This window comes from Anomaloglossus baeobatrachus, chromosome 5 (assembly GCF_048569485.1).
Source record: "Anomaloglossus baeobatrachus isolate aAnoBae1 chromosome 5, aAnoBae1.hap1, whole genome shotgun sequence".
In the NCBI taxonomy this organism is placed as follows: domain Eukaryota; kingdom Metazoa; phylum Chordata; class Amphibia; order Anura; family Aromobatidae; genus Anomaloglossus; species Anomaloglossus baeobatrachus.
The window spans coordinates 69444395-69588573 of record NC_134357.1 but is presented as its reverse complement, the minus strand read 5'-3'; the positions used below and the strand labels follow the sequence as shown (position 1 = coordinate 69588573).

General features: G+C 48.1%; 2 protein-coding genes across 2 annotated transcripts; one reads left to right on the top strand and one right to left on the bottom strand.

The window, feature by feature from the left end:
* Positions 1-51152: 51152 nt before the first annotated feature.
* LOC142313301 (natural killer cells antigen CD94-like) lies at positions 51153-109305 on the top strand. Its single transcript, XM_075352300.1, has 6 exons — positions 51153-51240; positions 57241-57351; positions 68170-68283; positions 89640-89788; positions 90885-90997; positions 109173-109305. Exons 1-6 carry the CDS (start codon positions 51153-51155, stop codon positions 109303-109305), a joined length of 708 nt encoding a protein of 235 aa, XP_075208415.1.
* A 2177-nt stretch (positions 109306-111482) lies between these two features.
* LOC142313300 (uncharacterized) lies at positions 111483-115005 on the bottom strand. The gene is made up of 4 exons (XM_075352299.1): positions 114903-115005; positions 113288-113910; positions 112141-112309; positions 111483-111565 (listed from the first exon to the last, which is right to left on the bottom strand). Exons 1-4 carry the CDS (start codon positions 114964-114966, stop codon positions 111558-111560), a joined length of 864 nt encoding a protein of 287 aa, XP_075208414.1. The 5' UTR covers positions 114967-115005; the 3' UTR covers positions 111483-111557.
* Between the last annotated feature and the right edge of the window lie 29174 nt (positions 115006-144179).

Genomic DNA, 144179 nt, shown 5'->3' with positions numbered 1-144179 from the left:
AAAGATATGTGGAGAAGGGTCTTATTCCACGGGGCCTACGCATCCAACTATGTCCCTCCTTTGAGGTTGAGGATGCATCTTTTAAAAAAAGAAGGGAAATGGCCTCTAACGAATGTTCTGCAACATACATGAAACTACTCATTGAGCACAACATGAACACCCTGAGCCAGCTGGAGATCGAGATTAATCTGACCCATGAAACACTTACTACGGTCCTATCTGGCGAGGGATTGTCCTCATTAAACGCAGATTTGGAGAAGGACTTCGCTAGATGGGAAAAATAAATAATCACGGTCAAGACTAAGAAATATCAGAGAGATGCGTCTGACTATAGTAACGGTTATGTCTATAGGTGGAGGCAGAATCGGCCCTCTAAAAAATATGGCACACGTTCCCGCTCCAGCTCCTTGTCCTCAACATCCTCATGTGAGGATATGCAGCCTGTTGGAAGTAAAACTAATAAATTCCAGGAAAGATTTCATCTACCAGTGAGAACAGAGATTCGGGGGGGGAAAAGGCCCCAATCAGAAACGGAAATTGACCCCTCCACAGTCACTTGATAAGAAAAGCAAAAATGATCTTCAGGTGATTAATTTGTCTAACATCACTTTTAGTAAAGATCAGGTGGAGGTTCTTGAATTGGGACTTACTTTCTCTCCCGACTCTAATTTTGATTCCTTTACAGTGATCAAAGATCTTCATCTGTTCTCGAGAAAATTAGTTCTCCACAAGCTGCACTCACGGGGGAATACTGACTTACAGCAGTTTACATCAAAAGAATTGGAGGCTATTGCAATCTTGAAGGAGTTGGAGGAGGAATCTATGGGCATCTCCACAGGTAAATTTCCACCTAAGACATACCCCAAGTCAACCACGTTCCCTCCTATTGCTCTCTGTCCGCAGGTGGAGATTTTCAATAAACTTGTGATGGAGGATTTAAAAAAACTACAGAGATCAGGTCACCATCACAACCTCTCCATTAAACAGAGAAATGCTCTGAAAGAATTGAAAGCAATGGAAGGGATTGAGATCAAACCTGCGGACAAAGGCGGGAACATGGTTATCTGGCCGGTGCAAATGTATGAACGTGAAGCATTTAAACAACTTAAAGTCCGGGAGGCCTATACACCATTATCGTATAACCCCACTGGTGAATTTATGACTGAATTGGGTGGTGTCTTGGACGTGGCTTTGTCCCAGGGGATCATTACCAAAAAAATCTATGAGGGCCTCTATACCAAGTTTCCAGTCACTCCCACGTTTTATCTGCTGCCCAAGATACATAAGAACCCCCGCTGTCCCCCAGGACATCCTATTGTCTCTGGCATAGGAGGGCTTTGCGATCCAATATGTAAATTCATTGAATACTACTTACATCCATTAGTTGAGACGCTCCCCTCCTATGTCAGAGACACCTCAGACGTCCTGAGGCGGATTGTATCTTGATCAGGGTTCTATCTTGGTGGCAGCAGACGTGGAGTCCCTGTATTCCTGTATCCAACATAGGGACGGGCTTGTGGCAACCAAGTTCTTCCTGCGAATGAGTCGCTGGGAGATACCTATGCAGGATTTGGTCTTGGAGCTCCTGGAGTTCATCCTGACACGGAATTTTTTTATGTTCAAGGATTGGTTCTTCCTCCAGAAACGCGGCACTGCAATGGGCGCGGCATGCGCGCCGTCGTACGCAAATCTCTTTCTTGGTTTCTGGAAGAGGGAGATTTTCGGCGACGGCGCCTACGCCGCTTCCCATCTGCAGTGCTGGTTACGTTACATTGATGACGTACTTATGATCTGGGGGGGAACCGACCTTGAACTAAATTCCTTTTTTTCTGTTTTAAATTCTAACGACCGTAATGTCAGGATGACCTTCAGGAGCGACAAAGAGAGCATGGACTTTTTGGACATCAAGATCTGTGTCCAACCTGATAGATCTGTCCACACTGACGTCTTCCGAAAGGAGACGTCAGTGAATAGCCTGTTACATGCATCATCCTCGCATTTACCCTCAACAATTAGGGCGATCCCTGTGGGACAATTTTTGAGGATTAAGAGGATATGTTCCTCTGACCAACTGTTTGATGCACAGGCCAAGGACCTCTCCCAGCGTTTCAGGAGCAGAGGTTATAGTGCACGTAGTATTAAGCAGGGTTACTCCAGGGCCAAAGCCGCCTCCAGACACAAACGGTTATCTACATCAAACAAAATGGAATCCACTACTGGACCAATCCGATTCATTTCCACCTTCAGTAACCAGTGGGGGGAGATAAGGCCCATTCTGGATAAGCACTGGTCGGTATTAAAAACTGAACCCATACTAGCGAAGGCCCTTCCTGACCATCCCCTTATGACAGCAAGGAGGGGAAAAAATCTGCGAGATATCTTGGTGCATAGTCACTACATACATCGTGATACTTTGCCCTTCAATATCGGGAAACCAAAATGGGGATGTTTCCCTTGTGGCTCATGTGTATCCTGCAGAAATATCGAAAGAGCCTTTTCCTTTTCATCGGCGGATGGGACGAGGGAGTTCACTATCAGGCACTACATCTCTTGAAACACAGATCATGTCATTTACCTTGCTAAGTGTGGATGTAATCTGCTATATGTCGGCCTGACAACTCGACAATTTCGTGTACGTACACGTGAGCATGTCAGGGACATTATAGCGGCAAGGGAGGTGGACGATTTGTGCTCCCTTAGGACCATCCCCCGACACTACAAGTTACATCATGATTGCAATCCTGCATCGCTCAGAGTACGGGCCATTGACAAGTTGCATCTGGGCTCAAGGGGCGGCAATTACCAACAGGCGTTGGCGCGTCTTGAGTGCAGGTGGATTGTCACTTTGGGTACGATGGTACCAGGTGGACTTAATGAAAAATTATCTTTTGCCCCTTTCTTATGAATTCCATCTGACCTAGTCTTTATTTGGTCCATCATTTGGTTCTTAAATTTAGTAGTATGCCTCGGTGTCCTTTTTAAAACATTTTATTAATATTGGTGTGTCTGTTTATTGTTGTCTTCGTTCATTTGTTTACAGGCTTAGGCTACTGCGTCTGCATTTATTCCGCTTCACGGATTCTCCCCCTATGAGCCAACCTCCTGATTTGGACTTTTTGGACATGCTATCCTTCGGCTATATGAATGATAATGTGGATGGTTCTATGATTGTCCCTTCTATCTACATCATGGAGGGAGGATTTGGAGAACTTTTTGAGGAAGTGACTTCATATATATCATCCCCGTTTGTTTATATTTTTATACAAATTCGGACACATATAGAATTGTTTGAGTTTACTTGCTCTATATCAGTGCGCCGGGATTACATTGTCCATGTTATTTATTTAAGGTTATCCTGCACCCTATATGGTCCTGATATATTGAGTGGTGGAGGTGGCCTTGTTCTCGCCCACTTCGTTGTGGACTGCTTTAAGAGATTTCACTCCCTATATCATCGGCTCTCATTTGGTCTTTTATAGAGTTATATTATGCGTCATATCTATATATATGAGCCGTATGTATGTATGTATGGACTGAGATCTCTTCTTGATTTCCATAGTCACTCCCCCGTGTGGGCTGCTTACTTTCTATATACTGTAGGGCTGTATTCCTATTTGTTGTCATCTGCCCTTTGTGTTGCCCACTTCCTCTATGGTCGCGGTGGCGGTGCGCGCGCGCAGTGGCACTCCTGCTACACCAGCGTCGGCAGGCCTCCATACGGCGTGACGCGCGCACCCTGTGTGACGACACAGGAAGTGCTCGCGTCAGTTCCGGGAGTGCCCCATGATGCGGTCTCTGGATGGAGTCCCGCCTCGCGCGCGACCAATGGTTGACAAGCCGGTCACGGAAGCGGCTTATTTAAGCGCATCTAAGCCTAATACACATCACTCCACGGCCCCCCGAAGAAGATAGCGAAACGTGCGCGTCGGGGCACGTTTTTCTCGGCTTCCACCCCAACCATTATGGGTGAGTTTAAGATGGGAGTGTACTAATGCCTTCTGACACTGTTTATCTTTCACCTGTCTGTTTGTGAAATAGTTTATGATTTGACCCCTTTATGCACTGAGGACTATTTGTTGAACTAGAGCCCTGCATGTTAGGACACATATTGTAGTGTCCCCTGATTTTGTACATGTTATGTGGTTATGTGTGGGGCAAGGCTGCATTCGTTATACAGGTGCATATAGGAGCCATCATCAGCCATGTTTTTATACTACTCCCTATACGGTACGTGGATGCGTGTTTTATATCAGTGACACAATTTAAGCCTGATCAGTGTTTTCTGTAAATTATTTTGATGATGCTGCTGTACTGTCACTTCTTTTGCTGTTTATTGTATTTAAATAAAATATTTGTTATATTTTTGCAAAAAAATTTGTACATATAGAATTATTGACTTTGCGGTCCTATGTGTGACCCATGACTACTTTTCCCCTGTTTCTCTTGGTTTGGGCTTATATATCTTGGGTGTAGTCATAATATGCTATATTTGGTCGTACATCTTGCCCTCCCCCGCTTTATTCAGCATTTTGTTACTGTCAGCATCACTGATGGTATCCACCCACTTCAGCGTACGGACAGAAGTTTGCAGACGCAGGGCATAGTCTCTAATACTGTCGGTAGGCCGCTGTCAGCATTGGTAAAACTGCATTCGAAGCTCAGCTCCGGTACGAGTCTTAAAGGCGATCTGTAGCTTCCCGAAGATAGCGACCAGGGAGGACCGGTCTCCCTCGGCTCAGGTCTCCATCTCCTGCTCAGCCGTGCCGGTTAGCTGTCCCAGCACTACCGCTGTACACTGCTTATCAGTCAGGGGATACCGTTCTAGGAGCGGGCTAAGCTTCTTCCGGAAGACCTGCAAAGTGTCAGGTTTCCCATCGTACTGCGGCAGCCAGGTAGCTCTGGGCACATAGGGCAAGGAGAACGGCATCACCTGAGCAAGGGCGGGAGCCATGGCCCCTGCCGCTCCTGCGGCCGGAGTACGGCCGGGTCCATTCCCATCCACAGGCACTCCTACGGCTATGTCCACCGCTCCTCCAGCGGCTCCGTCGGTCGCAGACATCTTGTTTCCGTCCCCCTTTGGTCTCTTTCCGGCACATCCTCTTCAGGGGAGGAGCTTCGGCTTTCGCGCGTCCACTGCTCGGGAAGACGCTCGAGCGGGGAACTTTTCGCGCCCAAGATGGCGGATTCTGCAATTTTTCAGCCGGACACCTCCGGCGGGACACAAGGCGCACCTCTACCAGACGGCAGAGCGGTAAGATCCTGTTCGTGACGCCAAGTTGTCGCGGGCGGGGGGTGTGCTGCTCGACCGCACTGGCGGCTCGGGTCCGGCTGTTGCTGCTGCTCGGTGGCTCGAGCGGTGGGCCGGATCCGGGGACTCGAGCGGCGCTCCTCGCCCGTTAGTGAAAGGGGTGGTTTGGGGATGTAGTCCGTGACGCCACCCACGGTTTGTGATGATAATGGGACACGACCGCTGCTCTGGACGGGGATCCCGGGATCGATGACAGGGAGCAGCCGAGATGTTTCTCTCCCCTCCATGGGTAGGGGATTTGGTGGTCCCGGGGCCCGGTGATGGTGATGGGAAGATGGATGGCAGGAGTTGGGGAGGTGCAGGGTCGCGGGGGCAGCGCAGTGCCTGATGGCACGGTGGTACTCACTCAGCCAGTAAAGTACATGGAGTCTCTGGTAAAACAAACGGCTGGATGGACGAGTCCCACAGACGGTTGCGGTGGTCACTCCCAGTAGGTTTTTTTCCAAAAGATGGTCTGGCTCACTAATATGGTGCTCAGGAGAAAAAAGGGTCCATATACATAGAAACAACTCCGGCACACAATGGTGTATCAATTATATTTTATTTTCATAAATTGATAATTCAGATGTAACGTTTCGGCTACTGCCTTCTTCACAACTGAAATTCATATAACAAAACATAACAGGAAAAGATCAGTACCAATATTCATTCATTTTTCATACTGATATCTATCAAGTAACTTGTAACTTATTATAATAAATCATTTTACCTAATTGATGTATTTGAATAATTTCTGAATAATATCTGAGAAGAACGTCAGACACATGAAACCATTTGTACCTGGAAAAATAATAATAATGCCCACTTTTCAGGAATCATAAAAATCATAATGAATATCCTAATATATATATTAGGATAAAACTATATATATTGTTTACATCAAATAGCGTATCACTAATGTCAGTCTGTAGACTCCACAGGGACATAATTTACTTAAAAGAAGCAACCATGCTTATAAACCAAATAATTAATCAGAATGAAAGAGCATCATTACCTTTCTTTTGACAAATAATATATGCTTATAATGCCCATTATTTGGGCATTATAAGCATATATTATTTGTCAAAAGAAAGGTAATGATGCTCTTTCATTCTGATTAATTATTTGGTTTATAAGCATGGTTGCTTCTTTTAAGTAAATTATGTCCCTGTGGAGTCTACAGACTGACATTAGTGATACGCTATTTGATGTAAACAATATATATAGTTTTATCCTAATATATATATTAGGATATTCATTATGATTTTTATGATTCCTGAAAAGTGGGCATTATTATTATTTTTCCAGGTACAAATGGTTTCATGTGTCTGACGTTCTTCTCAGATATTATTCAGAAATTATTCAAATACATCAATTAGGTAAAATGATTTACTATAATAAGTTACAAGTTACTTGATAGATATCAGTATGAAAAATGAATGAATATTGGTACTGATCTTTTCCTGTTATGTTTTGTTATATGAATTTCAGTTGTGAAGAAGGCAGTAGCCGAAACGTTACATCTGAATTATCAATTTATGAAAATAAAATATAATTGATACACCATTGTGACTCCCGGTAGGTTGGCGGTGACTATCTCTCCCTGCACCTTTGATGTGTTTTCGGCCCCCATGGCTTCCCACTGGTAGCCCGCTCCCCAGAGGTGTGTTTGCCAGAGGAGCCTCTCTTTGCCCGCAGGCTCTGGCCCTGGGAACTCTAGCTGTGGCGGTAGCTGTATTTCCCTTCACGGTTGAGTGGTTGCCTTCAGTCGGGTCTTTACTGCTGGGAAACCCTGCAGGTTCCCGTCGCTGACGGATTTGACCGGTTTAACGGCGACTCCAAGCCTGGTCGGGGTCCGTAGGCCCTGCCGAATGGTGCTGGCTTTTCTTCGCTCCCCGGTCCGGTACCGGCGGGCCACCGCCCGACCCCGGTCCTTACGGTTATGCGTCAATCGGCCTCGCCTGCAGACGGTCACCAGCGTCTGCCAACCTTGCTCGTAGGTGCCCGGGCCACGTACCCAGACACGGTCAGTCTGCTCCTTTACCACTTTACTCCTCTCACTTTCCCTAACAGAACTCGACTCCCTTCCTTTTCCCTCCTCCAGGACTGTGAACTCCTCAGTGGGTGGGGCCAACCGCCTGGCTCCATCCCACCTGGTGTGGACATCAGCCCCTGGAGGGAGGCAGCAAGGATTTGTGTCTGACTCTGGTGTTCCTAACCGGGGGGTGGGGTGTGTTGTTGCAGTACCTGTGACGTCCTGGCTTGTCCAGGGCGCTACACTAATCACTGAGCCATCAAACAGTGATTGCCACTGAGCCTCACATATATCTACAGACTGCGGTCATAGCACCCACATATATATGCTGACTGTGTGTGTATGTTTGTGTTAACCCTTCCGCTTGCCACCCTGTGTACCGGTGATACTGTTTGCATGGTTGTTTATCTTAATCCTGTCCTGTGTGATACTGTCTGCTGAGCTGTATCTAATTCTCTCCTGTGTGATACTGTCTGCTGAGCTGTATCTAATTCTCTCCTGTGTGATACTGTCTGCTGAGCTATATCTAATCCTCTCCTGTGTGATACTGTCTGCTGAGCTGTATCTAATCTTTTCCTGTGTGATACTGTGTGCTGAGCTGTGTATCTAATCCTCTCCTGTGTGATACTGTCTGCACAGCTGTGTATCTAATCCTACCCTAATCCACCATATAGTGCCAACTACTGAGCCACCATACAGTGGCAACTACTGAGCCACCATACAGTGCCAACTAGAGAGCCACCGTACAGATCCACCATACAGTGCCAACTACAGAGCCACCATACAGAGCCACCATATAGTGCTAACTACTGAGCCAACATACAGTGCTAACTACTGAGCCACCATACAGTGCCAACTACAGAGCCACCATACAGAGCCACCATACAGACCCACCATACATTGCTAACTACTGAGCCACCGTACAGTGCCAACTACTAAGCCACCGTACAGTGCCAAATACTGAGCCACCATACAGTGCCAACTACTAAGCCACCGTACAGAGCCAACTACTGAGCCATCGTACAGTGCCAACTACTGAGCCACCATACAGTGCCAACTACTGAGCCACCGTACAGTGCTAACTACTGAGCCACCATACAGTGCCAACTACTGAGTCACCATACAGTGCCAACTACTGAGCCTCCATACAGTGCCAACTACTGAGCCACCATACAGTGCCAACTACAGTGCCAAATACTGAGCCACCATACAGTGCCAACTACTCAGCCACCGTACAGAGCCAACTACTGAGCCATCGTACAGAGCCAACTACTGAGCCACCATACAGTGCCAACTACTGAGCCACCGTACAGTGCTAACTACTGAGCCACCATACAGTGCCAACTACTGAGTCACCATACAGTGCCAACTACTGAGCCTCCATACAGTGCCAACTACTGAGCCACCATACAGTGCCAACTACTGAGCCACCATACAGAGCCTCCATACAGAGCCACCATACAGAGCCACCATACAGTGCTAACTACTGAGCCACCGTACAGAGCCACCATACAGTGCCAACTACTCAGCCACCATACAGTGCCAACTATAGAGCCACCATACAGAGAAACCATACAGACCCACTATATAGGGCCAACTACTGAGCCACCGTAAAGTGCTAACTACTGAGCCACCATACAGAGCCAACTAGAGAGCCACCGTACAGAGCCACCATACAGTGCCAACTACAGAGCCACCATACAGTGCTAACTACTGAGCCACCGTACAGAGCCACCATACAGTGACAACTACAGAGTCACCATACAGAGCCACCATACAGAGCCACCATACAGAGACACCATACAGAGCCACCATACAGTGCTAACTACTGAGCCACCGTACAGAGCCACCATACAGTGCCCACTACTGAGCCACCGTACAATACCAACTACTGAGCCACCATACAGTGCCAACTACTGAGCCACCGTACAGTGCCAACTACTGAGCCACCGTACAGTGCCAACTAATGAGCCACCATACAGAGCCTCCATACAGAGCCACTATACAGAGCCACCATACAGTGCTAACTACTGAGCCACCATACAGTGCCAACTATAGAGCCACCATACAGAGAAACCATACAGACCCACCATATAGTGCCAACTACTGAGCCACCGAAAAGTGCTAACTACTGAGCCACCATACAGAGCCAACTAGAGAGCCACCGTACAGAGCCACCATACTTTGCCAACTACAGAGCCACCATACAGTGCTAAATACTGAGCCACCGTACAGAGCCACCATACAGTGCCAACTACTGAGCCACCATACAGTGCCAACTACTGAGCCACCATACAGAGCCACCATACAGTGCTAACTACTGAGCCATCGTACAGAGCCATCATAAAGTGCCAACTACTGAGCCACCATACAGTGCCAACTATAGAGCCACCATACAGACCCACCATATAGTGCCAACTACTGAGCCACCGTAAAGTGCTAACTACTGAGCCACCATACAGTGCCAACTATAGAGCCACCATACAGACCCACCATATAGTGCCAACTACTGAGCCACCGAAAAGTGCTAACTACTGAGCCACCATACAGAGCCAACTAGAGAGCCACCGTACAGAGCCACCATACAGTGCCAACTACAGAGCCACCATACAGTGCCAACTACTGAGTCACCATACAGTGCCAACTACTGAGCCACCATACAGTGCCAACTACTGAGCCACCATACAGAGCCACCATACAGTGCTAACTACTGAGCCACCGTACAGAGCCACCATACAGTGCCAACTACTGAGCCACCATACAGTGCCAACTATAGAGCCACCATACAGAGAAACCATACAGACCCACTATATAGTGCCAACTACTGAGCCACCGTAAAGTGCTAACTACTGAGCCACCATACAGAGCCAACTAGAGAGCCACCGTACAGAGCCACCTTACAGTGCCAACTACAGAGCCACCATACAGTGCTAACTACTGAGCCACCGTACAGAGCCACCATAAAGTGACAACTACAGAGTCACCATACAGAGCCACCATACAGAGCCACCATACAGAGACACCATACAGAGACACCATACAGTGCTAACTACTGAGCCACCGTACAGAGCCACCATACAGTGCCCACTACTGAGCCACCGTACAATACCAACTACTGAGCCACCATACAGTGCCAACTACAGAGCCACCATACAGTGCCAACTACTGAGTCACCATACAGTGCCAACTACTGAGCCACCATACAGTGCCAACTACTGAGCCACCATTCAGAGCCACCATACAGTGCTAACTACTGAGCCATCGTACAGAGCCATCATAAAGTGCCAACTACTGAGCCACCATACAGTGCCAACTATAGAGCCACCATACAGACCCACCATATAGTGCCAAATACTGAGCCACCGTAAAGTGCTAACTACTGAGCCACCATACAGTGCCAACTATAGAGCCACCATACAGAGCCACCATACAGACCCACCATATAGTGCCAACTACTGAGCCACCGAAAAGTGCTAACTACTGAGCCACCATACAGAGCCAACTAGAGAGCCACCGTACAGAGCCACCATACAGTGCCAACTACAGAGCCACCATACAGTGCCAACTACTGAGTCACCATACAGTGCCAACTACTGAGCCACCATACAGTGCAAACTACTGAGCCACCATACAGAGCCACCATACAGTGCTAACTACTGAGCCATCGTACAGAGCCATCATAAAGTGCCAACTACTGAGCCACCATACAGTGCCAACTATAGAGCCACCATACAGACCCACCATATAGTGCCAACTACTGAGCCACCGTAAAGTGCTAACTACTGAGCACCATACAGAGCCAACTAGAGAGCCACCGTACAGAGCCACCATACAGTGCCAACTGCAGAGCCACCATACAGTGCTAAATACTGAGCCACCGTACAGAGCCACCATACAGTGCCAACTACTGAGCCACCGTACAGTACCAACTACTGAGCCACCATACAGTGCCAACTACTGAGCCACCGTACAGTTCTAACTACTGAGCAACCATACAGTGCCAACTACTGAGTCACCTTACAGTGCCAACTACTGAGCCACCGTACAGTGCCAACTACTGAGCCACCGTACAGTGCCAACTAATGAGCCACCATATAGAGCCTCCATACAGAGCCACCATACAGAGCCACCATACAGAGCCACCATACAGAGCCACCATACAGTGCTAACTACTAAGCCACCGTACAGAGCCACCATACAGTGCCAACTACTGAGCCACCATACAGTGCAAACTATAGAGCCACCATACAGACCCACCATATAGTGCCAACTACTGAGCCACCGTAAAGTGCTAACTACTGAGCCACCATACAGAGCCAACTAGAGAGCCACCGTACAGAGCCACCATACAGTGCCAACTACAGATCCACCATACAGTGCAAACTAGAGAGCCACCGTACAGAGCCACCATACAGTGCCAACTACAGAGCCACCATACAGTGCTAACTACTGAGCCACCGTACAGAGCCACCATACAGTGCCAACTACAGAGCCACCATACAGACCCACCATGCAGTGCTAACTACTGAGCCACCGTACAGAGCCACCATACAGACCCACCATACAGTGCTAACTACTGAGCCACCGTACAGAGCCACCATACAGTGCCAACTACTGAGCAACCATACAGTGCCATCTACAGAGCCACCATACAGTGCTAACTACTGAGCCACCGTACAGAGCCACCATACAGTGCCAACTACTGAGCCACCATACAGTGCCAACTACTGTGCCACCATACAGTGCCAACTACTGTGCCACCATACAGTGCCAACTACTGAGCCACCGTACAGAACCACCATACAGTGCCAACTACTGAGCCACCATACAGTGCCAACTATAGAGCCACCATACAGAGACACCATACAGACCTACCATACAGACCCACCATGCAGTGCTAACTACTGAGCCACCGTACAGAGTCACCATACAGAGCCACCATACAGTGCTAACTACTGAGCCACCGTACAGAACCACCATACAGTGCCAACTACTGAGCCACCATACAGTGCCATCTATAGAGCCACCATACAGAGACACCATACAGACCCACCATATAGTGCCAACTACTGAGGCACCGTAAAGTGCTAACTACTGAGCCACCATACAGAGCCAACTAGAGAGCCACCGTACAGAGCCACCATACAGTGCCAACTGCAGAGCCACCACACAGTGCTAACTACTGAGCCACCGTACAGAGCCACCATACAGTGCCAACTACAGAGCCACCATACAGAGCCACCATACAGAGCCACCATACAGAGCCACCATGCAGTGCTAACTACTGAGCCACCGTACAGAGCCACCATACAGACCCACCATACAGTGCTAACTACTGAGCCACCGTATAGAGCCAAAATACAGTGCCAACTACTGAGCCACCATACAGTGCCAACTACAGAGCCACCATACAGTGCTAACTACTGAGTCACCGTACAGAGCCACCATACAGTGCCAACTACTGAGCCACCATACAGTGCCAACTACTGAGCCACCGTACAGTACCAACTACTGAGCCACCATACAGTGCCAACTACTGAGCCACCGTACAGTACCAACTACTGAGCCACCATACAGTGCCAACTACTGAGCCACCGTACAGTTCTAACTACTGAGCAACCATACAGTGCCAACTACTGAGTCACCTTACAGTGCCAACTACTGAGCCACCGTACAGTGCCAACTACTGAGCCACCATACAGTGCCAACTAATGAGCCACCATATAGAGCCTCCATACAGAGCCACCATACAGAGCCACCATACAGAGCCACCATACAGAGCCACCATACAGTGCTAACTACTAAGCCACCGTACAGAGCCACCATACAGTGCCAACTACTGAGCCACCATACAGTGCAAACTATAGAGCCACCATACAGACCCACCATATAGTGCCAACTACTGAGCCACCGTAAAGTGCTAACTACTGAGCCACCATACAGAGCCAACTAGAGAGCCACCGTACAGAGCCACCATACAGTGCCAACTACAGATCCACCATACAGTGCAAACTAGAGAGCCACCGTACAGAGCCACCATACAGTGCCAACTACAGAGCCACCATACAGTGCTAACTACTGAGCCACCGTACAGAGCCACCATACAGTGCCAACTACAGAGCCACCATACAGACCCACCATGCAGTGCTAACTACTGAGCCACCGTACAGAGCCACCATACAGACCCACCATACAGTGCTAACTACTGAGCCACCGTACAGAGCCACCATACAGTGCCAACTACTGAGCAACCATACAGTGCCATCTACAGAGCCACCATACAGTGCTAACTACTGAGCCACCGTACAGAGCCACCATACAGTGCCAACTACTGAGCCACCATACAGTGCCAACTACTGTGCCACCATACAGTGCCAACTACTGTGCCACCATACAGTGCCAACTACTGAGCCACCGTACAGAACCACCATACAGTGCCAACTACTGAGCCACCATACAGTGCCAACTATAGAGCCACCATACAGAGACACCATACAGACCTACCATACAGACCCACCATGCAGTGCTAACTACTGAGCCACCGTACAGAGTCACCATACAGAGCCACCATACAGTGCTAACTACTGAGCCACCGTACAGAACCACCATACAGTGCCAACTACTGAGCCACCATACAGTGCCATCTATAGAGCCACCATACAGAGACACCATACAGACCCACCATATAGTGCCAACTACTGAGGCACCGTAAAGTGCTAACTACTGAGCCACCATACAGAGCCAACTAGAGAGCCACCGTACAGAGCCACCATACAGTGCCAACTGCAGAGCCACCACACAGTGCTAACTACTGAGCCACCGTACAGAGCCACCATACAGTGCCAACTACAGAGCCACCATACAGAGCCACCATACAGAGCCACCATACAGAGCCACCATGCAGTGCTAACTACTGAGCCACCGTACAGAGCCACCATACAGACCCACCATACAGTGCTAACTACTGAGCCACCGTATAGAGCCAAAATACAGTGCCAACTACTGAGCCACCATACAGTGCCAACTACAGAGCCACCATACAGTGCTAACTACTGAGTCACCGTACAGAGCCACCATACAGTGCCAACTACTGAGCCACCATACAGTGCCAACTACTGAGCCACCATACTGTCACGCTCCCCGGGTCCTCTGCTCCGTTCCCCGGGTCCTCTGCTCCGCTCCCCGGCTCACCTGCCACGCTCCCCGCTCTCCAGCCTCCAGTCCCAGCGCTTCCCAGGCCCCCTGGTCCCCGCTCCCGGCGCCCGTCGGCTTCCCAGTCCATGGCCGGCTCTGCTGCGTCCTCCTCTCAGCTTCCTGTGTTGGCTTCTGGCACCCGGGCCGCGCGCATGCGCATTAGGGCGCGCGCGCGGTCACTGACCCTTTCTTAAAGGGCCAGTGTCCACGAACAGGAAATGATGCACACAGGTACAGGGTATATAGGGGGTTAATGTCCAAGGGAGCGGGGCCTGTTCTTCGTGTTTTCCCAAGCTAGGAGTCAGGTCTCCTTGTGTTCTGTGAGATACTTACCTCTCTGTCTTCTAGAGCCGATCCTGCAACGCCATCCGGTCCTGCTGTGTCTCGAACCCTGAATGCTGCCCATCTGCCATCCTGACAGTCCGCACCATCTCGGTTCCCTGCGGTGACCCGTCATCTCGCTCCAACGGTTCCGGACCCCGCCTGACATCATCACAGCTTCCGAACCTGAGCTCCGTCACCCGGACCACCATCAGTGACCTCGTGGTCCCAGGGACTTCTCCATTGTCTTCCAGTGCACGGACTGTTCTGCTACCTAAAGTGCTCCGGCTACCGGACTCCTTTCCCTCATCGGGGAGTTCGGCCCAGTGGATCCACCTCCCGGGTCTGCCCGTCCATCTGGCCCTAACACATACAGTGCCAACTACTGAGCCACCATACAGTGCCAACTACTGAGCCACCATACAGTGCTAACTACTGAGCCACCGTACAGAGCCACCATACAGTGCCAACTACTGGGCCACCATACAGTGCCAACTACTGAGCCACCTTACAGTGCCAACTACTGAGCCACCTTACAGTGCCAACTACTGAGCCACCTTACAGTGCCAACTACTGAGCCACCTTACAGTGCCAACTACTGAGCCACCATACAGTGCCAACTACTGAGCCACCGTACAGTGCCAACTACTGAGCCACCATACAGAGCCAACTAGAGAGCCACCGTACAGAGCCACCATACAGTGACAACTACAGAGCCACCATACAGAGCCACCATACAGTGCTAACTACTGAGCCACCGTACAGAGCCACCATACAGTGCCAACTACTGAGCCACCATACAGTGCCAACTACTGAGCCACCGTACAGTGCTAACTACTGAGCCACCATACAGTGCCAACTACTGAGCCACCATACAGTGCCAACTACTGAGCCACCATACAGATCCAACTAGAGAGCCACTGTACAGAGCCACCATACAGTGCCAACTACAGAGCCACCATACAGAGCCACAATACAGAGCCACCATACAGAGCCATACAGCGTATACTGTATGTGTAACAGTCAGTGTATATATGTGGGTGCGATGACCGTAGTCTGTATATATATGTGTAACAGTCTCTGTATAGATGTGTAAGGCTCTGTGTGCACTGGCTGGTTTTTGCCGCGGATTTCCTGCAGATTTGCTGCATGTTTCGCTGCAGAAAACGTTCATAACATCTCTGCAGTGATTCACCAGCAAAACCTATGGGAAAAAAAATGCTGTGCGCACTATGCGGATATTGACAGCTGCAGAACTACAAGGCTCAGTGTTATGATCCGGAACCATGGAAGATCACCACAAATCATTGGCAAAAAGGTGACAAGAGCCTTGGCAACTAATCTGGCCGCCATCCCCTTACTAACCAACACAACTAGAAGTAGCCGAGGGGTGAACTAACATCCTCCTGTGCACCGCGAACCCAGCCGAAGAACTAAGTATCCTAAAGGTAGGAAAGATGAATAACTCGCTGCCTCAGAAAATAGACAAGAATAGCAAGCCCCCCACATTTAAAGACTGCGGTGATATAGGAAAAACACAATACACAGGTAGATGACAGGATTAGCAAAAGGTGAGGCCCCCGCTGACTAAAATAGGAAAGGACAGGAAAGGGACTTGTCGCGGACGGGGAGGAGGGTGTCAGCACACTGCGCTCACCCCTTCTGCTCGGGTCCGGCGGCTGCTCAGTGGTGGCTCGAGCCGTGGGCCGGATCCCGGGGGTTTCTTGAGCGGCGCTCCTCGCCCGTGAGTGAAAGGGGTGTTTGGGGTGTTGGGATAATGTCCGTGACGCCACCCACGGTTGTGGTGATTGAGTGTACACCACCGCTGCTCTATGTGGGGGTCCCGGGGATGGTGAGGCGGAGCAGCCAGTTGTTGCGTTGTCCCTCCGTGGGTAGGGGTTGGTGATCCCGGGGCCCAGTGGGGTGCAGGGGCGCAGGGGCAGCGCTGTGCCTTGCGGCACGAAGGTACTCACTCAGCCAGTAAACACGACACAGTTCTCGGTAAACAAACGGCTGGTTGGACGGGTCCCTCGGACGGTTCACGGTGCTGCGGTTCCCTGCAGTTAGCGGTGACGGTCTCTTCCCTGCACCTTGGAAATGTTTGTTTGGTAGCGATGGATTCCCACCGGTTACCCGCTCCCCGACTGCAATCTGGGCCGGAGGAGCTCCACACTTTGCCCGCAGGCGCCGGCCCTGGGAAACTGGTGCCTTGGCGGTGGCGGTGTTTCCCCGTTGTGGTTGGACCTTTGCCGTCAATCAGGACTTGCTTGTTGGGAGATCTACGTCCCCTTCACTAACGGATTTAGCAATTTACAGCGACTCCAAGCCTTGCTGGGATCCGAAAAGCCCCTGCTCTGGTGCTGACTGCCCTTTGTATCTGCTCCAGACCACCGGGCACACAGCCAACGGGGTCCTTCCAGTAACCTCCAGACAGTCCCACTGCAGACCTTCACCGCCGTCTGCTGACCTTGCTGGCTCCGTCTGGGCACACAGCCACAGACCAACTTCAGGCTTTCTGTCACTTCACTGCTGTTTCACTTCACTCTAGCTCCCTCCTGAGCTACACTCCGTTGTTTTCTCTCTCTCCCCTTAACTGCGTTGTTTACACTTGCCCTCCCTGGGCTCAACTGCCTGGAACTTCCTGCCTCCAGAGCTGTGGCCTCCTAGGTGGGCGGACACCAACCGCCTGGCTCCACCCCCTGGTGTGGACACCAGCCCCTGGAGGAAGGCAACAAGGATTTGTAGGTTAGCTGGTGTACCTGCAGGGAATGTGGGGTGTGTGTGTGTTGTTGTGATCTGTGACCCCTGGGTTGCCCAGGGCGTCACATTCCCCCTTAGCAAAACGCAGACCGTCCTCGGGCTGCCCGTCCAACACCGGTTTTATTTTCCTTTTTGTTTTCTGTAAGGTAAAAGGTATAACATAATACGGTAGAATACATTTTTAATAATAACTCTTCCCAAAACGGGAGGCACATCACTTTAATGTTGCAACGGTGTACGGTTACGGTTTCCGCTCTCTCCCACCCAAGTAACCTGGCCCTGATGCTGCCCCTAAAACCCAGGCAGCACCCCTTGACCCACAGTCCAGCACACGGTACCCGAGCGGGATCTGTCCTTGCCCTCCAGAAGGTAGCCACCGGTTCTTTTGGTGGCTGGGCCCCAGCCTGCTCTGCTCAGGGCCCTTCCTCCAACCTGCCTCTCCGGAGGCGGCCTGCGGAAAACGGTAACGGTACCCAACATATTTACAAGCCACTAACGTTTGTGGTTGCCCTGCAAGTTCACGGGCTTGTCCATGGATAGTTCCCATGCATTTTTAAACGGTCCCCACGGGGACAACGGTGCCGGCTCCAGACGGTTGCAAATCAACAAACAAATCAGGTGACTTCTTCGGTAATTTTCATTTTTCCTTATCATTCTTTCCAAAACTTTTAAACAACAAACAAACAACTCAGTGGGGGTCCCAACGGGGGACGGTGCAACGGGCATCCGCTGCCCTACTCCGGTTGCTCGGCCAAGGCGGACCCATCCTCTGCCACCAACATCTCAAACATGCACTGACATGCCTGCTGTGACAGAGGTACCCGGTACCCATTTCCACCGGTACGCGGAGTATGATAAACCACAGGGTCCCCCACATAGAGGGAACGCTCAATTGCTCCTTCAGCCGCAACAGCGGGCCCGGAGCTGGGGCAGTAGTCGTCATTTCTTGTTTTTGCGTCAGGCGGGTTGCCGCCAGCTGCCGCAGCCTCCTGGTCTCCAGCATCCAACACTTCATCCTCTTCTGCGGTAGCATGGAGCAGCAAAGTAGGCGAGCCTATGTTGAGGCGCCCCACAAGTAACGGCAAGGGCGATGCATAGGCCGAGACTAGGCCGGGCCCCTCAGCCGCAGCGGCCGGTCCAGGTAGGACATAGGGACGTGGGTCACCAGTCGGTTCTGCTACATCTATTCCCCTTTCGCACATCGGGGCAGTTGTAATCAGCTCCTCCACCTCGCTGGTCCACTGCTCCAGCATCCGGAAGATCTGACCCTGCTGACGTCGGTGGAATTGTATCACCCGGGCCTTCATCCAAGCCACGGTCCCGGGCTCAGGGTCTGGAACAGTCTCTACTGGGACTTCTGACACCACGCTATTAAGGGGCCGCGGTTCTAGCGGTTCCCCTTGGTGCATTTCAGGGCCGTCCGGGACGTCTGCAGCCGGCTGGTCCGCCGAAGCGGCTGGGCAGGGTATCGCTACCGATGGGGCAGGTAGCGGGCCTAATGGCGGGGCGGCAGCAGCTATTACGGATAGCGGGGAGAGAGGCAGGGTGAGCGGGAGCCGGCCGGGCCCCTCAGCCGCAGCGGCCGATCCTTCAGGAATACAGGGGCGTGGGTCGCTTACCCGCTCCTCCAAATCCTCTTCTGCCTCGCGTCTCCACATAGCAGCCACCACGTCCTCCATGTCGGTCTCCCACTCCTCCAGGAGGAGTTGCATATGGGCCTGCAGACGGTTACTCAGCGGGACGGTCCGGTCCCTCAACCACGTCGCCGTGCCGGGCGCGGGGGCTTCCTCGTTGCGGGTTAGATCTTGCATCTTGGCAATCGTGCCTTCCAGGAACCCAGTCAGTTTGCAGAGTCCTGGCGTCCCTGCTTTCACAGCCGTAGCTACATGCGTCCAGCCGCCATCGCGTCCCCCTTAGCTCTTTCCGGCCCCTCCTCTCTCGGGGCGGGGTTTTGGCCTTCGCGCCTCTACTGCTCGAGAAGACGCTCGAGCGGGAACTTTTCGCGCCAAAGATGGCGGCTTCTGCAATTTTTCTGCCGGATACCTCCGGCGGTAACAAGGCGCACCTCTACCAAACGGCAGAGCGGTAGGATCCTGTTCGTGACGCCAAGTTGTCGCGGGCGGGGAGGAGGGTGTCAGCACACCGCGCTCACCCCTTCTGCTCGGGTCCGGCGGCTGCTCAGTGGTGGCTCGAGCCATGGGCCGGATCCCGGGGGTTTCTTGAGCGGCGCTCCTCGCCCGTGAGTGAAAGGGGTGTTTGGGGTGTTGGGATAATGTCCGTGACGCCACCCACGGTTGTGGTGATTGAGTGTACACCACCGCTGCTCTATGTGGGGGTCCCGGGGATGGTGAGGCGGAGCAGCCAGTTGTTGCGTTGTCCCTCCGTGGGTAGGGGTTGGTGATCCGGGGCCCAGTGGGGTGCAGGGGCGCAGGGGCAGCGCTGTGCCTTGCGGCACGAAGGTACTCACTCAGCCAGTAAACACGACACAGTTCTCGGTAAACAAACGGCTGGTTGGACGGGTCCCTCGGACGGTTCACGGTGCTGCGGTTCCCTGCAGTTAGCGGTGACGGTCTCTTCCCTGCACCTTGGAAATGTTTGTTTGGTAGCGATGGATTCCCACCGGTTACCCGCTCCCCGACTGCAATCTGGGCCGGAGGAGCTCCACACTTTGCCCGCAGGCGCCGGCCCTGGGAAACTGGTGCCTTGGCGGTGGCGGTGTTTCCCCGTTGTGGTTGGACCTTTGCCGTCAATCAGGACTTGCTTGTTGGGAGATCTACGTCCCCTTCACTAACGGATTTAGCAATTTACAGCGACTCCAAGCCTTGCTGGGATCCGAAAAGCCCCTGCTCTGGTGCTGACTGCCCTTTGTATCTGCTCCAGACCACCGGGCACACAGCCAACGGGGTCCTTCCAGTAACCTCCAGACAGTCCCACTGCAGACCTTCACCGCCGTCTGCTGACCTTGCTGGCTCCGTCTGGGCACACAGCCACAGACCAACTTCAGGCTTTCTGTCACTTCACTGCTGTTTCACTTCACTCTAGCTCCCTCCTGAGCTACACTCCGTTGTTTTCTCTCTCTCCCCTTAACTGCGTTGTTTACACTTGCCCTCCCTGGGCTCAACTGCCTGGAACTTCCTGCCTCCAGAGATGTGGCCTCCTAGGTGGGCGGACACCAACCGCCTGGCTCCACCCCCTGGTGTGGACACCAGCCCCTGGAGGAAGGCAACAAGGATTTGTAGGTTAGCTGGTGTACCTGCAGGGAATGTGGGGTGTGTGTGTGTTGTTGTGATCTGTGACCCCTGGGTTGCCCAGGGTGTCACAGACTGATGGTAGCCAGAGAAAAACCCTGCAAAATACCAACTTCCTGATAGTACAAAAAGGTCCTCAGATCGCTCGATCTGAACTCCGTCCTATACCAGGTGCTCTTGTCATACCAATGAACAGAAAACAAGAATTATAACAAATTCAACAAGCCACAAACACATGGACCCAAAGGAGCTATACTCCACACAGAACTGCAGGGAGTTCCTCAACAATCCACTGAGGGGGAAAATCCCTGGAAGGAAATAAACTGAAACCAACCACAACAAATGACAAACCCAGATAAGCAAAAGAACCAGGCAATAAATAAAGAGCAAGAACTTATCTGTAGTGGATGTGATGAAGAGCAGGATTAAGCAGACTGGAGATACAAAGAACCACTGACATCCGGCAACAGCCTGCAATCAGACCAGGACTTAAATAAGCAGAGAGTTAGGAAAGGAAACACCCACTGCACAACCCACCTGGTCTCTGTCCAAACCCTTCCTGGCCACCAGAGGGAGCCTCCCAGCAGCCAAGACATAACTAACATTCACAACAGTACCCCCCCTTGAGGAGGGGTCACCGAACCCTCACCCACGCCACCGTGTCGCTCGGGATGAGCATGATGGAAGGCGCAAACCAACCTGTCCGCATGAATGTCAGAAGCCACAACCCAAGAGTTATCCTCCTGCCCATAACCCTTCCATTTCACAAGGTACTGAAGCTGACGCCTACTGCGACGGGAATCCAGAATTTTTTCAACCTCATACTCCAGATCCCCTTGTACCAAAACAGGGTCAGGAGGCGCTGCTGCAGGAACTGCCGGCTCCACATGTATCTTCAACAAGGACTTATGGAAGACATTGTGAATCTTAAATGACGCAGGCAGAGTCAAACGGAAAGATACAGGATTAATAATCTCCGAAATCTTATAAGGTCCAATAAATTTGGGCTTAAATTTAGGAGACGAAACTCTCATAGGAATATTTTTAGAGGACAACCACACCATGTCCCCTACTTTAAACCGGGGACCAACAGTCCGACGCCGGTTGGCAAACTTTTGGGCAGTTTTTTGGGACTGAAACAATTTATCCACTACCTGCCCCCAAATCTGCTGCATTCTGTCGACCACCGAATCCACCCCCGGACAGTCAGACGCCTCAAGCTGCCCTGAGAGGAACCTAGGGTGATACCCAAAATTGCAGAAAAAGGGGGACACCGCGAAGCCCTGGCCGGATGTACTGTTATGATCCGGAACCATGGAAGATCACCACAAATCATTGGCAAAAAGGTGACAAGAGCCTTGGCAACTAATCTGGCCGCCATCCCCTTACTAACCAACACAACTAGAAGTAGCCGAGGGGTGAACTAACATCCTGTGCACCGCGAACCCAGCCGGAGAACTAACTATCCTAAAGGTAGGAAAGATGAATAACTCTCTGCCTCAGAAAATAGACAAGAATAGCAAGCCCCCCACATTCAAAGACTGCGGTGATATAGGAAAAACACAATAGACAGGTAGATGACAGGATTAGCAAAAGGTGAGGCCCCCGCTGACTAAAATAGGAAAGGACAGGAAAGGTACTGATGGTAGCCAGAGAAAAACCCTGCAAAATACCAACTTCCTGATAGTACAAAAAGGCCCTCAGATCGCTCGATCTGAACTCCGTCCTATACCAGGTGCCCTTGTCATACCAATGAACAGAAAACAAGAATTATAACAAATTCAACAAGCCACAAACACATGGACCCAAAGGAGCTATACTCCACACAGAACTGCAGGGAGTTCCTCAACAATCCACTGAGGGGGAAAATCCCTGGAAGGAAATAAACTGAAACCAACCACAACAAATGACAAACCCAGATAAGCAAAAGAACCAGGCAATAAATAAAGAGCAAGAACTTATCTGTAGTGGATGTGATGAAGAGCAGGATTAAGCAGGCTGGAGATACAAAGAACCACTAACATCCGGCAACAGCCTGCAATCAGACCAGGACTTAAATAAGCAGAGAGTTAGGAAAGGAAACACCCACTGCACAACCCACCTGGTCTCTGTCCAAACCCTTCCTGGCCACCAGAGGGAGCCTCCCAGCAGCCAAGACATAACTAACATTCACAACAGTACCCCCCTCCTTGAGGAGGGGTCACCGAACCCTTACCCACGCCACCGGGTCGCTCGGGATGAGCATGATGGAAGGCGCAAACCAACCTGTCCGCATGAATGTCAGAAGCCACAACCCAAGAGTTATCCTCCTGCCCATAACCCTTCCATTTCACAAGGTACTGAAGCTGACGCTTACTGCGACGGGAATCCAGAATTTTTTCAACCTCATACTCCAGATCCCCTTGTACCAAAACAGGGTCAGGAGGCACTGCTGCAGGAACTGCCGGCTCCACATGTTTCTTCAACAAGGACTTATGGAAGACATTGTGAATCTTAAATGACGCAGGCAGAGTCAAACGGAAAGATACAGGATTAATAATCTCCGAAATTTTATAAGGTCCAATAAATCTGGGCTTAAATTTAGGAGACGGAACTCTCATAGGAATATTTTTAGAGGACAACCACACCATGTCCCCTACTTTAAACCGGGGACCAACAGTCCGACGCCATTTGGCAAACTTTTGGGCAGTTTCTTGGGACTGAAACAATTTATCCACTACCTGCCCCCAAATCTGCTGCATTCTGTCGACCACCGAATCCACCCCCGGACAGTCAGACGCCTCAAGCTGCCCTGAGAGGAACCTAGGGTGATACCCAAAATTGCAGAAAAAGGGGGACACCGCGAACCCCTGGCCGGATGTTCTGTTATGATCCGGAACCATGGAAGATCACCACAAATCATTGGCAAAAAGGTGACAAGAGCCTTGGCAACTAATCTAGCCGCCATCCCCTTACTAACCAACACAACTAGAAGTAGCCGAGGGGTGAACTAACATCCTGTGCACCGCGAACGCAGCCGGAGAACTAACTATCCTAAAGGTAGGAAAGATGAATAACTCTCTGCCTCAGAAAATAGACAAGAATAGCAAGCCCCCCACATTCAAAGACTGCGGAGATATAGGAAAAACACAATACACAGGTAGATGACAGGATTAGCAAAAGGTGAGGCCCCCGCTGACTAAAATAGGAAAGGACAGGAAAGGGACTGATGGTAGCCAGAGAAAAACCCTGCAAAATACCAACTTCCTGATAGTACAAAAAGGCCCTCAGATCGCTCGATCTGAACTCCGTCCTATACCAGGTGCCCTTGTCATACCAATGAACAGAAAACAAGAATTATAACAAATTCAACAAGCCATAAACACATGGACCCAAAGGAGCTATACTCCACACAGAACTGCAGGGAGTTCCTCAACAATCCACTGAGGGGGAAAATCCCTGGAAGGAAATAAACTGAAACCAACCACAACAAATGACAAACCCAGATAAGCAAAAGAACCAGGCAATAAATAAAGAGCAAGAACTTATCTGTAGTGGATGTGATGAAGAGCAGGATTAAGCAGGCTGGAGATACAAAGAACCACTGACATCCGGCAACAGCCTGCAATCAGACCAGGACTTAAATAAGCAGAGAGTTAGTAAAGGAAATACCCACTGCACAACCCACCTAGTCTCTGTCCAAACCCTTCCTGGCCACCAGAGGGAGCCTCCCAGCAGCCAAGACATAACTAACATTCACAACAGTACCCCCCCCCCTTGAGGAGGGGTCAGCGAACCCTCACCCACGCCACCGGGTCGCTCGGGATGAGCATGATGGAAGGCGCGAACCAACCTGTCCGCATAAATGTCAGAAGCCACAACCCAAGAATTATCCTCCTGCCCATAACCCTTCCATTTCACAAGGTACTGAAGCTGACGCCTACTGCGACGGGGATCCAGAATTTTTTCAACCTCATACTCCAGATCCCCTTGTACCAAAACAGGGTCAGGAGGTGCTGCTGCAGGAACTGCCGGCTCCACATGTTTCTTCAACAAGGACTTATGGAAGACATTGTGAATCTTAAATGACGCAGGCAGAGTCAAACGGAAAGATACAGGATTAATAATCTCCGAAATCTTATAAGGTCCAATAAATCTGGGCTTAAATTTAGGAGACGAAACTCTCTAAGGAATATTTTTAGAGGGCAACCACACCATGTCCCCTACTTTAAACCGGGGACCAACAGTCCGACGCCGGTTGGCAAACTTTTGGGCAGTTTTTTGGGACTGAAACAATTTATCCACTACCTGCCCCCAAATCTGCTGCATTCTGTCGACCACCGAATCCACCCCCGGACAGTCAGACGCCTCAAGCTGCCCTGAGAGGAACCTAGGGTGATACCCAAAATTGCAGAAAAAGGGGGACACCGCAAACCCCTGGCCGGATGTACTGTTATGATCCGGAACCATGGAAGATCACCACAAATCATTGGCAAAAAGGTGACAAGAGCCTTGGCAACTAATCTGGCCGCCATCCCCTTACTAACCAACACAACTAGAAGTAGCCGAGGGGTGAACTAACATCCTGTGCACCGCGAACCCAGCCGGAGAACTAACTATCCTAAAGGTAGGAAAGATGAATAACTCTCTGCCTCAGAAAATAGACAAGAATAGCAAGCCCCCCACATTCAAAGACTGCGGTGATATAGGAAAAACACAATACACAGGTAGATGACAGGATTAGCAAAAGGTGAGGCCCCCACTGACTAAAATAGGAAAGGACAGGAAAGGGACTGATGGTAGCCAGAGAAAAACCCTGCAAAATACCAACTTCCTGATAGTACAAAAAGGCCCTCAGATCGCTCGATCTGAACTCCGTCCTATACCAGGCGCTCTTGTCATACCAATGAACAGAAAACAAGAATTATGACAAATTCAACAAGCCATAAACACATGGACCCAAAGGAGCTATACTCCACACAGAACTGCAGGGAGTTCCTCAACAATCCACTGAGGGGGAAAATCCCTGGAAGGAAATAAACTGAAACCAACCACAACAAATGACAAACCCAGATAAGCAAAAGAACCAGGCAATAAATAAAGAGCAAGAACTTATCTGTAGTGGATGTGATGAAGAGCAGGATTAAGCAGGCTGGAGATACAAAGAACCACTGACATCCGGCAACAGCCTGCAATCAGACCAGGACTTAAATAAGCAGAGAGTTAGGAAAGGAAACACCCACTGCACAACCCACCTGGTCTCTGTCCAAACCCTTCCTGGCCACCAGAGGGAGCCTCCCAGCAGCCAAGACATAACTAACATTCACAACAGCTCAGCATGCTTCATCCAATAGTGTATGCAGTAGGGCAGAGAGCAGCTGCATAACTTCAAGGCTCAGCATCCTCCATCCAGGACTGTATGTAGGAGTTTTTTGTTCCCCAAAAAAAATGACATGGGCTTCGCCATATTTTTGTATGCTAGCCTGGTACAGCAGGCAGGTACGGGCTGCCCGAACCCACAGCTGCCTATTTGTACCCAGTTGTGAACCAAAAATATAGCTAAGCCCTTTTTTTTAATTATTTCATGACTTTCATGAAATAATAAAATAAAAAAAAGACGTGGGCTTCTCCCAATTTTTGAGTCCAGCCAGGTACAACTAGGCATCTGGGGATTGGAATCTGCAGTGCAGCGTGCCCAAGCTTTCTGGGCACCCACGCTGCGTATTACAGTCCGCAGCCACCCCAGAAAATGGCGCTTTCATAGAAAAGCCATCTTCTGGCGCTGTATCCAACTCTTCCAGCTGCCCTGGTGATGGGTGGCTCACTGGGTAATAATGGGGTTAGGGCTAGATTTATATTATCAGCTGGCCCTAAGCCCGAAATTCATGGTGTCACGCCAATATTAGACATGGCCACCATGAATTTCTAGTAAAGATAAAATAAAAAAACACAACACACAGAAACATATTTATATTAGAAATAAAACACAACACAATTAGTGACTCCATCTTTATTGAAATAAAGAACCCCCCTCCGCAGTAATTCTGGGCCAAGGGTCCCGCGCCGTCCAATATCATCTGATTAGTTTGCTGGAGGGCATACCGATCAAATGTTGTGTCAGGTACACGGGCCTGAATCACATGACACAGCAGCTGATTGTATAAACGGCTTTTATACAATCAGCTGATGCATCAGTGAAAAAAAAAAAAACCCCTACACACTTACTTGCTGGCTCCTGTCCGACCACTGCAGGAGCTGCCGGTGATCAGCTGATAGTCTCCTGACGGCATCAGCTGATAGCCGGGTGGTAAAAAGCCAGCATCACGCGCGACTTGCGATCAGCTGATGCATCAGGTGACTGCATCAGGTGATCCTCCACCAGGTCCTGCATCCATCGGACGAGCCTTGGAGCCGGCACACAGCCGGAGCGGTGGTACCGGGAGAGGAGCTGGGAGCGGGCATGGCACCGGGAGTCTGCAGACAGGTGAGTATGTCTTTTTTTTTTTCCTACTGTTCTCTTTTGGTTTCGCAGGTGCTTCATCTCTCGCACGGGAGCGGGCCTGCCTTCACACGGGAGCGGGCCTGCCGTCGTATGGGAGTGGGCCTGCCATCGCACGGCAGCGGGCCTGCCGTCCCACGGGAGCGGGCCTGCCGCCACACGGGAGCGGGCCTGACGCCGCACAGGAGATTGAAGCAGCGGTGGCGGTATCGGGAGGATCCGATGACCGCAGTCTGAATATATATGTATAAATGTGTTTCCACTTTACTTCCGGGTGGAGCTGTACAATTCATATACAGTCACCCAGAAAATGGTGACACATTACTATGAAATACACCTCATCCCCTTTTGGCTGCAGTGTAACACCCAAAAGGGGAGGAGAATAGGCATATTATCTATTGACTGCCCAAATTTGCAGCTATCGTAATTCTACTAAGGATTACTATAGCTTTTTGATGTGTATACAGGAAGATGCTCCCCCTACTGGCAATTATAAGTATTTTTTATATAAAAGTTTTATTTTACATATTTAAAAGTTGAATTACAATAAGAAAATAGTTGTTACACAATTATAATAATATTGTTAGCTGATTTGGCCTACAAAAAAAAAAAAAAAAAAATTAGACGATACAGTCCCTTTAATACGTTCCTTACTGATCAAATTTATTTATTTTATATTTTGATAGATTAAGCATTTTTGAACAAGGCAATACCAAATAAAAGTACTTTTCAATAAATTAGAATATCAACAAAAAGTTAATTTATTTCAGTAATTCAACACTAAAAGGGAAACATATTTTATAGAGTCATTACACACAGAGGGATCTATTTCAAGTGTTTATATCTGGTAATGTTTCTGTGTGTAATGACTCTATATAATATGAGTTTCCCTTTTATTATTAAATAACTGAAATAAATTAACTTTTTGATGATATTTTAATTTATTGAGATATACTTGTATGTGTATTTTTTTTTATTTGTTTTTAATTGTTTTATTTTCAATGGGACAAAAGAGGGCAATTTGAACTTTTGTGTTTTTATTACATTTTTTCATATGCTTTAAAACCTTTTTTTTACATTATCTCTTGTATTTTCTTGTCTCTTTAAGGGACTTGAAGCTGATATACTCTGATCGCTTCTGTTGTACAAAGCAGTTCTTCAGCACCTCTCTGTACAGCAGAAATGCTCATCTCCTGTGAATGCCGACACTCGCAGGAACTGCATCATGACAGTTACATCAGCTGACCCCCAGTTGTTATGATTACCCGCCAGCAATTTCCTTCAGACTGTATTATCTGATATATCATAGTCCCCCCTCTTTGCACACAATATTGTTTGTATGCAAGTCTTCAAGCAGCTAGACCATAGGTCTGTTACATCTCAACATTAATCCCTAACTGCTACCAAACTGCAAACTGCCTTCCTTTGGGACCATGTAACTCCTCCCATCCTGGGTTGGTCCCCAACTATTAATCCTCTCTGCTGCTAACTCACTGTTTATGGGCAGAAAATACACTGTGTGCAAAATTATTAGGCAAGTTGTATTTTAGAGGATTCTTTTTTATTATTCATCAACAACTATGTTCTCAATCAACCCAAAAGACTCATAAATATCAAAGCTTAATATTTTTGGAAGTTGGAGTGGTTTTTTTTTTAGATTTGGCTATCTTAGGAGGATATCTGTTTGTGCAGGTAAATATTACTGTGCAGAATTATTAGGCAACTTAATAAAAACCAAATATATTCCTATCTCACTTGTTTATTTTCACCAGGTAAACCAATATAACTGCACAAAATTTAGAAATAAACATTTCTGACATGCGAAAACAAAACCCAAAAAAATTATTGACCAATGTGACGCCCTGGGCAAGCCAGGGGTCACAGGTCATGACACCACCACACCCTACACCCCAGATAGGTACACCAAAGCTACACCACAAATCCTTTTTGCCTTCCTCCAGGGGCTGATGTCCACACCAGGGGGTGGGCCAGGCGGTTGGCTCCGCCCACCGAGGAGTTCACAGCCCTGGAGGCGGGAAAACCAGGCGGAGATGAGTTAAGCTAGGGAAGTGGAGGAGTGTAGACTGAACAGTTAGTGAAGATGAAGTGAAGTGGTAGAGGAGCAAGAGAGAGGAGTAAAAGTGGAAGAGAAAGTGACAGTTGAGGAAGCCTGAAGTTGGTCCGGGTGTGTGCCCCGGACTGAGAACAGCAAGGTTAGCAGACGGCGGTGACCGTCTGCAGGAGAGGCTGCTTGGAGGTTGCCGAAAGGACCGTGCACGGGTGGTGGCCCGGCGGTACCGGAGCGGTATACGAAGAGAAGCCAGCACCATTGGCAGGGGCCTTTCGGATCCCGGCAAGGCTAGGAGTCGCCGTGAATTTGCCAAATCCGTCAGTGAAGGGGACCTCTGGGTCTCCCAATAACCAAGTCCCGATTGAAGGCAACAGTCTAACCGTGAGAGAGAGACACCGCCACCGCCAAGGCACCAGTTTCTCAGGGCCAGCGCCTGCGGGCAGAGAGGGGCTCCTCCGGCCCATATCCAAGCCGGGGAGCGGGTTACCGGTGGGAACCCATCGCTACCAACATCATTTTAGGTGCAGGAAAAGGGACCGTCACTGTCAACTACTGGGAAAAAGCAACAGCAGCCGTCCGTGGGAACCGTCTTTCCAGCCGTGTGTTTTACCGAGAACTGTGTCCCCGTCTCAGGCTGAGTGAGTACCACAGTGCCGTGAGGCACAGCGCTGCCCCCCCGTCCCTGCACCCCACCAAGCCCTGCACCGGCCCCGCCATCCCTCATCACCCACCTCATCACTGGGCCCCGGGACAACCACCCCTACCCACGGAGGGGAGAACCAACAACTTTGCTGCTCCCTGTCACCGCTCCCAGGATCCCCATACAGAGCAGCGGTGGTGTCCACACAATCACCACAACCGTGGGTGGCGTCACGAACAATAAACAATCCCAAAAACCAATCCCTTTTCACTCACGGGCGAGGAGCGCCGCTCGAGTCCCCGGAATCCGGCCAATCGCTCGAGCCACCGAGCAGCAGCAGGCCGCAGCAGCGGCAGCCGGACCCGAGCAGTGGGAGAGCGTAGCGTCCCCTCCTCCGCCCGCGACACCAATGTAGCCACTTTTCTTTATGATGACACTCAACAGCCTACCATACATAGATTCTGTCAGTTACTTGATCTGTTTACCATCAACATTGCGCACAGCAGCCACCACAGCCTCCAGACACTGTTCCGAGAGGTGTACTGTTTTCCCTCCCTGTAGATCCTACATTTTATGAGGTACCACAGGTTCTCTATGGGGTTCAGATCAGGCGAACAAGGGGGCCATGTCATTATTTTTTCATCTTTTAGACCTTTACTAGCCAGCCACGCTGTGGAGTAGTTGGATGCATGTGATGGAGCATTGTGCTACATGAAAATCATGTTTTTCTTGAACGATACCGACTTCTTCCTGTACCATTGCTTGAAGACATTGTTTTCCAGAAACTGAGAGTAGGTCTGGGAGTTGAGTTTCACTGCGTCCTCAACCCGAAAAGGTCCCACAAGTTCATCTTTGAAGATACCAGCCCATACCAGTACCCCACCTCCACCTTGCTGGTGTCTGAGTCGGAGTGGAGCTTTCTGCCCTTTACTGATCCAGCCTCTGGCCCATGCATCTGGCCCATCAAGAGTCACTCTCATTTTATCAGTCCATAAAACCTTTTAAAAATCAGTTTTAAGATATTTCTTGGTCCAGTCTTGACGTTTTTAGGTGGTGGTTTTTCAGCCTTCCTTACTTTGGCCATGTCCCTGAGTATGGCACACCTTGTGCTTTTTTGATACTCCAGTAACATTGCAGCTCTGAAATATGCCCAAACTGGTGGCAAATGGCATCTTGGCAGCTTCACGCTTGATTTTCCTCAATTCATGGGCAGTTATTTTGTGCCTTTTTTGGCCAACACGCTTCTTGTGACCCTATTGGCTATTTGACATGAAACGCTTGATTGTTTGGTGATCAAGCTTCAAAAGTTTGGCAATTTCAAGACTGCGGCATCCCTCTGCAAGACATCTCACAAACTTTTCAGAGCCCGTGAAATCTCTCTTCTTACCCATTTTGCCAAAGGAAAGGAAGTTGCCTAATAATTAAGTACACCTTATATAGGGTGTTGATGTCATTAGACCGCACCCCTCCTCATTACAGAGATGCACATCACCTGATATACTTAACTGGTAGTTGGCTATCAAGCCTATACAGCTTGGAGTAGGACAACATGTATTAAAAAGGATCGTGTGATCAAAATACTCATTTGCCTAATAATTCTACACACAGTGTAGATAAAACAACATTTTAAACATAGCAGTGCATTACAAAATCACAAGCTCTTCAATGGGCAGTGTGGACAGCTTTTTCATTTTTTCACATAGGTTTAAAAGTTTTATGACCATAACGGACAACAGGCCACCACGACTACAACATCATCTTAATTGCTGCATTCTCCATTATAAAAAAACAACAGTCTATACTCAGATTTGGCCTCTGTTCTAGTGATGTTGACACTGGCTCTCCTGGGGATTGTGTGACATTGTTATCTCACACGAGCGTTGCAGCTAATCAGTGACCATTTCACTCTCTCTTACTTCAGACATAACTGACATCCTGAGGAAGTCAGTTATCAGGAGCACACTCTCACATCTTCAAGTTCATCCTTATGAAGTGAGAGCAAAATGGCCACAGATCGACTGCAAAGCTTGCGTGATGTAACATCTTGGGGCTTCTTCTTACGTCCCAGATTCTCAATAACGCTGTACTCACATTATTCTGAATTACACAGTTCTCTGGAGTGCTTGCTGTCACTCATACTTCACCGAATTGTGACTACTGGCACTGGCTCTGCAACACCTTATTTAACCTGTTATCCCTCAACCTGGAAGGTTCTGCATTAGTGATGAGCGAGTACTAAAAAGCTCGGGTGCTCGAGGCTCGGGCCGAGCATCCCAAGATACTCGTGTACTCGGCCCGAGCACCGAGCCCAATGTTATCCTATGGGAGACCCGAGTATTTTTGTGAAATGACCACCGGCAGCATGTAGAAACCCTAAAAATGGCTCAAAAGTCTCAGAAGAGTGCTCAAATGACATGGCAACAGCATGGGGAAGATCGCTTGAAGCATTTATCACTCAAAAGTCACAGCTGTGAACAATTTTGTCCGCGTTTTACGCCATTTTTACGGACTCACCAGAAAACCTTCCAAAATGACACCAAAATGAATTTTCATGGCGGAAATGTTAAGGGCACATACCCAATAGTGAGATAGAGCTAATGTATGTTACTTTTTGAGATTAATACATGAAAGATTTTACGTAAAACATTGTGTGGCACTCCGATGTCCCTGAGAAGAGACGTACATAAAGGCCGCTGAGTCTAATGTGCCCATTTTGAGGAAGTGAGTCTTTGTAGTATTTTCCTTTGCCAGGGCAGTCCAAAATTGTGAGGTTCACCAATGACCCTGCATACAGACGTGCATGAGGGCCTGTAAACCTGAAGTGCCCATTGTAAGGAAGTGGGTGTATTATAGTATAGCCCTTAGGCAGGGCAGCCAAAAATTGGGAGGCTTCACGTTGTCCCTGAATAGAGACGTGCATGAGGGCCTCAAAACATTAAGTGTGCATTGTCAGGAAGTGGGTGTATTATAGTATAGCCCTTAGGCAGGGCAGCCAAAAATTGGGAGGCTCCACGTTGTGCCTGGATAGAGACGTGCATGAGGGCCTCAAAACATTAAGTGTGCATTGTCAGGAAGTGGGTGTATTATAGTATAGCCCTTAGGCAGGGCAGCCAAAAATTGGGAGGCTCCACGTCGTCCCTGGATAGAGACGTGCATGAGGGCCTCAAAACATTAAGTGTGCATTGTCAGGAAGTGGGTGTATTATAGTATAGCCCTTAGGCAGGGCAGCCAAAAATTGGGAGGCTCCACGTTGTCCCTGGATAGAGACGTGCATGAGGGCCTCAAAACATTGTTCCCATTGCAAAGGAGCGGGTCTCCTGTCGTTGTAATGTCCATTCTGCAAAGAATGGGTGAAAAAATTTACCACTGGGGGTATACCTGAAACAAAGGCCTAACTATTGTAACGGTCATCATGGTGGCGCATGAGGAGAAGGGGGAGCAGTCCAGCGATTATCCAAAGTCCAGAAGTGTGTACCCATGGGTGACTGGAGGTACATGGCAAATTCCCGTTACAAAATTTAAATTCCGCTCTCATTTGCTGGTGGTGTGGTGAAGTCTGGCCCAATCCAACCCTTGTTCATCTTGATCAGAGTCAGCCTGTCAGCATTTTCAGTTGACAGGCGGGTGCGTTTATCTGTAATGATTCCACCTGCGGCACTAAAAACATGCTCTGACAAAACGCTAGCGGCAGGGCAGGCCAGGACTTCCAAGGTGTAGAGAGCCAATTCATGCCACGTGTCCACCTTGTATACCCAATAATTGTAAGGCACAGAGGAATGTCGGAGTACAGTTGTTCGATCTGCAAGGTACTCCTTGAGCATCTGGGCAAACTTAGGATTTCTTGTGGCACTACCCCGCACCTCAGGGGCTGTGGTACGTGAGGGGCTGAGAAAACTGTCCCACATCTTAAAGACTGTTCCCCTACCTCTGGCGGATTGGACTTGTGCCTCTCTCGGCTGTACGCCTTGGTTGTCCACTGATTCCTGACCTATGCTGCTAGCGTTTTGTGAGGGGAATGCTTTGCCTACTTCCGTGACTATGGCCTTCCGGAACTGCTGCATTTTGGTTGACCTCTCCGCCTCGGGAATAAGAGACATAAAGTTCTCCTTGTAGCGTGGGTCTAACAGTGTTACCAACCAGTAATGATTGTCGGCCAAGATGTTCTTAACGCGAGGGTCACGAGACAGGCAGCTTACCATAAAGTCAGCCATGTGCGCCAGACTCTTAACAGCCAGGACTTCAGTAGCCTGACCAACACGATGACTGAACATGCTGTCCTCCTCCTCCTCCTCCTCCTCCTCCTCATCTACCCTGTCCTCTGGCCAGCCACGCTGAACCGAGGATATGACTGGTGTGCATGTCATATCCTCAATTTGGCCGGAGAGTTGCTCCATGTCTTCATCCTCCTCCTCGTCATAGTCCTCCACTGCACGTTGTGATGAGACGAGGCTGGGCTGTGTGTTATCACCCACACCCACTACTGTTTCTTGCTGCAACTCATCGCGCTCCGCCTGCAATGCATCATGTTTGTTTTTGAGCAGAGACCGTTTTAGAAGGCAGAGTAGCGGTATGGTGACGCTAATAATGGCGTCATCACCACTCACCATCTTGGTGGAGTCCTCAAAGTGTTGGAGGATGGTACATAGGTCGGACATCCATCTCCACTCCTCAGGTGTTATGTGTGGAGTTTGACCCATTTCCCGATGGCTTAGGTGATGCAGGTACTCAACAACTGCCCTCTTCTGCTCACATATCCTGACCAACATGTGCAGAGTTGAATTCCAATGCGTGGGGACATCACACACCAGTCTGTGAGCCGGAAGATGCAAACGGCACTGAAAGCCGGCAAGGCCGGCTGAAGCAGTAGGTGACTTTCGAAAATGTGCAGACAGGTTGCGAACTTTTACCAGCAGATCTGACAGCTCTGGGTATGACTTTAGAAACCGCTGAACCACGAGGTTGAGCACATGGGCCACGCATGGAACATGTGTCAGCTGGCCTCGCCTCAAAGCCGCCACCAGGTTCCGGCCATTGTCACACACGACCTTTCCTGGCTTTAGGTTCAGAGGTGTGAGCCAGTGATCTGCCTGCTATTTCAGAGCTGTCCACACCTCTTCTGCATTGTGGGGTTTGTCACCTATGCAGATTAGCTTCAGCACAGCCTGTTGCCGCTTCGCCGAGGCAGTGCTGCAGTGCTTCCAGCTTGGGACTGGTGTGGAGGGTAAAGTGGATGAGGATGTGCAGGAGGAGGAGGAGGCTGAAGAGCATGACATTCCGGAGCTGTAGAGTGTGGGTGAAACCCTGACTGAGGTAGGGCCTGCAAACCTTGGTGTGGGAAGGACGTGTTCCGTCCCTCGCTCAGACTGGGTCCCAGCTTCCACAATATTAACCCAGTGTGCCGTCAACGAGATGTAGCGGCCTTGCCCACAAGCACTTGTCCACGTGTCTGTGGTTAGGTGGACTTTGGGTGAAACAGCGTTGTTCAGGGCACGTGTGATGTTTTGTGACACGTGGTTATGCAACGCGGGGACGGCACACCGGGAGAAATAGTGGCGGCTGGGGACCGAGTAACGTGGGACAGCTGCCGCCATCAGGTCGCGGAATGCTTCTGTCTCCACCAGCCTAAAAGGCAACATTTCCAGCGCAAGCAGTCGCGAAATGTTAGCATTTAGAACTGTGGCATGTCGGGCGTTGGCAGTGTATTTGCGCCTGTGATCAAAGGTTTGCTGAATGGATAACTGAACGCTGCGCTGGGACAAGGACGTGCTTGATGATGGTGTTATTTCTGCGTAGGCAATTGCAGGTGCAGGACCGGAGGAGGCTTGTTCGCAGGCAGCATGGACAGGGGATTGGCTCGCATGCACAACCAGCGAAGACGTAGCAGTGACATCAGCAAGCACTGCTCCTCGACTCTGTTGTACTTCCCACAAAGTCGGGTGCTTGGCTGACATGTGCCTGATCATGCTGGTGATGGTCAGGCTGCTAGTTTTGGTACCCCTGCTGATGCTGGCACGGCAGGTGTTGCAAATGGCCTTTTTAGAATCATCTGGAGCCAACTTAAAAAACTGCCAGACTCGGGAAGACCTAACATTTGTACAGGCACCTTGTGTCGTGTTGTTGTTCCGGGGAACGGTTGCCTGACTTCTGCCTGGAGCCACCACCCTGCTTCTTACTGCCTGTTGTGATGCTACGCCTCCCTCCCCCTGTGCACTGCTGTCCTTGCTCTGCATATCCTCCTGCCAGGTTGGGTCAGTTACTGGATCATCCACCACATCGTCTTCCTCTTCCGCACCCTGCTCCTCCTCCTGACTTCCTGACAATTGTGTCTCATCATCGTCCACCCCTTGTTCAGACACGTTGCCAACTTCGTGAGAACGTGGCTGCTCAAATATTTGGGCATCTGTACATACGATCTCCTCATGACCCACTTCAACATGAGCTGGCGAGAGGCCAGAATGTGCGAATTGAAACGTGAACAGCTCTTCCGAGTGTCCAAGTGTGGGATCATTAATGTCCGAGGACGTGTACTCAGCCTTGTGGTAGGAAGGAGGATCAGGTTCTGAAATGTGCGGTGCAGTATCACGGCTACTGACACTTGACCGTGTGGAAGACAGAGTGTTTGTGGTGGTGCCAATCTGACTGGAAGCATTATCCGCTATCCAACTAACAACCTGTTGACACTGGTCTTGGTTCAAGAGCGGTGTACTGCTGCGGTCCCCAAGAATTTGGGACAGGACGTGCGAGCGACTAGATGTGGCCCTTTGTTGTGGCGAAATTAGAGCTTGCCCACGACCTCGGCCTCTGCCTGCACCACCATCACGTCCACTTCCTTGTTCCTTGCCAACGCCCTTGCGCATTTTGCAATGCTGTGCTGATGTGTATTCACTACACTTGTGCGTTATATAATAATAGTTTGTGAAAAACGCACACAAGTGCACCTGTACGCTGCCACCGACAGGCACACACGTGCGGTTTTTAAATGCAAGCACGGACGCACTAAGAACCTAACAGGTTTTTAGCAGAAAAAATTACTGAGAAGTCTGACACTATCAGCCACTGCTGACTGACGTGTATTATACACTAGACTTGTGCGTTATATAATAATAGTTTGTGAAAAACGCACACAAGTGCACCTGTACGCTGCCACCGACAGGCACACACGTTCGGTTTTTAAATGCAAGCACGGACGCACTAAGAACCTAACAGGTTTTTAGCAGAAAAAATTACTGAGAAGTCTGACACTATCAGGACTGTTTTAGACTGTGTACACCAGCCCCAGATATGATGAAGGCTGGTATACGGTCACCACTAGGAATGGCTATATACCCTGCCTGCCTGCCTGTATACTGCTACAATAGTCCTGACAAGGACTCTTCTGGTCACTACTAGCCTGTATTCCGACCTGGCTATACCCTGCCTGTATATAGCAACAATAGTCCTGATAAGGACTCTGCTACTGTACTCCGACCTGGCTATACCCTGCCTGCCTGTATACAACTAGAATAGTCCTGAGAAGGACTTCTGGTCACACTGTTTGCAGCCCTGCTACGGAAATAGCTATAAAGGGCCGCAAACCTTTCCCTGAAGCAGCGACCCTCTCCCTGCACTGACTGTCTGGATGGCTGTGAGCAGAGCACAGCGCGCCCGCCGGTATAAAGGCTCGGTCACGCTGTGCGGGCCGGCCAATCACTGCAATTCCACAACTAACAGGGCTGTGGCATTGCAGTGGTCTGCCAGCCAATCCCTGCATGAGGGCTGGCTCTCAAAAGAGCGCCAACATGCAGGGATGAAGACCACGAGTACAGCACGAGTATCGCGAGATTACTCGGTCCCCGCCGAGTAGCCCGAGTACAGTGATACTCGTGCGAGTACCGAGTAGTAACAAGCATACTCGCTCATCACTATTCTGCATCCCATCTCTCTCTCAGCTGCAGGGTTTGGCTGTAACTGTTAAACTCTTCTCTGACCTCGTGTCTATTTTTTACTTCCACGTTTTCCCTAATATCATCACATCCTAAAAATAGCATACAATAGAACAATTCCATTAACAAAAACCTCAGAAATTGCATCAGAATGAAAGAGAAAGACTTAGGGGTACTTTGCACACTACGACATCGCAGCTGCGATGTCGGTGGGGTCAAATTAAAAGTGACGCACTTCCGGCATCGCATGCGTCATCGTAGTGTGTAAAGGCTCGATGATACGATTAACGAGCGCAAAAGCGTCGTAATCGTATCATAGCTGCAGCGTCGGCGTAATCCATAATTACGCTGACGCAACAGTCCGATGTTGTTCCTCGCTCCTGCGGCAGCACACATCGCTGTGTGTGAAGCCGCAGGAGCGAGGAACATCTCCTACTGGCGTCACTGCGGCTTCCGTAGAATATGCGAAAGGAAGGAGATGGGCGGGATGTTTACATCCCACTCATCTCCACCCCTCCGCTCCGATTGGCCGCCTGGCTTGTGACGTCGCTATGACGCCGCACGACCTGTCCCCTTAACAAGGAGGCGGGTCGCCGGCCAGAGCGATGGTCGCAGGACAGGTGAGTCCATGTGAAGCTGCCGTAGCGATAATGTTCGCTATGGCAGCTATGAGAAGGATATCGCTGCTGCGACGGGGGCGGGTACTATCGCGCTCGGCATCGCAGCATCGGCCTGCGATGTCGCAGCGTGCAAAGTACCCCTTAGTGCAATTCAATAAATAGTTATATTAGGCATGAGCATGTAGATAATGCATTAAAGGGAGGTTCTCAAGTTTGAAAGTTATCCTCTATCACAAAGATAACCTTTTGGTTGCTGGGGGTTCCCCACTCATCCCAACAATCTAATAGGAGTGCTTAAGATTAGGAGCTTTGCTCAGCAATCTCTCTCACCCCAATTAAGAGTGTATGGAACAGTAGTACTCATGATTGACTTCTGACTATTGGGAGAAGGGGACGCTGTGCTTGGAAAATTATGCTTTTTAAATTTAAGAAGCCGAAATAAGTCATAATAGCAAAGTCTTCAGTGAGTGCCAACAATCTTTTTCTTCTTTACAAACCCTCTCTTTTTCATGGATCCAGTCCTTGGCAACTAGGAGCTAATAACATACAAAATGTGGCAAACATATCCTAAAAACTTATTTTCTATCTTTTTTTAAAGGAAACCTGTTCCTAGGATTTCCCCTTATGAGCTGCAGCCACCACCAGTGGGCTCTTATATACAGCGTACTGGAATACTATATATAAGAGCCAAGGCTGCTCTGGATAACGTAAAAAAAAACCCTTTATTAGGCCATGTGCCCACGGGAGAAGATACTTGCGGAATTTTCTGCAGGTATTTCCGCAGAGTTACCCAGCAGCTTCCCAGAATCCGCAGCTATCCATTGCTGCATATTTCATGCGTAATTATCGCGGGAAACCTGCAGAAAACATGCGGAATTTAAGGGTTATTCCTTTGGATTTTCCCCCCTGTATCTCCATAGTATAAAGGCAGGAAATCCGCAGGAAAATCCGCATGAATAATTGATATGCAGTTCTTTGTGGCTGCGGAAAATACGCAGCATTTTCCGCAGGTGCAAAATCCGCAGCATTGAAACAGCACTCCAAATCCCATAGGATAACATGTGGAGTGTCTGTACTTGTGTGACGCCCTGGCACAGCCAGGTTGTCACAGAAAGAGTTAATCCTCCTTGGTAATCTGATCTCACACCGGTGCAGCCAGACAAACCACAGCCCCCAGTGTAAGAGAAAAGCAGAGGAGAGGGGAGGGGCTGGAGCAGAGAGTGTGTGGAGAGCAGACAGGACAGAAGTCTGGAGTTGTAGCTCCCAGGCTGGGAGTGAAGCGTGCTCCGAGAGGGCCGGGACAGGCCGTAGTGAGGAAGGAGCCAGAGGTAGCCTGAGCAGGGTAGTGGCCCCTCGGTACCTAGGGTGACCCGGATCACTACAGGGGAGTGGATTCCCCGTTCCCGGCTGAGGAGAAAGAGGAAGAGAGTGGAGAGAAAGACACTTGGCTGCAGGGAAAGAACAACAAGGGCTGCTGCACCGTGTGTGGGACACTAACACTCCCGTACCAAAGGCTGCGGACACCGGCAATTCCTAGTTTACCAGTGACTCCGTGTGACTTTCTTGTGAGTACACCCGTGCCCTCGGGCACCGCACTGCAGCACTGCGCCCTGCTCCCTGCTTACCTTATCACCGGGCCCCGGGACAACCAACCCCCTACCCACGGAGGGGAGAAATAACATCTAGCTGCTCCATACCATCGCTCCCGGGATCCCCGTCCAAAGCAGCGGTGGTGTTCCAACTTCACCACAACCGTGGGTGGTGTCACAGACAATCTCCCTTACCCAAATCCCCTTTTACTGTGGAGCCTGGGATCACAGACCGGGTCACGCCACCGTGATACCCACAGAAGTGACCCTGTGGCCCGGATCTGAGTACCCCTGGTCCCCGGGCGACACATTTGGCGTCACGAACAGGATCGAACCCATCCAGTTACCTGGAGGAAGTGCGCCTTATTCTGGACTGTCAGCGGTGATCCGCTGCAAAAATCTTGAAAGTCGCCATCTTTGCCGCCATTTTGGGCGCGAAAATCTCCCGCCCAGCGCCTTCTTCCCCAAGCGGTGGGCGCGAAAAAGAGGCTCCGCCCCCTAAGAACGCGGGCGGAAGTGAAGCTCCGGAGGACCGGAAGCGAAGGGGAAACTTTAAAAGTTGCTGAAAGGACTGCTCCCGAGTACCAAGGGGGAGCAGGAAGAAGGAACCGCAGCTTATGTGACAAGGACTGTAAAGGCAGGGACGCCAGGACTCTGCCAACATTTGGTTCCTGGAGAGGCCGCCGCAGCGATGCACCGACCCGTTACCCCTGTTACCGGTAGCGGAGCCCGCAGCGCCTGTTGGGGAGGACCCAGACCTGGGGTCCCCAGGCCTCACCTTTGTCACCACCCTGCCACCGGCCCCGGCAGTCCGCCCGGCCGCGACGGAGATGGCGACGGCTCCGGCAGTCCGCCCGGCCGCAACGGCAGCAAAGTACCGGTCCCGTTGACCAATCTGGAACCGTTTCTGGACTGGGGTCAAGGGGTGCTGCCCACTTCCTAGAGGCAGCACCAAGGCTAGGTTGTTTGGGTGGGTGACTAATGGACCCGTTACGTTGACATTATTAAAAGTGTTGTTTGTTGTTGCAACGTTGAAGCAATGTGCATCCCGCTGTGGGAAGATTGGAAATGCATGTGTGAAAATGTTTAAAATGTTTTATCCTTTTTCCAGTTTTAATAAATGTTGGTGCCTAGACGGCCCGAGGACGGGCCGTGTTTTACCAAGGGGTTGTGTGACGCCCTGGCACAGCCAGGTTGTCACAGAAAGAGTTAATCCTCCTTGGTAATCTGATCTCACACCGGTGCAGCCAGACAAACCACAGCCCCCAGTGTAAGAGAAAAGCAGAGGAGAGGGGAGGGGCTGGAGCAGAGAGTGTGTGGAGAGCAGACAGGACAGAAGTCTGGAGTTGTAGCTCCCAGGCTGGGAGTGAAGCGTGCTCCAAGAGGGCCGGGACAGGCCGTAGTGAGGAAGGGGCCAGAGGTAGCCGGAGCAGGGTAGTGGCCCCTCGGTACCTAGGGTGACCCGGATCACTACAGGGGAGTGGATTCCCCGTTCCCGGCTGAGGAGAAAGAGGAAGAGAGTGGAGAGAAAGACACTTGGCTGCAGGGAAAGAACAACAAGGGCTGCTGCACCGTGTGTGGGACACTAACACCCCCGTACCAAAGGCTGCGGACACCGGCAATTCCTAGTTTACCAGTGACTCCGTGTGACTTTCTTGTGAGTACACCCGTGCCCTCGGGCACCGCACTGCAGCACTGCGCCCTGCTCCCTGCTTACCTTATCACCGGGCCCCGGGACAACCAACCCCCTACCCACGTAGGGGAGAAATAACATCTAGCTGCTCCATACCATCGCTCCCGGGATCCCCGTCCAAAGCAGCGGTGGTGTTCCAACTTCACCACAACCGTGGGTGGCGTCACGGACAATCTCCCTTACCCAAATCCCCTTTTACTGTGGAGCCTGGGATCACAGACCGGGTCACGCCACCGTGATACCCACAGAAGTGACCCTGTGGCCCGGATCTGAGTACCCCTGGTCCCCGGGCGATACACTTGCGTAGACCTGCAGATTCATCTGGAAAATCTAGAAAATCCGCAGGTTTTCCGCAGCAAATTTCGCAGGTATTTTCTCCCTTGGGCACAGGGCCTTACACCCACCTAAGAGGTGGTCCGATCCGATTAGTGTTGCAGCTCTCTATCTGGCGCCTCCTCCATCTTATGCAATCACCATCCTTCTGCCTAGCCCCATGTGCAAGATGTGTTCTGCATCATCCACACAGAGGCCTCCATTGTACTTCTGCAAATTTTCACTTTGATCTGTCCGGCTGAGACCAGATCAAAGTACTGTAATGCGCAGGTGCAAGGAAAGGTCAAAGACCACCAGGGCATGTGCTCTACAATACTTTGATCTGCCATCAGACAGGCAGATCAAAGTATGTATGCTCAGTAGTGCAATAGAGGCCTCTGTGTGGATGACGCAGAACACATCTTGCACACGGGGCTGGGAAAGAGGACGGCGATAGCACAAGATGGAGGAGGAGGCAGATCGAGAGCAGCTACACCCATCGGACTGATCCGCCTTCTAGGTGAGTATAATAAAGGTATTTTTTACATTATACAATATAGCCTGGTCTTTTATATACAGTTGGCTGGAATGCTGTATATAAAGGCTCACTGGTGGTGTCTGCAGCTCATAAAGGAAAAATCTGGTGACAGGTTCCCTTTAAGGCTATGTGTCCACGTTGCGTTGAGGTCCTTGCATTTCTAAACGCATCCTCTGGCAGTAATTGATTTATTGAAAGTTGCTTTTGGCCACAAAATAGCGCTAAAAACGCATGCGTTTTTACCGCGTTTTTGATGCGTTTTTAGCGCTTTTTGCATGCTTTTCCACCTGCGTTTTAAACATGAGGACACTGCTAAATAAAGTTTAATCTGTCAAACACAGTGAAAAAAGAGAAAAAAAAAACAAACTAATTAATATAATGAATTAATCATGAAAACAGACATATTTCATTAAATTATAGCGCTAATATACAATTTATTGAAAAAATAGCAATAAATTCTTATTTTTCATTAATTTAATTGTCAGATTATGTGTGTGTGTAAAGGGAATTATGAAATCATTTTGTTGATAGCCAAAAAACATGCGTTTTGCTAGTCCAAAACAAATGTTTTCTGCACCTAAAAAGCAAGTAAAACGCTGGAATTTTGATGTTTCTTGGTTACTCCCTGTTTCTCATTGACTTCTATGTTATCTAAACGCACCTCAAATGGCAAAAACAATTGACATGCTGCTTTTATAAATGCATGGTTTTTGTCAAAAAATATGCAAATTTGATGCAACGCTTTCAAATGCATGGTGGGCACAGGAAAACCCTATTTCCCATAGACTTTGCTGGGAAATCAAAACGCAGCCATTTGAGCACTAAAAAGGTGCAGTTGAAAACGCTGCAGAAAAGCATGAAAAAACGCATCGTGGGCACATAGACTAAGGGCGGCTTTGCACGTTGCGACATCGCAAGCCGATGCTGCGATGTCGCACGCGATAGTCCCCGCCCCCGTCGCAGGTGCGATATCGTGTGATAGCTGGCGTAGCGAACATTATCGCTACGCCAGCTTCACATGCACTCACCTGCCCTGCGACGGTCGCTCTGGCCGGCGACCCGCCTCCTTCCTAAGGGGGCGGGTCGTGCGGCGTCATAGCGACGTCACACGGCAGGCGGCCAATAGCGGCGGAGGGGCGGAGATGAGCAGGATGTAAACATCCTGCCCACCTCCTTCCTTCCGCATATCCTACGGAAGCCGCGGTGACGCCGGTAGGAGATGTTCCTTGCTCCTGCGACTTCACACACAGCGATGTGTGCTGCTGCAGGAGCGAGGAACAACATCGGACCGTCGCGTCAACGTAATTATGGATTACGCCGACGCTGCACCGATGATACGATTACGACGATTTTGCGCTCGTTAATCGTATCATCTAGGCTTTACACACTACGATGTCGCATGCGATGCCGGAGGTGCGTCACTTTCAATTTGACCCCACCGACATCGCACCTGCGATGTCGTAGTGTGCAAAGCCCGCCTAAGAGCTCGTTCAGAAGTCAGTTTTTCATGTACAAGTGCTATTGGTATTTTTGCAGCTAGATCTCATACCCATTAAAGTGTATGGGGATGTTCACATGTCTATGTACTTTTTTTTTTTTGCAGATGGAGTGATCTGCACCTAAACACATCTAATTTTAATCTCAGTCATGAATCACTCACCAATGCAAGTCTATCAGAGTTTGAAAATATCGGACGCGATCTTTGTGATGTCCATTTATCACTGACTGTTTGATAGATGCTTGGAAAACCCCTAGCAGAATTTGTTGTTTTGCATGTGAAAAAAATTACTGAGATTCTGATGATAAAAAATAACACATTGACCAAATTCTGATAAAAATCAGTCATTTTTTGTGTACAAGAAAAATCACTGACGTCTGAATTAGTCTTTTTTTTAACCAAAATGTTTTTATTGAAAATTTTAAAAAATAGATAACACACAGATAAGGGGTTACCAAACCCCAAAACTCCCATCCCACCCACCCATCAAACATTTGAATTAGTCTTTAATCTGCAGAAGAGCATTGAATATTTTTGAAAGATGTCACCTAGTGTAAACTGAAATTAACTTATTGCAGTCTCTTTAAAGGCAATATCAAGTGTCAATGATTACTTAAATGTCTTTAAGATCACAACAGTTCTTGGAGAAAGGATATATTTCCTCTACAGATCTCACACATTTCACTGTTGAGCGTGTAGGATCCTACAACACACATAAGTACACTTAATCCAGTAGAAAGGCTCAATTGGTGCACCAAAAGAAAAAGTCTAAAACAAAAATCACAGCCAATTCATCTTTGCAGTTCAGCTTTCAGCATGGGTGCATACCAGGAAGAAGCCTCACAGGAGGGTTACATTGGGCTACTATATGGTTAAACAGAACAGAAACCTTCAGCAACTAAAGGCTACTTTACACACTGCGATATCGGTCCCGATATCGCTAGTGTGGGTACCCGCCCCCATCTGTTGCGCGACACGGGCAAATCGCTGCCCGTGTCGCACAACAGCCGTCACACATACATACCTGTCCGGCGACGTCGCTGTGACGGGCGAACCGCCTCCTTTCTAAGGGGGCGGTCCGTGCGGCGTCACAGCGACGTCACTGAACCGCCGCCCAATAGCAGCGGAGGGGCGGAGCTGAGCGGGACGTAACATCCCGCCCACCTCCTTCCTTCCTCATAGCGGCCGGGAGGCAGGTAAGGGGAGCTTCCTCGTTCCTGCGGCGTCACACGCAGCGATGTGTGCTGCCGTAGAAACGAGGAACAACATCGTTACTGCTGCAGTAACGAGATTTGAGAATGGACCCCCATGTCGCCGATTAGCGATTTTGCACGTTTTTGCAACGATGCAAAATCGCTTATCGGTGTCACACGCAACGGCATCGCTAATGCGGCCGGATGTGCGTCACGAATTCCGTGACCCCAACGACTCCGCATTAGCGATGTCGCAGCGTGTAAAGCCCACTTAACTCTATAACATGTTTTCTCAATTCTGCTTTGTGTAGTTTTGGAACATTCTCCTCTCAGTTAGCAGCTATCTCCTTCTTGCTTTAGAGACCATTTTTTCCTCACTCATACCCAAGGAACAGGTTAAAGGTCATGACTTGTTCACTTACGCTGTTCTTCAACTAGGGCTTGCAGGATTCCAGCCACAGCAGCACTGGAAGCCACGCGGAGTGGCTCCCTCAAGAAGAAACTACTGTGAACATCTTGGGCCACCTACATGTTGGCAGTGCTTGTCAGTGTCGCCAGAAGTGGGTGGTTTGATAATGAAGGCCTTGTGTGACGCCCTGGACCCCAGGGGTCACAGGTAATAACACCTACCACATTACACACACACCCCCACCGCCTGTGAGGACACACCCGTCACCCGAAAGGGAGACCTGATGCCTCCCTCAGGGTCAGTAGGGCACACCAGGTGCGCAGAGTCAGGCGGAAAGACATGCCCACCGAGGAGACTACTGCCCTGAGGCAGGAAATACAAACAGAACAGTTTTGGAGTTGACAGTGAGTGGTAGTGGAGCAGCTGTCATGGACCCGGGTAGGAGCCTGGGACCCTTGAAACGTCAGGCAGGCAGACAGTGGTGGCCATCTGCAGGAGTACTGGTACAGCAACCGGCGGAATCGTAGGGACCGGGCCTGGGTTGGAGCCCGCCGGCCCTGAACCAGGGAGTTAACCGTGTACCGGAGCACCAGAAACCGGGTACTCAGACCCCGTCCTAGCTTAGAAACCACTGAGTTTAGGCAAATTGACTGATTGCTGGCTGGACCTCACGGGTTCATCCACACCCAAAGTCCCGAAAAAAGGCAAAAGCCCACCAATTCCGGGTGAGTGCCACCGCCAAGGGCCAAACACCCGATGGGCCAGCACCTGCGGGCAACAGAGGGCTCCTCCGGCAGCTCAGCGCTGGAGAGCGGGCTACCACTGCCCAGGCAGGGGAGCCAAAAAACCACAACAAGAGGTGCAAGGGAAAGGGGCCACCATCAACCTCACAGGGGACATCAGCAGCCGGCTGAGGGACCCGACCATACCCGAACTTTGGTTTACCAGTGACTCCGAGTGTGAATTAATCGTGAGTACACCAGTGCCATCCGGGCACGACACTGCACCGCAGCACGGCACCCTGCACCCCGACAACAACATCAGCGCTCCAGTCCCCCACCGGTCCCCGGGACACACCGCCCTTGGAGGGGCTAACATCTAGGCTGCGGCCATAACACTGATCTCGGACGATCCCGCCTTCACACCAGCTGCAGCAGTGGTGCACCCCGTCACCACGACCTGTGGGTGGCGTCACGACCCGTTAGACGACTGCGCGGCCCTCCCCGGCTGCGCGCCTCGTCCCACCTCAGCACCACCCCACTGCCTTCCTTTAACAGAGCGATGTGGCCCCCAGTCCGGAGGCGCTTGTGCCACCGACAACCCGAGCCCAGACCTCCAGCGGCTCGGCCCGAGCAGCGGAGAAGCGGCTGGGCCCCTCTCAGGGCAGTACACTTGCATGAGCTTCTGACAGCTTCTCTTTTAGAAGGAATACCTCTCTAGGATGAAATACAACCCCATGCCAGGCCAAAGAGTCACAAGTTGTATAGGACTCCTTCTCCCACTCCTCATGATTCATGATGTCAACAAGGCTGGACACTGCTATTGTCTGCCAGCTGGTAACCCTAGGGTCCAAACCATCACAAATATTATGAGCTTGCAAAGCTGAAGGTTGTGAAGATGTGGATATATAGTAGATATATTTTATGACCACCAGATAAAAAAAATAACATACTGGATTCCCTCTTACCATAAAAAGTCATAGCCCTGTCTACATCAAAGCTTACAACTTGACAGCAAGCTACTTCTCTTTCCATCTCCACAGCATGGAGGCTTGTTATATGTCATCAAATATTTTTCTTCTCTACTTCTCTGTCTATCCACTGGCCAATCTAGTTTTTTTTACCAGTATGGCCAAAAACACACGGCGAGAAAAACAGAGCAAGTGGAATACGATAAAAAAATTGCATTCCACTCTGACCAATATTACTCTATGGGGCTGCTCCCATGAGCGTTTTTTTTCTCAGCCCGAATTGGACCAAGAAAACAGTCGCAGTATGCTGCGAGTGTAATGCGAGCCTTTTTCACTCACACCCATACAAGTCTATGGGGCGAGAGAAACATTGCACAGCACTCGCGTTACACCTGTGTAATGTGAGAGCAGTTTGAGAATCGCAATGGCCAGATACTCAGGAGGGAGGGAGATAAATCCCTCCCCTCCGCAGCACTGGCCCTCCCCTCCGCAGCGCTGGCCCACCCCTCGCAGATGTGGTCTGATCGCACGATCGGACCACAGTCGCAATGACCCTCGCATGACACTCGTCTCCCGCTGTGCTGCCAGTGTGAGCCGAGTGTCATACGAGGATCGCACAAAACCTTGTGTGGCCCTGGCCTTAAGTAATGATGACTGAAGCTCTGCTGGCATGCTGTTGTTCACTGGTTGACTAACTGAACACTGAAACACTTCCAATCAGATTTGCATTGATATTCACTTCCCCCGCCTTTCAACGGGCAGGACTTTTCTTTCCTTCTCTTCATGCCACTCTCTTGCACACACCTGCTATGAATGGATAGACTTCTCCAGCACTGCATTTTTTTTCTTTTTTATCTCAATGGGATGGACTACATTTTGAATTCAATTTCTGTTAGATTTAAAAGATGAACAACCATAACGGAAAGCAGACACAATGCTTGATACTTCTCACTTCTGACATGGATAGAGGTTTCAGCTTTATGGTTACATGTAGTAAGACAGACCAGTAAGATGACAACTTAACCATTGCCTTCATAAAGCTAAATGCCTCTCAAGATCCATGTTGTAAAAATTGTAAAACACTGATATCATATATCTTCAAATGTGTTGTGAAAGTGTAGACACGAATGTTCCATATCCACTACTGGAACAATATGTTGTATTATGTGACATAGGTATTATGTTCTTTGAGAACATTATGGTACTTTCTGTAGGGATGGTACCATATATACAGTATGTGGCACTTATTATATGAACACTTAAAAGTTGGATTTTTGTGCATACATATTCACTGTTAGAGATGAGTGAACCTCAGGATCGAGGCTCGGGGTTCAGGCTCGGAAAATGACGTAAAAATCCCCGTGGTGAGTATCACGCTGTGCTCATGTCTACCTGCATTGTGCGCGCTGCTGGAAGTGTATGTTTGTTGCAAATTAGGCTTTCATTCAACATAATGAGATGTTTTGTTCACGGAGAATTAATTAATAAAAACACACTGCCCACGCACTTCCGGAAATGTTTTGCTATATGCCAATAGCAAAACATTTCCGGAGCAACGTGAGTGGTGGTTTTTTTTTTTCAATTTTCCATGAACAAAACATCTCAGTATGCTGAATGAAAGCCTAATTTATGACTAACAAACACTTTCAGCAGCGTGGACAATGTCGGTAATCACTCAGACATGAGCACAGCACGATACTCACCACGGGGATTTTTACATCTTTTTCCGAGCCCAAGCCCCGAGCCTTGAGCCTAAGGTTCGCTCATCTCTATTCACAATTAGGGTATGTTCACAAGACCATTTTCTCCCCAGCCGAGAAAAACTTTCTGATTATTCTGATCAGACTCTACTGTAATCAGAGTTTGAACAGAGTGGCATAAGTTTCAACTCGACATGGAGAAAAAAAAAAGTTTATTTACATTCTCTATTCTGAGTTGACAATTTTGTTCTGTTGATCTGATACTCGGATCAAAATCGGATATGTGGACAGCCTCAAAATATATCTAAGGTCCTAGTGCTATCTGCGAAAACCAAGAATAGCACTCAGACGACAAAATCGGTCATGTGAATGAGCACTTACTGTGATTTCAAAATTTGGTAAATATTAAATCTATAAGAAGATCAACAACAAAATGGATTGGAAAATAAATAAAGGAAGATAAACTCATGTATTTAAATCACTTGTGTTTTTCTATACATTTATAGCATTAATCCTTCCCCTTTCCTATTACTCCTTTTTTGCCCTATAAAAATAATGTTATTTCCATTTACAGTCAACCAACTACGATGAAACTGTTCATTGTAACTGAAATGCTAAATGCTTTCAATAACAGTTATGTTAGTGCTAAATGTATTTTACCTGACTTCACAATTCAGAAATTGTGATTCTACTTTTACTATGAAAAAAAATATATGATTTTCAGAGGAACAGAGGAAATTAATAATGGTTTTGTAATAAAATATAACTTTCATTTAAGCATGTATAAAAATAATAATACAGAAACACCAATGTTGCTGGCAGTGGAGGTGTGCTGCTGTATAGGCGACTATGCGTTTCGGCGTAACGCTAAAGCGGGCTTTACACACTACGATATATCTAACGAGATGTCGGCGGGGTCACGTCGTAAGTAATGCACATCCGGCATCGTTAGTGATATCGTAGCGTGTGACAGCTATGAACAAGCAGAAATACTCACCTTCTCGTTCATCGCTGACACGTCGCTCATTTTCTAAAAATTGCACGTCCTGTTGTTCATCGTACCCGGGAAGCACACATTGCTCCATGTGACACCCCGGGAACGATGAACTGCATCTTACCTGTGGCCGCCGGCAATGCTGAAGGAAGGAGGTGGGCTAGATGTTTACGTCCCGCTCATCTCCGCCCCTCCGCTTCTATTGGCCGGCCGCTGTGTGATGTCGCTGTGACGCCGAACATCCGTCCCCCTTCAGGAAGTGGATGTTCGCCGCCCACAGCGAGGTCGTTTAGAAGGTAAGTACATGTGACGGGGGGTTACAACATTGTGCGACACGGGCAACAAATTGCCCGTCCCGCACAAATGATGGGGGCGGGTGTGATCGCAAATGCGATCACAAGAGAAATTGTAAGGTGTAAAGCAGCCTTAAGTCTTTATCATGGTCCGCTTGGTAAACAGACCATAATGAATTATATTATTTTTATACATGGTTAAATAAAAGTTATATTTAATTACAAAAAACATGGATTAATTTCCACTGGAAACTATGATTTTTTATTTCTTCATTTAACATGGCAAGCTCCCACCCGACTCCATGTGGATATCCACTTGGAATGGACTACTAGTTATCTGTCAATTTTTTTCTTTATTTTTTTTTATACTTTTATTATTTAAAAGTCTACCTGCTTTCTCTAAAAATTAAACTTAAACAAGGAGATGCAATTTCTTGTGGCTCTAATATTATAGTTATCCTCTTGCCTTTCCTCAAAAAGGCTTTTTGTATTGGTGAAACTAAGCAATTTATAAAATCTGTTCTGTTTTTCAGCAGAAAACCTCTTACCACAAGACGGGTTTAATGTGTCATCAGGAAGTTTGACTCCTAACAGTTATTTATACCATTCAGAAGTACATATAGTGCTGGCATCAAAAATACAGACAACACTTTATTTCCCTCTTATGATGGCTGAAGAGATCACCTATGCAGACCTTAAGTTTTATGACTCTAGCTGTGTATCTATTAGTCGTACATTGGAGAAGAACACAGAAGGTAGGTGCACCAAATTATTACTTTATAATTATAAAATACATGGATAAATATATGTATGAAAAAATAATTTATTACGCTTTCACTAAACAATGCTGAACTTTAAGATGTTATTCTGATCTCAGAAAATCCCTGTACAAGAACAGCCAATCTATGATTATTTTTTCAGCATTAATTTGATGCCTGAAAATAGTCATGATATAACATTAGTTCACATGATAGAAAGGCAATTGTCAGTGGCATAACTAGAGTCTGATGGGCCCTGGTGCAAAATTTGGACCTTGACCCCATCTGTAAGTTCATCAACTGTATGGGCCCTTGTAGCATTGTAAATCCTGTGAAGACATAGATGTTTGGCCTCTCATGTAACAATGCCCCCCATCCTGTAATAAATTCCCTTATCCTGGCCCCTTACTGTAATAATGTACTTCCTCCTTCCTGTTATAATGTCCTCCATCCAGGGCCCCTTCCAGGTATTGTATACTCCATCCTGGCCTTTTCTTAGTATAAAGGTCACTAACCTTGGTCCATTCCATTAATAATGCCCCCCATCCTGGAATAATTTCTCCATCCTTGGTCCCATGCTGGCATAATGTCTCCCTTTCCCTATATATATATATATATATATATATATATATATATATGTATATATGTATATATACATATATATATATATATATATATATATATATATATATATGTATACAGTATATATATAGTATGTATATACTGTATGTATATATACAGTGCCTACAAGTAGTATTCAACCCCCTGCAGATTTAGCAGGTTTACACATTCGGAATTAACTTGGCATTGTGACGTTTGGACTGTAGATCAGCCTGGGAGTGTGAAATGCACTGCAGCAAAAAGGAATGTTATTTCTTTTTTTTTTTTTTTTTGAAATTGTGAAAAGTTTATTCAGAGGGTCATTTATTATTCAACCCCTCAAACCACAAGAATTCTGTTTGGTTCCCCTAAAGTATTAAGAAGTATTTCAGGCACAAAGAACAATGAGCTTCACATGTTTGGATTAATTATCTCTTTTTCCAGCCTTTTCTGAGTAATTAAGACCCTCCCCAAACTTGTGAACAGCACTCATACTTGGTCAACATGGGAAAGACAAAGGAGCATTCCAAGGCCATCAGAGACAAAATCGTGGAGGGTCACAAGGCTGGCAAGGGGTACAAAACCCTTTCCAAGGAGTTGGGCCTACCTATCTCCACTGTTGGGAGCATCATCCGGAAGTGGAAGGCTTATGGAACTACTGTTAGCCTTCCGCGGCCTGGTCAGCCTTTGAAAGTTTCCACCCGTGCCAAGGCCAGGCTTGTCCGAAGAGTCAAGGCTAACCCAAGGACAACAAGGAAGGAGCTCCGGGAAGATCTCATGACAGTGGGGACATTGGTTTCAGTCAATACCATAAGTAACGTACTCCACCGCAATGGTCTCCGTTCCAGACGAGCCCGTAAGGTACCTTTACTTTCAAAGCGTCATGTCAAGGCTCGTCTACAGTTTGCTCATGATCACTTGGAGGACTCTGAGACAGACTGGTTCAAGGTTCTCTGGTCTGATGAGACCAAGATCGAGATCTTTGGTGCCAACCACACACGTGACGTTTGGAAACTGGATGGCACTGCATACGACCCAAAGAATACCATCCCTACAGTCAAGCATGGTGGTGGCAGCATCATGCTGTGGGGCTGTTTCTCAGCCAAGGGGCCTGGCCATCTGGTCCGCATCCATGAGAAGATGGATAGCACGGCCTACCTGGAGATTTTGGCCAAGAACCTCCGCTCCTCCATCAAGGATCTTAAGATGGGTCGTCATTTCATCTTCCAACAAGACAACGACCCAAAGCACACAGCCAAGAAAATCAAGGCCTGGTTCAAGAGGGAAAAAATCAAGGTGTTGCAGTGGCCTAGTCAGTCTCCTGACCTTAACCCAATTGAAAACTTGTGGAAGGAGCTCAAGATTAAAGTCCACATGAGACACCCAAAGAACCTTGATAACTTGGAGAAGATCTGCATGGAGGAGTGGGCCAAGATAACTCCAGAGACCTGTGCCGGCCTGATCAGGTCTTATAAAAGACGATTATTAGCTGTAATTGCAAACAAGGGTTATTCCACAAAATATTAAACCTAGGGGTTGAATAATAATTGACCCACACTTTTATGTTGAAAATGTATTAAAATTTAACTGAGCAACATAACTTGTTGGTTTGTAAGATTTATGCAACTGTTAATAAATCCTGCTCTTGTTTGAAGTTTGCAGGCTCTAACTTATTTGCATCTTATCAAACCTGCTAAATCTGCAGGGAGTTGAATACTACTTGTAGGCACTATATATATATATATATATATATATATATATATATATATATAATTATTACAGCGCCATCTATTCTATGGCGCTTCACAAGTGAAAGGGGTGTATATAGTAGGGACAAGTACAATAATCATAAACAATACAAAACACAGACAGGTACAGGAGGATAGAGGATCCTGCCTGCGAGGGCTCACAGTCTACAAGGGATAGGTGAGGATACAGTAGATCAGGGTAGAGCTGATTGGGAGGCGCTATATCAGACTGAGGGTTACGGCAGGTTGTAGGCTTGTCGGAAGAGATGGTCTTCAGGTTCCTTTTGAAGCTTGTCAAGGTATGCGAGAGTCTGATATGTTGTGGCAGAGTTTTCCTGAGTATGGGGGAAGCACGGGAGAAATCTTGGATGCGATGGTATTGTATTTTCATTTGTATATTCAAATACTGTATATATATATATATATATATATATATATATATAGATATATATATTTTTTGTTCTTTCATGAAATTGTATTCTTTTTACTATTTTTTTAGATTTTCTTTCTTATGTTTTCTTTCATTAATTTTCATTGAATATTTATTATCTGTTTTTGCATTGGAAATCATGTGCATAAAGTGTTAGTCCATTTTGTTTTTATCCCATGATTAATGTCACTGGCTGCGCTGGAAGTGTGTAAGCTTTCATGATGTTTTATGGACATATATTTTATATAGTATCTTGAATAAAGCCTCGATTTTATTGGGATACATGTGCCACTGATTCGTTATTATTTTGATTCATATTCTGGAGATAGTCGAACATGTCTAGTGAGTTTTCTCATTTTGGCACAATTGACACCATTTTCACCGTTACCTTTTTTGTTTTATTTTGATTGGTTTCTAAAGCACGTCTGCATTCTGACAAGGACAGAACGTTGAGAGTGGTTTTCAGTTTGTATTTTACATTACTGGATCATGATGGCCTAACTTTGATCTTCTTGGATCCCAAAGAAAACCCTTTCATTGTAAATTACCATTGTCTCCATAAGTGGTAAAAGGGTCTTTATCAGGGCTGATGTAATCTGCCAAAATCCAGACCGGCGGATCCCTGCCGGATTGAACAAAGAATCCAGTCTGGTTCCCATATTAGTCTATATGACAGGGGTGGGGTACCTCCGGCCCGCGGGCCGCATGCGGCCCGCCATGACCTTTTATGTGGCCCCCGGGCAGATTCCCGGGGGGGGCAGTGCTCGTGCTGTCACCGCGGTCTTGCTGCCGCCGGCCCTTTAAATCCACACATTGCTGTTTGTGCTGCAATGTGTTCTCCCGTCGGCCAGTGCTAATTGTGGGCGGGTCCACAGCAGCCTCACAGCTTCCAGCCTTGTGTGTCCGCCCTCTGCCCTCCGGAGATCAGTGCCTGCCTTCTCCTTCTGATGCAGTGTGTCCGGCTCCTGCACTCCGGTGATGTGAATGCAATGCTGCTGTGAGTCCAGCGCCGACCCTCTGCTGCTATGTGCCCTGCCCAATGCTTTGTGCCTCCCCACACCAGTTCTGTAAACCTTCTCCCCCAGAGTTGCATGAAACTCTCAGCGCAGTGTGCCCCCCAATGTCCTGTGTGCACCCCTCCCCCAGTCCTGTGTGCAGCCCCCCAATGTCCTGTGTGCAGCCCATCACCCAGTAGTCCTGTTTGCACCCCCCCAATCCTGTGTGCATCCCTCCCCCAGTCCTGTGTGCAGCCCCCCAATGTCCTGTGTGCACCCCCACACAATCCTATGTGCAGCCCATCACCCAGTCCTGTGTGCACCCCCCCAGTCCTGTGTGCAACCCCCAGTCCTGTGTGCACCCCCCCAGTCCTGTGTGCCCCCCCCAGTCCTGTGTGCACCCCCCCAGTCCTGTGTGCACCCCCCAGTCCTGTGTGCACCCCTCAGTCCTGTGTGCACCCCCCCAGTCCTGTGTGCACCCCTTCAGTCATGTGTGCACCCCCCCAGTCCTGTGTTGCACCCCCCAGTCCTGTGTGCACCCCCCCAGTCCTGTGTGCACCCCCCCAGTCCTGTGTGCAGCCCCCGCAGTCCTGTGTGCAGCCCCCGCAGTCCTGTGTGCAGCCCCCCCAGTCCTGTGTGCAGCCCCCCCAGTGATGTCTGTGCCTTCCCCCTCAGTGATGTCTGTGCCTCCCCCCAGTGATGTCTGTGCCTCCCCCCAGTGGTGTCTGTGCCTCCCCCCAGTGATGCCTGTGCCTCCCCCCCCAGTGATGTCTGTGCCTCCCTCCCAGTGATGTCTGTGCCTCCCCCCCAGTGATGTCTGTGCCTCCCCCCAGTGATGTCTGTGCCTCCCCCCAGTGATGTCTGTGCCTCCCCCCAGTGATGTCTGTGCCTCCCCCCAGTGATGTCTGTGCCTCCCCCCGTGATGTCTGTGCCTCCCCCCAGTGATGTCTGTGCCTCCCCCCAGTGATGTCTGTGCCTCCCCCCAGTGATGTCTGTGCCTCCCACCCAGTGATGTCTGTGCCTCTCCCCCAGTGATGTCTGTGCCTCCCCCCAGTGATGTCTGTGCCTCCCCCCAGTGATGTCTGTGCCTCCCCCCAGTGATGTCTGTGCCTCCCCACAGTGATGTCTGTGCCTCCAGTCCCTCCAGTGGTGTCTGTGTCCCCAGCCCCGCGTGTGGTGTCTGTGCCCCCAGCCCCGCGTGTGGTGTCTGTGCCCTCAGCCCCGCGTGTGGTGTCTGTGCCCCCAGCCCCGCGTGTGGTGTCTGTGCCCCCAGCCCCGCGTGTGGTGTCTGTGCCCCCAGCCCCGCGTGTCCTGTGTGCACCCCCCCAGTCCTGTGTGCACCCCCCAGTCCTGTGTTGCACCCCCCAGTCCTGTGTGCACCCCCCCAGTCCTGTGTGCACCCCCCCAGTCCTGTGTGCACCCCCCCAGTCCTGTGTGCAGCCCCCCCAGTCCTGTGTGCAGCCCCCCCAGTGATGTCTGTGCCTCCCCCCAGTGATGTCTGTGCCTCCACCCCAGTGGTGTCTGTGCCTCCCCCCAGTGATCTCTGTGCCTCCCCCCAGTGATGTCTGTGCCTCCCCCCAGTGATGTCTGTGCCTCCCCCCCAGTGGTGTCTGTGCCTCCCCCCAGTGATGTCTGTGCCTCCCCCCCCAGTGATGTCTGTGCCTCCCCCCAGTGATGTCTGTGCCTCCCCCCAGTGATGTCTGTGCCTCCCCACAGTGATGTCTGTGCCTCCCCACAGTGATGTCTGTGCCTCCAGCCCCTCCAGTGGTGTCTGTGCCCCCAGCCCCGCGTGTGGTGTCTGTGCCCCCAGCCCCGCGTGTGGTGTCTGTGCCCCCAGCCCTGCGTGTGGTGTCTGTGCCCCCAGTTAATTAATTGCTTCACCCAATATAGCAGGGTCATTTAAACATTGATAATTTTGTGCGGCCCCCGAAGGTTGGTAGAAATTTCCAAATGGCCCCCGACAGAAAAAAGGTTCCCCACCCCACCCCTGCTATATGACATATAAGTCATATAAGACTCTTTATGTATCCTAAGCCTCAGGATCTTGGATATGCACAAAAAAAACTGCCCATTCCACTAACCCTTCTGCAAAAAAGAAAAATTATATATTTTACATCCTATTTGGTGGTACTGTCAAAAATGTGAAAATCAATTTGAAAGTCGTTACAAGAATTGTTGTAATAACTGTTAGTTTATTATAGTTCCTTTTTTTGTTTCCTTGCAGGTGTTTCCTCTGATCGTAATCATAATTCCTGCAGATGTCAGAAAAGAACATACATTATCATAGGGATCCTAATTGCTATTCTCCTTGCTTTGTTAACGATGGCTATTTTATGTAAGTCTTGTCAAAAGTCTTATTGCGTTAATGTGCCTGGCAAAACTAAACAAACTTACTGTAAAGATTAATATGGATTACCCATACCATATGATGCGGTCAGGGTACATGTCTGATTATGTACCTGTAACCTGGAGATTGGACCGATTAACAAACTGCATCAGAATTCAAAAATTTCTTTGGTACAACAACAAAATATTTCAGTCACCTAGGATTTTCAATTATTTGTTGAATTTGAAAACTGGTGCATTAAAATTTTTACTCCCATAATGTCGATATCAGAGCTAACTGCTTACACTTTTTGACCATGTCAAGTAAAATGTATGGAGAAGCTGAGCAGTGGTGAAAAAATTGATACACTTGGACTCATGATCTCTCCATAAAAGGAATCTGTCAATTTAGAAAAAGACTATTAATCTGCAGGTTAATAGCATTTGGAACCCTCGCAGGGCCTGCACTTCAAACTCCGCTGCCGAAACCCAGCATTCGAGTTTCTGTCATTTGGGAAGCATCGGCACAGCTTGAGGCAGCATTTTGTGTATCAAGAGTGACGCACAGCCATTTAGTAATATAACATGGGATCCCAGAGTGTAAGAAAATTGACGTAGCTCCTGTCAATGGCCAGAGAGCACTGATCTGGATCGTTGACTGTGGTTGAGATAAGCAATTTGCTCATCTCCACTCACACTACTCAATGCAAGCTGCAGCTGTCAGGCAGATGGTAAAGGTGGAGACTACATACACTTGCACTATAATATGTTAATATCAGGGTTATACACCTATTCTGACATGTATTTTTAAAGTTCACTAAGCTTCATCACTAGACTAAGAGATCTATTTAATAATGTACTGTGATATCTGGTGTCACAATGGCTTTTGAGAACCATACAATTAAGAAAATAGATGTCCTTTTTTATCAAAAAATAGTGGCACAGTTGTTTATGTGCTTTGTCTCGTACTGCAGATCAGCCCCGGACACTTGATTTTGAATACACAGCAATTTAGGGAACAGTCTATGAACAGATGTTAAGGAAGGTATGAACGATGGGCCATACGGGTTCCATGCTCCTTCACCAAGGAAACTCCATGTACAATATGTGTCTGACTTCAGGTGTGGTGCACGACACTTACTGGTTTCTTAAAGCTGGTGTCCACAAACTTCGCTGCCAGTCCTCATTTTAGACAAAATAATAACCAATGCAACAACAGAGTTCACTTGGCACCCAAACTTAGTTTAGTTTATTCTTCTCACTATTATGAGAGACATGGCCTCACTCCTCTTACTGTTTCTGATGTACTCTCTCTTGACCTGTTCCCCACTATCTTGGAACTTGTGCTCAATCTGGGGGTCTGTGTCTCTATTTGCCCCTCTTTCTTTACACCTTTGTTTTCTTCTGGGCCCGAATGGCTTCTCTAATTGTCTGACTATCTAAGCCCACCAGGGTGTGACATAGGCTCCGGACCTCACAAGGTTGCCTGAGGGTTTCCTGACTCGCTCTGACACTTTAACTACGTCTTCTCTTACTCAAACCCTATTCAGAACTGGCACCCCATGAGGCACGCACTACCAATCAACGCACTTGCCACCTTTCACCTCCTCCACCTTGACTTAACCCTGTCCTATATAATCTACTGCTGCTCTAGGCTGCCCACTAGGTAGCGTCTTCTTATGAAACGACCTCAGCTCTCCTACACTGGGAATTTACACTTTGCTAGCAGCATTTACATGTTAACACGTTTATAATAATCAACACCATAAAATGCATTTAGTATAAAACAGTGTAGGAATGCAACCATCTCTATAGTTGCAATGATTCAGATGTACAGGATTTTTTCACTGCTAGAGATGAGTGAATCGATTTTATGAAAATCAAATTTGTGTAAAATGTTATGATTTTCGCAGATCCCAGTGAAATCGAGCAATTTGCAATTCAATTATCTAAGAAAATGCCTGCTGACTTTTTACACATTGCAGATGTTTGATTCTGCCACAGGAGGCTGACATGACCTCAGGACTTCCCGATAAAGGAAGAGCCCGGACTGCTGCCCCAAAGGGGCTCAAGGGAGGGCTACATGACTAGGAGGGATGCCAGGCCATAGGGTTAATAAGGTATTAATGGAGAAAGTCAGTTTGAGCGGGAAATCTGGGGGTGGTGCTAAGGGTCAGTTAGGATCAGGGGTCAGTGTGATTGGTCAGGGGGTGGTGCTGTTGGGGGGTCGTATATAGGGCAAGTCAGAGGGGGGTGGGCCATTCCTACCTGGACAGTGACTGGAATCATTGCGTCTGGATCCGGAAGATGGAAGACTTCATGGCACAGATGAAGAGGATGGCGGAGCAGCGTGGACAGCGGTGGATGGACGAGCAGCTGCAGCGATGGACCGGCGACGGCGCTGAAGATGGGACCCCCCTGCCTCCGAAGCGGCAGCGAAGAACGCGGCCTCCGGAGCGCCTCAGCCCAGAGATGACGCCGAGGAGCCGGCAGCGGAGACGGAGCCCCAGTGGAGGAAGTGCGGCGGTGGATCCAGGAGTCGGGATGTCACGAGGCCCAGGCCGGAAGTCGGGCCGCGGGCATCAAGGCAGCGGGGCGGTGAGAGACATGGCCGGCCTCCCCTCCTCTTCCGGTTCGCGGCGCACTGTGGTGACGCGCGTCGCGGCCGCGTGACCCGGCGCGGCCGCCTGACCCGGCGCGGTCACTTGACCCGGCGCGGTCACCTGACCCGGCATGGTCACGTGACCCGGCGCGGTCACGTGACCCATCGCGCTCACCTGGCCCGGCGTGCCCTCGTGATCCGGCGGGCTCACCTGACCCGGTGCGCTCACCTGACCCGCCGCGGTCGCGTGGGCCGCCGCGGTCGCGTGGGTCGGCGCGGTCGCGTGGGCCGGCGCGGTCGCCTGACCCGGCGCGGTTACCTGACCTGGCGCGGTCATCCGACCTGGCGCGGTCACATGACCCATCGTGCTCACCTGGCCCGGCGCGCTCTCGTGATCCGGCAGGCTTGCCTGACCCGCCGCGGTCGCGTGGGCCGCCGCGGTCGCGTGGGTCGGCGCGGTCGCGTGGGCCGGCGCGGTCACGTGGGCCGGCGCGGTCGCCTGACCCGGCGCGGTCACCTGACCTGGCGCGGTCATCCGACCCGGCGCGGTCACATGACCCATCGTGCTCACCTGGCCCGGCGCGCTCTCGTGATCCGGCAGGCTTGCCTGACCCGGCGCGGTCACCTGACCCGCCGCGGTCGCGTGGGCTGGCGCGGTCGCGTGGGCCGGCGCGGTCGCGTGGGCCGGCGGGGTCGCGTGTGCCAGCGGGGGCCAGCTGGGTCACGTGGGCCAGCGGGGTCACAGGTCATGGATGAGGCTGCAGTGGCACCTGCAGCACGGGCAGGGAAACGAGCGGGGCCTATGCAGGTGCATAGGGCCCCATTGCCGGCGGGGGATTCAGCACGGAGACGGCCCGGATCAGCGGGGCCCGGGCTTCCGGAACGGAGGACGGACGGCGACAGGACGACATCGGGGACCGCTGGAGCGCGCAGGGATGCCGGCCGGCATGCCCCAGGCAGAGATTACACGGAGGCGCCAGCGTCTAGATCGTCGCGGACGGCGCTGAGGACATGTGGTTCTACGGGCGGACGGGGTCTAAGGTCGAGTCTGCCGGACGGCGGGCTCCCTGGACCTGGGTCCAGTGAGGAGGATGATGCCATCTTGGAGGAGGACGTCACGGAGGACGACACCAGGGACCATATGTTGATGACGGCGAATCGGCTGGAGTGCGACGCGGAGGACATGTGACGGCTGTTTCGGGATCTTCTCGGAGTCAGCCTGGTAAGACCACAGTTTTTCCTATTTCTCGTTCAACTGGTTTGGCTATGGAAGGTGAGTCTGGTGATATGGGTGGCGTGCAGGGTTTGAATGTGGTTGGTGGTACGGGTGGTTTGCTTGGTGGCCCGAGTGGTGGGCAGGTCATGAATGCGGTGCCGGGTGATGGCAGTGTGGCATCCGAGTTGCTGAGGTTGGTTAGGGGTTTGTTTGCCCCCGTGGGGGGCCCTAGCATGGTGTGGCAGGGAGCGACGGGGCAGGATGTTGTGGCTCCCGCGGCCGGCGGGGTTGCCAGTGGCAATGTGGTTGGTGAGCCGGTGGTGGCGGCTCCCGCTGCCGCAGCTGCGGCTGCAGTGGATGTTGTTCGCTTAGATGACAAGGCGAGAGGGGAAGTGTATGTCTGCTTTGATGGGCCGTTGGGGGCGCACCTGAAGCAGGAGACCAGGGAAAAAATATGGAAGGACGAATATGTTAAAATATTCTCGTTGCTTCCGTTGGAAAAGTTTAACCTGGATCGGGTTAAACCGGATGAGAGCAAAAAGGACGAGGAAGAACGGCGGCGTTATCGCCTTATTCCTCGCACTTTTCAGAGTTGGCTGCAGGCATTTGTGATACTGGCCAGTGTGGTGGGGGAAAAGGCTCCGGATAACTGTTCGGCGCTTTTTTGTTATCTGGATTCTATTTGTGAAGCGTATAGGACCTATGGGGGGACTGCTTGGCTACGGTATGACGAGCAGTTTCGCCAGAGGAAAGCGGTCAGACCCAGTTTACGGTGGGACCACAAAGAAATCAGTCTATGGATGCGATTGATGGCTGCGCCGAAGTCGGCATCGCAGTCCTTTCCAGGGGGTACCGGCGGGGGATCATTTGGCACCCCGCCGGGGCCCAAAAAGGGCGTTTGCTGGCAGTTCAATGAAAAGGACTGCCGATTTGGTTCCTCCTGCCGATTCAAGCACGAGTGTTCGGGCTGTGGTGGCGCCCACAGTTATCTCAAGTGCTTCCGGAAGGGAAAAGGGAAGGCCGCAGAGTCTTCGTCAAAAAGGGAGGACCCCGGTGAGGGTAGATCGGATGGCGCCGTTTCTAAGTAGATACCCAGATCGGGTGTCGGCGGAATTGTTGAGTGAAGGTTTTCGTTTTGGTTTTAAGATACCGCCAGTTGTTAAGCCCGGCAAGATTTGCTTGAAAAATGTACAGTCTGCTCGCTTCCAAGGTGATATAGTGGCGGAGAAGTTAAGGAAGGAAGTGGCATTGGGACGGATGGCGGGCCCCTTTGCTGGTCCTCCATTGCCTGACTTGGTTGTGTCCCTGTTGGGTTTGGTCCCGAAGAAGGAACCTAACAAGTTTCGGCTCATTCACCACTTGTCCTATCCTACTGGCAGGTCGGTGAATGACGGTATTGATCCTGAGCTGGTTTTAGTATCGTATGTTCGTTTTGATAAGGCGGTGGAATGGTTAAGGAAGTTGGGTCGTGGTTCGCTGTTGGCGAAAACGGATGTAGAAGCTGCCTTCCGTCTGTTACCGGTGCACCCGGACAGTTTTCACCTGTTGGGGTGTTGGTGGGAGGACAAGTTTTATGTAGATTGTTGTTGCCTATGGGCTGTTCAATTTCATGTTCCTATTTTGAGAAGTTTAGCTGTTTTTTGGAGTGGGTAATTAAGGAGGAGGCGGGCCTAGATTTAGTGTTGCATTACTTGGATGACTTTTTGTGTATGGGACCTGCTGGATCCTCGCAGTGTTCCCTTTTGCTTCGGACAGTGGAGCAGGTTGCTCGCCGCTTTGGCGTTCCGTTGGCGCCTGAAAAAATGGAGGGTCCGGTTACGGTTTTGAAATTTCTGGGTATCGAGCTAGATACAGTTGCCATGGAGTGCCGCTTGCCGGAGGAAAAGCTGGGGGATTTGAGGCGTTGCGTTCAAAGGGCCATGGAAGCCAAGAAGATTCGTTTACGGGATTTGCAGTCCCTGTTGGGGAAGTTGAATTTTGCGTGTAGGATTTTGCCAATGGGAAGAGTTTTTTCCCGTCGCTTGGCTCAAGCCACTACCGGTGTGTCGCACCCTTTGCATTTTGTACGTTTGAAGGTGGAGCACAAGGCTGACCTGAGAGTGTGGTCCCGTTTTTTGCAATTGTATAATGGACGGTCATTGTGGCTTCGTGAGGTGGTGTCCAATGATGAGTTGGTCCTTTATACGGACGCGGCGGGGTCCAGTGGTTTTGGGGCATATTTTGGGGGGAGATGGTGTGTCGGCAGGTGGCCTGATTCGTGGCGGGTTTCCGGTCTGACCAGGAATTTGGCCCTGTTGGAACTTTTTCCTATTGTCGTGGCCATAGAGGTTTGAGGACAGGATTTGAAAGACAGAAAGGTGCGTTTTATGTGTGACAACTTGGGGGTTGTTCAGTGTGTTAACAAGTTGACAGCTGATTCCCCCCCGGTGGTGGATCTCTTGTGTGATTTGGTGTTGAAATGTTTGTAGTTGAACTTATGGATCTGCGCTGTACATGTGCCGGGGGTTCTGAATTCCGTGGCTGATGCTTTATCTCGCTTCCAGTGGGACCGTTTTCGAATGCTGGAGCCGGACGCGGAGCAGCAGGAGACCGTGTGGCCCGTCTGGTTGTGGGACCTGGTTTGCAGCCGGCCTGGGAATTGATCAAACAATCGGTGGCACCCAGTACGTGGCGCAGCTATAATGCAGCGTGGGACCGTTGGCTCGAGTTGGTTGATGAGGTGGGAGGTGATGTACCTGAAGGTGACAGGGTTTATTTAGTTTTGTTCATGATGGGCAGGGCAAAGGAAGAAGGCCTTTCGTGGTCGGCGGTTGCGGGTAGGCTGGCTGGCATTGCTTTCTTTTTCAGGTTATTGGGCTGGAAGGATGTCACTAAGGATTTCTGGGTGCGCCAGGCGTTGAAGGGTTACCGTAGGGCGGGGGCGCGCCGAGACCCTCGGCGCCCGGTGTCTTTTGAACTGCTGGGCAAGCTGTTATCGGTTTTGCCGCGTGTGTGTTTCTTGGAGTATGAATGCCATTTGTTTGGGACCGCTTTTGTTTTGGCCTTCTTTGGGGCGTTCAGAATTAGTGAATTGGTGAGCAGGAACACGAGGAGTCACGGAGGTTTGTTGTTGGAGGACGTGGCATGTGGTATGGATGCGGTGCGGTGTTGCTTGAGACGGTCAAAGACGGACCAGCTTGGTAGAGGTCGTGTGGTGGAACTGTGGGGTGTACCCGGTTTAGCGGAGTGCCCCGTTAAACGGCTGTCGGCGTTTTTAGAAGTGAGGGGAACCCGCCCGGGGTCCCTTTTGTCCCACCAGGACGGGTCAGACTTGTCCAGTTACCAATTTGTCTGTATCTTTCGGAGGTGCCTGCAGTGTTGCGGTCTCAACGAGGCTGAGTTCGCGTCGCATTCCTTTAGGATTGGGGCTGCGACTCAGACGGCTCGTTGGGGCCTGAGCGCGCAGGCTCTCCGTAAGATTGGACGCTGGGACTCGACCAGGTTTAGATCTTATGTTCGGCCAACCTTGTTGTAAGATATTGGGGGGGGTCAGGTCGGGGGCGGTATTTGCTTGGTCCTCATTACCCCCTTTTCTTCCACATGTCCCCCCCCCCATGTTGTCTCCTTTTGTTTTGTAGGTTTACCATTGTTGGTGTGGGTGCTCGGTCACTCATACGTGTATTGGGGTGCGTTTCGTGCGGGATTACGAACGGACGGCCGTCAGCTGGGGGTCCCCAGGGAAAAGGCGACAGTGCGATGGATCGGCGTCAGGGGTATGCTGTGGAGTGAAGTGTTGCCTACCTGGCGCCACCATGCACAGTTGAATAGAACACCGGATGTGGTAGTGCTACACGCGGGTGGGAATGACCTGAGTCTCCGGGCTTCCAGGGACCTGATCCAAGATATAAAGTGTGATTGCCTGCCGCTCCTGTCCTCCCACCCGGGTCTAGTAATCGTCTGGTCCGATATTGTTGCGCGGCGGGCATGGCGGCGCGCCAGGTCGGTGGAGGCTGTTAACAGAGCACGAAGCAAAGTGAATCGTGAGATTGGGCGTTTTATTTCCCGGGTCGGGGGTGTCTCTGTTCGGCACCCGGAGTTGGAAGCGGCGTCCGCCAACTTGTTGCGGCGGGACGGGGTCCATTTAAATTCGGTGGGGAATGATATTTGGGCCTTAGGGCTTATGGAAGGGGTCGAGAAGGCTTTGGTGGTGTGGGAGGACTCGCGCGCACAAGGGGTCATGCGCACTCGCGGTGGCGGAAAGGAGGGGGGTGTCTGAAGGTGGGGGTTTGCACAGAGGAGAGGACGGAACCCAGTGCCAGAGCGGGTTACCTCTAGCGGTGCAATTGTTTGGTAAACGGGTCCTTGCTGGGTTGAGTCTCAGCGGGACATGGTGTGGGCAACATCTGGCTTGGGCTCTCGAGTCGGTGTGTTGCGGCTGAGGGTCAGGAGGTGGGCTGATGTTGCAAGGAACAGTTTGGTTAACCTTCAGGTACCCCCCCCTCCTTTTTCGGGGGTTCTTTAATGAAGAATTGTATTGTTATATGGCTTATGTTTTTGTTACTAATAAATGGGGCTGCTGTGGCCTTTATATCCAATGTCACGCAGTGTTTGTGTTTATTTTAGATAAGAACCCTGGGGGGGTAGGGGGGTGTTGGGTGTAGGTCAAGGCCTTTAGTCAGACATTCCGGAGTCATGTCTTGCAGCTATCATAAAACATGGTATATAGCGCAGTCAGTTAGGAGGGATTATCATAACCTGTATAGTTACTTAGCGGGGGAATACAGCAACCATTTTTGGTGAATTGGAAAAGTGAGAGGATGTAAGAGTGAACAGCTCAGCCATAGATGTACAGTAATAAACTGTGGATATGAGGAGCGCAATAGGGTCTTACCAATGTATAATATGGTGACATTTTAAAGGAAAACTGCTCACTTGGTTTGGTTGTGTGTCTCACAACCAATATAGAAATGTATAACAGCTGCAGCCGATCCCTTGTGCCAAAGGCAGATGCAAAATAAAAACAGGTTAATTGTAGTATACTCCGCACTGCTGTACAAAGAATCACTCCAAGTAATAAAGCAATATGGGTGGTTTATTTTACGCGTTTCGAAGAGATATCCCCTCTTCTTCCTCAGGAAAATCCACCAATCTTCATCTTTGGTGGATTTCACCATTTTCATCTGAAGTTGAAGATGAAGTGTATTCGGTGCAGGGTGCCACTGGTTCACTGCAGCGCAATAGCTATTGAGGCCACCAGTCGGTGTGCCTGTCCCAGGTGGAACATGATGTTATTGTCATGCACTGTCCACCCCCTTACCCAGATATGGATGAGGAAAAGGACATTGCTCACCATGAGAACAAGGCTGGTGGAGAAAAATATTTTCTTTCTTTATTTTTTAAGTTTTGGAAAAAAGTTCCAGCCAGGAAAGGGATATTATTAAAGGCTAGGAGTAAGGATGGAGGACATTATTACAGGATATGGGCTAAATTGGGGGCCAATATTACAGGATGGGTGCTATTTTTACAGGTGGAGGAACACTATTACAGCATAAAGGCCAGGATAGAGGACATTATTACAGGGGTAGTACATCTGACCAAAATTCTAGAGGGGGCCCAGGTTCAAATATTGCTTTGTGGCCAATAAAATGCTAGTCATGCCTCTGACCACCACTAGCACCAGATGTTCGAACAGTAGTACTACCAAACACAGGCCACAATTGGCCACTTTTGCCTCTGGCAAGTATATTAGTTGGAAGAAAGAGAACATTATGGAATATACGACATATCACTCAAGTCAGTAAGTGGGATGATGTTTCTTCTGATAGTTTTAGTAAGTATGCTGGAGACAACAGTCTGTCTGATAAGAAAATACTAAGAGGGCTAATTTTTGGACAATTTTTCAATTCTTAATAAACATAAAAGTCGGTAAGTGTGCTGTGTTATTAAATGGGCTATTGGTTACTTACGGTTACTATCCATTTCTATGGTGAGGTCACTTTGACATCACTAAGGTTGTGGTTGTTTTGAAGAGTATGAAAGGGGTTGGATACACATATTTTCAAGGCAATTGAAGACTTTGCAATATGGAGATTCATGGTGGGTCGATTGACTTCAAATCAAATTTTTGTCAAAAATTTGTTGAACCTGGCGAATTTGAATTTCAAAGGATTAAATAATCTCTAATCACTGAATGATTGAATATTTGACATTTAAGGTAAGGTAAACTATAATTCTGAACTTAACTGCTGTCAATTACCCACCCATTATATTTTTATTTAAAGCACCACTCCACCCTAGCATTTTTTTTCCACCTATTTGAGTGTAATGCATGTAGACTCACACTCACAAATAGCATTCATCACCCATTTACAGCCCGACCCGGCATCATGTCAATGCTACAGTTGTGCGAGTACCTAACTATTTGTTCTTGCTATACTCATATCGAGTACTGTCTAATACTCACGTATTCATTCCGAATAACGTGTACAATGCAAGCCAATGGAGAAAAACTCGCAAAGTAACGAGAAACCTGAATGCCATACTATTCGTGTGAGTAGCGAATAATACAGAATTCGGGTTACTCATTACAATGCGAGTTTTCCCCCATTAACTTGCATTTCACGCACTATTCGGAACAAATATGCAAGTATTAGACAGCACTCAATATGAGTTTATGAGTATAGCGAGTACAAATAGTTAGGTACTCGCTTAACTCCAGTCACTGCTATTGTTGTCATGCCAAATCACACAATGGTTCCTGTTTGAAGCAGAGAACTCCTTTTAGAAACGTCTTACCGCAAGTCTTTGGGAATTCAAAATAAACATACAATGATCTGGTGGCTTACAAAAGCTGTTATCTGGTGGCTAAAAAAGAGCAGAATGCCAAAAGGTTGCATTATACTTACATGGAGTGGCACTTTAAACACAAATTTAGTAAGAGTACAGTGTATTACTGTAATAAATTATTTGAAACAATTTGCTTATTTGTAATATGTTTTACTGAGGTGTGTAAAAACATTTATTTTCCAAAGTATTGCAGACATCTGAAAGACAAAAGTATTACCAGAAAAGAATCAAAAGCATCTCACAAACACTGGCGAAAGTGAAAAATGAGTTGTGCATAAAAAATGAAGAGGAACGAAAAGGTAAAAAGCTTCTCCAAATAACAAGTGCTTCTTGTTGATATTGTGATAGATCTGCAACAAAACATTTTCGGGGGGAAGGGGGAGTTGTCGGGATTTGAGATTTTTTTAAAAACTCACTCATGACTGGACTTTTCATTAGTGCCCACTCGTTTTTTCCTCAGCTTTTTAGTGCCATAATCTTCAGGTTCTTATGGAGCTCTATGAAGTCTTCTTTTCTGTAGGACAAGTTGAAGTTTTCAAGGACAACATTCTTTTTATTATATAATACAAAAAACATGAAAATCATTTGAAATTCGGGTAAAATAGGGAAAAACGTAATTCCATCATTGTTTTGGAAGGTTTCTTTTTACAGAACACTATTTCCCCTTACAAAATAAAAACAAATGATTCTCACCTCTTATTCTGCCTCCATTACAGCGATAGGCAGAGAAGTTCAACGCACTCTCAAAAAGGGGATGCAAAAATGTGTTTTATTTTATAGACAAATGCTGAACAAAAAAAGGGTGCAGGGAAATTTCGACAATCTATAGGATGTTTTGACCCTAACGGGTCTTCTTCAAAGAGTGGTTAAAAAGTAGAGGGTGCTCCCACACCTGTATTGAGCTTGTCAGGTCAAGCCGGACAAAGGTACAGGAGTGCCCTTTTTCTGTCCAGCATTTGTCTTCAAATTTGGGTGTGCAGTGAACTTCTATGCTTAAATTCTATGGGATTATATTATCCTGTCTACCTGCACCTCAACCCCTTGACTGTGAGTGCATGTCAATTATATCCGGCTATTTCAGCAATGACAGCACTGGCTCTCTCAGTGCTCATGTGATGTCGTTTTGTCAAGTGAGCGCTGCAACCAATTAGAAGCCGCTTCACTCTCTACAACCCAGGGCATAAGAATTGCAAGATTTATCAACAAAAATACTTATACTCACTTCACTGCTCAACTCTTTGACCACTCCTGCTGCTCGCTGCCTGATGTCCAGTCCTCCGCACCTCTGGCATGTTTCATCTTTGGCTCACTGTTCACTCTAGAATAGGGCTTCCTCTAAAGAGAAAGTTCAATGTTCAGTGTGCATCATCATGGGCAAAAGTCCCAGCTTAGAGTGAACACTGGGGCATGATTTTCAGCGGCAGTCCTGGAGGTCATTGCAAATGCATAGTTAAAGGGGTATTCCAGACCTTCTCATGAAATTCATTCACATAGTCCTCACATTTCAATCAACGCGCGTGGTCAAGATTCTATTGTGCTGGCGACAAGACTGAGTATTCATGCAACCACAAGTATACAAAATATAAGTGAGTTAAGCAAGGCCACGCACGTCTAGTTGGAATATGGCTGGGAGAATGTATGTTGCATACTGTTAGGGCCAGATGGATGGGCAGACCCGGGAGGTGGATCCACTGGACCGAACTCCCCGAAGAGGGAACGGAGTCCGGTAGCCGGAGCACTTTAGGTAGCAGAACAGTCCGTGCACTTAGAACACAATGGAGAAGTCCCTGGGACCACGGGGTCACTGATGGTGGTCCGGGTGACGGAGCTCAGGTTTGGAAGCCGGGATGATGTCAGGCGGGGTCCGGAACCGTTGGAGCGAGATGGCGGGTCACCGCAGGGAACCGGGATGGTACGGACTGTCAGGATGGTAGATAGGCAGCGTTCGGGGTTTGAGATACAGCAGGACCGGATGGCAATGCAGGATCGGCTCTAAAAGAGAGAGAGGTAAGTATCTCACAGGAACACAAGGAGACCTGACTCCTAGCTTGGGAAACACGAAGAACAGGCCCCGCCCCCTTGGACAATAATCCCCTTTATACCCTGTACCTGTGTGCATCATTTCCTGTCAGTGGACACTGGCCCTTTAAGAAAGGGTCAGTGACCGCGCGCGCGCCCTAATGCGCATGCGCGCGGCCCGGGTGCCAGAAGCCAGGGCAGGAAGCTGAGAGGAGGAAGCAGCAGAGCCGGCCAGGGGCTGGGAAGCCGACGGGCGCCGGGAGCGGGGACCAGGAGGCCTGGGAAGCGCGGCCAATGGAGGCTGGAGAGCGGGGAGCGTGGCAGGTGAGCCGGGGAGCGGAGCAGAGGACCCGGGGAGCGTGACAGTACCCCCCCCACGCCCCCCTCCCCGCAAGCGGGACAGGAAGGCACGGATCAGCGGAGTACCCACATTCTCCTTGGGCTCCCAGGATCTATCTTCAGGGCCATACCCTGCCCAGTCCACCACGAAGAACTGTCGGCCTCGTACGGTCTTCATGGCCACGATATCCCTTACCGCATAGATGTCGTCCTCAGCAATAGGAGGAGGAGCCGGACTGGCAGCAGCGGAGAAGGGACCAAGGACAACCGGCTTGAGCAGGGAGACGTGGAAGGAGTTGGGTATCCTCATCGTGGCCGGAAGCTGCAGTTTGTAGGAGACCTCATTGATCTTGCCGATGACTTTAAACGGTCCGATGTAGCGAGGTCCCAGCTTGTAGGATGGTAACTTCAATCGGACGTACTTGGAAGCAAGCCAAACGAGATCTCCCGGAGAGAAACATGGAGGATCCAGACGTCTCTTGTTCCAGACGTCTCTTGTCCACGTGTCTCTTCATCCGCAGGGATGCACGTGCAAGGGACGCCTTAACTGAGTCCCAAATTGTTGTAAAGTCACGGAGTACTGCATCAGCAGCAGGGATGTCCGAGGAAGAGGATACAGGCAATGGGACAGACGGCTGAAGTCCGTAGACGACATGGAAGGGAGAACAGGAGGAGGACTCACTGACGTGGTGATTATGGGAGAATTCAGCCCAAGGAAGAAGTGTGGACCAATCGTCATGATGGGCGTTGACGTAGTGACGTAAGAAAGAGGTCAATATCTGATTGACCCGTTCCACTTGGCCGTTCGACTGAGGATGGTAGGCAGAAGAAAAGTCCAGCGTTACTCCCAGATGTTTACAGAGAGCTCTCCAGAAGCGGGAGGTGAACTGAGTTCCTCTGTCGGACACAATGTGTGATGGAAAGCCGTGCAAGCGGAAGATGTGATGTATATAGGCGTCCGCGAGTTCCTGGGCAGAGGGCAGTCCAGCCATAGGGACGAAATGGGCCATTTTAGAGAACCGATCCACCACGACCCATATGACTGTGTGTCCGGAGGACAATGGCAAGTCCGTAATAAAGTCCATCGCAATGTGTTGCCAGGGAACTGAGGGTATGGGCAGAGGCAGTAGACGGCCATATGGCAGGTGTTTGGGCGTCTTGTTCCTGGCACAAGAAGAGCAAGCAGAGACAAAAGAGGCGACGTCCATGCGAAGGGATGGCCACCAGTAATGACGTACAATCACACTCCATGTTCTCTTCTGACCAGCATGACCGGCTGTTTTCGAGGCATGGCCCCAGTGTAGCACTTTATGCCTGTCTGTCTCAGAGACATAGGTCTTCCCGGGCGGTATCTGGGCCAGGGTGACAGGAGCCACCGGAATAATCTTACTTGGACAGAAGATGGGTTGGGATGTCTCCTCTTCCTGCTCCATGGGCATGAAAGACCTAGACAAGGCATCAGCGCGTACATTCTTGTCCGCTGGTCGGAAATGGAGCTGGAAATCGAACCGGGCAAAGAACAAGGACCACCTGGCTTGCCGGGGGTTCAGTCGCTGAGCAGACCGCAGGTATTCCAGGTTTTTGTGGTCCGTGTAAATAATGACGGGGTACACTGCTCCTTCCAGAAGATAGCGCCATTCCTCCAGAGCCAGTTTGACTGCCAATAGCTCTCGATCACCGATGGTGTAATTGCGTTCAGGGGCGGAGAAGCTCTTGGAGAAGAAACCGCAAGTCACCATCTTCCCGGAGGAGGACTTCTGCATGAGCACTGCTCCGGCTCCTGAGGAGGAGGCATCCACCTCCAAGGTGAACTGGTGGTTTAACTCTGGACGGTGGAGTACAGGAGAGGAGGCAAAGGCTCGCTTTAGAGAGCCAAACGCGGCGTCGGCCGCAGGTGACCAGTCCTTTGGATTAGCCCCCTTCTTGGTCAAGGCGGAGAGAGGAGCAGTCAGAGCAGAGAAGTGAGGAATGAACTGGCGGTAATAATTGGCGAATCCCAGAAAACGTTGGATTGCCTTCAGTCCAGAAGGAGGAGGCCAGTTGAGAATGGCAGAGACCTTCTTTGGGTCCATCTGCAGTCCGGTCTCGGTGATGAGGTAACCCAGGAAGGGGAGAGAAGACTGTTCGAAGACACACTTCTCGTACTTGGCGTACAGACGATTCTCTCTCAGTCTTTGTAGAACCAGTTGCACGTTCTCTCGGTGGGTCTGGAGGTCCGGAGAGAAGACAAGGATGTCATCCAGGTATACCACCACACAGAGGTAGAGAAGGTCCCGGAACACGTCGTTCACTAATTCTTGGAAGACGGCTGGTGCGTTACACAGGCCGAAGGGCATCACGCAGTATTCATAGTGCCCATCACGAGTGTTGAACGCGGTCTTCCATTCGTCCCCCGAGCGAATACGGACCAGGTTGTAGGCACCCCGAAGATCCAACTTGGTGAAGACACGAGCTCCTCTGAGCCGATCAAACAATTCGGGGATGAGCGGCAGGGGGTACTTGTTTTTTACGGTAATTTGGTTCAATCCCCGGTAGTCTATGCATGGTCGTAGGTCGCCCTCTTTCTTCTTTACGAAGAAGAAGAAAGCTCCAGCAGGAGAGGAGGATCTCCGAATGAATCCCTTAGCCAGGCTCTCTGTGATGTATGTAGACATGGCCCTTGTTTTGGCTGGAGACAATGGATATATCCTTCCTCGAGGTGGTGTAGTTCCCGGGAGCAGGTCAATAGCACAATCGTAAGGACGATGTGGCGGAAGTACCTCTGACTCCTTCTTATCAAAGACGTCCATGAAGGACCAATAGGCTGAGGGTAGTCCCGGTAGGGTCTCTGGAACCGGAGGACGCCGGATGGGTTTTATGGTCTTCAGACAGGTGTCATGGCAAGAAGACCCCCATCGAGTGATATCGCCAGTGCCCCAGCTGACTGAAGGTTCGTGTGTCCGCAACCAAGGAAGACCCAGCAGGATTTGATGTGACATGTGAGGGAGGACGTAGAGAGCGATGTTCTCGGTGTGCAGAGCACCGATACGCAGTTCAAGCGGCTTGGTGATCTAGGAGATGGTGTCAGAGAGGGGTCTCCCATCCACAGAGGCAATCACAAGAGGTTTGGCGAGTGGAGTAACAGGCACCTGGTATTTGTCCACCGTGGCCTGCTGGATGAAATTGCCTGCTGCCCCAGAATCGAGGTACGCCTCAGCCGTAAACCGCGTCTCTCCCGTTGTCACTTGCACAGTCCATGTAACCGGGTCTGAGAGAGTCCCAGCACCTAGGGTGGCCTCTCCTACCAACCCTAGGCTTTGGAGTTTCCCGGCCTCTCTGGACAGGCGCGTAGCAGGTGTGTGCCCTCTCCGCAGTAGAAGCAGAGACCCTTGGCGAGTCGCTCTGCTCGACGTTGTTCAGACTGTCGCACACGGTCGATCTGCATGGGCTCATGGACGGAGGCACCAGAGGTCGTTGACTGGAGTACGGCGGGCTTCTGTGGAGGAGAGGCATGCCGTACCGGACGTCTCTCACGGGACACCTCTTTGGACCGCTCCTGAAAGCGAATGTCCACTCGAGTCGCTAGGGTAATCAGGGCGTCCAGGGTGGACGGTACGTCACGTCCAGCCAGCTCATCTTTGATTCGACCTGAGAGTCCTTCCCAGAAGGCGGCGGTTAGGGCCTCGTTATTCCACCCGAGTTCCGAGGCCAAGGTGCAGAAACGGATGGCGTATTGACCCATCGTCAGAGTTCCTTGACGTAACCGGGGAAGAGATGAAGCAGACGCGGAGGCGCGTCCTGGCTCGTCAAAGGTGCCGCGAAAGGCCTGCAGGAACTCTTGGAGGTTCTTGGTCATAGGGTCCTCCTTCTCCCACAAGGGGTTCATCCACGCCAGTGCCTCGCCCTCTAGGTGAGACATTATGAAGGCGACCTTGGCTTGGTCGGAGGCAAACAAATGCGGCAGCTGCGTGAAATGAAGGGAGCATTGGTTTATAAACCCCCTGCAGGTCTTGGGATCTCCGGCGTACCGGGGTGGTGAAGCCAAACGAAGTCTGGAAGCATCCGAAGAGGCTGCCACGGGAGCGGGAGCCGTGGATTGACTAGTGGAGACCCGGGGCGCTGAAGATGTGACCGAGGCTTGTAGCGTGTTCAGGCGGGCATCCACGGAAGTCATAAAGTTCAGCATGCGGGTCTGGACTTCACGCTGGCGTTGGAGTTCCTCTTGCAAGGCCGCTAGTGCTTCGGCGGGATCCATGGCCTGTTCTTACTATTAGGGCCAGATGGATGGGCAGACCCGGGAGGTGGATCCACTGGACCGAACTCCCCGAAGAGGGAACGGAGTCCGGTAGCCGGAGCACTTTAGGTAGCAGAACAGTCCGTGCACTTAGAACACAATGGAGAAGTCCCTGGGACCACGGGGTCACTGATGGTGGTCCGGGTGACGGAGCTCAGGTTCGGAAGCCGGGATGATGTCAGGCGGGGTCCGGAACCGTTGGAGCGAGATGGCGGGTCACCGCAGGGAACCGGGATGGTACGGACTGTCAGGATGGTAGATAGGCAGCGTTCGGGGTTTGAGATACAGCAGGACCGGATGGCAATGCAGGATCGGCTCTAAAAGAGAGAGAGGTAAGTATCTCACAGGAACACAAGGAGACCTGACTCCTAGCTTGGGAAACACGAAGAACAGGCCCCGCCCCCTTGGACAATAATCCCCTTTATACCCTGTACCTGTGTGCATCATTTCCTGTCAGTGGACACTGGCCCTTTAAGAAAGGGTCAGTGACCGCGCGCGCGCCCTAATGCGCATGCGCGCGGCCCGGGTGCCAGAAGCCAGGGCAGGAAGCTGAGAGGAGGAAGCAGCAGAGCCGGCCAGGGGCTGGGAAGCCGACGGGCGCCGGGAGCGGGGACCAGGAGGCCTGGGAAGCGCGGCCAATGGAGGCTGGAGAGCGGGGAGCGTGGCAGGTGAGCCGGGGAGCGGAGCAGAGGACCCGGGGAGCGTGACACATACTTGCTGTTGCATGACCACTCAGTCTCACTGCTGGCACTGGAGAGTCCTGACAGTGCACGCTGTATGCAATGTGAGGATTTACAAGTTTGCACTCACAAATAGTGACTGTAGCCTTTTGTAAAAAGCCTGGGTAACCTCCTTAACTATGGTGCCTGCTTGTAGCCTGAGGCTATGGCATAGGGTGGACACCTGGACAGAGATACGACAGGCATGAAGACAGCGGGTGTCATTGTCCTCTCTCTTAGGGTACACGAGCGTATAACTTGTGCGAGTATCTGATCGCAATGCCTGAGCCGTCTGCGGCTCTCCTGACAGGGGCGGGTAAGCAGCATAGAAATACATGCACCTGCTCATTTTAGGATAGAAGACAGCGAATCATATGCTCATGTGACAGTATCCTTAAAGATTTATGACAGACTCAGGCTTGGAGTCTCTCTTACATCATCTGAGACCATACACTTTAAATGTGTTTTTTTCATTTGGCAGCATCAGGGTTAATGTTAGTTTTGCCTTGCCAGAGCAAGCTCATTACAGTGGCCCATGTGTTTTCTCTGATTACCACTTCTGGCCTGGATAAATACCCCCTGCTTCCTGAATGGGGTGCCAGTTATTCAGTTAATTCTGGAGCTTGACCTGGAGTGGTGTGGAAGTGGCAACTGCTGTTGTCAACTGCTGCTGTATGGTGTGAAAGTACCTGTTGTAGTTACTTTCTCCTTTACTTTGTTACCCCCATCTTTGTCTGTGTACCTTTAGTAGTTCCCTGGTGTAATTTATTGGTGTGCGTGTGTTTCTGTTAGTACCCACTGGCTGTTGTTTTTTGTTGGTGACGTTTTTGGGATCTCCATCTCAGTCTGTCCCCTAGGGTGGTGGTTGTGGAGGGAATATTATCATGAGGGCCAGGACAGGAGATAGGGAGAGGTTGGGGCCTCAAACTTTGCTGCCTTCAGGCGTAATTCTGGGTTGAGAGTAAGCCAGGGGCCCCTCGTCCAGTCACTTCCCCAGCTGGTCATGCTCAGCATGACATAATAATCAGCCCTATCCATTTAGATTTTTGTGTTAGTATAACACAGGCTGCGGATCTTGCCAGCACATGCAAAACCTCGCTAATGAGGTCAAACTTTTGCGCTCTGAGATGGTGCAGCAGCTGCAGCAGGTTGTGGGTCTGTTGATCATGGTCCAATTCCCTCCTGAACCTAAAGTGGCCCTCCCAGACCGGTTTTCTGGGCGGGCGTTATACTTTAGGCTTCACCCCCATTTTTCAAGAATTGAGGTCCATCGAGTGGAGCTCATTGGTTCTCTGTTGTGGGAAGATCCCCAGTCTTGGGTCTTCTCTCAGGCTATGTGGTCTGTAAATGAGTTTTTTGTGGCTCTGGCCCTAGCCTGTTGGCATTTTCTTCTCATAATCCCAGCTTCACAATATCCCGCAGGTGGCATGGTCAGCTGAGGAGTACTGTTCAGAGTTTCAGAGATGGGCCATGGACACTCTATGGAAGATCTGGCTCTCAGAAGTCAGTTCGTCCAGGGGTTTTCAGCTAGGCTCAGGAACTCCCAACTGGAATACTGTAAGCCAACATCGCTGAAGGCTGCTCTGTCCCTTGCCATCAGTGTGGATAGACGCTTCAGAGAAAGATCCACCAAGACCAGGGTGTCTATAGCCATTTGGAGGTGGAGTTCCCACAGGTAGGTGGAGGAGCTCATTCAGGTTGGGGGGGCTCTCTTATCACAGGCAGCTGCCTTCTTTTCGCCATGGTATGAGGTTATGTTTCTATTGTGGGCATTTTCGCCACTTTATAGGGGTATGTCTTTCTCGTCCCAATCAGGTCTCCCCCCCTATGAGGTCGCATTCTCCTGGTTGCTTGGAGGAAGGTGATCAGGTTGTAACGATTTCCTCTATCATTCCCTCTGTGCCTACTACACCATCTGTGGAACATAGGAAGGATGTTCTTCCCTCTCCTCAGCGTTTACCTGAGTGTATGGACTATGAAGCGGTTTATCCTCATTTTAGTAAATGCTGTGTTTTTCCTAAAGAACAGCACCCCCCACATAGTGTTGAGGATAAAAGTACAGGGGTACTGATTTCCTTAGTTTCTTGTGCCCCTAAGGAGAATTGTCGCGGGCGGGGAGGAGGGTGTCAGCACACCGCGCTCACCCCTTCTGCTCGGGTCCGGCAGCTGCTCCTGGTGGCTCGAGCCGTAGGCCGGATCCCGGGGTTTCTCGAGCGACACTCCTCGCCCGTGAGTGAAAGGGGGGTGTTTGTTGGGTGTGGGGATTGTTATAGTTCGTGACGCCACCCACGGTTGTGGTGATTGCACCACCGCTGCTCAGTGTGGGGGTCCCGGGGATGGTGATGCGGAGCAGCCAGGTGTTGTGTTGCCCCTCCGTGGGTAGGGGTTGGTGATCCCGGGGCCCAGTGAAGAGATGTAAAGTGTAGGGCCTGGAGGGCGCAGGGACGCGGGGGCAGCGCTGTGCCTTGCGGCACTGTGGTACTCACTCAGCCTGAGACTTGGACACAGTTTGTACGGTAAACCAAACGGCTGGTAGGACGGTCCCACAGACGGCTGCACCTGCACTCCCGGTAGGTGACGGTGATGTCTCTCTTCCTTGCACCTGTGTTGACTGATGGTAGCGGTGGATTCCCTCCGGTTACCCGCTCCCCGACTGCAATCTGGGCCGGAGGAGCTCTACACTTTGCCCGCAGGCGCTGGCCCTGGGGAAACTGGTGCCCTGGCGGTGGCGGTGTCTCCCCTGTAATGGTCGGGCTGTTGCCGTCAATCGGGACTTGGTTGCTGGGGGATCTACGTCCCCTTCACTGACGGATTCGGCAAATTGGGCGACTCCTAGCCTTGCCGGGGTCCGAGAGGCCCCTGCCCTGGTGCTGACTGTCCTTCGGAACACTGCTCCAGACCACCGGGCACACAGCCAACGGGGTCCTTCCAGGAACTTCCAAACGGTCCCCCTCCAGACAGTCACCGCCGTCGCTGACCTTGCTGTTCTGGCCCTACACAAAGCTGGGCTCTCAGGCTTGCACACTCTCTGCTCTGTCACCACTTCTTGCTTTCCTCCTTTACCACTTCTCTTTCTTACTGTCACTTCGCTGTTTACTTTAGCCACCCTAGGCTACTCCTCCACTCCTTCCACTTCCTCCTCCCTGACTAGACTGCCTGGTAACTTCCTGCCTCCAGAGTTGTGAGCTCCTTGGTGGGTGGAGCCAACCGCCTGGCCCACCCCCTGGTGTGCATCAACAGACTCCTGGAGGAAGGCAACAAGGATTTGTAGGTTAGCAGATGTGCCTACCTGGAGTGTGGGGTGTGGTGGTGTTGTGACCTGTGTCCCCTGGCTTGCCCAGGGCGACACATTCCCCCTTAGCAAAATGCAGACCGTCCGCGGGCTGCCGTCCTACACCGGTTTTATTTTTCTGTAAAAAGGGGATAACAGGGTTAAACATATATACATTTCAATAACTTCTTCCCAAGACGGGAGGCACATTTACTTTTAACGTTGCAACGGTATACGGTCACGGTTTCCGCTCTCTCCCACCCAAGTAACCTGGCCCTGATGCTGCCCCTAAAACCCAGGCAGCACCCCTTGACCCACAGTCCAGCACACGGTACCCGAGCGGGATCTGTCCTTCCCTCCAGAGGGTAGCCACCGGTTCCTTTGGTGGCTGGGCCCTGGCCTGCTCTGCTCAGGGCCCTCCCTCCAACCTGCCTCTCCGGAGGCGGCACTGCGGAAACGGTAACGGTACCCAACATATTTACAAGCCACTAACGTTTGTGGTTGCCCTGCAGAGTTCACGGGCTTGTCCATGGCTAGTTCCCATGCATTTTTAAACTTTTAAACGGTCCCCACGGGGACAATGGTGCCAGCTCCAGCCGGTTGCAAATCAACAACAAATCAGGTGACTTCTTCGGATCATTTTCATTATCATTGCAGAACTTTCAAACTTTTTCAAACAGACACACAACACTCTTTTACATTTGCGGACCCCTCTTACTCATAGAACGGTCTCCCTGTACCTAAGTGGGGGTCTACCTAGGTTGGAACGGGTGGACCTTCGGGGCCCGGTGTCAGTGGTGCTAGACAGTGGGGTAGAGGGAACAATCGGTTCCTCCTCCCTGCTATAGTGTGGAGCAGGCGGAGGTGCAGGGGGGCTGGGTACAGATTCATCCCTGGGCACTGGCACTGGTTCTGGCTCACGGTTAACCGCTTCCACTACTTCTTCATCCACGGGTTGTGGGAACAGTATCACTGGAAGTATCACCGCGCCGTTCTGTGTAGGCCAGTTTGCTGGGAAGTCACCCATCACAGTGTGGATTACCTCTGCTGCCTTTTCCACTGGTGGAGGAACCAGTACTTCAGCCTCTGCCTTCAACGCTGGGGGGCATTTTTTTAGATGGTCCCGAGAAACTGTGGCCAGGGTGCCCCCTTGGTCACGACTGATCTGGTAGGTCTTCCCATTGTCCCACTCGGTGGGTTGTACAACGTAAGGGACTTGCTCCCACTGGTCATCCAGTTTATGGGCTTTTCTCTTCCGTTTCAGCACCACATCTCCTGGCTGGAAAGGACCTGCAGGCGCCTTCTGGTTGAACCGGTGCTCTTGCTGTTCTCGACTTCGACTGAGGTTTTTCTCCACATACTCCTGGATTTGCCGGTACTGGGTCCTCCTCCGACTTTCCCACTCTGCCGTTGAAGGGAGTGCTTCCGGAGCCTCCAACCCCATCTCCAGATCCACCGGCAGGCGGCCAGGCCGAGCCCTCATCAGATACGCTGGGGTGCACTTTGTCGAGCTGGACGGGATATTATTGTACATGTCGACCAAGTCGGGTAACTTTTCCGGCCACATGTTCCGTTCTTCCAGCGGTAGCGTCTTGAGGAGCCCCAGGACCAAGTGGTTCATTTTCTCGCACATGCCGTTGGTTTGGGCGTGGTACGGAGTGGTCCGGATCTTCTTGCAGCCGTACAACTGGCAGAATTCGTGAAACACTTCTGCTTCAAAAGCCGGGCCTTGGTCAGTCAGCACCTTCTCGGGGTACCCATGGGGTCGGCAAAAATAGGCCTGGAACGCTCGAGCAGCGGTTCGACCAGTCAAGTCCTTAACGGGGACTACCACCATAAATCTTGAGTAGTGGTCTACCATGGTCAATGCGTAGGTGTACCCACTTCGGCTAGGGGTGAGCTTGACATGGTCCAGGGCGACCAGTTCCAGCGGCTGATGGGTAACGATGGGATGTAATGGTGCCCTCTGGCTAGTCTCGTCCTTTCTCCTCAGTGTACAAGGACCGCACTCTCGGCACCAGGCTTCCACCGATTCCCGCATCCCACTCCAATAGAACCGCTCCCTCAACAGCATCTCCAGCTTTTTCCACCCGAAGTGGCCAGCACCATCATGGTACGCCCGCAGGACAGTAGCGACCTCAGCTTGAGGAACGATCAACTGGCATATTTTCTCATGGGTCTTTGGGTTGATCAGCTCACGGCACAGCCTCCCTTGGTGTAGGTAGAGCCGTTTTCGTTCTTTCCACAAGCGTTGGGCATCGGCTGGAGCGCTAGGGTCCATTCCCATGGCGCCCTGTTCCACCAGAGTCTTGACAAGGCGGACAGCCGGCGCTTGGTCCTGGGCGTCCTGCCACTCTTGACTGGGCCGCGGGTCCAGATCCACCCTTTGTTGACATACTTGTACCTTCTCAGGAGGCGGCTGGTGAAACGCAGGCAACTCAATCTCCTCGAGGTCATCATCCTCGCACCCCTCTTCTGACAAATGGGGCATCCGGGAGAGTGCATCTGCATTGAGGTTGACACGACCAGCTCGGTACTTTATGGTGAAATCATAGTTGGCTAACCGGGCTACCCACCGCTGCTCCAGCGCGCCCAACTTGGCCGTGTTCAAGTGAGTCAGCGGATTGTTGTCCGTGAATGCGGTGAATTTTGCTGCCGCCAAATAGTGACGGAACCGCTCCGTGATAGCCCACACCAACGCCAGTAGCTCGAGCTTGAAAGAGCTATAGTTCTCAGGGTTCCTTTCGGTCGGCCGGAGTTTTTGGCTGGCGTAGGCGATCACCTTCTCCTTTCCATCCTGGACCTGGGAGAGGACCGCTCCTAGCCCCACATTACTGGCGTCCGTGTGGAGGATGAATGAGCGCCCGTAGTCAGGGTACGCCAGGACCTCTTCTCCGGTCAGGGCCGCCTTCAACTGGCAAAAGGACTCCTCATGCTTGTCCTCCCACGACAGTGGGGCTCCGATGGGTCTACCACCTTTGGTCTGTCCCACGAGGAGATCTTGCATGGGGGCGGCCATCTTCGTGTACCCCTTTATAAAGCGCCGATAGTACCCCACCAGACCCAAAAACTGCCTTACCTCCCTCACGGTAGTGGGCCTCGGCCAGCTTTGGATAGCAGTGATCTTCTCAGGGTCGGGGGCGACACCATCCGCACTCACCACATGCCCTAGATATTGCACCCTGGGTTTCAGCAGGTGGCATTTTGAGGGCTTCAACTTCATCCCGTACTTAGCAAGGGACGCGAACACCTCGGCCAGGTGCTCCAGATGGGCTTCATACGTCTGGGAATAAACAATCACATCATCCAAATACAGCAGGACGGTCTCGAAGTTTAAATGTCCCAAACAGCACTCCATCAGCCGTTGGAAAGTCCCGGGGGCATTGCACAGCCCAAACGGCATGCTATTGAATTCGCAGAGTTCCATCGGGGTGGTGAAGGCGGTCTTCTCCCGGTCCTCCGGGGCCACGGCCACTTGCCAGTATCCGCTGGTGAGGTCAAGGGTCGAGAAGTAGTTTGCAGTTCTCAGTGCAGCCAAAGACTCTTCGATACGAGGCAACGGATAGGCATCTTTATGGGTTATCTGGTTGATCTTCCGGTAGTCCACACACATCCGCATGGTACCATCCTTCTTCTTGACCAGTACCAACGGAGCGGCCCAGGGACTACAGCTGTCCCGAATAACCCCTGCCTCCTTCATATTCTTCAACATATCTTTGGCACACTGGTAATGTGCAGGGGGAATAGGTCTATACCTCTCTTTGATAGGGGGATGTTCTCCCGTGGGAATGTGGTGTTGGACCCCCTTAATCTGCCCAAAGTCTAGGGGGTGCTTACTGAAAACCTGTTCGTACTCCTGCACCACCCTGTGTACCCCTGCCCTGTGATGTGTAGGGGTATCATCAGTGCCTACATGGAGCTGTTGGTGCCACTCCTTTGTGTCCCCCTGGGGTGGGGAAGTGTTGGTGGTAGGTGGGAGTGTGGATGGACTGGCTTCCTGGATAGTGTGAGGGTCCAGGGTGAGCAGCTTGGCAATGGTGGCATACCGGGGGAGCCTGACTTCTTCCTCCCCACAGTTCAACACTCTCACGGGCACTCTCCCTTTCTTCACATCCACCACCCCTCGGGCGGCTACTACAGTGGGCCAGTGCTCGGAAGGCATGGGCTCCATCATCGCAGGGTAGTCACGCCCCCGAGGCCCTACCGCTGCCCTACACCAAATCATCATCTCACTCCTAGGGGGCACAGTCAATGGAGCAACATCCATCACTCTCACTCCACCAATCTCCCCTCCGGTTGAGCTTACATGCTGGCGGTACATCAGGGCGCGGATCTCACGCTGCACAGCCCTCTGCCGGCTCCCCGCCGCCGTAGCGGCTAGCTGTTGCAATAGGTTCAACACATCAGCCATGCAGTGTTCCATCACATTGGTTCCCAGCACTATTTTCGGGTTATGATCACTGGGTTCATTCATGATCACAATCATACCCTGGTGTTGCAGTTCAGCTTGCCCCACTGTCATAGCCACCTGTTTATACCCCACCTGGGTCAATGGAAGTCCATTAGCGGCAATCAAATTTATACTATTGTCTGGGGGCGCCAGCTCGTCTGTGGCCCAATATTGCTGATACAACGTGTACGGTATGGTAGTTACCTGTGATCCAGTGTCCAAGAGAGCCATCACTGGTATGCCGTCCACAGCCACAGGGATGATAGGGCGGGCCCCGACATATCGGTCTCGCCAGTCCGGGGGGCCACGGTGTTCTACTCCTGAGGATTGGCCCGGGGCCCCAGGGGTTGCTCGTTTAACGGGCACTGTCGGTAATAATGGCCCGGTTTACGGCAATTGTAGCAGATTGGAGGTCTGCTCCGCGGGTTGTTAGCGCTTCTCCGTTGCATCCAGGGAACATCTTCGGGACTGTCAGCAAGCTGTATCTGTGCCGGAGGCTGAGATCTGGTCAGAGGTTGTAGCGCAGCAAGGATCTTGGCAAGGTCTCCGTCCATGCGACGGACCTGGGCTGCCAGTTCTTCCACTGTGCTGCTCGGGGCTGCAGGTATTAAGGAGGTTGGTTTGGCTGAGGCCGCCACAACGGGAGCTGTCTCGGCGGGCCACGGGACGGGTTCCAGAACTTCAGCAGCTGGGGGCTGTAGTGCTTTGATAGCCCGCTCTTTTAACACAGCAAAGTCCACATCAGGGTGTTCCAGGGCCCACAGCCGGAGTTGTTTACGATCCTCAGGGGACCTCATCCCCTGCGCAAATTGCTCCACTAACATCTTGTTGCTGTCCGCCTCATTAATAGAGTTCACTCGCTTCAGCGTGCGGAGGGCGGTCTGCAGACGTAGAGCATAGTCCCGAATGCTATCCCCAGCTCGTTGCCGGCACTGGTAAAACTGCATCCTCAGCTCAGCTTCGGTCCGGGTCTCGAAGGCAGTCTGTAGCTTCTCGAAAATGGTGGCTACAGAGAGCCGGTCCCCCTCGGCCCAGGTCTCCGCTTCCTGCTCCGCCGCACCGGTTAGCTGGCCTAGCACTATCGCTGCACGTTGCTTATCAGTCAGGGGGTACAGCTCTAGCAACGGGTTAAGCTTTTTCCGGAAGGCCTGTAGGGCATCCGGTTTCCCGTCATACTGCGGTAGCCAGGCAGCTCCGGGCGCATAGGGCAAGGAAAACGGCATGACCTGAGCAAGCGCGGGGGCCGCGGCACCTCCCGCCGTTACGGCCGGGACCTGGGCAGGCCCATTCCCATCTGCGGGTGCCGCTGCGGCTGCGACCACCGCTCCTCCAGCGGCTCCGTCGGGCGCAGACATCTTGTTTCCGTCCCCCTTAGCTCTTTCCGGCCCCTCCTCTCTCGGGGCGGGGTTTTGGCCTTCGCGCCTCTACTGCTCGAGAAGACGCTCGAGCGGGAACTTTTCGCGCCAAAGATGGCGGCTTCTGAAATTTTTCTGCCGGATACCTCCGGCGGTAACAAGGCGCACCTCTACCAGACGGCAGAGCGGTAAGATCCTGTTCGTGACGCCAAGTTGTCGTGGGCGGGGAGGAGGGTGTCAGCACACCGCGCTCACCCCTTCTGCTCGGGTCCGGCAGCTGCTCCTGGTGGCTCGAGCCGTAGGCCGGATCCCGGGGTTTCTCGAGCGACACTCCTCGCCCGTGAGTGAAAGGGGGGTGTTTGTTGGGTGTGGGGATTGTTATAGTTCGTGACGCCACCCACGGTTGTGGTGATTGCACCACCGCTGCTCAGTGTGGGGGTCCCGGGGATGGTGATGCGGAGCAGCCAGGTGTTGTGTTGCCCCTCCGTGGGTAGGGGTTGGTGATCCCGGGGCCCAGTGAAGAGATGTAAAGTGTAGGGCCTGGAGGGCGCAGGGACGCAGGGGCAGTGCTGTGCCTTGCGGCACTGTGGTACTCACTCAGCCTGAGACTTGGACACAGTTTGTACGGTAAACCAAACGGCTGGTAGGACGGTCCCACAGACGGCTGCACCTGCACTCCCGGTAGGTGACGGTGATGTCTCTCTTCCTTGCACCTGTGTTGACTGATGGTAGCGGTGGATTCCCTCCGGTTACCCGCTCCCCGACTGCAATCTGGGCCGGAGGAGCTCTACACTTTGCCCGCAGGCGCTGGCCCTGGGGAAACTGGTGCCCTGGCGGTGGCGGTGTCTCCCCTGTAATGGTCGGGCTGTTGCTGTCAATCGGGACTTGGTTGCTGGGGGATCTACGTCCCCTTCACTGACGGATTCGGCAAATTGGGCGACTCCTAGCCTTGCCGGGGTCCGAGAGGCCCCTGCCCTGGTGCTGACTGTCCTTCGGAACACTGCTCCAGACCACCGGGCACACAGCCAACGGGGTCCTTCCAGGAACTTCCAAACGGTCCCCCTCCAGACAGTCACCGCCGTCGCTGACCTTGCTGTTCTGGCCCTACACAAAGCTGGGCTCTCAGGCTTGCACACTCTCTGCTCTGTCACCACTTCTTGCTTTCCTTCTTTACCACTTCTCTTTCTTACTGTCACTTCGCTGTTTACTTTAGCCACCCTAGGCTACTCCTCCACTCCTTCCACTTCCTCCTCCCTGACTAGACTGCCTGGTAACTTCCTGCCTCCAGAGTTGTGAGCTCCTTGGTGGGTGGAGCCAACCGCCTGGCCCACCCCCTGGTGTGCATCAACAGACTCCTGGAGGAAGGCAACAAGGATTTGTAGGTTAGCAGATGTGCCAACCTGGAGTGTGGGGTGTGGTGGTGTTGTGACCTGTGTCCCCTGGCTTGCCCAGGGCGACACAGAATCTTAGGCCTCGATGTCTCCCCTGGAAAGGTGGTCAGAGGGGGGCGGCCGTGATTCCTGAGGACCAAGTTATGTTTCCTTGTAGTGAGTCACCTGTTGCTGATCCTTCCGAGTGATTACCTGGTGGCAATGGTGTGCATATGAATAAATGTTAAGGTCCAGACCAGTTAATGACTTTGTGTGGGCGTCCTCTAGGAACATCAAGTGGAGGGGTACTTTGGTGGTTCAGGGATCATGGTTCCTCAGTCCTTATAGGGTGGTGGAGATTGTGGGTCCTTAGGTCATACAGCTGGAGCCACTCCCGGTGTTTAACACTCACAACATCATACCCAAGTTGGCGCTCTAGAGATGTATTTATTTTTGAGCCAACGTAATGGCCTTTGGTTCTGGCATGTTTTCCTGGGTTACCGCTGGGGACTGTTCACATTTTAGGTGAACACCGGTGGTTTAGCCAGTTTTTAGGAGTTGTGCCTATTTTTGTTTTCATTAGTGTGTAGTCCTGAGAGTCCTGAGGCCCCTCGTTAATGGGAGGTACTGTCACAGTCCACTCTTTTAGAGATTTGTGACATACTCAGGCTCGGAGTCTCTGTTACACCATCTGAGACCACACACTTTAAACATTTTTTTTTCTTTTGGCAGCATAGGGGTTAATGTCAGTTTTGCCTTGCCTGCTGCAAGCTCATTAACTCGGCACAGGTGTTTTCTCTGATTACCACTTCCAGCCTGGATAAATACCCCCTGCTTCCTGAATGAGATGTTGGTTATTCAGTTCATTATGGAGCTTGACCTGGAGCAGTGTGGAGGTGGTTTCTGCTGCTGTTGCTGTCGTTGTTGGCACCTGCAGTTTGGTGTGAAAGTACCTCTTGCAGTTACTTTCCCCTTTTCTTTGTTTTGTTTGTTACTACTCTTTTGGCACCTGTTGTAGTCCCCTGGTGTGGGATATTGATGTACGCATGTTTCGGTTGGTACTCCCTGTTTGTTGTCTGTTGTTGGTGGGCTGTTGGTGTCTCTGTCCCGGTCTGTCCCCTTAGGTGGTGGGTGTGGAGGGGACATTATCATCAGGGCCAGCACAGGAAATAGGGAATGGCTGGGGGTTCAGATGTCAATACCTTCAATCGTAATTCTGGGTTGATGGAAAGTCTAGGGTACCCCCATAGCTTGAGGGTAAGCAGAGAGGCACCCCCCATCCTATCAATCTCCCAACCGGTGGTGCAAGGAGTTATGATAGCATCTGGAGACATGAGCAGGGAGCTATTTTTGTTTTTTTTTTATGGCCCTTTTCCTACTTAGAAAGATGGGGACCACAGCTGGCCACCATTTTGCTAAAATTATCTGAAGTGAATTACAAACAATTCTGTATTTTCCTAAATGTGATTGTTTTAATAAAAATTCATGTAGAATTCAATTTTGCTGATTTCTAATAACCATGTTAAACTGCACAGAATTTTCATAGTCTTTTATTTGTCTAAATAATTCCATCGCAAGGTATTTTTTTTTTCCAAAATGTAGTATATTGTATTACATGAGGCAAAAAAGCATTTATGTATTTCTGTGGAAGAGGGATTGAGTTCAGCAGAATTATGAATGTTGCTCTGCAGTGGCATAATTACTGTCCTATGAGCTCTGGTGCAAAATTTGGTCCTGGTCCCCCACCATCATGTAGGTCAGATGGACAATGATACTGTAATAATGTCCCCCATTTTGGCACCTATCATGTAATAATGTCTTTCATCCTGGCCTTATCCTATAATAATGTACTCCATCCTATCATCTATCCTGTAATTATGTCCTCCTTTCTGGCCCCTGCCTTGTATTAATGTCCTCCATTCTGGCCTGTATTCTGTTATAATGTCCCCCGTTCTGGCCCATTTTTTTTATAATGTTCCCCTTGCTTGCCCCTATCCTGTAATAATTTCTTCCATCTTGGACCCTCTCCTGTAATACTGTCCTTCTTCTTAGCCCCCATCTTGTCATAATGCCTTCCAACTTCTAATGGCCTCCATCCTGTAAAAACATCCCTTGTCCTTAACCCCCATTCTGAAGTAATATCCTCTGTACTGGACCCCCATTCTGTCATAATGTCCTCTGCCCTACAATAATATACCCCTTCCTGGCCCTATCTTATAATAATGTCTCCTGTCTTTTGCCCCCATTCTGTAATAATGTCCCTTGTCCCTTGCCCCCACCCAGGTATAATGTCCCCCATCCTGGACAATTCCTTTTTGTTTAAAAAAATAAATGATTATTCATACTTTCTCCTGCTTCCATGACTTGAGGCATCCTCTTCCATAGATATGACAGAAGCCAGCAGATGACCCCTTACGATAAACCTTAATATCTCCCCCTCCCATGATGTGCAGCATCCTCTTCTATAGCTGCCGCAGAAGCTGTCAGGCTCACATTGATGTCACTGCCATGTACCGCCTGTCACTGGAATGCCGACGTCTGCTACCGACCTCTAATTGGCCAACTGCATGTATTGCAACATAGGGAGCAGGAGGGTCTCTATGTAGCAATATCTTTCAGCGGAATGTGTGTTTGAAGGTTTCTCACACAGGCCCAGTCAAGGTTGCACCAACTGCGACCGAGATCGTTACAGCCCTGCTGCTCAGGACTGTGATTTAAACAGCAATTTGATACAAAATAAGCCATGTAATATATATTAAAATGTACAGTGGAACCTTGGTTTAAGAGTAACTTGGTTTGAGAGCGTTTTGAAAGACAAGCAAAGCTTTCTAAAAATGTGTAACTTGGTTTAAGAGCAATGCTTTACAAGAAGAGCAAATACTCACCGTGCACACTTCCGGGTCCGTCCTTTCACCGCGCTCTGACCCGCTCTAGAGCTAACTTTCTGTACATATGTATTGTATACTGTACACAGTATACCATTGTACAGTACAGTATATACTATATAGCATGTCTAGCAATTTGCATTTGTGGATACACTGTTGTACTTTCTTTCTGCTAACCAGAACAGCACATTAATTTTACTGTATCTCTCGCACACCAACAATTTTATTTTAAGCTAATGTGCAGTTTACTTTACTTTATATGTTCTTTACTGTACAGTATTTTGTATTAGTGTACTGTAATTATTAGATATGAATACAGTACATTATTTTGTATTACTGTAAGAAGTTTGTATAAATACAGTAAATACTTTTGGGTTGTGGAACGAATTGCCTGTGTTTCAATTATTTCCTATGGGAAAATTCGCTTTGATATAAGAGTAACTTGGTTTAAGAGCACACTCCCGGAACCAATTCTGCTTGTAATCCAAGGTTCCACTGTAGTATTATTCAGTGCTCATTTAGCATTATGGAGCCCACATATAGTATTATGCAACCTCTACATAGAATTATGTGTTATAATCGCCGAGGGGCGGCAGGTGTCTGGGAGTTTACCCACTGGACCGTACCCCGGACTCCCCTATACAGGGATTGTCAGGCACAGCCCAAGGGGGCCTAAATGCATGGCAGCCAGGTCCAGTGATGTTGGCTCTGACGGACTAGTGAGTCTCTGATATCCGGTACAGGTGTGCTCAGATTTGGCAGCATGAAGCATTGCTTTGGTTTAAGAGTAACTTGGTTTAAGAGCACACTCCCAGAACCAATTATGCTCGTAATCCAAGGTTCCACTGTATATCTTATTTTTACAGTATTACGTGTCAACTAACTGAAACAGTATGTGAACAAGGAAACATTTTGCTGTAAATGCAATACTTATTCATTCATAGACTTTTAACATTCAGTTTTTTTTTGTTTAGAATTATGTCTACTTTGTCCAATGAACTGGGTTCTAATACAGAAAAAATGTTACTATATGGTGGACAAAATGATGTCATGGCAAGAATCTCAGAGCTTTTGTGAAAGTCAAAACTCCACTCTTATAATGCCAAAAATTCCTGAAGAAATGGTAAGAAAATTAAAATATAGGACAAACAAAAGAGGGGTGTAACTATATAGTATCCATAATTAAATTGCCTACTGTTTAAATCAGGTTTTTACATTACATTTTTTTAAATTTTATTTCTAAGTGAAAAAATTAACAAATAGACATCTTAATATTTTTTTTTTTACTAACCACTGAGTCTATTCTAGACTCATACTTCCTGTTATTTCAGTAAAACTACATGTAACTCTGGACTGCAGGCTTGTGAATACCAACAAAAAAGTGACCGTTGCACTCTGCAGCGCTAAGATATGTGTAACAATGAATATAGGAATATGAGTATGCATTACTGCTCTTAATTTTTTTTTACAAAATTGATATTTTGCACACAAAAATGGCCAGTTTATGTGAGCCCAACAGTCAACACCAAGGTAATCTCTTAATGTTGGGTCCCCTAAGACACTAATGCCTCTCTTTTGGTTAAAAAAAAAATACAATTTATGGCTGAAAATTGAACCTACTAATGAAGGATTAAAATTGCATAAGGCTGAGGAGCAGGAATGCTCAATCAGAGAGCATGACTATCTAATCTAAGAAAAAGACTCATGGCACATCCTACCTTTCTAATATGAACAGGCGCACACTGAACAAGAGATACGGTATATTAACAAAAAAAGAGACAGTTGCACTTTGCTGTGCTAAGATATGTGTAACAATTAATATAGGAATATGAATATGCATTTCTGCTATGAAAAGCATAAAAAAAAAGAGATAAAAAAAATTGAGATACTGAGCACACAAAAATGGCCAGTTTTATGTGAGCCCAATGGCCAATGCCAAGGTGAGCTCTTAATGTTGGGTATCAATTTTATTGTAGGTTTTTTAACCCAAAGAAAGACATTAGTGTGTTAGGGATCTATCTTTTTCCATTTTCCAAGAACAACCTCTTAGAGACTGGATGGAAAGAGATGGCAACTCGACTCTTCAAACTCTTCCGATTTCCCCATAGGTGTTCAATTGGATTCAGATCAAGTTATTATATGTATACAATATATGTGTGGGAGAATGTGTCAAAAACTCTTAATTTTTAATTATGTTTATATTTATTTGTTATTTTCAGAAATTGATGAGTTGCAGTTTCCAAAGGTCTTTTCCACTCAATGTATGGATAGGTCTTACGTGTTCTTTAAAATCAAATGAAAGATGGTTGTGGATGGATAACTCAACATATGCGTGAGTAATAATATATATTTTTATAACCCTTAATTTCACTTTGCTATTACTAAAAGACGATTCCGTATCCATATTTTTCTGGATGAGTTTCCATTTTTTAACACATTGTCTTTTTAGGTATCAGGTTTTTTTTGTTCTTTTTTTTGTTTTTTTTGTTTTTAATCTTCATTGTAAGTGGAGCTTCTTTTTTCTGATAGAGATCCAATTTAAAGGCAGTCACCACTAGAGGGAGTTAGACAATCCCCGTATACTCTGTCGCAGTTGTGAAAAAAAATTGTACAATTTTTATAGCACCTCTGATCAGCTCTACCAAATTTTTGAAAAGTGGGCTCACTTGGAGAGAGCATGGGCTAGCGCAGCCAGGAAATTCATCATGCATCATCAAAAAGCCCTCCCTTGACCCTTCCTCTGTGTCAAACTATCGCCCCATATCACTTCTCCCATGTGCCTCAAAACTACTGGAACAGCATGTCCATCTTGAACTGTCCTCACACCTCTCTTCCTGCTCTCTTTTTGACTGGTTCCAATCTGGCTTCCGACCCCATCATTCGCAGATCTACCTCTCTGGACCGGACATCACCTCCCTACTAACCAGAATCCCACAATGTCTGTCTGCTATTTCATCCTTTTTCTCTGCTCAATTTCTATAACTGAACATGGACAAAACAGAATTCATTGTCTTTCCTCCTCCTCACTCAACCCCCCCACCTGACATATCCATCAATGTCAATGGCTGCTCACTTTCCCCAGTGCCACGCGCTCGCTGCCTGGGAGTAATCCTAGACTCTGATATTTCTTTCAAGCCACACATCCAAGCCCTTTTCACCTCTTGCCGCCTCCAACTCAAAAATATTTCCCGGATCCGTACATTCCTTTCCCAAGAAGCTGCAAAAACCCTAATACATGCCCTTATTATCTCCCGTCTGGATTATTGCAACCTCCTGCTCTGTAACCACCCTTCTAACAGTCTCGTACCCCTTCAATCAAATCTAAACTATGCTGCCCGGCTAATCCACCAGTCCCCCCCGCTACTCCCAGACCTCTCCTCTCTGCCAATCCCTTTACTGGCTTCCCATTGCCCAACGACTCTAGTTCAAAACACTAACCATGACATACAAAGCCATCCACAACCTGTCTCCTCCCTACATCTGTGACCTAGTCTCCCGGGACTTACCTGCATGTAACCTTCGATCATCACAAGATCTCCTTCTCTACTCCCCTCTCATCTCCTCTTCCCACCATCGCATCCAAGATTTCTCCCGTGCCTCCCCCATACTCTGGAATGCTCTGCCACAACACATCAGACTCTCGCCTACCTTGGCAAGCTTCAAAAGGAACCTGAAGAGACACCATTTCCGACAAGCCTACAACTGCCGTAACCCTCAGTCGGATACTCGCCGCACAATCAGCTCTACCCTAACCTACTGTATTCTCACCTATCCCTTGTAGACTGTGAGCCCTCGCGGGCAGGGGCCTCTATCCTCCTGTACCAGTCTGTGCCTTGTATTGCTTATGATTATTGTACTTGTCCCTATTATGTACACCCCTTTCACAAGTAAAGCGCCATGGAATTGATGGTGCTATAATAATAAATAATAATAAAAACAATAATAATAATGCTGATGTAAATTATGACAAAATTGTACATTAGTCTTTAACTGGAGAGCGTTTATTGTTTTGTGTTGGTGCCAAATCCATTTAATGACTCATGCCTCTTTAAGAATTTGGTGTATCCTATTTTTTGCACTGTTCATGAAGACTAGAGTTGAACGCGGTTCGTGGTTCGCGGTTCTCCAGTTAGCAGTTCAAGTGATTTTGGGGGGTGTTCTAGTTAGAACTCGAACTCGAGCTTTTTGCTAAAAGTTCAGCAGCTCGAGTTACATTCGAGAACGGTTCTATCACTATAAATGTGGCTTTTCACAGTAAGGCTATGTGCACATGTTGCTATCTGCATGTGTCCTGCGTCCCCAGCACAATCCCTCTCCCTTTCCTACTCACCGATCACGGGCGTCTCGCTCCCCGGCTGTCACAAATCTGCGGCGTCTTTCCCTCTTTAGAAAATGGCTGCCGCTTCATTAGTCAATTAGTTATTCCATGCTTTCCCCGCCCACCGGCGCTTATGATTGGTTGCAGTCAGACATGTCCCCAAGCTGAGTGACAGCTGTCTCAAATAAATAAAAAAAAAAAATGCGGTTTCCCCCATATTTGCTACCAGCCAGGATAAAGCCGCACGGCTGGAAGCTGGTATTGTCAGGATGGAGAGCGCCCCGGTATGGAGAGCCCACCACCCTAACAATATCACCCTGCAGCCGCCCAGAATTGCCGCTTCCATTAGGTGCGACAGTCCTGCGGGACTCTACCCGGCTCATCCCCAATTGCCCTGGTGCGGTGGCAATTGGGGTAATCATGAGTTTAATCATGGCAGGCGTCTCCCCGAGATACCTTCCATGATTAAACTGTAAGTGAAAGTAAATAAACACACACCGTGAAAAATCCTTTATTTGGAATAAAAGACAAAAAAACAACCCTGGTTCACGCCTTTATTAATCCCAATAATACCCCTCCAGGTCCGAAGTAATCCACACGACAAGGTCAGCTCTGCTCTCTCGGGATGTAGTGGCTCCTTAGCAATGAAGCAGAGACTTCAGTCAGCACAGCAGGCTTCCAGATTAGAACATTTGCCTATCTCTTTCGTAAGAGACAACAGACTAGTGGATAAAGTGCCCGCCTAAGAAGCATAATGTTGGGAGTAGAGATGAGCGAACCAGCCGCGGTTCGGCTCGAGTTCGGTTCGTCGAATGGAGGTCTCGTTCGAGTTCAGTTCGGCGAACGTTTGACGAACCGAACTCAAACCGCATAGGAAACAATGGCAGGCAATCACAAACACATAAAAACACCTAGAAAACACCCTCAAAGGTGTCCAAAAGGTGACAAATAACTCACAACACAAACACATGGGAAAGTGACAAGGACATATACTCATGCGAAAACAAAGGAGCTGGACAAGGAAAAAGAGGAGGAGACACAGATATGAGTATATGCAAGGGAACGTCGATGCCATTACTGTGCAACTTGAGCCCTGCTCATTTTAGGCTTCCAATCTGGATAAATTGCCTGAGCTCACCACGTACGCCTTGGGGATCTTGTTGTGTCCCGCAGCCAGCAATTTCTCGGAACGTGTCCTCAGTGCTGCTGGGGGTGTGCTGACAGCTAAGCACACGCATCTGTCCACTGACAATGTGGACAGACTAACGTTCACCAAGATGAACAAGTCATGGCTCTCAGAGGACTTTTCTTCCCCTGGGTCATCCAGGGGAGGTGAAAGGCATGCGTATTTTTGAGAGTGCTTCATGCAAAGCATCTTTTTTATTTTGAAAATGGGGTCAACTGATGCCAGTCAAGTGGGGTGTGTGTGGCCCAATTAGTGGAAACGAGGGAGACTGTGGTTGGAGTCCCCTCGCTGTGTTTGTAAAAGAACCAAGATGAACAAGTCATGGCTCTCAGAGGACTTTCTTCCCCTGGGTCATCCAAGGGAGGTGAAAGGCATGCAGATTTTTGAGAGTGCTTCATGCAAAGCATCTTTTTCATCTTGAAAATGGGGTCAACTGATGCCAGTCAAGTGGGGTGTGTGTGGCCGAATTAGTGGAAACGAGGGAGACTGTGGTTGGAGTCCCCTCGCTGTGTTTGTAAAAGAACCAAGATGAACAAGTCATGGCTCTCAGAGGACTTTTCTTCCCCTGGGTCATCCAGGGGAGGTGAAAGGCATGCGTATTTTTGAGAGTGCTTCATGCAAAGCATCTTTTTCATTTTGAAAAGGTGGGTCAACTGATGCCAGTTAAGTGGGGTGTGTGTGGCCCAATTAGTGGAAACGAGGGAGACTGTGGTTGGAGTCCCCTCGCTGTGTTTGTAAAAGAACCAAGATGAACAAGTCATGGCTCTCAGAGGACTTTTCTTCCCCTGGGTCATCCAGGGGAGGTGAAAGGCATGCGTATGTTTGAGAGTGCTTCATGCAAAGCATCTTTTTCATCTTGAAAATGGGGTCAACTGATGCCAGTCAAGTGGGGTGTGTGTGGCCCAATTAGTGGAAACGAGGGAGACTGTGGTTGGACTCCCCTTGCTGTGTTTACATGCTTTTAGAAGGGCATGACATGGCTTAGAGGTTGACTTTCAGCATCTGCAAACTGTTGGGTACCAAAATGCTTCCTTTCCAACCTTTTTAACCGAGGATTTTCGAGACCTTATGCCCATCGCAGTGCCCCAAGAGCCCATGCCCAGGCGCCACTCTTTCTCCAACAAAGGCGTGCACGCGCTACACCAGCATGTCGCGCCAAACATCACCACTTCTTTGAGAAACTGTGTGACAGGGTGCATTTCACCACAGATACTTGGCCCTGTAAGCATGGACAGGGGCGTTACATGTCGCTGACTGGGCAATGGGTTACTATGGGGAGAGATGGAGAAGGGTCTGCTGTACAAGTCTTGCTGTCCCCACGAGTTGTATCAATCCTTTCTCTCTATGTAGAAGTTAATACACTGCTTCTGCCTCCTCAACCTCGTGTGGGTCCTTCACCTCGGCCCAAACCCTGTGTGGTCAGGGCACCCTTCCTTGTAACTGTGCACAAGGAATACCACACACCTACTTACTATGCTGGCAGCAGAGCTCAATGCCATCATGCGGTCAAATGTTTACTTTGAAATGTATGGGAAATGTGAGTCACACCGCTGAGAAGTTGTGGACGGTTAGCTCTGGAGACCAAGTTTCATCAATGGTTCTCTCCACTCAACCAGCAGCCAGGGAAGGCCAGGTGTGACAATAATGCAAACATGGGTGCGGCCCTTCGCCGTAACAATGTGACACACGTGCCTTGTGTGGCTCACGTGTTGAACCTGGTTGTCCAGCAATTTTTAAAGCACTATCCTGGCCTACATGGTCTTCTGCAGAGGGCACGGTGGTACGCCTTCCTTAATCCACACACTCAGATGGGCTGTAAAGGATAGGCTAGAGGTAAGCCACTCACAAAGCAGGACCTCCAGAACCCTGAAACCCTTTAACCTCTATACAGGGATTAGGAATTACACAGGGCCCAAGGTGATCAATACCTGTGTAAGGCTGCAGTTCCAGAGAATAGTAGTCAGGCAGATGGACAAAACATTAATTGAGGAACAGGAACAGAATGGGATGGCCAGGACTTAATCAGAAAACAAGCAGAGGTGAAATGTGGATCGGCCAACAAGGTACATAAACAGCAAGCAGGAAAAGTAGTCAGGTAACAGGCACACAAAATCATAAAACTGAACTGGGGGTAAAAGTAACCAGAGGTTCATAGCTATGTCTGGCAGTGGTCTGCAGACAGGATGGGGATAAAAAAGGGTGTGGTGTCTTCCCATTGGTTGTAGCTGAATGATGGTACTTCATCTGTGAGATACCCACCACCTACATTCAGCCAGAGATTCTGCATCTCTCAAGGTAATGCAGCCCAGTGGGTGAACATAACCTGCGTCCACCTGCGCCGCTGGCATCGACTCCTCTCCCATTATCAGCACTATGCATGAAAGGAACATGTTGTCAATTGGCAACCGGAGTACAAATTGACAGAGCGTACTCCGTTGATGACTTAACCGCAGTGTGCGGCAATGATGCAAACCTGACTGCGGGCCATCGTCAGGGCAATGTGACACACGTGCCTTGTATGGCTCACGTGTTGAATCTAATTCTCCAGCAATTTTTAAAACACCATCCCGGCCTACATGGCCTTGTGCAGCGGGCACGCTCGCTATGTGCTCACTTCCATCGTTCGCACACAGCAGCTCAACAACTTTCGTCGCTACAGAAGTCTTTAGGTCTGGTGGTTAAACGCCTGAAATGCGATGTGCCGACACGCAGGAATTTGAATCTGCACATGTTGCAGGCAGCGTTTGTGGCAGCACCGCAGCGCCCTGCTGAAATACGTTATGACATATAGCCTGGGATAACTTGATCCAGAGGTGGTGCAGATCACACTGCTGGAGTGGTGTCAGATCAAGGACCTATGCACCCTTATAATATAAAAAAGCAAAAAAGAAAATATCATTACTTACAGCAAGATGGAATTGCAGCTGTATATGGCTCAGGCCAAAAGACTACTACCACTCCAGCAGGATACAGCTAAACCCCCACTAGGTGGAGGCAACACAGGTGCAGGTGGAGCCATTCACACGCACTTCCAAATATGGAGGAGGTGATGGCTGGATGGTAACCATCCAGCCATCACCTCCTCCATATTCACCTGTGTTGCCTCCCCCTAGTGGGGGTTTAGCTGTATCCTGCTGGAGTGGTAGTAGTCTTTTGGCCTGAGCCATATACAGCTGCAATTCCATCTTGCTGTAAGTAATGATATTTTCTTTTTTGCTTTTTTATATTATATGTAGTGTAGGGACCTACAAGCATGAGGTTCCCGTGACGAGGGTTGTAGGCTTACGTCTTATGGCCATAACGCTAACAAAAAACCTCAAAAACTTTTTTGTACAGGATACAGCCAGGCCCCTTTTTGTTAGGCCTTGCTATCAGAGTTTCTGTCCCTACGTAGCGCGCAGTGGGGGTACGGCTTGGCAGCCCGCCTGATCTAATAGTATGGGCGTCACCTAATAGGCTGCGGGTTTGTGACTGTGCGTCTGCTAGTGTGAACAGTGCTCTATGCAAGCCACCAGTGTGCAGTTTTACCATCAAGCCATCACCTCCTCCATATTTGGAAGTGCGTGTGAATGGCTCCACCTGCACCTGTGTTGCCTCCACCTAGTGGGGGTTTAGCTGTATCCTGCTGGAGTGGTAGTAGTCTTTTGGCCTGAGCCATATACAGCTGCAATTCCATCTTGCTGTAAGTAATGACCTATGCACCCTTCTACACAGTTTACAAATGTCGACGAAGATGTTTAGCACTGGCGATGCCATTCTCAGCGTGACAATTCTGGTCATCTACATGATGGAGCACACTGTAAGCATTATCCGGAGTCCGGTGTTGGGACAAGAGGAAGGGGAGGAAGTAAAGGAGGAGTCATATGCGGAAGGGATAACAAGATCTACGAGGTCCAGATGGTCAGCGGCACCTAGGCGGCAGTCATGGTGGGGGAGAGGGATTAACAAGGGCGCATAGTATCAGCAAAAAGTGTTGAGGAAGGTGCAGGTGTCGCGGGCGGAGGAGGGGACGCTACGCTCTCCCACTGCTCGGGTCCGGCTGCCTCTGCTGTTGCGGACTGCTGCTGCTCAGTGGCTCGAGCGATGGGCCGGATCCCGGGGACTCGAGCGGCGCTCCTCGCCCGTGAGTGAAAGGGGGGTTGTCCCGGGGCCCAGTGATGAGGTGGGGGATGAGGGATGGCGGGGCCGGTGCAGGGCTTGGTGGGGTGCAGGGACGCGGGGGCAGCGCTGTGCCTCACGGCACTGTGGTACTCACTCAGCCTGAGACGGGGACACAGTTCTCGGTAAAACACACGGCTGGAAAGACGGTTCCCACGGACGGCTGCTGTTGCTTTTCCCCAGTAATTGACGGTGGCGGTCCCTTTTCCTGCACCTATGTCTATGTTGGTAGCGATGGGTTCCCACTGGTAACCCGCTCCCCGGCTTGGATATGGGCCGGAAGAGCCCCTCTTTGCCCGCAGGCGATGGCCCTGAGAAACTGGTGCCTTGGCGGTGGCGGTGTCTCATTCCTACGGTTGGACTGTTGCCTTCAATCGGGACTTAGCTGTTGGGAGACCCAGGAGGTCCCCTTCACTGACGGATTTGGCAAATTCACGGCGACTCCTAGCCTTGCCGGGATCCGAAAGGTCCATGCCAATGGTGCTGGCTTCTCTTCATATACCGTTCCGGTACCGCCGGGCCACCACCCGTCCACGGTCCTTTCGGCAACCTCCGGTCAGCCTCTCCTGCAGACGGTCACCGCCGTCTGCTGACCTTGCTGTCTCAGTCCGGGGCACACACCCGGACCAACTTCAGGCTTTCTCAACTGTCACTTTCTCTTCCACTTTTACTCCTCTCACTTGCTCCTCTACCACTCTCACTCAACTCCAAACTGAACTGACCTGCCTGGTTTTCCCGCCTCCAGGACTGTGAACTCCTCGGTGGGCGGAGCCAACAGCCTGGCCCACCCTCTGGGGTGAACATCAGCCCCTGGAGGAAGGCAACAAGGATTTTTGGGTAGCTTCGGTGTACCTATCCGGGGTGTAGGGTGTGGTGGTGTCATGACCCGTGACCCCTGGCTTGCCCAGGGCGTCACACAATAGCCCATGAAGAAATGGAGGACGAAATGGCAATGGGCATGGAAGACTCAGCAGATGAGTGAGAGCTTGCTCACATTTCGGTTGTGCGAGGTTGGGGGGAGAGGGCAGAGGAAGGAGGCATGATTCTCACCTCTCTGCCACCAACACACCAAGGACTTCGTCCTCCTGGATGCACAAGACACATGAGCGCCTTCTTGCTGCACTACCTACAACATGACCCTCGGATTGTACAAATTCGAAGTAATGCTAACTACTGGGTTGCCACACTGTTAGATCCCTGGTACAAGACAAAATTTGGAGAAATAATTCCTGCCATAGAAAGGGACGCACGTATACAGGAGTATCTGCAGAAGGTGGTACGCAATCTTAGATCTGCTTTTCCACTAAACACCAGTGCTGCACAGAGTGAATCTCAACGCTTTGTCATGGATAGGAGGAAATGGGCTTTTACTTGTCCACATCTGAGGCACCGAGGGCTGGCTGCTGTGCTGAGATGGCATTGAGTACGGTGTCCCTGCAGAGTTGCACTTTTGGTCATATACAAAATGAGTTGAAAAACGACAGATGCTGGTGGAAAGGGGAACAGGTGTGTTGGAAAGGGGAAAAAAGTTTTTGTCCATGGGTTTGGTGGTTAAGCAAAAGTAACATTTGCTGAAGAAACACGATCTGTTATGGTGGCACTGGCAGATTTGGATAAGGTGGTATATACTATGTTACCGCTATATAACGAAAATTAATAAGAAAAGAAAGAGAAAGGTATATATCCCCATCAGCAGTCAGTGTCCACCGTGCTCCCAGATGGAAAAGGAGAGGTTGGCAACTGGAAGATTAGGTGGAGGATACAGAGCTGTGTGGCTATGAAACTAATAGTAGCCTGAACCGAGTTAGACGCCACTCGGATCTGGAGACTGGGAGCCCTGTTAGCGTCACAGGGTCCACACGCCCACCCAGCCCAGGAACTCCCTGTTAACATCACAGGGGCCATTGAGTACGCTGACTGTGTGCATTGGGGCCACACCTGTGGACAGCAGGCGCATCAGCAGCAGCAGGCCTGTTAATGCCACTGGGCTGCACAAGCAGGAATGGTAGGACAGGAGCTGCTCTTAACCGTTCTGCGTTACCAACTGTGGTGGCGGCCTGCATCGACGCCGTATCCCTGCCTACCTCTGGCCTAAAGCCGCAATGGGTTCAACACATGGAGGTGTGCTCTTTCGGAGCATAATAGAAGACTGTGCACCTCCTTGTTGGCTCCAGCCCGTTTTATAACCTGGGTCCGCCCCAAACCAGGGTGGACCACAATGCACCTCCTGGAGACAAAAGCAGAGTGACACGTCATGAGTGGCATAACTAGCGTCCTATTTGCAACCGCAACTTCAATAATGACCTCATGGCTGCCACGACACAAACACCTCACCAGTCATCGTCTGACCATCAATAATGAGGTGACAAGTCATAGGGGCGAGCCTCTGCAAGCCATTTGGGAGTGGCCTGGCCACATCGTCAGGACTCAGGACACCTGATGCCCTGTGGTCTATATGGGCCCCCCACATCAGGGGCAGGGCCAAAGAGTTTATTACCGGACCTAGTCTCTGATGCAGTAAGTGCCTGAGCATGCTCAGTAGCATGAAATACAGTCTCTGAAAAAAGACTATCAGCTTTAGCATGGTGTCTAGGCACAACACAGGACTTAGACCCGGCACGGATTGCAAGTACCTGTGCAAAGAGGCTTTTCGCAATAAGTGTGGGAGCATGCGCTGTAGCCCGAAATGAAGACTTAGCCTCAGGAATGGCACAGTCAGGCTGAGCATACTCACTATGCGAAACACTGTAGTTAGGCTGCGGCTGGGGTAAATCGGCACACGCATGCGCACTAGCTGCCTCTCCACACTTAGACGTGGAGGAGAAATTGCTCTTCGGGTGTGGACTTGGAGATGCTGTCTATGAATAGAAGGAAAAGCTAAAGGTGTGTGTTACAGCAAGGAGCCACCGCGGAAACACTTCGTTCAATTGTGAGGGGAGTCATTTTGGAGTTTGGTGAGGAGTACCGTAACGCCAGTGAGCAGCATCCTGTGCCACAGACCAACATTCTTACGGTGCTGTCTATACTGCTTACCGTGAGAGGAGCGTAAAGTCTGTATTTCTGGCAACTGGACATCACAGTACCCGGGTACGGTAGGCTGTGCCCAGACAATAATGCGGGCACGCAACACTTTGTTTTATTAGCAAAACACATATCTGTTCTGGGTAGGCCGACTATTTATAGACAATAAGACTTGCGGCCTCTGCACTGTCAAATTGTCACGTACAGTTTAAATCATAGAGGGACAGCGACACATGTTTGCATTGACTGTTGCTTTTCAAGATTTCCATGACTGTGTTGCAGAGCTGTGTGGTTTGCATTCACACTGTTATCATCTGCCTTATCTGTGAGGCTTCAGCTAACAAGGGTATTCAGGGGGGGTAATGTGTTTTGACTATGTTTAGGTAGATAACTGGGAAGCTCCTGTGATGTGCCACTGGTAAGTCGTGTTCGCACTCACACACACGCACAAACACACAATTACTGCTACGCAGAGGGATTAGCAGGTAGTAGGCAACAGAATAGATTGTTCAATTATTTATATTGTATGCATGGTTCTTATTGTTTGTTTTGGTAAAGTTGTAAAGTTAAACAATCATTTATCAACCCAACTGACTAGAGTCCTTTTCCTGTTGCCTGGTTTTGCTGCATACTGGGGAGCCCACCCTGTACACGACTTAAAATGAAGCATAAGTCGCAATGTGAATTTCACTGTGCTACAATGCGGCCTAGCATGCCTGTGCAACCACCGCCTGCCCCATCAAGTGCATCTGCGTGCTCTTCATCCTCTGTGACTGTGGGGACAGCAGTCACACATGGTTTTTCACACTGAACTTCCACCCCTTTACACGCAACAGGGAGTGTGATTGGCAGGTCATCACTTGTTTTGGAAGTGTAAACAGATGGTATTGTTGAGCTGTCAGACATTGAGGAAACCATCATTGGATGCAGGCTACATTATATCCACACCTGCACCTTCGTCACAGATTGGCTGGACTACCTGCATTTAATAATTGCATTCCAGAAATGGAAAGGAGCGTAGAATGCACATGTGTTGTACCTTGCTTGGCAGCAAAGGAACACTAACTTAGTATTACAGACAATTTTAGGAAGGCAGAAAAAGAGTCAGCTCTTTGGGCAAATTAAATAGCATGGCAAAAGTGGACAGGTGGGTACAGTGGCCGTGTTCTGTGGGTACCAGGACAGTAAAGGAAGCCTCACTTTCTATCCCTTTGAATGATCAAATGCAGCAAGGAATTTCCTGAGTTTGCTATAAAATTAGCGTAGCAAAATGTGCATGAGGGTGTAATGCAGTGGTGCTGCAAATAGCTTTGCACCAGTGGGACACTAATGGAAGTCCAACAGCCACTTTTAGGATGCCACTAAGTTTACTCAGTGTTTGCTAGTATAATAGCTTAGTAACAATGAGTTTGAGTGTGCAATGCAGGCAGACGTGCTGCAAATATCTTTGCACTAGTGGGACAATACAGAAGTCCAACAGCCATGTTTAGGATGCCACTAAGTTTCCTCAGTGTTTGCTAGTATAATGGCTTAGTAGCAATGAGTTTGAGTGTGCAATGCAGAGGTGCTGCACATAGATTTGCACCAGTGGGGCACTAATGGACTACAACAGCAACTTCTTGTATGCCACTAAATGGCAGCATTTTTTTGCTATCATTATAGCTTATTAAAAACAGAGCAGGAGGGTGTCATGCAGAGGTGCTAGAAATAGCTTGGCACCAGTGGGGCACTAATGGAGTACAACAGCCACTTCTTGTATGCCACTAAATGGCAGCATTTTTTGCTATCATTATAGCTTATTAAAAACAGAGCAGGAGGGTGTCATGCAGAGGTGCTACACATAGATTTGCACCAGTGGGGCACTAATGGAAGTCCAACAGCCACTTTTAGGATGCCACTAAGTTTACTCAGTGTTTGCTAGTATAATAGCTTAGTAACAATGAGTTTGAGTGTGCAATGCAGGCAGACGTGCTGCAAATATCTTTGCACTAGTGGGACAATACAGAAGTCCAACAGCCACGTTTAGGATGCCACTAAGTTTCCTCAGTGTTTGCTAGTATAATGGCTTAGTAACAATGAGTTTGAGTGTGCAATGCAGGCAGACGTGCTGCAAATATTTTTGCACTAGTGGGACAATACATAAGTCCAACAGCCACATTTAGGATGCCACTAAGTTTCCTCAGTGTTTGCTAGTATAATGGTTTAGTAAAAATGAGTTTCAGTGTGCAAAGGGCAGGAGGGTACAGTGGCAGGGTTGTGGGTCTGGGTACAGGAAAGGAAGCCTGCCTTTCTATTCCCTCCTAATGGGGAAATGCAGCGAGGAAATCCCTGACCTTAGCTACACTGACGCTGTCATCTTGTGTAGCTGTTAAAATCTGTTTTCACGGCCCTGACTGTCACCTATGGCTCTGACCCTGCCTGTATTAGCCCTTACAAGGGCTGAAAGAAACTTCTATCCCTATTCTGTATAGCGCTGTGTATAGAGCGTACACAGCAGTATCGGAGACAGGAGCTACGCCAGCGGTGACTGACACCCAGATGCAGAAGAGATAATGGTGTCCGGACGGGCAGATACTCGTTTTTTATAATGCAGGGACATGCGACATGGACATCCTATCACACATGCCGTTGCTTCTCTGGCTAAAAGTCCACTTAGCTGTGTGTGTGTCTGGGATTGGCTGACATGCTGGCCCTCCCCACTACACGCGCGCGCTTAGGGAAGGAAGACAAGGAAAAAAAAAAAAAAATGGCCATTATCCAAACAGCAGTGATCTGAATGCGCTGTTCCTGCACACTATACACTGAAATTTCATAATAGTTTGAGTCACAGAGTGACTTACACTATTACAGCGGAAAGCCAGCTAGTAATTAGCTTGTCTTTTTGCTGCTAGAACCGTTCTCGAACGTATCTAGAACTATCGAGCTTTAGCAAAAAGCTCGAGTTCTAGTTCGATCTAGAACAGCCCCCAAAATCAGTTCTAGTCCTGGTAAAGATATTTTTTTTTTTTATTTATAATTTCAAATTATAATTATTATTTATTTATAAAGTGAAAGTAAATAAACACACACCGCGAAAAAACCTTTCTTTGGAATAAAAGACAAACAAACCACAGTTTAACCATTTTATTAAAACCCTCCAATACCCCTCCAGGTCCGACATAATCCACACGATACTGTCATCTCTGCTACAGAACACGAGTACTTTGCATGAGCTTCACATAGCAATGATATTAATCACATGGTCAGCGAAGACTTCAGCACTCCAGACTTCAAAACTACCAAATGTGCCTATCATTCACATTAGAAGCAATAGCTGAGTGGATAGAGTGCTCACCTAGGGAGCATAAGGTCGCGAGTTGTAGACCCGGTAAATTTATTTATTTGTTTTTTTATTTTAATAAATTATATTTATAATATATTTATAAATATAATTTAATTATGCACTGAGGGGAGGAGCCGGACATCAGCTGTGAGCTCTTTCTCTCTCTCTATCTCCTTTCTCTCTCTCTCCCTCCTTTCTCTCCTTTCTTTCTCTCCTTTCTCTCTCTCTCCTTTCCCTTTCTCCTATCTCTCTCTCCTTTCTTTCTCGCTCTCCTTTCTCTCTCTCCTATCTCTCCTTTCTTTCTCTCCTTTCTTTCTCTCTTTCTCTCTCTCCTTTCTTTCTCTCCTTTCCCTCTCTCTCCTTTCTGTCTCTTCTTTCTCTATTTTCTCTTCTTTCTCCTCTTTCTCTTCTCTCTTCTCTCTTCTTTCTCTCTTTCTCTCTCTCTCTTCCTTCTCTCTTTCTCTTCTTTCTCTCTCTCCTTTCTCTCTCTCCTTTCTTTCTCTCTCTCTCCTTTCTTTCTCTCCTTTCTTTCTCTCCTTTCTTTCTCTCCTTTCTCTCCTTTCTCTCTCTTTCTCTCTCTTTCTCTCTCTCTTTCTCTCTCTCTCTCTTTCTCTCTCTCTTTCTCTCTCTTTCTCTCTCTCCTTTCTCTCTCTCCTTTCTCTCGCTCCTTTCTCTCTCTCCTTTCTCTCTCTCCTTTCTCTCTCTTCTTTCTCTTCTTTCTCCTCTTTTTCTTCTCTCTCTTCTTTCTCTCTCTCTTTCTTCTCTCTTTCTCTTCTCTATCCTCTTTTGCTTCTTCTTTCTCTTTCTTCTCTCTATTTTGTTTCTCTCTCTCTCTTTCTCAGACCTGGCGATGATCAGCTGATGCGGTCACCTGACAGGATCAGCTGACACTATAAGCTTTTTACCGCCCGGCCGGCTAAACTATCAGCTGATGCTGTCGGACAGGAGTCTGCACTGAAGTGTGTAGTTTGTTTGGTTCTTTTTTGCACTGATGCATCAGCTGATTGTATAAAAGCCGTTTATACAATCAGCTGCTGTGCCATGTGATTCAGGCCCTTGAACCTGACACATCATCTGATTGCTTTGCCTTCTAGCAAACCGATCAGATGATATTGGATCCGGATTGGACGGCGCGGGACCCTTGACCCAGGATTACTGCGGAGGGGGGTTCTTTATTTCAATAAAGATGGAGTCACTAATTGTGTTGTGCTTTATTTATAATAAAAATATTTTTCTGTATGTTGTGGTTCTTTTTATCGGTACTAGAAATTCATGGTGGCCATGTTTAATATTGGCGTGCCACCATGAATTTCGGGCTTAGGGCCAGTTGATAATATACAGCTAGCCCTAACCCCATTATTACCCAGCAAGCTACCGTCACCAGGGCTGTTGGAAGAGTTGGATACAGCGCCAGATGATGGCGCTTCTATGAATGTGCCATTTTGTGGGGCGGCCGTGGATTGCAATTCGCAGCAGAGGCGCCCAGAAACCTCGGGCTAACCTGTGCTGCGGATTCCAATCCCCAGCTGCCTTATTGTACCTGGCTGGACACAAAAATATGGCGAAGCCCACGTCATTTGTTTTTTAATTATTTCATGAAATAATTAAAAAAAGGGCTTCCCTATATTTTGTGTTCCCAGCCGGGTACAAATAGGCAGCTGAGAGTTGGGGCAGCCTGTAGCTGCCTGCTGTACCTGGCTAGCATAAAAAAATATGGCAAAGCCCACGTCATTTGTTTTTGGATTATTTCATGAAATTCATGAAATATTTAATAAAAAAAGGGCTTCCCTATATTTTTGGTTTCCAGCCGGGTACAAATAGGCAGCTGGGGGTTGGGGGCAACCCGTAGCTGCCTGCTGCACCTGGCTAGCATACAAAAATATGGCGAAGCCCAAATTATTTTTTTGGGGGGAAAAAGTCCTGCATACAGGCCTGGATGGAGTATGCTGAGCCTTGTAGTTCTGCAGCTGCTGTCTGTCTGTATGGAGGAGAGCAGACAGCAGCTGCAGAACGGCAAGGGTCAGCATGCTCATTTCACTAGTGTATGCAGGAGAGCAGACAGCAGCTGCAGAATTACAAGGCTCAGCATACTCCATCCAGGACTGTATGCAGGAGTTTTTTGAACACCAAAAAATGACGTGGGCTTTGACATATTTTTTTATGCTAGCCAGGTACAGCAGGCACCTATGGGCTGCCCCCAACCCCCAGCTGCCTATTTGTACCCAACTGGGAACTAAAAATATAGGGAAGCCCGTTTTTTTTAATTATTTCACTTATTTCATGCAATAATTAAAAAACAAATGACGCGGGCTTCATCCCATTTTTGTGTCCAGCCGGGTACAACTAGGCAGCTGGGGATTGGAATCCGCAGCACAGGTTAACCCGAGGTTTCTGGGCGCCTCTGCTGCAAATTGCAATCCGCAGCCGCCCAGAAAATGGTGCATTCATAGAAGCGCCATCATCTGGCGCTGTATCCAACTCTTCCAACAGCCCTGGTGACGGTGGCTTGCTGGGTAATAAGGGTTAATACTGGCTTTGTTTTACTAGCTAGTGTTAAGCCAGAGATTCTTAATGTCAGGCAAGTTTGACCCAGCCATTAAGAATCTCCAATAAAGGGTTAAAAAAGACACCACACAGAGAAAAAATACTTTAATAGAAATAAATACACAGACACATTAGAGACTCCATGTTTATTACTCCCTCCCATCCCTCCACGATGCAGCTCTTCTGTCTTCTTTCTCCTTCAACACATGCAGCTCTGCTCCATCAGCAGCGCTGCATAGGAAGAAGGCGGTGCTATTCCCCGTGCAGTGTTCTCAATCCGTGAGTGAGAAGGAGCTGTGGCTTGTGAGCGGTGACGTCACCACTGACAGGCGCATTGCTATAGCAATGGTGATCTCCATTATCGACCGGCTGTGGCAGCCGGTTTATAACGGAAGAAAACCAGGAACCCGACCGCGTGCCAGAGCATGTCCCCGGTACATGGTGATACACAAACGATCACCGCGTACTGTAGAGATGCACTCGCAGGTCCTACATGAAGCGTCATAGTCATGTGACCAGTCTGCAGCTAATGAGATAACAGACACGTGACTGGTCACATGGCTATTTTGACGTCACGGTAGGTCCTGAATCACTGCTGGCAGTGCTGGTTACCGGGAGGATTCAGTGATCATCGGATGGAATAGCGGCAGGAGACAGAGGGCAGGACACGTTGTGGGGACCAGTAAGTGTTATGGCAATGTTTATTAACTGTATGTGTACATTTATAATGTGTTTTTATGTGTTAGTGATTGCCTCCCATTGTTTCCTATGGGTTCGAGTGGTTCGCCGAACCGAACTCGAACGAGAGCTCCGTTCGGCGAACCAAGCTCGAGCCGAACCGTGACCAGTTCGCTCATCTCTGATGAAGACTATCGTGCAAAATGCTAGTCTGGATGAATTAGCTCCTAGATGTCTACACATTTCTGGTAGTAATTTCAATTTTATTTATGGCAAAATGAATTGATAAACAGTTAGTATCAGTAGCACATAGGCATCGTGTCTTTTTGAAGGGAAAAAGGTGATTCAGCCCAGCTGTGGCAAGGTCCGGCATGCAAGGATAACACTCTGGTAGTGCAGGGATCCAATAGAAGAAAAAAAATAATCCAGCTTCCGGAATAATATAAAATCTTGTGCAAGCTTTATTATAAAGGACGTAAAAAATACTTGTCATTACAAGGGACAAAATAGGGAGCCCAGGTGCGGCTACGCATTTCGAACGCTACCTGCATTCTTTGTCAAGCCCGATCTTGTCTTTTTGCAATCAGCCATGATGCATTTTACCATCCTCCCATAAAGTTTTAAAGCACCACTCCAGAGTTTTCTTTATTGCATTGCTGGAGTGCTACTTTTAATGTCAGTCCCCTGCTCCTTGTCTGATACTCACATGCCACCATCTTCATCTTTTTCCAGCTGAGCTCTGATTGGTCTTCTGTGATTTATGTCCTGCCGGCAGCTCCAGTGTTTGCTGGAACAAGCAACAGGTCACAAATCAGTATAACTCTATGAGAGCCTCATTTTTTCCATGCTCGGGATATATTGCGGGCTTGTGATTTAACTTCTGACTTCCAGCCATTCAGAACTTATGGGCACAAGATTGTGCCATGAGAGTGGAGTGTCACCGAAAAACGATGAGGTCACCAGATGTTAAGTACATCACAGTTTACTCACATTTACAGTGCCATTACAGTGCTGAACCCTATTTGAGTTTGAGAGACGAAGAGTGGTGCCTCATTCAGACTTTAAAACAGTAATATTAGGGGCTACCAATGGGTAACTTTGGGAGCTGAAGCTTAAAATTGATTTCCATTTGTGCCGTATACCAATGCCTAATAGTCTTTTGGAGGGGATTAATAACTATTACAAAAAATAAATAAAAACATTTAAAAAAATAAATATATATATTTAAAAAATTCAGTTTTCCTAATAAAATATAGTTTCATTTCCATTTTTTTTTGCAGGACATACCCTTTTCAGTGCAAAGAAACAAGATGTGCCTATTTTGACTACTCTGTGCGTATGCAAATACCATGCAGTACTAAGCTAAAATTGATATGCCAAAGGATGCCTGTAAATCTTCCTTCTTTTAATTAGTTAAGCAAGATAAATGTGAGTAGTCTTAAAGAGGACCATCCACCAGGATTTTCCTATATAAACTAAAGCCAGTGCTATACTGGCGCTATCAGGCTGATTCTATACATACCTTTAATTGTGAGATCGGATGTATACTGTCTGAAATACAGGCAAGTAAAGTTTGTGATATGCACTGTTATTTAGTGATAGGTGCAACAGAAGAGCTAATAGGTGGGTTGGGTTTTGTTAGTTATTGTTGCTCCTTTCTGCCTGCCTGTCCTTCCACCCCATCTCTGTTATTTATGGTAATCACAATATATCACAAATTTACTAAATCGCTTCAATAAGATGGCGTCAGTGTTGGCGCCGGCACATCGCGGTTATCTCTGGCCCATGTTTGTGAAGACATTGTGACATCGTCTTATTGTTTTGTGGTCTTTGCAATGGCAGCGCATGTGCTCCCATGGTCTTGCATCCTCTGCGCTTATCTACCCCCCCTCTGCTGAAGAAGCCGCCAACGCAATACGCGCGCGCAGGACAGGTCTGGATATTTCCATAGTGCCAAGTTGCAAGAACATTGGCAATCTATCCTCATGGGTAAGCTATATACTTATGCCGTCGTCACATGGTACAATATATCGGGCGATATGTCGTCGAGGTAACGTCGTTAGTGACGCACATCCGGCATCGTCAGACATTTCGTACCGTGTGACACCTTGGAACGACTGTGAACGAGCAAAAATACTCACCTTATCGTTGCTCATTGACACGTCGTTCATTTTCAAAAAGTCCGTCCTTCTTCTGTGCTCCGGTTGTTCATTGTTCCCGTAGCAGCACATGTCGCTCCGTGTAACACCACGGGAATGATGAACACAGCTTACCTGCATCCCGCCGACAATGCGGAAGGAAGGAGGTGGGTGGGATGTTACATCCCGCTCATCTCCGCCCTTCCACTTTTATTGGCCGCCGCAGTGTGACGTCGCTGTGACGCCGAACGTCTCTCCTTCTTCAGGAAGAGGATGTTTGCCGCCCACAGCGAGGTCGTCCTGGAGGTAAGTGCGTGTGACAGGGGGTTACCAACTTTGTGCGCCACAAGCAACTAATTTCCCATGACGCACAAACAACGGGGGTGGGTACGATCGCTCGTGTGATCGCACGATAGATCGTCTCTTGTGACGCCGTCATTAGGGTATCTGACCCTGTGTTACTGAATGCATACACCCAAATGAGTTTTATTAATAGAATATTATCATGTGCACTCTCTTCCTCCAGCTTTGTCTGGATATAACTACATGAGACTATGCACATTGAATTATTAATTTTTACACCTTAGACACCTCGATTTACTGACCATCTTCATACTCTGCCACTGGACACATGGTTACCCTCCCCTTTTTTAGGAGTCCCCTAATAATCACTCTTTAACATGATGACTTTTTAAAATGTGATATGTATGTATTTTTCTGTATCTAATAAATAATTTACATGTTTGAATATAGCACTCCTTGTGTGTGTATTCCTTTCACACATATTTAAAGTAATCCTCTGCTCTTGTTGTGACCACAGGAGCACATGCGCCGCCCCCGCACAGGCCATAAAACAATACCATGATGTCACACTGTCTTCACAAAGATGGCGCTGGAGATAACCGCTATGTGCAGAAACCAACTCTGATGCCATTTTAGTGAAGAGATTGAGTAAATCTGTGATATAATTTAATTAGCATAACTAACAGAGACAGGGGAAGGAAGGACAGGCAAGCAGAAAAGGGCGAGAATAACTACCAAAACCCGACTCATCTATTAGATATTCTGTAGCTGCTATCAATCAAGTAACAGTGCATTGCAAAAACTTTACTTGCCTGTATTTCAGAAAGTATACATCCGATCTCACAACTAAAGGTATGTATAGAATCAGCATGATAGCGCCAGTATAGCACTGGCTTTAGTTTATATAGGAAAATCCTGGTGGTTGGTCCTCATTAACAGTTTACCATTCTAAATGGATTGTATAGGTTAGAAAAACATGACTTCTTTTTTTCAAAACTGTATCACAAATGTCCAGAATTTATTTTTTTTTTCTTTCCAGCTCGGCTTCTTTTATTTATTTCTGTATTACAAAATTCTCCAACCTCATACAAATTTTGTTTAAATGATAAAACTTTATGGAAATGTTATTTTATTATTTTTTTTTATTTATTTGCAATGCTAACATTTGTATTACATTTAAGGAGACATTTTTTATAATCTTAATAAATGCTGAAGTCGCTCTTCTCAGCCTCCTGCAAAACATAAAGAGTACAATTGTTATAAAAGTTTGAATATCTACAATGTTACTAAAATCACTGACAAACAAGTTAGGAAATTGCTCTGATTTTGAAACAACAGTCATCCTGCGCTAATATGTATAATTCTCTTTTATACAAAGTCCCAACTGTAAATTTAACATAATTGAATACTTTAGGATCTCTAGAATTTTTGACCTTTCGGATCACCCAGATTCTTTTTTTCAGTACTGCATGCAGATATCTAAAACAAAGCATTTTTTTACATCTTTAGTAAATCATTTTTAAATGATTTTGTATTTTTTTTAACTATAATTGTGTATTTTTGTTTCAACCTTTGGTGGTGAATTTGCAAAAAAAAAAAACCTGCCATCTAGAAACCTGTGTTTAGAAAGGAGCCATAAACTACAAATTTTTCAATCAGTAATTATGGGGGAACAGCGTTTGCACAATCACTTTGATACCAAGCCAAAGTATAGCAAATTTCTTAAACCCTTGATGAGCTATTAAAAATGCAAGAAAAATAGATTTCAACTATGGCAACTCACTGTTTAAGAATAATGATAACTTACTTTGACCTTTGTTTCCTCCCTGATGGTCTCCACCATTGTTAGTTGGGTGCGTTGGTCGGCTTCCATCACTTTCATGTGTGTGAGCTGAGTGTGTGTGATCTCCATGTGGAGCTCCTGTGGGATGATTCTCAGCACCTTTCAGATGTCGTTTGACTCTATGTTTTGTAGTCTGAAATAGATGTTAAAAGAAATAAATACAAACATCAATTATTAAAAACAACATCTGAGACACTCTAAGCATTACCCAGGTGGACACACACACCCGGGGGCCAGGATCAGTATAAACACAAATAAAGCTGTGAAAGGCCATAAAAATCACTAAAAAACTTTTTTAGAAAAATTTTATAAATTTTATTAAATATTAATCAAGACAAACATATACAGACTATACAATAAAAAGAGCATGGTGCAGGTGTCATGATATTAGCTAAGGTGCGAGAGTATTAAAGTGCATGAGGAGAGTGAATTAGCTTCATCAGACCATATGTATAGACATTGTTAATCAAGTAGGGATAACAGGATTCCCATAGATATAAAGCACAATTATAAAGTCATCAAATACACTCAACCATATAGACCAAGTGGACTACTGGCACAAACAACCCCTATGCACGTTTCATGTGGGCTTCCTCAGGCTTAATGTTTAATACAATTTATACTATTTATAAAATGTATACTATTTTTCTAAAAAAAGGTTTTGGTGATGCTTATGATTCCACTTATCTATAGGTCTAATTCATTAATTATGTACAGAACATTTCCTTAGCTATTGAAAAGCTAAAGGCCGCTTTACACGCAGCGACATCGCTAACGATGTCGCTCGTGAAAGCACCCGCCCCCGTCGTTTGTGTGCCATGGGCAAATCACTGCCCGTGGCGCACAGTATCACTAGGACGCGTAACACCCTTTAGGGACAACCAATTTATCTGTTCTATATGACCTTTGATCCCCCATTACAAGACTTGTGAATATGAAATTTGTTTTGCTATGCAGAAATTACAACAGTACACATTCACATGAATGACAATATCCTTGTAAGAGGTAATGAACACCCAATTGGTTATCTCTCATTTTTTCATACAAAAAGGGAAACTAACAAAGTGAATACCTATCATAAAAATTATTGCTCAATTATTACTCAACTTACCTGTATAGGTTTGGCTTTTGTTACGGGCTTAGTTGGTGGCTTAGTTGGTGGCTTAGTTGGTGGCTTAGTTGGTGGCTTAGTTGGTGGCTTAGCTGGTGGCTTAGCTGGTGGCTTGCCAGGGGGTTGTGGACTTTTTGTAGGTTTTAGGCCACTGGCTGGTGGAGGTTTGGATGTTTTGGGTGCTGCTGAATGAAATGCATCTGGAACTTGACTGTGATGACTTGGATGGTCATCGCCATCTAAATCTTCTGAATGAGGTGGTCTGGAAGAGTTATGTCCTGTCATATTGTGATTTTCAAATGAATGTTCAGTTGAATCATCAGAATCTTCTGGATGAGATGGTCTGGAAGAGTTATGTCCTGTTATATTGTGAGTTTCAAATGAATGTTCACTAGAATCGTCAGAATCTTCTGGATGAGGTGGTCTGGAAGCGTTATGTCCTGTTATATTATGATTTTCAAATAAATGTTCATTTGAATCTTCTGTATCTTCTGGATGAGGTTCACTGGAAGAGTTATGATGTGGGGGTAGTCCCGTTACATTAGGATGGTTAAACGGATGGGCAATGCCAGTGGGCGGTGGATGTGAAGGTTTAGGACCAAGTGGACCTCCAGGGTGTATATCTGTTATAAAAACATTATGTAAATATCTCACATATCTTCAACATATGACACGTAATTTCTAAATGCTACAAATAACTATAATAGGTGAAAAATCAGAACAATAATGTGGAAAAGAAATTTACATTTTACGTTTACTGTATATTTATATATACAAAGATCCAACTGCATAATAATTTTTTTTCCAATTAACCTCCGCAGAAAATAATGAAAGTTAAATGCAAGTAATTGTATATCTTGCGAACGTTTTGGCACCACATGGAATTGCAACTGTTCTGTAGTATTAGATGGTGGATGACAAAACATGGGATTTTTAAAAAAATATTGTTTTGCTAGTATGGGCTTTTTGGGTCCCTGCACATTGAATTTGATTCGTTCACTGGTAGAAAATCAGATAAGAGGAGCTTAAAAAAGAAAAAAGATAAAAGAGTAAAAAAATCCTCTACCACTGAACCAAAAAAATGAGCTAACTGATATACTCTCAGTGCTATACAGCGTCTGTAGAAGGTGACTGGTGTACAATTTTTAATAGAAACCAATTAGAAGGCTGAAAACCCCCTCTAACCTCTGAATAAGAAATACTATTATAATATAACACCTTTCAATAAATTACCGTAGATAGCAATTCAATACAACACTGTTAATAACCCTTTCTCTAAACATTTATTTCAGTGACCGTAACATCAGCTTTGCATCTCATCAATATGGCTGTTATACTTCTCAGTTTTGCTCAGATCTTATAGAGAAATATTGGGCTTCAAGTATACCTTATAAAGCTATTTTAGATTAAAATATCTCTATTACTACGGAACGGCACTCAGCAAAAGCTGTACAGAAGCACATAGAGGCAGTATGTTTTCATCATAGGGAGCCATGGGGTATCCATACACTTCCTTATAGGAACTATAGACATGACATGGTCCTCATGATTTCAATTTAATGACAAAAAGAAAAGAACATCTATTCATACACTCTACATGTCAAAATATTCTCACCTGGCTTTTTAGTAGGACCAGCGAGTGCATGAACCAGCAGGGCTAAGACGATGAGGTATTTCATGGCTGCAGAAAGCTTCTAAGTTCTCCGAGGAGAGAAGAACCAGGGTTGCTTGGGATGAGAACAGAGTCTCACTCTGTATTTAAAGTCCTTCTTCAGATCCTCCCCTTGTAGATGAGGTTTCTGATTTGTAGACAGTTGTGAGCAGGTAGGAGAGGAGAACATGAGTCTTAAAAATCATTTTTTTTAAAGAACAATTGCACTCACGAGACGGATGACGAGAGTGTATATATGATATTGTCCGGGAATGTACGCAAAGACATTACTATATTTAGATTTTCCTACACGTTTCTATACAGCAAGGTATTGAATTATAAATTCATGGAAACCAAGATCATGTAGTGCTTTTATTTTTTAGTAATCTATATCCACACTCCACATGTGATCATCATGTAACACTGGTTTACTATATCATTTTCGGATGATTTCTTTTACGTCATTTACAAATTATTATTTTTTCTTTTTATCTTAATAATGCATAAGGCATGGTTTTATTATACTATTTTTAAAGTGAACAATGTGAATAATGGATATATTGAATAGTTCTGTTTTAATTTTTCCATATACAATATGGTATATATCCTTTGTGGAAGAGGATACTTGAACGCACTGGGGTAGAGACTAATTGTTTGTGTATGGTTTGTTTGGATTGAAAATATGGATATTTAATTTTTTTTATATTAGGTGATTCATTGCCCATTTGCACTAAAATAAATCGCACAATTTCTTCTGCTTTATTGTGAAATTATGCTATCATGCAGTAAAAATTGATGCAGTATATATATATATATATATATATATATATATATATCCCTATCTGTATATATAAATATTTACAGTATATAGCGCAAGAAGTTCACATTCTTCCTATTAATAGTGGGACATTACGTTTTCCCCTTGTCATGCGGTGCACTGCTCTATATGCACCAGGTGTCATAGTGACTTTGGACTCCACTGCGAAAGTCTGACAAGCCACCTGGTGCTTTGGTGTTGTTCAGTCAGAGCCAAGCATTGACTAATTTTGTGCTCACTGATGATTGGTTAGGCAGGAGTTAATTCCTGCTAGCCTGTGAGTTGCTGCTGGGATCACAGGTTACTGAAGATCTATAAAGCCTCCGCCCTTTAAAAGATAATGGATCCTGCTCCTCCATGTCGAATATAGCAAGAGCGATACCAATGTTGTTGCATGGTGATTCAGCTGCTGGAGCACTGTTATATGCTAGTGTGGTGTGTTGTGGAGATACTATTGTCATTGTGTATTTCCTTCTTTTCCTTTACTTCCCTCTTGTGCACATATTGCCTTTACCTCCGTGACTGACTGTTGTAACTGATAAATTTAAGTTCCTCCCTGTCTATTTGAGTGGGGATTTATCACTCCAGTCCCATCCTCCTCCCAGGGTGGAGATGAGGGGGTATAAGTTCAGGAGTTAGGGTTACACTACGGGTCCAGACCTCGCCACCATCAAGCATACCTCTGGGATGAGAGACTGTTAGGGGCTTCCCTAGGCTGAGGGTCAGTTTAGGAGTTACGATTCCCAGTCAATCCATTACTATCGTGACATTATATTTGGCCCATTCAAATCTCCCCATGAATTCCATAGCTTTGATGCAAAGCAAATGCAGGCATTTTTCTCCAGGTAGTGGAGTTAAGGCGGCAGTTCAGCTACTATTTCAGTCTGCTACCTCAGTGCAGTCCTGGTTGGTTACCAGAGCACTTGAACTTAAACTGCCTCCTCTGGAGTGATTTATTTGGGAACGCAGTCGGTTTGTCTCCTTCCGGGAGTTATGTTAGTTGCATTTCCAGCTGTGTCCTCATTCTTCTGGTAATGGGACACAGTGTGTTGATATTGTGGTCTCACTTTGGAGTGGTGACCCACAATCATGGGCATTTTCCTTCTCTTCTGATTCTCCTGTGTTTGGATCTGTGGACGTTTTTCTTCTGCACTCGGTCTCATATATGACAATCCTGATAAGGTGTCATTGGCTAAGTCCAAGAGCCATTCAGTTCAACAATGGAGTCAGACAGCTAAGGGATACTGCACTGAATTTCGACATTGGTCAGTGGACACAGTATAACAACCTTGCTCTTAAGAGCTATTTTATTCAGGGCGTTTCTGAGATGGTAAAGGAGGCCTTGATTATGGTTGAGACTCCTCCCTCTCTGGAGTTTGCCATGGCTTTCTTATTCTGAATAAACTGCCAATGCTATCAGAGGTCTCATAATACCACGTCTATCTGGGTGTGGGCAGCAGCACCTGAGTCATCTCTGGAGGCCTTATCTGAGCCCATGCAGCGCTCGGTGGGATGTCTCAGGCAAGGAGAGAGTTCCCTGCTCTGAAAAAGGGAGATATATGGTTTATCTGAGGCAAAAAGTGCCATTTTCTCAGGGCGTATCCCTTGGTGCCAAAGAGAGGTCACCTGTCGGAAAACTGTTACACCCAGCGGGATTAAGGGATTCCCACCTGGGTCTAAAAATTTCCTTCACCATGATGTCTCAGTGCCTTTTACCTACTAAGGTAAAATAGGGGGAAGGGGGCAAGAGGTGTCTATTAAGATGTTTATTTATAGTGGTTCTGGGTCCAATATTATCGATGAAAACTTTGCTCGCTCCTCTGGGTTAAAGGTTAATGAGTCACCTCTCTCCCAAGGGGTCTTCAAGAAGTGTGTACAGGGGTTGGAATTCCGCATTGGGGTACTCTATTCTGAGTGTATTACTTGCCATGCGCTCAATGATCTACCTGCACAAATAGTGTTAGGATTTCCATAGTTCACATTACACAACCAGATAGTGGTCTGAAAGACTCAAGACATTGATCAGTAGAGCTCTTACTGTAAGATACACTGTCTGGGAACCTATGTCCCCACCTTAATCTCTGTTTTACCTGAGCCCTTGTTGGAGTTTATTTAGTCCGTGTGCCTTATTTTTTAAGAAGTTGTCGTCAGCCAAATATAATCACAACATAGGTAATAGAGAATTGCTCGTCATCAAATTGGCATTTGAGGAGTGTCGACACTTATTGGAGTGAGCTATTCACCCTATCACTGGATCATAAAAATCTCCTGTATCTCAAGTCAGCTAAGTTCCTGTCTCTGAGAAAAGCTCGATGTTCGTTGTTCTTTAACAGGTTTAATGTTTTTGTAACCTATCATCCTGGTTCAAAAAACACTAATGCGGGCATCACACGAGATGATATATCGTGCGATCGCGCAAGCGATCGCACCCGCCCCTGTCGTTTGTGCATCACGGGCAATTAGCAGCCCGTGGCGCACAAGGTCGTTAAACCCCGTCACATGCACTTACCTGCTGAGCGACGTCGCTGTGGGCGGCGAACATCCACTTCCTGAAGGGGGTGGGACGTTCGATGTCACAGCGACGTCACACAGCGGCCGGCCAATAGAAGTGGAGGGGCGGAGATGAGCGGGACGTAAACATCCCGCCCACCTCCTCCTTCCGTATAGCCGGCGGGACGCAGGTAAGCTGTGTTCATCGTTTCTGGGGTGTCACACGGAGCGATGTGTGCTGCCTCGGGAATGATGAACAATCGGCGCAGAGAAGAAGAAACGACTTTTTGAAAATGAGCATGTGTCAATGAGTAACGATAAGTTGAGTATTTGTGCTCGTTCACCGTCGCTCGTAGCTGTCACACGCTACGTATATCAAACGATGCCGGATGTGCGTCACTTGCGACATGACCCCGCCGACATATCGCACGATATATCGTCTCGTGTGATGCCCGCATTAGGCAGATGCATTGTCCAGGAGTTCTCCAGGTGGGATTCTTATGGGGAACCAGTGCCCATCCTGCAAAAAGGAAATGGTACTTTCAGCACTCAGTACAGAGGACGAGTTTGAGCTTGCTGAGGCCCAGGATGAGACACCATCTGGGGTTCCTGGGAACAAGTCATTTGTTCCCCTGAACTTTTGCCTTAAGATTTTGAGGGAGTATCACAATTCTGTCCTGGCTGGTCACCCTGGGGCGAAGGGCACATTGGATCTCCTATTGCGTGGGTTTTGGGTCTTCTTTGTGTCTGCTTGTACCATATGTGCGTGTTATAAAACATCACACTCTCTTCCATCTGGGTGTCTGCTGTCATTAAGTGTACTTAGCAAACCATGGATGGATATTTCCATGGGCTTCATTAGAGATCTGCCTCCTTCTGCTGGTAATATGGCTGTTTTGGTTGTGGTTAACAGAGTTTCCAATATGACTCATTTTATTGTCTTGCCTTCTTTGCCTAGTGCTAAGATGTTAGCCCAGGTATTTAATTACCTGGGCTAATAAATCATAACATTTATGATTATGTACTTAATTGTAGAACACTGGGTAAAACAGACACAGAAAAAGACTTGGGTGTATGGGTGGATGGTAAACTTCACTTTAGTGGCCAGTGTCAGGCAGCTGCTGCCAGGGCTAATAAAATAATGGGATGTATTAAAAGAGGTATAAGTGTTCATGAAAAAAATATAGTTCTACCTCTGTACAAGTCACTAGTGCGACCGCACTTAGAATACTGTGTACAATTCTGGTCACCGATATATAAGAAGGACATAGCTGAACTGGAGAGGGTGCAGAGAAGAGCGACCAAGATTATTAGAGAAATGGGTGGGCTGCAATACCAAGACAGGTTATTAAACTTGGGGTTATTTAGTTTGGAAAAACGAAGGCTTAGGGGGGATCTAATCACAATGTATAAATATATGAGGGGACAGTACAGAGACCTTTCCAAAGATCTCTTTACACCTAGGCCTGTGACTGGAACACGGGGGCATCCACTACGTCTTGAGGAAAGAAGGTTTAATCATAATCACAGACGAGGATTCTTTACTGTACGAGCAGTGAGACTATGGAACTCTCTGCCGTATGATGTTATAATGAGTGATTCACTACTAACATTTAAGCAGAGCCTGGACGCCTTTCTTGAAAAATTTAATATTACCAGTTATGTATATTAGATTTTATGACAGGGTGTTAATCCAGGGAACTAGTCTGATTGCCGGATATGGAGTCAGGAAGGAAATTTTTTCCCCATTGGAACTTGTTTGCCACATTGGGGTTTTTTTTGCCTTCCTCTGGATCAACATGTTAGGCTACGGGTTGAACTAGATGGACTTAGAGTCTCCCTTCAACCTTAAAAACTATGATACTATGATACTATGAATTAGGAGATTATCAGACTCCATGGAGTCACATCTGACATTGTCTCTGATATGGTACTCAGTTTATTGCTAATTTTTGGAGGTCATTCTGCTCTCACTTGGGGATTAGGTTATCTCCTTCATCAGCTTTCCAGCCACAGTGAACGTGAACCAGAACATGGAACATTATTTGCACTGTTTTGTCTCTAATATAAAAGGAGGAGTGGTCCTCCTTTCTTCCTCCAGCTGAATTTGCTCTTAATAAGCATCGTCATGAATCCTCTGGTGTGTCTCCTTTCTTTTGTGTCTATGGTTAACATTCTCAATTCTGTACTTTGTGTAATAGCGCTCTTTTAGGATACTAGATGAGGACCAGTTGGGGTCAGTATTATCATCTACTTGAAAAAAGGTACAGCAACATTTGCTTAGCATGGGCTCTAGTGTAGCTGACTATGGACGTGTGCCTCATCCTGACCTTTGTTTGAGTGATTGGTTGTGGTCATTCACTAAAAATATCAAGCTCGGGATACTTTCACTTAAGTTAGGACCTTGTTTCATTGGTCCGTTCAGGATCACGGACGTTATCAGCCCATTGGCCTTCCGATTGGCCTTTTTTGCTGTATATAAAATCCACAATGTATTTCATAAATCTATTAAAGAGATTTTAGGATTCAGGAACCCTTCTTCTAACCCCTCCAGTTTTGGTGGATGGGTCTTTGGAGTTTGAAGTATCCAGACCTATTGATTCCCATGTCGTTCGTCGTTCTCTACAGTATTTGGTGCGGGGCTATGGTCCTGAGGAGATAACGTGGGTGCCAGCATTGGATATTCATGCTTTCTATCCCCGTCAACCAGAGAGAGACCAAGTCTTGAGGATCTTCGCAGTGTGCTGCACTATATGCACCAGGTGTCATTGCAACTTTGGACTCTGTTCACACTGCACAGTCTGACACACCACCTGGTGCTTCAGTATTGTTCATTCAGAGCCAGGCATCCATCAGTTTTGTGCTCGCTGATAATCAGTCTGGCAGTAGTTAATTCCTGCTAGCTTGTGGGTTGATGCTGGGATCACAGGTCACTGAAGACCTAGGAGAGCCACCTCTGCCCTTTAAAAGATGGTGTAAATAACTCCTCTATGCCAAATATAGTAAAAGTGATTCTTGTGACTCAGCATACAACAGTGATGCGTCAGCTATCATGTGTGTGCTGTGGAGATACCCTTGTCATTGTGTATTTCCTTACTTTTCTTTATTTCCCCCAATGCACATCTTGTCTTTACCTACATGATTGACTGCTGTCAGTGTGAGCTTTAGTTCCTCCATGTCTGTCTATTTGTATAAGGATTTATCATTTTAGTGACGGCACCCTGCCGGGGTGAGGGGGTATAAGATCAGGGCGTCTAAGGAGTTAGGGTTACGCTGGGGGTCCAGATCTTTCCACCGTCAGGGGTACCACTGGGTTGAAGGACAGTTATGGGCTCCTCTAGCCTGAGGGTCAGTTTAGGGCTCCCATTTCCCAGTCACTCCATGACTATCGTGACACCCCTTTATTGCAAGTGTGCTGCCTTGGACTAATCCTTGATGAAATGAATGGTTTAGTAGGATGTCAGAGTTTAGGTTAGATTGGAGGGTTGCAAGAGTATTAGAAGGGAGGCCAAAGATCAGGAGGTTGAAGTATTTGAGGTGGGAGATGAGGAGAGCATGCAATAGTGTTTTTGCAGACTCTTGGTTAGGAAATGCACGGAACAGGGAAATATATTTTTGAGTTTGAGTAGTCAGTAGGTGGAAAAGGTTGAAAAGGCTTTGAAGGAGAGAGCAGAGTCAAGCATTAAACCGAGGCAGTGAGCTTGTGTGACTGAAGAGTGTAAACAGCCATTGACTATGATGCGTAGGTCTGTGGGGAGGTTGAGTGAAATGTACTTTGCCTTGTTGTCTGGGCTGGAAATGCCACTCAATTATGCAATATGCCATATATTTGGCATGTAGCCTAGGGAAAGTAGAAGTGGTTTCACCCTCACACTGGTTTTCTACCCAGGCGTTCAAACGACCTAGTGGGGTGCTTAAGCATGCTGTTGGGGCTCATGTTGCTAGTGCTCTTTCCTCTGTTTTACTTTGTATGGCAGATGCTGCAAATTACTGTCCTTTTGTCTTCAGGACTTTCCCTAAAAAATAGCCACACGTGGGAACACTGAACCCTTGGCCTATGATGATGGCCATGTGGGGTGCTCTGGGGAACAGTTAACCGCTTTCTACCTCTAGGCAACCCACTGCGTCTTCCTGCCTGTCACTGTGCTATGGATTACTCCGCCTCTACACTGCTGTACTCACTACTATTATGCTTGAAAAGTGCATGGTGAGAGGCCAGAAGCAGCCATCAATGGAAAGGTAAAGAGCTACTCAGAGTGTCGAAGTGTGGAGTGACTTGTTTCCTGGGACTCGTCATGGTGGATCAGAGTGAGGATTATGTTGTCCAGCCTCTTGGCTACTGAGACTGGACCGAGTGGAAGACAAGATGGAGCTGGTTAACACATTGGAGGCATTATCTGCCATACAGTCCACAACCTGCTTGCACTGCTCTGGCTTCAACAGTGGGGTAAAGCGCACCCCAAAAATTTGGGACAGGAACCTTGATAGAGATGCAATGTATGTATGTAAATTAATTATATAGCTTAGAAAAACATGATTTAGTTTTTCCAAAACTGTCACACCCGTCCAGTGTTATTTTTTTTATTTGCTGCTTGAACTTTTATTCTTTTTTTCGTGCCATTATTACAAAATTCTCCAACTTCATACAAATTCTGTTTCAAAAATAAAACTTCTTGGAAACGTTATTTTATTTTATTTTTTATTTACTTGCATTGCTAAATTTGCTATAACATCTAAGGAGAAATTCTTTATAACCTTTATAAATCTTGAAGTCACTCTTCTCAGCTTCCTGGAAAACACATAGAGTAAAATGGTTATAAAAGTTTGAACATCTACAATGTTACTAAAATTACTCGCTAACAAGTTAGGGAATTGCTCTGATTTTGCAATAATAGTCATCCTGTGATAATATGTATATTCTATAACAAAGCAGTTTTTTAACATTCTTTTTTTAGTTAAGTTTTTATTAAAACAGTTTTAAATGATTTTGTATTTTTTAAAAAATACTATTTGTGTATTTGTAATAATAATTTCTGGTCACCATCAGCTTTTGTTTACAATTTTGCAGTAATTTTGTGTAATTTTCTTATCAACCTGCAATGGCTACAGCAGTCAAATAGGCAGAGGACGCATAATTACTGCAGGGATGTACTGTAAATAGTGGCTGGTATGGCTTTTATAAGATGAGTATTTTTATCAGTACAATGTTCCTTTTTACACTTTTTTTTTGTGATTTTACGATATCTCTTCCAGTACCTTCAATTTTATTCTTATCTAGAAACCTAGATTTAGGGAGGAGCCCTGTACAACAAATGATTCTTTGAACCACAAATGTTTCCATGAGTAATTACGGGGGAGCAGTGTCTGCACAATCATTTTGATAACAAGCCAAAGTATGGCAAATATCTCAAAGCCTTGATGAGCTATTAAAAAAATTTAAGAAAAAAGATTTCAAATTTGGCAACTCATTGATTAAGAATAATAACTTACTTTGGCCATTGTTTCCTCCATGATGGTCTCCACCATGGTTAGCTGGGTGCGTTGGTCGGCTCGCACCACTTTCATGTGTGTGATCTCCATGTGGAGCCCCTGTAGGATGATTTTCAGCACCTTTAAGATGTCGTTTGGGTCTAGATTTTGTAGTCTGAAATAGATGTTAAAAGAGATAAATACACACATCAATTATGTACAGAACATTTCGTTCGCCATTCATTTACCTTGAAAAAGGACAACCAATTTTGCAGCTATTTCTATTCCTATATGAGCTTTGATCCCCCATTCCAAGACTTGTGAATATGAAATTTGTTTTGCTATACAACATAAGTAACCATAAATGACAATCTCCTTGTAAGAGATCATGAACGCTCCATTGTTTATCTCCAACTTTTTCCTAAAAAAAAAGTCCAACTAACAAAGAGGTGAATATCTACCATACAAACTATCACTCAATTATTACTCAACTTACCTGTATAGGTTTGGCTTGTGTTACAGGCTTAGTTGGTGGCTTGCTAGTGGGACGTGGACCTTCAGTAGGTTTGCTAGTGGGACGTGGACCTTCAGTAGGTTTCGGGGCACTCGTTGGTTTAGGATTGGTAGTCTTGGGTGTTGTTGAATGTAATGCATCTGCAACTTGTCTGCGATGCCTTGAATGGTCATAGTTACCCAAATCATCAGAATGAGGTGGTCTGGAAGAGTTTTGTCCTGTTATATTTTGATGGTCAAATGAAAGTTCATTTGATTCTTCTGAATCTTCTGGATTAGGTGGTCTGGAAGAGTTTTGCCCTCCTATATTTTCAAACTCAAATGAATCTTCATTTGATTCTTCTGAATCTTCTGGATGAGGTGGTCTGAAAGAGTTTTGTCCTGTCATACTGTGCTGGTCAAATGAATCTTCATTTGATTCTTCTGAATCTTCTGGGTGAGGTGGTCTGAAAGAGTTGTCATGTGAGGGTAGTTCTCCAGGGTGGTTTTCTGCTACAAAAACATTATGTAAATATCTCACATATCTTCAACATATTACACATGTGTTTTATGAATGATGCAAATAACTGTGATAGGTGAAAAGCCAGAACAATAATGTAGAGAAGAAACTTTAAATTTACATTTATATTTAAATATAAAAAAATATGATTGCATAATCATTATTTTTAAATTAGCAGAAAATAATGAAAGGTAAATAAAAGTAATTGTATAACTTGCAAACGTTTGCGCCACATGCAACTGGTTTATTGTTATTTATTATTTTTACTATTATTATTGATTAATTTTTTTAACCCTAAGACAAACATACACCAAGGCTCCATAGACCTCTAGCGCAGTATTACAGGTTTGTGTATATATATGTGTGACTGTTATTATGTCTACTTTTTCAAAACTGTGCTTCAAACAGATAATTTTTTTACTTCTAAACTAGTATGATACGAAAAATATTTTTTTGGCAGTTAAGTATCATTAAAAATGTTTCACTGTTTTGCTAGTATCTTTGGTTCCCTGCACATTCAACTTTGATTTGATCAGTGGCAAAAAATCAGATGAGGAGCTTAAAAAAGAACGATAAAAAAGTTAAAAAAAAAGTGGACCATCAGAATGAGCTCAGTGATATATTCTCAGGTAATCATTCCTGCTTCCAGCATTAGTCAGTGCTATATAACGTCTGTAGAAGGGGACTGATGTAAAATGTTTAATGGAAACTAATTAGAATGTAGAAAACCGCCTCCAACCTCTAAATACATAATACTATTATAATATAACACCTCTCAATAAACAACATCTCAATTTAATACAAAACTATGAATAACCCTTTCTCTAAACCTTTATTTCACCGGTCGTAACATCAGGGGTCAGCTTTGAGTCTCATAAATATGGCTGTACCGCTTCTCAATTTAACTCACATTTTATAGAGAATCATTGGACTTTAAATTTACCTTTTAAAGTTATTTTAGAGTAAAATATCTATATTACTACAGAATGGCACTCAACAAAGTCTGTACAGAAGCACATAGGGGCAGTTTGGCTTCATGCTAGAGAGACAAAGGGTCTCCACGCACTTCCTGGTAGTCACTATGGACATGACGTGGTCCTCATGATAAAAATTTGATGGTAAACAGATCAATCTAAGAGAATAACATTTATTCATATATTCTTCAAGTCAAAATATTCTCACCAGGCTTTCCTGCAGGACCAGCGAGTCCATGAACCAGTAGGGTTAAGAAGATGAGGTACTTCATGGCTGTGAAAAGCTTCTAAGTTCTCAGAGGAAAGAAGAACCAGAGTTGCTTGGGATGAGAACAGGCTCTGACTCTGTATTTAAAGTCCTTCTTCAGTTCCTCCCCTTGTAAATAAGGTTTTCTGATTTGTAGACAGTTGTGGGCAGGTAGGAAAGGAGAACATGAGTCTGCAAAATATATTTTTTAAAAAAGAAGAAATGCACTCACGAAAAGGAAGAAGAGTGTATATATGATATTATCTGGGAATGTATGCCAAACCGCTACTATACTTAGATTTTCCTACACTGCTCTGTATAGTAAGTAGAGTTGAGCGCGGTTCGTGGTTCGTGGTTCTCCAGTTCGCGGCTCGAGTGATTTTGGGGCATGTTCTAGATCGAACTAGAACTCGAGCTTTTTGCAAAAGCTCGGTAGTTCTAGAAACGTTCGAGAACGGTTCTAGCAGCCAAAAAACAGCTAAATCATAGCTTGGTTTCTGCTGTAATAGTGTAAGTCACTCTGTGAATCAAACTATTATCACATTTCAGTGTATAGTGTGCGTGAACAGCGCCTTCAGATCACTGCTGTTTCTATAATGGCGATCGCCATTTTTTTTTTTTTTTTTTCTTGTCTTCCTTCCCTAAGCGCGCGCGTCTTGTGGGGCGGGCCAGCATGTCAGCCAATCCCAGACACACACACAGCTAAGTGGACTTTGAGCCAGAGAAGCAACGGCATGTGTGATAGGATCTGCATGTCACATGTCCCTGCATTATAAAACCGGACATTTTCTTCACGGACGCCATTATCTGCCTTCTGCGTCTTTGGTGTCAGACATCACTGTCGCAGCTCCGTCTTCCTGAGTCCTATAGCCGATACAGCTGTATGCGCTGCATACACAGCGTTAGACAGCTTAGGGAGAGCACTTTATAGCAGTCCTTTTAAGGGCTCCAACCGGCAGGGTCAGAGAGCCATAGGTAACAGGTCCTGCAAACAGCAACAGCGTCTGTGTAGCCCAGGTCAGGGATTTCCTACCTGCATTTCACCATTAGGAGGGAATAGAAAGGCAGTCTTCCATTCCTCTACCCAGAGCACCACAATCCTGCCACTGTACCCTCTTGTCCTCTGCACACTCCAACTGATAACTAAGCCATTATACTAGCAAACACTCAGTGTACCTAGTGGCATCCTATACGTGGCTATTGGACTTTGCTATAGTCCCACTAGTGCAAAGACATTTGCAGAGCGCGTCTGCCTGCGTTGCACACTACAACTCATTCTAACCAAGCCATTATACTAGCAAACACTCAGTGTACCTAGTGGCATCCTATACGTGGCTATTGGACTTTGCTATAGTCCCACTAGTGCAAAGACATTTGCAGAGCGCGTCTGCCTGCGTTGCACACTACAACTCATTCTAACCAAGCCATTATACTAGCAAACACTCAGTGTACCTAGTGGCATCCTATACGTGGCTATTGGACTTTGCTATAGTCCCACTAGTGCAAAGACATTTGCAGAGCGCGTCTGCCTGCGTTGCACACTACAACTCATTCTAACCAAGCCATTATACTAGCAAACACTCAGTGTACCTAGTGGCATCCTATACGTGGCTATTGGACTTTGCTATAGTCCCACTAGTGCAAAGACATTTGCAGAGCGCGTCTGCCTGCGTTGCACACTACAACTCATTCTAACCAAGCCATTATACTAGCAAACACTCAGTGTACCTAGTGGCATCCTATACGTGGCTATTGGACTTTGCTATAGTCCCACTAGTGCAAAGACATTTGCAGAGCGCGTCTGCCTGCGTTGCACACTACAACTCATTCTAACCAAGCCATTATACTAGCAAACACTCAGTGTACCTAGTGGCATCCTATACGTGGCTATTGGACTTTGCTATAGTCCCACTAGTGCAAAGACATTTGCAGAGCGCGTCTGCCTGCGTTGCACACTACAACTCATTCTAACCAAGCCATTATACTAGCAAACACTCAGTGTACCTAGTGGCATCCTATACGTGGCTATTGGACTTTGCTATAGTCCCACTAGTGCAAAGACATTTGCAGAGCGCGTCTGCCTGCGTTGCACACTACAACTCATTCTAACCAAGCCATTATACTAGCAAACACTCAGTGTACCTAGTGGCATCCTATACGTGGCTATTGGACTTTGCTATAGTCCCACTAGTGCAAAGACATTTGCAGAGCGCGTCTGCCTGCGTTGCACACTACAACTCATTCTAACCAAGCCATTATACTAGCAAACACTCAGTGTACCTAGTGGCATCCTATACGTGGCTATTGGACTTTGCTATAGTCCCACTAGTGCAAAGACATTTGCAGAGCGCGTCTGCCTGCGTTGCACACTACAACTCATTCTAACCAAGCCATTATACTAGCAAACACTCAGTGTACCTAGTGGCATCCTATACGTGGCTATTGGACTTTGCTATAGTCCCACTAGTGCAAAGACATTTGCAGAGCGCGTCTGCCTGCGTTGCACACTACAACTCATTCTAACCAAGCCATTATACTAGCAAACACTCAGTGTACCTAGTGGCATCCTATACGTGGCTATTGGACTTTGCTATAGTCCCACTAGTGCAAAGACATTTGCAGAGCGCGTCTGCCTGCGTTGCACACTACAACTCATTCTAACCAAGCCATTATACTAGCAAACACTCAGTGTACCTAGTGGCATCCTATACGTGGCTATTGGACTTTGCTATAGTCCCACTAGTGCAAAGACATTTGCAGAGCGCGTCTGCCTGCGTTGCACACTACAACTCATTCTAACCAAGCCATTATACTAGCAAACACTCAGTGTACCTAGTGGCATCCTATACGTGGCTATTGGACTTTGCTATAGTCCCACTAGTGCAAAGACATTTGCAGAGCGCGTCTGCCTGCGTTGCACACTACAACTCATTCTAACCAAGCCATTATACTAGCAAACACTCAGTGTACCTAGTGGCATCCTATACGTGGCTATTGGACTTTGCTATAGTCCCACTAGTGCAAAGACATTTGCAGAGCGCGTCTGCCTGCGTTGCACACTACAACTCATTCTAACCAAGCCATTATACTAGCAAACACTCAGTGTACCTAGTGGCATCCTATACGTGGCTATTGGACTTTGCTATAGTCCCACTAGTGCAAAGACATTTGCAGAGCGCGTCTGCCTGCGTTGCACACTACAACTCATTCTAACCAAGCCATTATACTAGCAAACACTCAGTGTACCTAGTGGCATCCTATACGTGGCTATTGGACTTTGCTATAGTCCCACTAGTGCAAAGACATTTGCAGAGCGCGTCTGCCTGCGTTGCACACTACAACTCATTCTAACCAAGCCATTATACTAGCAAACACTCAGTGTACCTAGTGGCATCCTATACGTGGCTATTGGACTTTGCTATAGTCCCACTAGTGCAAAGACATTTGCAGAGCGCGTCTGCCTGCGTTGCACACTACAACTCATTCTAACCAAGCCATTATACTAGCAAACACTCAGTGTACCTAGTGGCATCCTATACGTGGCTATTGGACTTTGCTATAGTCCCACTAGTGCAAAGACATTTGCAGAGCGCGTCTGCCTGCGTTGCACACTACAACTCATTCTAACCAAGCCATTATACTAGCAAACACTCAGTGTACCTAGTGGCATCCTATACGTGGCTATTGGACTTTGCTATAGTCCCACTAGTGCAAAGACATTTGCAGAGCGCGTCTGCCTGCGTTGCACACTACAACTCATTCTAACCAAGCCATTATACTAGCAAACACTCAGTGTACCTAGTGGCATCCTATACGTGGCTATTGGACTTTGCTATAGTCCCACTAGTGCAAAGACATTTGCAGAGCGCGTCTGCCTGCGTTGCACACTACAACTCATTCTAACCAAGCCATTATACTAGCAAACACTCAGTGTACCTAGTGGCATCCTATACGTGGCTATTGGACTTTGCTATAGTCCCACTAGTGCAAAGACATTTGCAGAGCGCGTCTGCCTGCGTTGCACACTACAACTCATTCTAACCAAGCCATTATACTAGCAAACACTCAGTGTACCTAGTGGCATCCTATACGTGGCTATTGGACTTTGCTATAGTCCCACTAGTGCAAAGACATTTGCAGAGCGCGTCTGCCTGCGTTGCACACTACAACTCATTCTAACCAAGCCATTATACTAGCAAACACTCAGTGTACCTAGTGGCATCCTATACGTGGCTATTGGACTTTGCTATAGTCCCACTAGTGCAAAGACATTTGCAGAGCGCGTCTGCCTGCGTTGCACACTACAACTCATTCTAACCAAGCCATTATACTAGCAAACACTCAGTGTACCTAGTGGCATCCTATACGTGGCTATTGGACTTTGCTATAGTCCCACTAGTGCAAAGACATTTGCAGAGCGCGTCTGCCTGCGTTGCACACTACAACTCATTCTAACCAAGCCATTATACTAGCAAACACTCAGTGTACCTAGTGGCATCCTATACGTGGCTATTGGACTTTGCTATAGTCCCACTAGTGCAAAGACATTTGCAGAGCGCGTCTGCCTGCGTTGCACACTACAACTCATTCTAACCAAGCCATTATACTAGCAAACACTCAGTGTACCTAGTGGCATCCTATACGTGGCTATTGGACTTTGCTATAGTCCCACTAGTGCAAAGACATTTGCAGAGCGCGTCTGCCTGCGTTGCACACTACAACTCATTCTAACCAAGCCATTATACTAGCAAACACTCAGTGTACCTAGTGGCATCCTATACGTGGCTATTGGACTTTGCTATAGTCCCACTAGTGCAAAGACATTTGCAGAGCGCGTCTGCCTGCGTTGCACACTACAACTCATTCTAACCAAGCCATTATACTAGCAAACACTCAGTGTACCTAGTGGCATCCTATACGTGGCTATTGGACTTTGCTATAGTCCCACTAGTGCAAAGACATTTGCAGCACGTCTGCCTGCGTTGCACACTCCAACTAATTATAACTAAGTTGCATTGTCAGGGATATTTATTCTTTATTATTCTGCTGTTAATAAAGCTAGACCACCACTGCAATCTTCACCACCTCTCAATTTTTACTACCACATTTTCAGTCCACAATCTTGTCGCAATCAACATGAGTGGCAAAATGACAGATGCTGGTGGAAAGGGGAAGAGGCGTGGTGGAAAAGGCAAAAAAGGTTTTGTCCGTGGGGAAGGTGGCAAAGCTCCATTATCATCTGCTGAAGATAGACCATCTACCAGCAAAAGTAAGATGTCTACTACTTACCGTGGACAATCCGATGTGCTCCCTTTTTTACGGACACGAACAACAGGAAGAAAGGTAGATGATGGGCAAAAAAGGAAAATGCTTGAATGGATCTCAAGTGGTCCAACAAGTGCCCTCTCAGCCACTTCAAGTACCGCATCCAAAAAACACCAGTCCTCTGAGTTGTCATCCCAATCACACTTGATTTCTCCCAGCTCTGAAGTCTCCATCAGCCCTGCACAGTATGGTGGAACTGAGATGGCTGAGTCTGCAGAGCTGTTCAGTCACACTATAGCCTGGGAATCAGAGGTCTGCTCCCAAGCTACAGTGAGTACAGAACAGGAAATGGTCTGCAGTGATGCCCAGAACCTTTGTGACTCAGATTCAGGCCGTGAGGACCAAGTTTCTGAGCATAATGTTGACCCTTTGTCACAAACTGTAACACCTGTGGTTATAGACAATGAGGAACATACTGATGAAGATGAGACGCAGATACCCGATTGGGATGACAACTTAAATATTCCGTCAGGGCAAGAAGAGGCTCGGTCTGAGGGGGAGGGGAGTGCAAACACAACAATTGATGATGACGTTCTAGATCCCACCTACTGTCAACCCCCAGTCAGGCACTCGAGGAGGTCAACAGAGGCGGTGGAGGAGGATGCAACCGACGACGAAGTTACCTTGCGCCTTCCTGGACAGAGTCGGAGCACTGGTAGCACGTCTACAACTGCATCCTCAGCCACCACTCTGCCTATGAGCATTATTCGGGGTGGATCAACAGGTCGCATGGCCTCTAAGCCTTGCCTAGCCTGGTCCTTTTTTCACATCGAAAAAGATCGCCCAACTCATGTGATATGTAACATTTGTCATGATTCTCTTAGTAGAGGTCAAAAGCTCAGCAGTTTGACAACTTCTTCCATGAATCGTCACATGAATAAATATCATAAGTCCCGGTGGGAAGCTCACCGTGCTGCAATGCGGCCTAGCGGAGCGAACCATCCACCGCCCGCCCCTTCCACTGCATCCGCGCGCTCTTCATCTTCTAGGACTGTGGGGACAGCTGCCACACCTGTTTTTCCACGCAAAACTTCCACCACTGTAACCGCAACAGGCAGTTTGCTTGTAAGGTCGTCAGTTGGTTTGGAAGGGGAAACAAGTGAGTGTGTACAGCTCTCTCAGACATCGATAGCACCAACGTTGGATGAAGGCAACATCATGTCTCCGCCTGCACTTTCCTCACAAACCTGCATTTTTCCAGGGACACCCTACTCAACACCGTCTACACACAGCAGCCAGATCTCTGTCCCTCAGATGTGGTCAAATAAAAGGCCACTTCCTCCGACCCATGACAAAGCTAAGAGGTTGACTCTATCCCTCTGTAAGCTGTTGGCTACCGAAATGCTGCCTTTCCGCCTAGTGGACACACAGGATTTTAGAGACCTTATGTCTGTCGCTGTGCCCCAGTACCAGATGCCTAGTCGCCACTACTTCTCTAAGAAAGGTGTGCCCGCGCTACACCAGCATGTCGCACACAACATCACCGCTTCCTTGAGAAACTCTGTGTGTGAACGGGTGCATTTCACCACCGATACTTGGACCAGTAAGCATGGACAGGGACGTTACATGTCGCTGACTGGGCACTGGGTAACTATGGTGATAGATGGTGAAGGGTCTGCTGCACAAGTCTTGCCGTCCCCACGACTTGTGTGTCAATCCTCTGTCTGTCCAAGTTCCGCCACTGCTTCTGCATCCTCCACCTCATCTGGGTCCTCCACCTCCGCCCCAAGCCTGCCTGGTCAGGCCACCAGCGTTCTCACTGCGCAGAAGGAATCACGCACCCCTCATTACTATGCTGGCAGCAGAGCGCAACGGCATCAGGCGGTCTTTAGCTTGACATGTCTTGGTAATAAGAGTCACACAGCTGAGGAGTTGTGGTCAGCTTTGCGGTCCGAGTTTAATAAATGGTTGTCTCCACTCAAACTGCAGCCTGGTAAGGCCGTGTGCGACAATGCTGCAAACCTGGGTGCGGCACTTCGCCTGGGCAAGGTGACACACGTACCTTGTATGGCTCACGTGTTGAACCTTGTCGTGCAGCAATTTTTAACACACTATCCCGGCCTAGATGGCCTTCTGAACAGGGCACGAAAACTGTCAGCTCACTTCCGCCGTTCAAGCGCCGCAGCAGAGCGACTTGCATCGCTCCAGAAGTCTTTCGGCCTGCCGGTTCATCGCCTGAAATGCGATGTGGCGACACGCTGGAATTCAACTCTCCACATGTTACAGCGACTGTGGCAGCACCGCAGAGCCCTGGTGCAATACGTCATGACGTATAGCCTGGGCCAACGAGATGCAGAGGTGGGGCAGATCACCCTGATGGAGTGGTCTCAGATCAAGGACCTATGCACCCTTCTGCACAGTTTCGACATGGCGACGAATATGTTTAGCTCTGACAATGCCATTATCAGCATGACGATTCCAGTCATTTACATGCTGGAGCACACGCTAAACACTATTCGGAGTCAGGGGGTGGGACAACATGAAGGGGAGGAACTACAGGAGGATTCATATGCGCAAGGGACAACAACATCACGAAGGTCCAGACGTTCATCATCACCAACGCAGCAGGCATGGGACCATGGGGGACAGGGATCGACAAGGGCGCATAGTAGCAGGCGAAATGTTGAGCAAGGTGCAGGAGAACATGAAGAAATGGAGGACGAACTGTCCATGGACATGGAAGACTCAGCGGATGAGGGAGACCTTGGTCAAATTTCAGTTGAAAGAGGTTGGGGTCAGATGTCAGAGGAAGAAAGAACGGGTAGCACCTCTATGCCACAAACACAGCATGGACTTGGTCCGCATGGCTGCGCAAGACACATGAGTGCCTTTTTGTTGCACTACCTCCAACATGACAGTCGTATTGTCAAAATTAGAAGTGATGATGACTACTGGATTGCCACACTATTAGATCCCCGGTACAAGTCCAAATTTTGTGACATAATTCCAGCCATAGAAAGGGACGCACGTATGCAGGAGTATCAGCAGAAGCTGTTACTAGATCTTAGCTCGGCTTTTCCACCAAACAACCGTGCAGGTGCAGGGAGTGAATCTCCCAGTTGTAACTTGACAAACATGGGACGGTCTCGTCATCTTCAACAGTCTACCCGTACCAGTAGGACCTTTTCTGGTGCCGGTAACAGCAATTTTATGGAATCTTTTCATAATTTTTTTAGACCCTCTTTTGCAAGGCCACCAGAGACAACAAGTCTGACACATAGTCAACGGCTGGAGAGGATGATACAGGAGTATCTCCAAATGAACATCGATGCCATGACTGTGCAACTGGAGCCTTGCTCCTTTTGGGCTTCAAACCTACAAAAATGGCCAGAGCTCGCAACTTACGCCTTGGAGATTTTGTCGTGTCCAGCTGCCAGCGTTGTCTCTGAACGTGTATTCAGTGCTGCTGGGTGTGTGCTGACAGATAAGCGCACGCGTCTGTCCAGTGACAATGTGGACAGACTGACGTTCATCAAAATGAACAAGTCATGGATCCAGAAGGAATTTACTACCCCTGTGTCATCCTGGGGAGAGTAAATGCTTGTGGATTTGGAATGTGCTTGATGCAAATCAAAACATCCTGTTTGCAACTAGGGCCCAAGTGCTGCCACTGATGGGGTGGGTGTCTGTGTGGCCCAATTTTTGGAAAAAAGGGAGACTCCGCTTGGAGTAACCCTTGCTTGCTGTGTTTTTAAAAGAAGCCAAGATGAACAGAGCTGGGATCAGGAAAGACTTTGCTACCTACCCCGGTGTCATCCTGGGGACGGCTAAGAATAGCGTATTTTTGAATGTGCTTGATGCAAATCAAAACATCCTGTTTGCAACTAGGGCCCAAGTGCTGCCACTGATGGGGTGGGTGTCTGTGTGGCCCAATTTTTGGAAAAAAGGGAGACTCCGCTTGGAGTAACCCTTGCTTGCTGTGTTTTTAAAAGAAGCCAAGATGAACAGAGCTGGGATCAGGAAAGACTTTGCTACCTACCCCGGTGTCATCCTGGGGACGGCTAAGAATAGCGTATTTTTGAATGTGCTTGATGCAAATCAAAACATCCTGTTTGCAACTAGGGCCCAAGTGCTGCCACTGATGGGGTGGGTGTCTGTGTGGCCCAATTTTTGGAAAAAAGGGAGACTCCGCTTGGAGTAACCCTTGCTTGCTGTGTTTTTAAAAGAAGCCAAGATGAACAGAGCTGGGATCAGGAAAGACTTTGCTACCTACCCCGGTGTCATCCTGGGGACGGCTAAGAATAGCGTATTTTTGAATGTGCTTGATGCAAATCAAAACATCCTGTTTGCAACTAGGGCCCAAGTGCTGCCACTGATGGGGTGGGTGTCTGTGTGGCCCAATTTTTGGAAAAAAGGGAGACTCCGCTTGGAGTAACCCTTGCTTGCTGTGTTTTTAAAAGAAGCCAAGATGAACAGAGCTGGGATCAGGAAAGACTTTGCTACCTACCCCGGTGTCATCCTGGGGACGGCTAAGAATAGCGTATTTTTGAATGTGCTTGATGCAAATCAAAACATCCTGTTTGCAACTAGGGCCCAAGTGCTGCCACTGATGGGGTGGGTGTCTGTGTGGCCCAATTTTTGGAAAAAAGGGAGACTCCGCTTGGAGTAACCCTTGCTTGCTGTGTTTTTAAAAGAAGCCAAGATGAACAGAGCTGGGATCAGGAAAGACTTTGCTACCTACCCCGGTGTCATCCTGGGGACGGCTAAGAATAGCGTATTTTTGAATGTGCTTGATGCAAATCAAAACATCCTGTTTGCAACTAGGGCCCAAGTGCTGCCACTGATGGGGTGGGTGTCTGTGTGGCCCAATTTTTGGAAAAAAGGGAGACTCCGCTTGGAGTAACCCTTGCTTGCTGTGTTTTTAAAAGAAGCCAAGATGAACAGAGCTGGGATCAGGAAAGACTTTGCTACCTACCCCGGTGTCATCCTGGGGACGGCTAAGAATAGCGTATTTTTGAATGTGCTTGATGCAAATCAAAACATCCTGTTTGCAACTAGGGCCCAAGTGCTGCCACTGATGGGGTGGGTGTCTGTGTGGCCCAATTTTTGGAAAAAAGGGAGACTCCGCTTGGAGTAACCCTTGCTTGCTGTGTTTTTAAAAGAAGCCAAGATGAACAGAGCTGGGATCAGGAAAGACTTTGCTACCTACCCCGGTGTCATCCTGGGGACGGCTAAGAATAGCGTATTTTTGAATGTGCTTGATGCAAATCAAAACATCCTGTTTGCAACTAGGGCCCAAGTGCTGCCACTGATGGGGTGGGTGTCTGTGTGGCCCAATTTTTGGAAAAAAGGGAGACTCCGCTTGGAGTAACCCTTGCTTACATTGTTTTTAAAAGAAGCCAAGATGAACAAGTCATGGGTCAGCAAAGACTTTGCTACCTACCCCGGTGTCATCCTGGGGACGGCTAAGAATAGCGTATTTTTGAATGTGCTTGATGCAAATCAAAACATCCTGTTTGCAACTAGGGCCCAAGTGCTGCCACTGATGTGGTGGGTGTCTGTGTGGCCCAATTTTTGGAAAAAAGGGAGACTCCGCTTGGAGTAACCCTTGCTTGCTGTGTTTTTAAAAGAAGCCAAGATGAACAGAGCTGGGATCAGGAAAGACTTTGCTACCTACCCCGGTGTCATCCTGGGGACGGATAAGAATGGCGTATTTTTGAATGTGCTTGATGCAAATCTAGCTGTGAAGTGTACAACTGGGGCACAACTGCTGCCACTGAATGGGTGGGTGTGTGTGGGGCCCAATTTTTGGAAAAAAGGGGAGACTCCGCTTGGAGTAACCCTTGCTTACATTGTTTTTAAAAGAAGCCAAGATGAACAAGTCATGGGTCAGCAAAGACTTTGCTACCTACCCCAGTGTCATCCTGGGGACGGCTAAGAATAGCGTATTTTTGAATGTGCTTGATGCAAATCAAAACATCCTGTTTGCAACTAGGGCCCAAGTGCTGCCACTGATGGGGTGGGTGTCTGTGTGGCCCAATTTTTGGAAAAAAGGGAGACTCCGCTTGGAGTAACCCTTGCTTGCTGTGTTTTTAAAAGAAGCCAAGATGAACAGAGCTGGGATCAGGAAAGACTTTGCTACCTACCCCGGTGTCATCCTGGGGACGGCTAAGAATAGCGTATTTTTGAATGTGCTTGATGCAAATCAAAACATCCTGTTTGCAACTAGGGCCCAAGTGCTGCCACTGATGGGGTGGGTGTCTGTGTGGCCCAATTTTTGGAAAAAAGGGAGACTCCGCTTGGAGTAACCCTTGCTTGCTGTGTTTTTAAAAGAAGCCAAGATGAACAGAGCTGGGATCAGGAAAGACTTTGCTACCTACCCCGGTGTCATCCTGGGGACGGCTAAGAATAGCGTATTTTTGAATGTGCTTGATGCAAATCAAAACATCCTGTTTGCAACTAGGGCCCAAGTGCTGCCACTGATGGGGTGGGTGTCTGTGTGGCCCAATTTTTGGAAAAAAGGGAGACTCCGCTTGGAGTAACCCTTGCTTGCTGTGTTTTTAAAAGAAGCCAAGATGAACAGAGCTGGGATCAGGAAAGACTTTGCTACCTACCCCGGTGTCATCCTGTGGACGGCTAAGAATAGCGTATTTTTGAATGTGCTTGATGCAAATCAAAACATCCTGTTTGCAACTAGGGCCCAAGTGCTGCCACTGATGGGGTGGGTGTCTGTGTGGCCCAATTTTTGGAAAAAAGGGAGACTCCGCTTGGAGTAACCCTTGCTTGCTGTGTTTTTAAAAGAAGCCAAGATGAACAGAGCTGGGATCAGGAAAGACTTTGCTACCTACCCCGGTGTCATCCTGGGGACGGCTAAGAATAGCGTATTTTTGAATGTGCTTGATGCAAATCAAAACATCCTGTTTGCAACTAGGGCCCAAGTGCTGCCACTGATGGGGTGGGTGTCTGTGTGGCCCAATTTTTGGAAAAAAGGGAGACTCCGCTTGGAGTAACCCTTGCTTGCTGTGTTTTTAAAAGAAGCCAAGATGAACAGAGCTGGGATCAGGAAAGACTTTGCTACCTACCCCGGTGTCATCCTGGGGACGGCTAAGAATAGCGTATTTTTGAATGTGCTTGATGCAAATCAAAACATCCTGTTTGCAACTAGGGCCCAAGTGCTGCCACTGATGGGGTGGGTGTCTGTGTGGCCCAATTTTTGGAAAAAAGGGAGACTCCGCTTGGAGTAACCCTTGCTTGCTGTGTTTTTAAAAGAAGCCAAGATGAACAGAGCTGGGATCAGGAAAGACTTTGCTACCTACCCCGGTGTCATCCTGTGGACGGCTAAGAATAGCGTATTTTTGAATGTGCTTGATGCAAATCAAAACATCCTGTTTGCAACTAGGGCCCAAGTGCTGCCACTGATGGGGTGGGTGTCTGTGTGGCCCAATTTTTGGAAAAAAGGGAGACTCCGCTTGGAGTAACCCTTGCTTGCTGTGTTTTTAAAAGAAGCCAAGATGAACAGAGCTGGGATCAGGAAAGACTTTGCTACCTACCCCGGTGTCATCCTGGGGACGGCTAAGAATAGCGTATTTTTGAATGTGCTTGATGCAAATCAAAACATCCTGTTTGCAACTAGGGCCCAAGTGCTGCCACTGATGGGGTGGGTGTCTGTGTGGCCCAATTTTTGGAAAAAAGGGAGACTCCGCTTGGAGTAACCCTTGCTTGCTGTGTTTTTAAAAGAAGCCAAGATGAACAGAGCTGGGATCAGGAAAGACTTTGCTACCTACCCCGGTGTCATCCTGGGGACGGCTAAGAATAGCGTATTTTTGAATGTGCTTGATGCAAATCAAAACATCCTGTTTGCAACTAGGGCCCAAGTGCTGCCACTGATGGGGTGGGTGTCTGTGTGGCCCAATTTTTGGAAAAAAGGGAGACTCCGCTTGGAGTAACCCTTGCTTGCTGTGTTTTTAAAAGAAGCCAAGATGAACAGAGCTGGGATCAGGAAAGACTTTGCTACCTACCCCGGTGTCATCCTGGGGACGGCTAAGAATAGCGTATTTTTGAATGTGCTTGATGCAAATCAAAACATCCTGTTTGCAACTAGGGCCCAAGTGCTGCCACTGATGGGGTGGGTGTCTGTGTGGCCCAATTTTTGGAAAAAAGGGAGACTCCGCTTGGAGTAACCCTTGCTTACATTGTTTTTAAAAGAAGCCAAGATGAACAAGTCATGGGTCAGCAAAGACTTTGCTACCTACCCCGGTGTCATCCTGGGGACGGCTAAGAATAGCGTATTTTTGAATGTGCTTGATGCAAATCAAAACATCCTGTTTGCAACTAGGGCCCAAGTGCTGCCACTGATGTGGTGGGTGTCTGTGTGGCCCAATTTTTGGAAAAAAGGGAGACTCCGCTTGGAGTAACCCTTGCTTGCTGTGTTTTTAAAAGAAGCCAAGATGAACAGAGCTGGGATCAGGAAAGACTTTGCTACCTACCCCGGTGTCATCCTGGGGACGGATAAGAATGGCGTATTTTTGAATGTGCTTGATGCAAATCTAGCTGTGAAGTGTACAACTGGGGCACAACTGCTGCCACTGAATGGGTGGGTGTGTGTGGGGCCCAATTTTTGGAAAAAAGGGGAGACTCCGCTTGGAGTAACCCTTGCTTACATTGTTTTTAAAAGAAGCCAAGATGAACAAGTCATGGGTCAGCAAAGACTTTGCTACCTACCCCAGTGTCATCCTGGGGACGGCTAAGAATAGCGTATTTTTGAATGTGCTTGATGCAAATCAAAACATCCTGTTTGCAACTAGGGCCCAAGTGCTGCCACTGATGGGGTGGGTGTCTGTGTGGCCCAATTTTTGGAAAAAAGGGAGACTCCGCTTGGAGTAACCCTTGCTTGCTGTGTTTTTAAAAGAAGCCAAGATGAACAGAGCTGGGATCAGGAAAGACTTTGCTACCTACCCCGGTGTCATCCTGTGGACGGCTAAGAATAGCGTATTTTTGAATGTGCTTGATGCAAATCAAAACATCCTGTTTGCAACTAGGGCCCAAGTGCTGCCACTGATGGGGTGGGTGTCTGTGTGGCCCAATTTTTGGAAAAAAGGGAGACTCCGCTTGGAGTAACCCTTGCTTGCTGTGTTTTTAAAAGAAGCCAAGATGAACAGAGCTGGGATCAGGAAAGACTTTGCTACCTACCCCGGTGTCATCCTGGGGACGGTTAAGAATAGCGTATTTTTGAATGTGCTTGATGCAAATCTAGCTGTGAAGTGTACAACTGGGGCACAACTGCTGCCACTGAAGGGGTGGGTGTGTGTGGGGCCCAATTTTTGGAAAAAAGGGAGACTCCGCTTGGAGTAACCCTTGCTTGCTGTGTTTTTAAAAGAAGCCAAGATGAACAGAGCTGGGATCAGGAAAGACTTTGCTACCTACCCCGGTGTCATCCTGGGGACGGATAAGAATGGCGTATTTTTGAATGTGCTTGATGCAAATCTAGCTGTGAAGTGTACAACTGGGGCACAACTGCTGCCACTGAAGGGGTGGGTGTGTGGGGCCCAATTTTTGGAAAAAAGGGAGACTCCGCTTGGAGTCACCTTGCGGTGTTTTACATGACTTTAGAAGGGCGTGCCATGCCTATATCTGTGTGTCCTCCTCTTTTTCCTTGTCCAGCTGTTTTGTTTTCGCATGAGTACATGTCCTTGTCACTTTCCCATGTGTTTGTGTTGTGTTGTGAGTTGTTTGTCACCTTTTGGACACCTTTGAGGGTGTTTTCTAGGTGTTTTACTGTGTTTGTGATTGCCTGCCATTGTTTCCTATGGGCTCGAGTTCGGTTCGTCGAACGTTCGACGAGCCGAACTCGAGCCAGACCCCCCGTTCGGCGAACCGCCTCGAGCCGAACCGGGACCGGTTCGCTCATCTCTAATAGTAAGGTATTGAATTGTAAATTCATGGAAACCAAGATCATGTAGTGCTTTTATTTTCTAGTAATCTGTAACCACACTCCACATGTGATTATCATGTAACACTGGTTTACTACATCATTTTCAGATGATTTCTTTTGCGTCATTTTCAAATTCTATTTTTTTCTGTTTATTTTAATAATACATGAGGCATGGTTTTATTATACTATTTTTAAACTGTTCAATATGTATAGTGGATATAATGAATAGCTCTGATTTAATTTTTGCATATACAACATTGTATATATGTGTCACTCAAGGTTTTGGGGTACTCGGTCCCGGGCAGTGTACAACTGGGGAATGTCACTTTGGTGGTCGTTGCTCAGTTCCGTTCCCTGGGTGCTTTTTGAAAAGGGGATATTTACAGGGGATTGTTGGATAAAGTTTATACGTGATGCCACTTGCGATGTTGCGGCTATAGGGATGGAGCCGCCGCTGCACAATGTTCACTACTGGGGCTGGTGTTAGTGGCAGCCTGGATGTTAGGCCCTCCGCAAGCAGGGCCAAGCCCCAGAGAATAGGTGTTGCAGGTGGGTGTTAAAAGAAGGAAAGCCACAATGGGAGTTCGGTGTAACTGGTTCTTTTTACTCACAAGCTGGTAACTGGACACCCGAGGCTGGCTGGTCTTAAATGCAGGTCCTCTTAGTCCCAGTGCCGGTTTAGTGACCTGGTGGCTTCTTTCCCCTGCACCTGTCTTTGGTTGGTGGGTCCCCATGGCGTAGAGTGGCTAGGGGTCCCCTCCTGGTTGTCTTCTTCAGCAGTCCATATGACGGAACCCTGGGGGGTTGGAGTCTCTGGTCCTGTCCCCAGTTCTCCCTTTGCTACCGAGTCCCGAACGTCAAGGTCAGTGAGGTCCATGATGGTCCCCTCACTGTGCAGATTTTAACAGGTCTGCCTGGAGCTTTTGCCTGACCTAAGATTCTGTACCCCATTGGGGCGTAGTTACGGGAGTACTCCACTGTACTCCACTGGCAACTAAGCGCCTGGATCCTCAGGTCACCATTCACTCCGGTCAGTCTGTCTGCTCACTTTCACTTCCTCTGTCACACTACTGTCTACTCTTCACTCTGACTGTCGACTTTTACAACCCATAATCAACCCCAATACTGGTTGAGACAAGTGACACAAGGTCTAAATGTTTCAATACATTTATTAAACAAAATGATCTCAAGAATTAGATACAACAAAGGTGCTTCAGAGAATATTAGTATAACACTAGGGATTAGTGGACAAATACAAAGGACAAAATACACTTATTGTGACAAAGTTACATTCCAATGAATTACAAGTAGCTATGCAGATCCTGTATTGAAATACATATTGAAATATTGACCAATGCATGTATATAAAAATTGTGAACCAATTGGTATCAGTCAAGGATTGAAAACCGGCATAAGTCAACCTTATAGATGATAAACACCAGTAGTAGAAAGAATAATTATTTGTATGTGAGCAAACAAGGCAACTTTGTAATTATTAAAGTGAATGAACACTCTCAAAATACCAACCCACAGTATATGACAAATGCCAATGCCGAATTTCAAACCCAGACTAAATACAGGGTGCATATATAACAATATAGGAATTAATGTAAATAAAAGTAATGGTACAAGGATGTAAAATATGATTTTAATATGAACCAAATTTGGAAATTATGATAGCCTTGATGTATAGAAGGAGTGACCAAACGAAATGTGGCTTCAGGGGCGCTACATTTATCCTGGGGTAGAGATTAATTGCGAACAGTATGTGTGGATTTAAAATATGGATATTTAAGTTTAATATATTTTGTTGGATGATACATTGCCCATTTGCACTAATCTAAATCCCACATCATATTGCACTTCATTGTGAAATGATGCTATGCAGTAAAATTGATGCAGTCGTTGTTACATTTATATTCAGTACAGATCAAAAGTTTGGACACACCTTCTCATTCAAAGAGTTTTCGTTATTTTCATGACTCTGAAAATTTTAGCTTTACATTGAAGGCATCAAAACAATGAATTAACACATGTGGAATGAAATACTTAACAAAAGAGTGTGAAAGAACTTAAAATATGTCTTATATTCTAGGTTCTTCAAAGTAGCCACCTTTTGCTTTGATTACTGCCTTGCACACTTTTGACATTCTCTTGATGAGCTTCAAGAGGTTGTCACTGGAAATGGTCTTCCAACAGTCTTGAAGGAGTTCCCAGAGATGCTTAGCACTTGTTGGCCCTTTTGCCTTCACTCTGCAGTCCAGCTCAACCCATACCATGTCGATTGGGTTCAGGTCTGGTGACTGTGGAGGCCAGGTCATCTGGTGTAGCACTCCATCACTCTCCTTCTTAGTCAAATGGCCCTTACACAGCCTGGAGGTGTGTTTGGGGTTATTGTCCTGTTAAAAAATAAATGATGGTCCAACTAAACGCAAACCGGATGGAATAGCATGCCGCTGCAAGATAGCCATGCTTGTTCTGTATGCCTTCAATTTTGAATAAATCCCTAACAGTGTCACCAGCAAAACACCCCCACACCATCACACCTCCTCCTCCATGCTTCACGGTACGAACCAGGCATGTAGAGTCCATCGGTTCACCTTCTCTGCGTCGCACAAAGACACGGTGGTTGGATGCAAAGATCTCAAATTTGGACTCATCAGATCAAAGCACAGATTTCCACTGGTCTAATGTCAATTCCTTATGTTCTTTAGCCCAAACATGTCTCTTCTGCTTGTTGCCTGTCCTTAGTAGTGGTTTCCTAGAAACTATTTTACCATGAAGGCCTGCTGCACAAAGTCTCCTCTTAACAGTTGTTCTAGAGATGTGTCTGCTGCTAGAACTCTGACCATTGACCTGGTCTCTAATCTGAGCTGCTGATAACCTACGATTTCTGAGGCTCGTGACTCAGATAAACTTCTCCTCCGCAGCAGAGGTGACTCTTTGTCTTCCTTTCCTGGGGCAGTCCTCATGTAAGCCAGGTTCTTTGTAGCGTTTGATGACTTTTGCCACTGCACTTGGGGAAACTTTCAAAGT

Bases quoted from the DNA above. Each gene is read 5' to 3' on its own strand.
- LOC142313300 (XM_075352299.1), bottom strand. From the start codon at position 114,966: ATGAAATACCTCATCGTCTTAGCCCTGCTGGTTCATGCACTCGCTGGT. The intron at 113,911-114,902 runs GTGAGAATATTT...TTTTTATAACAG, and splicing joins TGGTCCTACTAAAAAGCCAG to ATATACACCCTGGAGGTCCA. The intron at 112,310-113,287 runs GTAAGTTGAGTA...CATCTATTTCAG, and splicing joins CAAAAGCCAAACCTATACAG to ACTACAAAACATAGAGTCAA.
- LOC142313301 (XM_075352300.1), top strand. From the start codon at position 51,153: ATGGCTGAAGAGATCACCTATGCAGACCTTAAGTTTTATGACTCTAGC. The intron at 57,352-68,169 runs GTAAGTCTTGTC...TATTTTCCAAAG, and splicing joins GTTAACGATGGCTATTTTAT to TATTGCAGACATCTGAAAGA. The intron at 89,789-90,884 runs GTAAGAAAATTA...TGTTATTTTCAG, and splicing joins CAAAAATTCCTGAAGAAATG to AAATTGATGAGTTGCAGTTT.